General features: G+C 40.0%; 4 protein-coding genes and 2 long non-coding RNA genes across 7 annotated transcripts in view; 5 read left to right on the top strand and 1 right to left on the bottom strand.

Annotated features, from left to right (window-relative positions):
* lhx3 (LIM homeobox 3) overlaps positions 1-32 on the bottom strand; it is a 9,942-nt gene extending 9,910 nt beyond the window's left edge. The window contains exon 1 of the mRNA XM_058617523.1: positions 1-32. This exon is cut by the window's left edge and continues 387 nt beyond it. The gene's annotated coding sequence lies outside the window, so the exon portion shown is untranslated.
* Positions 33-12,786: 12,754 nt separating this feature from the next.
* On the top strand, positions 12,787-15,668 carry LOC131446572 (uncharacterized). Its single transcript, XR_009233942.1, has 3 exons — positions 12,787-13,192; positions 13,779-13,851; positions 14,093-15,668. It is a non-coding gene; the product is annotated as an uncharacterized LOC131446572 (long non-coding RNA).
* Positions 15,669-15,955: 287 nt separating this feature from the next.
* LOC131446437 (uncharacterized) lies at positions 15,956-20,131 on the top strand. The gene is made up of 3 exons (XR_009233919.1): positions 15,956-19,110; positions 19,181-19,352; positions 19,445-20,131. It is a non-coding gene; the product is annotated as an uncharacterized LOC131446437 (long non-coding RNA).
* Positions 20,132-22,615: 2,484 nt separating this feature from the next.
* Positions 22,616-48,230, top strand: gpsm1b (G protein signaling modulator 1b). 2 transcript variants are annotated; one of them, XM_058617092.1, is made up of 15 exons: positions 22,616-22,833; positions 29,694-29,915; positions 31,343-31,478; positions 31,578-31,720; positions 32,189-32,312; positions 33,001-33,116; positions 33,287-33,442; positions 33,540-33,648; positions 33,768-33,882; positions 35,103-35,173; positions 35,286-35,462; positions 39,743-39,902; positions 40,000-40,205; positions 40,321-43,073; positions 48,198-48,230. In XM_058617092.1, exons 1-14 carry the CDS (start codon positions 22,772-22,774, stop codon positions 40,513-40,515), a joined length of 1,992 nt encoding a protein of 663 aa, XP_058473075.1. In that variant the 5' UTR covers positions 22,616-22,771; the 3' UTR covers positions 40,516-43,073; positions 48,198-48,230. The 2 variants fall into 2 exon arrangements, with proteins under 2 accessions (XP_058473075.1, XP_058473076.1); XM_058617093.1 differs by lacking the exon at positions 22,616-22,833 and adding an exon at positions 27,478-27,567.
* On the top strand, positions 42,968-50,299 carry ak1 (adenylate kinase 1). Its single transcript, XM_058617094.1, has 7 exons — positions 42,968-43,073; positions 48,198-48,231; positions 48,904-48,939; positions 49,057-49,220; positions 49,732-49,848; positions 49,930-50,121; positions 50,216-50,299. Exons 2-7 carry the CDS (start codon positions 48,225-48,227, stop codon positions 50,282-50,284), a joined length of 585 nt encoding a protein of 194 aa, XP_058473077.1. The 5' UTR covers positions 42,968-43,073; positions 48,198-48,224; the 3' UTR covers positions 50,285-50,299.
* Positions 50,300-55,836: 5,537 nt separating this feature from the next.
* Positions 55,837-93,795, top strand: eng (endoglin). Its single transcript, XM_058617731.1, has 14 exons — positions 55,837-55,980; positions 57,241-57,414; positions 71,660-71,793; positions 77,939-78,052; positions 81,859-82,036; positions 84,192-84,375; positions 84,470-84,572; positions 84,840-85,032; positions 85,317-85,465; positions 85,672-85,902; positions 86,096-86,162; positions 89,845-89,955; positions 90,047-90,094; positions 90,186-93,795. Exons 2-14 carry the CDS (start codon positions 57,357-57,359, stop codon positions 90,305-90,307), a joined length of 1,692 nt encoding a protein of 563 aa, XP_058473714.1. The 5' UTR covers positions 55,837-55,980; positions 57,241-57,356; the 3' UTR covers positions 90,308-93,795.
* The last annotated feature ends 27,218 nt before the right edge of the window (positions 93,796-121,013 follow it).

Genomic DNA, 121,013 nt, shown 5'->3' on the forward strand with positions numbered 1-121,013 from the left:
TCTTCACATCTACAAGTAACAGGCGGCCAATACTGCCGCTGTCCAGGGTGCTGAAGAGAGGAAGCGAGGGAGGGAGGAGGGAGGGAGGGAGGTAGGGAGGCGTGTATGCTGCTCTAATAGTATCCCCTGTATATCCTTGTATCCTTAAACACAACACAACACACACACACTGAGGTAGTATCAGCGTTTTAAGGACAATGACTTTCATTTATTTGGACAGATTAAAAAAAAAAAAAAAAAAATAGCTATAAGAAGTCATTTCCTTACATTAACCACAATTAAAATCTTAGAACTAAACTTAAATAGTTGCTCGGAAATAAGGTTCTGCGGCTATAGGACCAGGTTTTGGTCTCTACAAGGTCAGCATTTTGTGCAAGAAAATGCCCTGATGAGGTAACAAATAACACTTTTGTCTCACTATAGTGATTGAGTTGAAGATATTCCTAGACATAATGCATTCCCTGTAGCACAATATCAAAAATCCTTAATTGTACCCTTATGCCCTCAAAGAGCCGTTTAAAGGTGCGAGTACCAGCTAACGAGGGGAAATGTCCTCACAACAATGGATTTCAGCTAAAGTTAGCCCAATAAAGACACACACACACACGCACCCCTCCCTCCTCCTCTTATCTGTGTTGTGGTGCACGTGTCTGTCTTTCAAGGCCCACAATGGGACAAATTGCGCATGCATCGCTCGGGACATCATTGTTGTCCCGCTGCGTGTCTTTTGTTTGCATTAAAATAGAACCGCGTCGCATTCATGAAACGAGTGAACGTATATATATATGAGCATGCGCGCCGTTCTGTCAGTGTCAGTGTTAGAGGCCGTGTAAGTAGGCCATGAGGAAATAGAGTGATATTGGGTTTTTAAATGATGTACATGTTCGGTAAAATGTATTACATTTTTCCTAGTTTTCTCAGAATATTGAGAAATATAAGGTTATAACAAGATTGTATAAAAAAAATCTGTTTTGTGCTTTTAAAATACAGAAATACATTTATTTTCTTGCATTTTTTTCTTTAAAAAATGGTTTCACTCATTAACATTTCCTCCAGTAGCCACTTGCAAAGAGCTGGATCGTTATTTTTGGCTGGTTGCCATGTCCCCATCCCTCGATCCCTCTGACACAGCGCCAATTACCAACACACAGACACAAAAAACAAAACTATTCTGACATGTCTGTCCTACAGCTTTGATTCAATTTTACTTGCCCAGCACGCCAGCCCTCAAGTAAGCCAATTATACCTATGCTGTTCATTAGTGAGCTCAGGACAAATTAGCTGCTCCAGAAACATGAACAGTTTCCTTTTCTCATCACACTTCTCCTGCTGATCCCTGTCTTTCAAATCCATCCAGCAATTCTAGCACACATTCAAAATAAAGGAAGCAACCAAAACAAACAAAAACAATAATGGATTGTTCGAATTAATAAGATTAAGGGAGGGCTGTTTGTAAATGTGGAAGCAGCTGTAGACAGAAACTGGGTTCCTAAATCTAGTGTAGCATTACATGAACAGCTGATTTTTTTGTCTACAATCATAAAATGAAATCTTATATCATCTCTGTATGAAATATGTCCCCACCACTTTTCAAAATAACTCCTTTACCCTGGCTTTCATATGCGCAAAACCCTCAAAACACAGCCAACGCTTTTATCCTGTTTGTTTGTTTTTGTGTGCGTCACCTTTGAAATGTCGAGCACCATCACAGCAAATTGCTAAAGTGTTAATACACCTGGGTCCTGTACTTGAAAAGGCAGCCGCAATCAGCCAGCAATGGTCCTCCATGAAGGCTCAGCCTGTTTTCACCTATTACAACTTGATGTTTGACCTTGAGTATGAGCAGGTTCAACAGGCTCACAAGTGCTCGGTGGATAAAGGTTTGGCTTCAGAAGAACAAACGGGCGCCCTTTACTTGAGAAGAGAACAGAGCAGTTTTATGAATGCACATCTTTACTCAGATCTGCTGTGATTCATGTATAACAGGAAATGATATTGCTTTATCTTTGTATTTTGCACTAAAATCATTTCCCTTTGAGCAAATATCCTTTTTACTTAGTTGCTTCTGCTACACAGTTTGACAAAAATGAGACAATAATGTGAAAAATTTACATAACCATAATTGTGTGTTATGGTCAGCATACTGCTTTTCGGCAGTATATGTGCGTTTTAACATGCCCGTACTGGAACATGTGTGATTTTACATGAATAAACATAAACATTATACACTGTTACATTACTGTTTTTGTCCAAATTATTGATTGTAACATGTCTCCTGGATCTGCTGACCTCTTAGATAGATAGATAGATAGATAGATAGATAGATAGATAGATAGATAGATAGATAGATAGATAGATAGATAGATAGATAGATAGATAGATTTACAATGACAACACATTTACAAGTTGTCACATGTTTGAAAAGGAGTAGGCAATAGTATAAACGTATATGTTCCTATACTCCATTTCTATTACACACAACTCAATGTATACTCTCATGTATCCCATCATCAAATATTTACATATTTATAGTATTAATATTCTCAGTATAACAAGAATACGTCTGGCTTTAAACATGACCATCTCCATCACTGTTGATGTGATTAAACGGCCGTTCATCATCCTTATATGTATTTAAAACGTGTATTTTGTATATTCTTTTAAACTGATTTATGTTTTTACTCTGCTTTAATTCATCTGCTGTTCCAGCATGTGTTAAAGTTGTCCTGACACACTGCATTTTTACATTTATTTTCCCTCTTAAATTGTATCCCCCTTTATCTCTGAAAACGTCTTTATTTTATTTATAAGTAAATTATGCTGTAAATGCGCTGTTTTAAACTGAATCAATGTTTTTTTTTTGCCTGGTTAAATAAAGGTTAAATGGAAAAAAAAAAGAAAAAAAAGAAAATGAAAATCCACAAGTGGCTCGTGTTCCTGTATGTGCATGTGCACTGGTTATGTTTTCGTTCAACTGCTGAGGCACAGCTGAGCTGGACCACGTAGTCTTACTGCAGGGGGTCCATGTGCGGCCGTGCCACCCCTCTGACACCAGGCGGCCATTGTGCTCCTGTCATGATCAATCATGTGCTCCAAAGACTGGCCTTGTCCAGGAGGGAGGGGACCAATCACATGCCTCATTACCCAGGCTTGGTTACTCCTAAGCGAAGTAGTCCCAAGACACCTCGGCCTGTTGCTTGTCTGAGGGGAAAAGAGGAAGAGAGTAAATGTGTGTGAAAGAGAGAAAGAGGGTTAAAAAGAAGAAGTAGTTAGTGAGAGGGGGGTTGAAGATGACAGGAGAACTCTGAATGTGAGCGTGCAGGAGAATGAGATGACGAGTTTAGATCCCGTTCAGGTCTGAATCAACACACAACGGTATTTTGTGAAAACTAAAAAAAACAACAATCTGCTGTACTGTGTTCCTGGTCGAAAGAATCTTCTTAGATATTGCCACCACAATCCATTTACTACACATAAAGGTCAACTCCCAGCAACCAGCCTCTAGTTTCAAACCATGGCGAGCAGCACTCATTGTTTTGAAATGGCTCCATCTGGCAAGGTTTCACTGACCAGGCCTGCCGCAGTCCGCTCCCTCAGCAGCTGGCTAAACTGCCCAACCGCTTTTCTGCCTGGCCGTCAGAGTAACCGACACTCTGGTGGTGGCTGTGCCTCTAAAATACACACACACACACACACATGCACGCACACACACACACTGAGGCTAACTGTCTTGAGGTCAGCTGGCTTGAGTAAATGGACGAGCACCATTTAGGCCTTTTGTCATTCTCCAAAATACTATAGACTATAGACAAATGGGTCAAAACTGATGCTGTCAGAAATTTAAAATCTTTCGATATCTAAAAGCAAATGTCAATCTTAAAGCTGCAGTGTTTAATTTAATTAAATAAAGCTTTTATTTTCTTTCTCAAAAACAATGTTATCAAGCAATAATATTAGATTACATTTAAATATATATGAATATATATATAATGTACATAGCAGCAGTGCGCGGGGCGGGGTAAAGACATATTTATCCCATTAAACTGTTAAATAATAGGGTTTTTAGAGCAGTATAATTCACTTCTGAATCTTGTCATGCGGCTTCTTTCAAGTATTAAGTTGCTGTTGCCTCCGTCTGCCTACATAAAGTGAATGACTTCCTGTGTGCAGCACTGGAATGTGATCCACACCGCTGTACTGACAAATCAGCATTGTGTGAAGTAATGTGACGTTGGTTTGAATGTACCAGACATTTGTTTTATTTTTTTTTCTAAGAGTTACGCACTAGAATATTAAGCAATGCCACTTTTTAGTTTTAGATTCATCGCACTTCTTATCACTTATGGCTTTAAGTCAACAGCTGGCCCTTAAGAGCTGAATGCAGGTTTCATTATTTGTGCATGAGGGTCTACTCTCGGCTCAAAAGCCTGCCACCTCTGCCCGGCATCAGGCCTTTTGCATATTGATATGCTAATGACGAACAACACAGGAGACAAAGCCTGAGTGCTACCACTGGAATTGAGCACAATAGCTCCTCAGTCAGGCGTTGACACTTTTACCACCCAACATGTGTCCCCAGTTTCATGCTCACACAATGAAGGCCAACAACTGTCCATCCATTTACTTGTATGGTGGGGGTGCCGCTGTTAGTCAGTTCCAACACACCGTCTGGGGGACCCGCCGGGGTTTAAGTTTGACCTGGTGTCTGTTTTACTTGTCTTTGTCCGGGGTGGGAAATATCAGCTTTTCACAGCGATGATGAGCCACCCGAGCAGTTGACATAATGCCTGGGAGGTCAGAGTTCAAACCTTTCAGGCAGGGCTTGTCATTACAGATGTTGGCCTGCGGAGGGGTCTGTCTGGTTTGTAGGTGGTATGTTCTAAGATGAGGCCTTACTTGTGATTTGAGTTCTGCATCTATCAACATCTTTGAATTAAGTTATACATCAACCATTGCAAGTAGCACGAATGGCATGTTTTGATGAAATAGGGGCGTTTAGGCAGAACAAGATATTGTGAACCATGGCACACCATTGAACAGAATATTCATTCATTCATTCATTTATTGTCTACTCCTTTATCCTTCACCTGAGAGTCGTGGGACACTGGAGCCAATCCCAGCTGACACAGGGCGAGAGGCGGGACACACGCTGGACAGGTTGTCCGTCCATCTCATGGTAAACAACCATTTACCAGAACCCGACATCAAACAAATGACATCAAGGTTATTTCTTGCTTTTCATTTTTTATCCCTGCTGTTGAAACAACATGCAGGTAGTTTACGGTCCACAAAAACACAATAAGTGGGTATTTTATAGACTTAATCCAAAAAGTTTCAATTCACTAGTCACATATTGCACTACAGATTATACCAGTGTTTTACCAGTGTTTCCCAACCCTGGTCCATGTTTTAGATGGTGCCCTGCTCCAACAACACACCTGATACAAATGAGCAGCTCGTTATCAGGCTTCTGCAGAGCTCGTTGACGAGCTGCTCATTTGAATCAGGTGTGTTGGAGCAGGGCACCATCTAAAACACGGACCAGGGTTGGGAAACACTGGATTGTATTCTACTTTAAACAAAAAACAAACAAACAACCTGTTCAGTTTTTGTGGACGTTATATACTGTTGTCCATACAGGATTTGATTCCTGTCCTGGTGTGTTTTTTTGCATGTGGTTCAGAATCATTAGAAACCTTGATGTTTTAAACATTTCACATGTTAATATTAAATTCAAAGAATTAACGCTACCCTTGTAAGTATCAAATGTTTTCATACAACCGATATACTGTCTATAGACATATATTGTATCCATGTATGTTCTGTAAATATGTTTTTTATAAATATCTAAGCTTAAAAGAACTGGTTGAAAAACATGTCATGAAATGAAGGAGACACCGTACAGGACTTACTTTGAAACTGTTCTCATTTTTTATGAGTGACCAAGGGTGCTTATAATCAAACTTTAATTTAAATGTCTGCCCTTCTCTCTCTTTCTTTTTAATTAACCAACCCATGCACAAAGTCAGCCACTCCCCCTCCAAAATAACCTGGACCAAAAACAATTAGAGGAGCAGATGAGTTAACCCTGTGGCACACAACACAAGTATCTCCTTTTAATTTTTCTTCCATTCAAAAAAGAAAAAAGAAACAACAAAAAACACTCCCACACATCTTTCTTACCCCAACATCACATCTACTTTGTAACCACCTTTCCGTGATGTATCCCTTTCTTTTGCAATCACTACATGGAGCGTCGAGAGAGCGACACTGATTAGCGACTGTACATGGCAACAGTGACCTCGGATGATGGATGTCATCATTTTGCTGCAAAATGAATGTATTTATTATTAGTAATTTATTTGCTGATTAATCATACTCCACGTCAGAGCATACCAGACAACCAGCCTGCCATTAGTATCACGGGGGTCAGCTGTTTAAAAGCTTGCATTCATCATTGTGTCGCCATTAGATTTCATTATTGCTGAGCTGAGCCGGCCGAGTTTCTGTAAATTATTCAATGAGGACATTGTACAAATGCCACACTTATAGGTTGATATGTTGGCAATGTCTTTCCATTTTTGTAATGTTTCAATGTTGTAATGACGACTTTTAAAGATGAGCAGTATATGTACTTTTACTCAGTTCCTGATATGTGACATTGACCCTACCTTTATTATTTGGTTCTGAACGGTCTTAACCCTTTAACAATGACACGTTTGCAATACCGCAACGGTTTGTGCTATTGGAAAAAATCCTAGCAGTTTCTGAAAGCTGAGAAGTTGCACGTCAAAGCCAACATGTGATTATTACAGTAATTACACATCAGAGTCTTTGTCACCAGAGAGAGTCGAAAAATGCCTGTAATTTAGTTTCCAATTTATGGCCTGTTGAGACAAATTTACACTTACAATATGTTTTATACTGTTCGAATTTCAAATTGAACACACACAATCTGGTGTTGGTGTACTGCTACAGTGTTTCTTCTCAGTAAAACTTTTTGTTTTTCTTCATTTTAAATTGTTAATACACTATTTTAACATGCAGTTAAAATGGACAAACGCACTCACTCTCAGGACATTTTTGGGCCCATTTATGGTTAAAATAAGCAAGTTGTGCTTGAATCAGTGAAATGGAGCCCTATGAATGGATGGATGGATGCCCATCAGGTGGTGGAGGGTATGTGATGTTTTTGCCTTTCTTTTCCACTGAAGAAAGCAGTGTGGGGGAGTCTAAACATTACCAATAAGAGGCGACCTGGCACACGTCTGCCCGATGGTCGGTAATCCCACAGTCTCAGACTCATGACCCACTTTCTTGGAGGAGCATGATGGTGCAGTGGCCTCCTACCCAGAAGGAGCCTAGACATCACACTCCCCCCCCCACACCTTCACTACCCTTTAACAGAAAGACAAAAGAAAACACCACAAGGAAGACACCAGAAAGACATGTAAGAGGTTTAGTAAAATTCAAATTTTAATTATCATCCTAATATATATTTGACTGGATGGGCCACTTTGTCCTCAGTGTAAGATTAGGGGATTAAATTATGGTCAACTTTACCTTCTGTTTTTGTGCTTTGGATGCTACCACAGTATTTAAACCAAATATGGACATTCAGCAAATGCTATGTTATGCAGATGATGTTCTGCTTAATAACAACATTAAAAACCTGAGGCAGTCAGTGGAACAAATATGTGCACTGTATAAGCTTTGCCTTCAGATGGATTTGGGTGGGTGCTTCAAAGTAATCTAATGCAATGACTTTTGTTTGTTAGATCAGGAATAACAATGAGGGAAGGATTAAAAAAAATGTACCTCATTCAATCACTAAATTGAGAGGAGATCATCTACTATTACAGAGGATAAATGAAAAGAACAGCGTCTTCATTATTACATCTTATCCCCTAAAACATACTGACCGACATCATGGCACGAGCCACAGGCAAATAGGTCAACAAACACGGCAATGGTGTGTCATAATTTGTCTTATTTTTTTGTAACAACCAGCACCTGCCCCTCCTTTCCCCCTTTTTTTTGTTGTCGAAAAAACATGTAGTCACGAACACCATAATACACGCCGCTCTTACTTCTCTCTTTATCTTAATCCCTGGCAGACTTTAAGGGTCTGGCATCAGGACAAAATCCCAAACTGGAGAGGAGCGTGTTTGGAGACCTAATCCCCTTACCCCATGGACTGGAGTTGTCCTAAATTCACCTCTCCCCCAAAGTAGGCCAAGAACAAGGAGCCACAACAGAAAGGCAAGCGGCTCCACAAGGCGCGGCTTTATCACACTAACAGACAGACGGACAGATTCCACAGCTTCTCTCTTACAGTTTGCACACACACACAGGTTTGCACAGCTATTCTTATAAGGACGCTGTATTGACTCACATTCATCTTAGCCCTAAACATCAGAAATGAGATTCTGCCTTATAAGGACCAGGTTTTGGTCTCCATGAGGACTACTGGTCCTGACAAATGTCAGTGTTTATGCCAAAAAAGATCAATACACACACACACACACACACACACACACGCACACACACACACTGCAGTGCTGATTTGTCATACTGTACATAATCTCCTGTTCTTCAGCAGTCAACTTATAACAGTTTGCCTCAGCTTCTGGAAGAGAAAACGGATCAGCTCCGCTTTACTCTGTGGATTTCCTGTTTCTCCCAATTGGATAATAACTTTCTTTAAACATACACTGGCTTAACAGGGGATAATGTTCTCAGTATTAGTTGTGAACACAAATCAATAAAAGCAACTCACCAGCAGTTTGCTTCAATGATCACTTACACACCCATATGCATTTTTTCCCCCTAATACTGTGAAGGGACATGTGGAATGTGCATTTTAAAACACTCTGTGAAGGCAAGGAGCGCATTTATCAAACACCATAATGACAGGTGTAACTACAGGCATGTCAACCTTAAGCAGCATTGCTGAATTATGCTTAATGTAAACATCTGCAAATTTCATGACATAAGCGTGCTAACAAAACATGTCCAGGATTATTTGTTGTGGAAGTCGAATGACAATAGACATGATGGAGATGTGCAACGCATCTGTCTTTCTGTCGTTTACTGCTGTGGCTCTCCACCACGGGTATTTTAAGGTCCCAAAGTACAGACACAGTGTAAACAGACTTCAGCAGTGTAATATATCCATTCACTAATGCAGACTGCAGAAGCCTCATCTACTTCTTCTTCTTTTGGGCTTGTCCCTTTAGGGGTCACCACATCGGATCATCTGCCTCCATCTTACCCTGTCCCTTGTGTCCTGTTTTGTTACAGACCTCTGTTTAGACTGCAGAAGCCTCATAAATCTTCAAATTTAAAACAGTGGTTGCTGACTTTGTCCCTTTAAATTTAGTTTAGCATTTTATATATACTGTATTATTTTACTTTGAAAACAATCCTTTAGGCAAGTTATTTTTCTTTAGTGTTGTCTTACACATCTGCACTCATAAACAACACTGCCACCCCTTGGTTGGCAGGAGAAAATCTAGCCATATATATTGATGTTGCAGTGTAGCAACATTAGAACTGTTTACTGGCTTTATTTAGGTTATAATTGTTGGATGCCAGTTATTAACAAAAGTGCTTCAAGTGAGCCGTAAGTCGCTTGGTTTAAATTGTATTTTGCACATTTAGATTATTTTGCAAAGCTAAATTACACAAGTAACTAATACATTCTGTATTTACTGCTATTCACACATATAAAGCTTGCTCTAAAGGTACACCAGATAGGTAGGACAAGTCTACATTGTGGAACATGAGGAAAATAAAGGGACTGAGGCAGGCCAACGCAATTTCATTTCAAGCTGTTGCAACATTAGGGTTAGGGATAGGGCTAAGACACATCAGCGACCATTGGACTCAGATTTAAAGGCTCATCCATTGCTGCCGCTCCTTCCTCCCTTCCTCCATTCACCTTTACTTGAAGCTCCTATATGGGCTGAATTTTGGAGAAGATTAGGTCTGATTTTTCCATTACGCAAATTGTTTTCTCCTCCTGGCCCCCTGCCATCACTTAGTCTTGTTGAGAGATTGCTTTGTCATACAAAACCATACCAGCTTTCAGAAATTTGAAAGCCTAGATGTTTTTGAAGTAATCAGTCAATGAAGACAAACGGCACAATGATACAAAATAGTAGTGGGTTCATTAAGGGTATAGAATATTGCTATATATCTGCGTGCATTGACCACAAATTTATATTGACCAATTGTACCACTGATGTCACTTGGTAGAATATGTTGACACGACACACTGAGTACCATCTATTGCCAGAAACAAACATGTTGTTTCATGAGCAATTCCAATTCAGTTGTGATAAACACACACACACATATTACAAAGTTTATGGTCTTTAGGAAAATGCTAATCCCACAGATTTAGTCAAGGAGGTCACAGATTGAAGGTAATCTTCAGACTGTGTCACATAAGAGGTCAGGTATAAGTGTAAACAGGCTTAGTCTACACACTGTATACCATATAAAATGCCTTGATTTGCATATTTTACAGTCATTTGTGGGGGACCCACCTCAAAGGACTGCAGCATTGCATTTAAATAGTGGAATAAGTGGAAGTATAGGGGTGAATAATTTAAATTCATCACTCAAGCTTGTAAAATGATGTGAAAAATGATTTCACAACTCTCACATGAACAGTATATCATCTTTCCTGAACATAGAAGTTTTTCTAATGTGGGAATCTGGTAATTTGATATGTACTGCATATTTTATGTTATATGGCAGTAGATGTGTTATTTATTTGGCAAGCAACAACTGAGGCAATCTACAATAATAACTTGATCAATAAATCACAACAACTGTTCGGTTCACATGTGTTTTGTGTTCGGATGAGTGTGGTTTCTTCGTTTGTGTTGTCCCACCAATTAACCTTTACATTTCAGATCATCAGCCTAGAAGTATTGTTTTATTTCAAAATGAAAAAAAGGGTATCTGACCTGTTTTTGGTGCCGCAGTTTTCTTCCGTACATATAGACGTCACTCTAATTCACTGTCAGGGAAAAATATAATCCCTCACATATTTTCTTTTTTTTTGGAACAACGCTCAAAGAGTTCAACCTGTCTAATACGTAAAAGGGCAGATGGTTTTGTTTTTATGAAAAGGGCAGCCTCATGACAAAGAAACAAATTATTTGAGTTGCTCAGTTTAAATCTGAAATCAGCTTACTGCAATCTCATTTTGCTTCTGTTGCTCCTTGTTATCTGTAATCAGCTGTCGCTGTTGTTGCTCCTTATAGAGATGATCAAAGTGAAATACGGTCTGTGGCGAAAACACAACAAAACATAAAGACATGGAGGCCAGAAGAAAATAAAAGGAAAAAGTAGCTGCCTGATGAGTACTATTATTATTATTATTATTATTGTTGTTATTATTATTAATAATAATGAGTGATTCTCAATGCAATTACATAATATCAAATAAAACAAATACAAACATACTCTGAACATTAGTGGCTGGCCTTTTTGCCTCGAGGCATATTTTTCTTATAATCCCCAGTTTTCCAAACCAGGCATCCTGAATAACAGATTATGATACAAGGTTAAATTTAAATTGATTAATTAATTGACTTTTTATTTATATTTAATTTACATGATGTTTTGTAAAAACATACAGTAAACACCGACTTTTTTGACCGTCCCGACCTAATGAACGTGTGTACCAAGTTTCGTTCATGTACGTTAATGTACGTTAAACCCAACAGCAGAAGGCCTAACTAACTTTGTGCTTCAGCAGATTGCTGTTGCTGTTGTTCACCGTAGAAAGTATTTTTGAACCGGGACAGTCTACAAGTTACCGAAATGCTGTTTTTCCCTCTGCTCTCCAGTTGAAAATAATGTGAATACCTCCACGAGGAGAAACTTATCTTCCCCTCTCGCTTGTCAGGTGCCCTGACCTGTCCAGTCCACTTCATGGCGCGTGTTTGATTACGTGTGGGACAAGTGCTTTGTTTTTCAATTCAATTAAACTTTATTGATTGCTTAAATGTTATGAGAACAGTGTGCTGTTGTAAAACCTCACCAAAAGGAACACAGCGTTTGGTAAAGGAAACGGAGTTACTGAATTTTAAAAAACAACGTGTTACATTATTAGTTACTGAATAAAGTAACGGCATTACTACCCAACACTGCTCACAAGCCTACAGCCACATTGGGGTTAAAGGGAACAAAATAGCAGACAAGGTGGCAAAAGCAACAACAGGACATAATAGTATAGATTTAGCAATAAAATTAAGCAAAACAGAAATGAACAGCATCATTAAACAAAAACTACAGGAGAGATGACAAAAACAATGGGAGGAGGAGAGGAAAGGAAGATGGTTTTACAGTATCCAAAGAAAAGTGGGAGCGGCTAGGCACACAAAAAGAAGCAGGAAAGAGGAAAATATAATATCGCGGATCAGATTTGGCCACACATTATTTCTCATCAATAAACACAACACAGACAGAGGTGATCACTGTGGGCATGCATTCATCATGTTAAAACACAATGTCAGAAATACCAAAGGGAGAGCGAAGTAATGATTAAAAAGTTGGGAGACATTGATGAGGAATTGGAGTTGGTAGATGTATTACGGACAAACCGGAGTGAGTGTTCCAAGATATTACTTCAATATCTTAAAACCACAAAGTTGATTGGGAGGACATAAGATGTGTGTGTGTGTCCACTCCATACCAGATGGTGGCGGTAATGCACCAAACCGTTGTTTGCCAACCGCCATAAAACCTCAGAAAAGAAGAAGAAGAAGAAGAAAAAGCATAAAGCGGAGACTGATTGATTGGTGACACACAACACACCTGCTCATCTTCACGCAGGTGTTTTTCAATCAGCTGATGACCGCTGATTGCTTCCTCCAGGCAACAGTTCCGTGATGTTACTTTGAAGAGATGCTGCACGAACCCGTGAAACGAAAAAAAAGACGCGAAAAAAGTGTCGCTGCTTAACTACTGAAACTGTTCCGGGAAGAGGGGGGAACTTGTGGCAGTGATGCACCAACCGCCATAAAACCTCAAAAAGGATGGAACTTTAAAGTAAAAGAGAAAAAAAGGAAAACTACCGCGGCGTGACGTCAGACGCCGAAAAGGTGGCCGCGTGCATTAGCTCCTGTATGGCGTGTTCGACCTGGTCCGGATTGGAGGCCCGTCCAGAATGGTGAGTAACTTTTGTCAAGTCTTAATGGTGACTCTGTTTGCTGAATTGTATGCTCAATATACCTCAATATTCAAGCTGAGCCTCATTGTCAGCCAGTTATCTGAATTGGCAGCCGTTTTGTCTGGTTACAGCAGTCAAATCATTGTTTTAAATGGGGCTGCAACTAATTTCTATTTTCATTAACCTGTGATTTATTTTCATGTTTGGTCCATAAAATGTTAAATCTTGTTCACTGTTTCTAAACTCGGTTATATTCTTAAATTATTTGGATTCAATGATTGCTTAAATAGAGCAAAGAAATTAGGAAATATTCACATTTAACAAAATAAAACAATTCTGAAACTCAAACACTTAAACCAATCCATTATCAAAATAGACAAAACAAGACTAAAAACAAGTTAAAATGGCTGCTGTGCTATGTTAACTCACTGTTCCACTCATGGTCATTACTATTGAGTTTTTCACTGGAAAGACTTATTTGTTTTTTGATGTTAAATGTTTAAAAACAGATTCAGGGGTGATACATGTCTTTTTTTTAATTCTAAACTTTTAATGTAGTCATTAAAGTACAAACTTTTTTTTAAAGGAACAACCTGCTTCCTGCTCACGGAGACCTGGTCAGACTGCCATATACACAAGCCTGAGGCTGTCAAGAAAAGGTGAGTGACACCTTTAGAGATAATTTACTACATCATTGAAAAAGTTTATGGCTAATTTTCATAATGTATTTAACTGATGGCAATATATCATATTAATTTAATCACACATGTATAATATAAGTTTTTTTTGTGTTTTTAAAGAGTGTGGCTACTGACATTTCTATACTTGAACTTTTCAACATTTTCAAGGCTGGAGATTGGACTCAAACCTTTTTTTGTTTGTTTGTTTTTTTCCCCGCAGATTGATCTTCATGAAGATTGTCAAAGAGTAGGTGTCATTATTTAATTCTGGGTGGCTGCCGTGTCCCCGCTCTTTCTTGGCCGCTGTGCTGACATCTCTCTACATTGTCCAACATGGCCACGTTCTTTTTATTCTCCTGCTTTCCATCTGTCAAATAGCTGAGGGTTGTACATGGAGCATTAACCACAGGTTGGTTTTGTATGTTCCTGTCCACTTTATTGGGTGGTCTGTAAATCTGGTCCTTGTTGGTTATATTTTTGTGGAACTGCTGAGCGATTGATTTGAAAGAATGAGGTGACTGATGGAGTGTTTGAAGTTCTCTCTCTGAATGAGTGGGTTGTGTGTGACAGAGATGTCTGGATTGAATAGTTAAGATGCTCTGAGAATATGATTATGTTCAGCAGTTCACGTTAAAGTAGATATGATGTCTTGAAGGCTTAGATGCTTGATAAGTTATAATGCACTAACATTTCCTTTTTAGGTCTGTCTACAAAGGGTGAGTCCATATTTTTTTTTTCTTCTCTTGCAGAGTAGGGGAATAAACAAAAGAAAACTTGTGTGTTGTGTTTTTTTGAAAGTGAAGGTACTTAGGTGTCTGCAACTGACTTGCTAGTCTGGCTGCCCACAGCTAACTACCAAATCACAGTGACAATTTGCATGCGAAGGTAAGAACACGCCTCTCTATGGCGGCGTTTTCTTGCCTTGCCCATAACCACTTTTTCTTTCTTCTTTCCAACTGTTACGCAGGCCGCGGGCCATCGCTCCTCCGGCCGCCGTGTCGATCTGTCCTGGCCCTCCTCGTGCCTTTCCTCACTTCTAAAAGGAAAAAAAAAATATCAACTTGAACTGTTTTCTTTAGCACTAAAATATAGTGATGTTGGAGGACCAGATCTTAAATGAGGTTTAAATGGATGTTGGTGTACAGTTAAAGCTAGATGGTAGGAATAAAATTAATGTTGTGCCTTGTACACTCTGTCACAAGGCTTAGACTTCTTGGCCGCCGTGCCTTTTTTTTTTTTCTCTTTTTTCCATCGTGGCCATTAATTTACCGTTAGCCCTAGAACGTTAAAATAGATCCTAGTGATCTGCAAACACAGTACCTGGCTTTGTATGGCAGCCCTGCCATTGCCTTTGTATGGCCATACGTGCCTTAATGCAAGTAGGCCGTGATCGCTAACTGTGCCCGCGCCTTCATTGCCTACTTGTGTTATTGTACGTCTGGCCTTGCGCGTATAGTCATTTTACATAGGCAAACATGGGTGCCTTCCGCGTCCATGCACAGTAAGTGAACTAACCTGTACTTTTCTTCTAGCATCAGTCAAGAGGAGCACCAACATCCCTGCATGTCCATCCTAATTAGATTGCGTTTTAGTTGTGCGCTAAAATTTTAAATGTTAAGTGCAGTTTTTCTTTGTTGCTTGGCCGCCGTGCCATACTATACCTGCTCTGACCTGAATCTTGATTCTACATGGCTACTGTGTCATGACTGTACTTGGTCTTGGTGTTTATGCCAGTCTATAATTTCAGATCTGTTTTTCCCTACTCTCTCTCTCTGTGTGTGTGTGTGCGTGTGTGCGTGTGTGTACACTGACTGACTGGGAGTGTGTGTGTGTGTGTGTACACTGACTGACTGGGAGTGTGTGTGTGTGTACACTGACTGACTGGGAGTGTGTGTGTGTGTGTACACTGACTGACTGGGAGTGTGTGTGTGTGTGTACACTGACTGACTGGGAGTGTGTGTGTGTGTACACTGACTGACTGGGAGTGTGTGTGTGTGTACACTGACTGACTGGGAGTGTGTGTGTGTGTACACTGACTGACTGGGAGTGTGTGTGTGTGTGTGTACACTGACTGGGAGTGTGTGTGTGTGTGTACACTGACTGACTGGGAGTGACGTTTATCTGACCTTTGGACCAAGACTAACACTCCAATTGACTTTACTGCACCAGAAAGGTGAACACAATTTATGCTGCAAGACTGGCAAGATGCACACCAATTACCCAACAAGCAAATTCAAATTCTTTCAAAAACAGGTAAAATAAAATAAATGTTTACCTTTCAGGTAAGTATTAAAGGCCTTTGCCACATGATCTTTGTGGGTAAATCGTGTCCACTCAATTTATAACTTAATTTGTATCTAAATATTTACAATGCCTGACACCATGGCATTACAATAATTTCTTGTTTTGCGTTATTGAGTGCAAAGGCCTTTATTTACACACTGACGCATGCCAAGACTGCCATCATGGCATGTGTCACTGTCTCTCTCTTGTCTGTCTCTCTCTCGCTGGTCTGTCCTGTGTGTCTTTCTGCCTGTCTTGTGTATCTGGTCTCTGTCTGTATCGTGTCTGATCTCCGCCTGTCTTGTGTCTGGTCTGTCTGGTGTCGCTGTCTTTCTATCTGTCCTGTGTCTCTGTCTTTCTGTCTCTCTCGGTCCGTCTCTTGCTGTCTCTGTGTCTGTCTGTCTCTCTTGCTCTCTGTCTTGTGTGTCTGGTATCCGTCTGTCTGTCCTGTGTCGGATTCAGTCACTTTTTTAGTCTCGACTTAAATAGATGATTTTAAAGTTGATTAGTCTTGAGGCGTCTGATTTCTGCAGGAAATTTTGGTACCTTATTTTGAAATGGCTTTAATTTAATTTTGGTCAGTTATCATAGTTGCAACTTGGATTGTTGACAAACGTGGAAGCTGATGAATCATGTAGTAAATGCATCAAAGTTTACTGTAGCTTGTCTAAAGTTCTTTCAAAGTGCTGTAAAAATGTAGTAATTGATTATGATGAGCTATACCAGGTGTTCATTTATTCTCAACAGGTAATTGCTTTGATAAGATAACTGGTTCCTGATTTGATTATGAAGCAAAACTTTTGATTAATATGCAAGTGTAGTCACATTAGATTGTAGGTGTTATTCAGCCCATTGATAATGTTATGATATAGTTTGTAATATGGCATTTGTTGGCACACTTTTGATATCCATTTAAGTCTTAAACTTAACACACTGCCATCAGCCTTTGTAGTCGCTAACTGAAATCAAATTCAATATTAATGCCGACTTGTCTCACTCTGCCAAGTTTATTTCCCTCTAAAGGAGTTGAACCTTTTTGTGTTCATAGTCTTTTTGCGCGGTATGTTGGGAGGCCTCCCAGCAGGGGATTTTTATCTTCCCCTGCAAAACTATGCGTTATTCGCCTTAGGGATGCAGGGCTATCCTGCATAGTTTCTTTCATAAATGAGATTGTAGGTTGCAGGATTAGAGCGCGTTTCTTTTCTTTAGGAGGACACAAACCTGGCAGAGAGACAACTCGGATTATTTAAGTGAAAGTTGTGCCAAATGTTCAAACTTTTTATCTTTCGATACGACGACATGAAATAAAACCTTTATTCTGTGGGCTGAATTCAGACAGAAGTTGGCTTCATGTTAAAGATTGTTGTGCAAGTACCCTCTTGTAGCAGAGGGTAGAGAGTGAGCAGCTGCAGCTTTTTAATTTATTTTTCGTTATTTAATTTGTTTGTTGGATTTACTTGGTGTCTGGTGCTTTGTAGTTAACAGTGATCATGTAAACGTGTAAACGCAAGTGGTCTGTTGCCTTTTATTTGCGAAGCTGGCAGCTGGTTGAAATGGTAGGACTTTATGGCTTGCCCACAGTGGGATTTTTGATAGAGCATAGGGTTGACACCTCACCATACACTAGCTATTTCAGCGAACAAGTGTCTGTAGTCCGTTATTACCCATGACCTTCTTTCAAATTTCACAATTTAGGCAGCTTGTAGAGTCATTAGGAAGATGCTTAATCCCAATGTCTTGGTTGGTTGCATGAGAAACTGCTATCTCTTAGATGTGTTGGCGAAGTTCCTCCTCTGGTTTTTGTAGACTTGCCCTAAAGTTTCTCTCTGCTTTAACTCTCGTTGAGCTATGCATTAAATGATTCCTCCAACTTGTCTCCATATCAATTTTTTTCTCCCTGCAGCCTTCCACCACCCACTGCTGCTGTTGCATCTGCTAAAGGTAGCCGTATCCTGATTCACTGCATCTTCATGTGTTGGGTAAGAAGTGTCATTAGACTACTAACAATGTAAACACCTTTTAAATGCTTGATCTAATTTACCCAAATGGTTCATCAGTTTAGGACAAAAAATATCATTGAATTTGACATTCTTGGGGTCAGTAACCTGACCTCTAAATGTTTGGGAAACCATGCAAAAGATCGCAAGCTCTCTGCATGACCCAACAGCATCGATGTTTGAGTTATTTAATTGCTCAATTTTTAAATCAGTCAAGATTTTATGAGCTGGGTCTTCTTCACACAACAGAGAACAAGGTAAATTGAGTCGACTCGTAACATGGTAAGGCATTTTGTCCTTCCCCTTCTTCTCTGTGTGTGAGGAAATCTGGCCACAGATCCTGACTGAGTGGCATACCATGGCTGTGCAGTTTCCAAAATCAGATAAGGATCCATCTGATTTTGTGACTCAGCCTGTCATGATATGCATGTATCTTCCTCCGAAATAAAGGATTGAAATGGACAGGTTTGTAGTGTAAATCACATCACATCACTTGTAGCTGGTGAAGCATTTGTTTAAATTGGGGTCAAGCATTTTCAGGTGTCTGCTTTGTCAATACTCTGGTGCCACATCTTGCTAAACACACGAGAAGCTCTGAATTGTGAAACTGCTGCCTCTTGCAGATGTTACAACAGCAATTGCTGTTGAAAGGCTGCAGGGAGAGAAAATGAGATCTGAGGACAGGAAAGTGGAATTGATTTCATGCTTAGCAAAATGAGGGTTTCAGCAGAGGAACTTTTTGTGGCGAGGCTACAGAAGCAGAAGGAACTGTTTGTCTGGGCAACTGGGAGATTTACATTTTTTCATGCAGCCAACCAAGACATTGGGGTTAGCATCATCCCAAATGGCTGGCAAAGATTGTAACTGTCAGTGTAGGACAGGAAAGGCAGGTATAGGTTAGGGAGGGCATCCATCGGTGAGCTCTGACTGGATGTGAGGACCTGTCACACTTGACCAGGTGAGCTACCTGAAGATTTGTCATTTGTTTTTTCTTCTTGTGACTTATCAAATTCTTCCTTGTTTTGAAGAGATGAAGGCTGCAGCACATTCCTGGATCAGAGGACTCCATGTTAGACACCTCGACCTGGAGAAGTCCCATCCTGGATGGCTGTGGTGATGACCTAGCCCAAGATGAACCGACTCTTCTACGACGAGGACTTCACCCAAGATGAACCGACCTTTTCCACGGGATGTCTTCGGGTATGTTCTTTCAGATGGTATTTGATGTTTTATCCATATTTACGTAATACTAAAGTGTGCTGACTCTTATTAATTTTTTTTTTTTTTGTTAGATGTTGGACCTTGCCAAACTGTACACATGCCTCAATGGCTGCTACGTCACTCTGCCCAACAGGACATGGTCACCGAGATTTTTTAAATGGACTTTAACCCCTCCTGTCCCCACTGACTCACAACCACACATGACAAAACACTGTACATGTGATGCATCACCACACTAAAATACAGACACTGCTACTTTCAGCCTGTAATGTTAGACATTGAAAACTTGTATTTATTGCCTTCTTTATATCAAGTAAAACTTTTGTTATTAACTTTATGGTTGACTGGTATTTTTTGAGTGTTATTTTGACAAGTTAGTGCTTTGAACTTAAAGATATGGAATTCTTTTAAAACGAATTGCACTGATCTGTTAGGGTTAGGGTTCTACGCACCTTGTGCTCAAACCCTAATGATATCACAGTAATCCAGAGCGGTGTAATATGAAAAGTGTTGTCTTTTAAAACAAAACAAAACGGAACACCAGCTATTTTATTTTATGACTTTATTGCATCATATTATGCAACTCACAACAGACCTGCATTCACTGACAGTCATTTATCCTTTAAAAGCCTATCAGTCATATTTAATATTTATTCTGTCTTATCCTCTGTTTATTAAGGAACTCTTGATTTCCTATTCCTAACAGCATTTCCCCATATATAAATCTCATTAGACTTTGTTTTTCACATTTCTACCAAGATACCAGTGTGAAAGGAGAGAAAAATAACAACCTGCTCTACCACAAAACAACAAGATTGTGAACTTTGCAGCTCAACGGCTTTGTGTGCTGTTTTTCGCACTCGCAAATAAATCCCTTAGTAAGTAAAGGGTGCGTTAACAGATAAAAAACTTACCAGATTAAAGTAGTTTACTGTGGACAGCTAATATCTTTATCCTATTTATCCATGAGTTTCAGACAAACTCAGCAATAGTCCATGTGATGGAGAGGAGAGATGAAAACAAAGACATACAACAATGTTGGAATTCATAATAATGATTATAATAGGATGCTTTAATATAATAATTTGTAGTCATAATGTCTCAAGGCACATAGAGCCAACAGCTTTCAGTCATTCTTGGGGATGACTAAATGACCTGAGATTAAATTTGCCAGACAATAAGAGCCATTGTTTTTTATTTTAATGCTGATTTCTGTTCAATTTTTAAACAAGCCTTATCACATTATTAAGAACGTTTTGTTGTCATCTATTAAATCAGGAGGACAATAGGACTCTCTTGTTGTTCCTGTCTTGTTCTATAGCGTTGTAACATGGGAAAACAAATGCAATTCATCCGGCTTTAATCACTGGTGCATTGCTGCCATCTTGTGGGTAACCTCAACGACTGCAGAGTTATCAAACCAGACCCCAAACACAATGGCTAAACATTCATACCATTCATGACATGCCGATAATTATGATTTATTGTGAAGTATATATTAACATTCTGTTAACTGTGACTTGGTAACAGTATGTGTAATTAAATATACATGGCAATGTTATTTGGTATATATCTAAAAAATAAATACAAAAATTAAAGGAAATTGCAATTAAAAAATTAAAAGGATTGAACATGAATAATGACTTTTTTTTATTAACTTTTAAATAGTTCAGAATAAGAGTAAAGAGGCACCACCAACAATGCCAATTTTTCCCTTTTGCATGGATGTTGTGTTTTGTTATTGGTCAGCAGTGACACCTACTGGTTGGGACGGGGCACAGCATTGCATGAGCAACATGCTTATTAACAACACAGTTAATAAGCACTTACAGATTGAAGCATGTGCTCTTTTTTCCATTGAAGACAATCACTGCAAACACTGGTCAAACATCCGTTGCAGTGTGATTCATCTTTCCTGGAGGAAAAAGCTGAGGGAGCAGCTGTATGTTTGACACTGATGTTCAAGATGTTTATTCAAATATGATTCACAAGCATTTCCCGGCAGGCCTTTTCCTCAGCAGACGGTCACTGACGTCTTTTAGCAGGAATAGCACAGGTTATGTCAGGTAATGAGTTGGAATAAAGTTGAGTAAAAAAGTTGAAACACAGAGGTGGGTGATAATTTATACTTTATAAACACTCAAACCAGACAAGGTCATTTTTTGACCCAGGTGTGATTATTTGCTGCCATTAAAAACAGTAGTATTAGCAGTATCACATTAACTCCTTATTTGCACCACTGTGTAGGTGCAAATCCAATATTTACTTTAATCCAGTCATTTACAAGATACAATGACTATAATTCATATTTAGGAAGCTGAATCTGGTGGATATGCGAATATTTGCGAATATTTTTTCTCAAAAGTTGAGCAATGAACAGGAAACGGACAGATTCAACAGTGTCAATAAGCCACAGATACAGAAGTTAAGTGCAATTAAATAATATTCACAGTATATAAAAAGTAAGGATACATTCTAAAATAAAATAAATACTAATATAATAAATATTAAAGTGCTAATATATATATATTTAAATTCCATCAGAAAGTAGTATTTACAAGCTCTTTAATGAAATTATACTTTAATGCTAAAACATATTTGTTACTTTTATCCATGAATGTTAGAAATTGACTGTTTTCTAAAGAAAATACCCAAAAATAGTGAAGCACATTATTATTTCTTGATAAGTATGTCAAAGTATAGTTATTTACTTGCATTCCGGAACAAAAACAATGTTTTAGTGGTCAAATGTTATGCTTGTTATGTACCAAATAAATAACAATAACATTTTTGAAAGTTTTTGAAAGTTTTCCAAAACATTTTCTCATTTTTATGACAGGTGGTCAGCACTGTATATTAATCTATATTATTCTGGTAACTGTGACTTGGTAAAATGGTGTGTAATTAAATATAGCAATGTTATTTGGTTCATCTAAAAGAAAAAAATACAAAAACATTACATGGGTTAAACATGAAATAATTCCTTGTTTTAACCAGGAAACGTACATTTGTGTATGTGAAATCATCAAGTTAACAACAAAATACTTTGTATGCACAAAACATATTATCACATCTCTGCCTGTGATTCTAATAAAGATAATATTTTCGAACTGAGCTCAGAAACTGTCTGTTGCCATCACATCTTACATACACAGGCTATGACGTGGCGTCTTGGGGGCGGGGCTACGCGTGCTTTAATTGTGTATTTTGCAGGATACCTCACTTCCTCTGCAACTGCCATTGCTTTGGTGAATGAGGAAGGAGGGGAGAGAAAGAAAGAGGGAGAGGAGGAGAGAGGGAGAAAACAGTAGCTGCCTCTGGAGGAAACAATTGTGAAGGGGCCTCATATCGGGAGGAACGGAACTACGAGACTGGCACACAACACGAGCAGCGGTCCAATGGCTCAGGCGGCTGCTAACGGTGTAGAGCAGGATTTGGCAAGCAAGAGGCTTCACTCAAGGTAGGGGCAAAAACAGACACTCACTGAGGGGTTCATCCTCCTCTGTAGCATGTTTAGTAAGAATAATGGTTAAGAAGAAGAAACAGGGAGCGGCTGAATGGCAGAGAAAGAAGAGTATAAAATAAAAACCGTCGCTGTCAGCTAGGAGCTTTTTGGTCTTCGGTTAAAAGGAGGGTTCGAGTTCTGAGGCTGGGGAAGCTGAGCAGCCAGGTTTCAGTGATTTTAAAAAAGCCCGTAGAGAGCGAACCTCGGCTTCAGCAGCAGGAGCAGGAGCAGCAGGAGCAGTAGCCAGGGTCCAGCTCCAAGCCCCATTCCTGGCTCGGGTCATTGAGCTGCTGCTGCTGAAAAAAATGAAAGCAGACTGAGAGGAGCCTTAAAGTCAAGACGTGGACACAGGAGAGAGAGAGAGAGTCTGAACACGGGTTTAACACATGCACACACATGCACAGGCTCTGTGGCTCATGCGTTTGCATACTTTGATACAAAACAGTTATGAGTTGAACTGTTTGACAGTGACAGTGTCACGTCACGACTGTGCTTCAAACCAAGGGGGCTCAAACTCGAATGACCTGGGGTCCACTGAGTGTCGCGTTTGTTCAATATTTATGATGATATTTCACATCTTTTCAAAATAAAAGTGTTTGTTTTGATGTGGAACGATTAATACTTTACAATATGAACACATTTAAGATGCAAAAATGAATCTATTAATAAAACACACATAAATAACTCAATATAACTTTATATTCAGTGGCGGGCCACATGGAATTGATCTGGGGGGCATTTGGCAAGTTTGGGACCGCTTAAAAAGTAGTGAGAGTTACATTATACTCATTATTAAGGCTGCAACTGTTATCTTCTTTACTTTTCTCATATATTCCAGATACATCAACAACTGTGCTTTTTAAACTGACTAATAATACAGTCACCGGTGATTATGATGAATTCAGATTAGTTGATCATCATAAATGACAAAGCACAGATTGAGTGATTATAGATTGAGTTTTGTTTCTTTGTGAAACATAAATAACCCTTTTGTTTTCATTTTAGTAAATTATATCACAATATGTATTGCTTTTCAATTATTGCTCAGCCCTGTTCCACTGTTCCATCTCTGTTTTGGGGACAGATTCACCTGTTGATTCCCCTTTTGTGTATGTACAGTATATGTATAATATAAAATAAAACATTACTAATCTCTTCTAACCGTGACACACACAACAATGACACACTGATCTGAGCTTTCCAGTCGATTAAATCAGATATGACACTAATTGAATAGGCAAAGTCAAACCACACCGATGTGAACAGAGACTGTAGCTCTAACTGTGTTATATACTTTGAGCTAAGGCATGTCTGAAAATGATCCGTTATTAAACTAAAAATATATTTAACAAAACAGAGTTTGAGACTGAATGGTAACTGCTGAGCTGGGAAGTGACATTCATAAACCATGCAAGGTTGTCATGTCCCACACGCACACTTGCATGCACAAAGATAAATACAGAGTGTGTCACAGTGCTGGTTATGGTCATGTGACCTGGTCTATGCTCTGTTATTGCTCTCCCTCTGTTTTACAAACACATGAAGTCATCACATGACCTTTTTGCAATGAGGGTGATGGATGTATACAGTTTATATTATATTATCTGTCTTTGAAGTTCAAACTGTCTCCACAGTTATGTTGGGATGAAGTAACCCATGTGTTTATGTGAGGCTCTGCACGGTCTGTGGCAACAGATTTAAACTAAATGGACCAATAAAGATTTTTTTTTATCGATCTTACCTTTGGTTCCAGTCAGATGTTCATTCTGTGCACTTGCTACTGTCAAAATGAAAAGTGAGTGAGGTTATAGACAGAAGCAACACTGAAAGAAGTGTTTTATTTGGTATGCTGCTTGCATTGGATCAAGTCTCTACTTCTATGATATTATATAAACCAAATTATATAAAAGTACTTGGTATCCTCTACACTTAGATTACAGTTCGACTCACACAACCCCTCTACTGCTCTAGCAGAACAGTTCACTGTCCTTACTTACAGAACCCAGGCTTGAGTAAATTACAGAATTCACAAGTTGAATTCTGTAATTCACTTTTGATAGCATTGGTTATGAATCTGTTCAGGGAAACAAAATTAAGGGGAATAAAAATACAGTTTTACAAGAGAATCGGGAGACGCAGCGATTTGAACGAGATGCAAGAGCAAGAGGAAAAAAAAAAACATTCCTAGAGAGTTTCTCTTTGGTTTCCCTGACAACTAGCCATGGCACTCTGTAATTATGGCTGGATTACCACTCGCTCAGCGCAGAGTTTCTTAACTGAGCCAAGAAACATGGGAACTGTAGTGTAGAACCATGAATTTGCAAAATGGTTATGTGGTTCCCATATTTGATTATCAAAGCTGAAAGAGTCCCGTTTAATTCAAGCTGTCGCCAAATGAGTTCACTCTCAGTGCTGATTAAGCCTATCAGCTCCGTGCGACTCTGCGTTTTTTTTTTTATTGCACTGTGCAGAGGAAGGGATTTGTTTTACATCATAACTGATAGACGCAAGGTGGAAGCAAACCAGCCTTTATTGCGCTATAGTGAAGCAAGAAGGTCAAAAGTTTCAGAAGTGGATTTTATTGCCAATCAAATGTTTTGGTAATAACTCAGAATTCCACATGGGGGCAACAGGTGTTCTCCACTGGAACTTAAGATGTGATTCAGTTATTTCAGTGCTGTAATATTGATTTTTGGTATGTATGGCTTTATTGATTGTCTTGCTCCTCTAACTGTATCCATCAGTCATACACTATGGCACTTCATTTGTTAACTTGTATTTAAATAGAAGTGCCACTTTAAAAAAACAAGAACAAAAAACAGATGCACAGTTACTCTAATACGTTCCATCTTTGCGAAGCAAAGCAGTTTATTGAAGAACTTGTGTAACTGTGGTGAAATGAAATGCAGTTGCAGTAAGCATTCTGTGGTGGCTCAAGCATCAAGCTGGAAACAAAACAGAGACAAACACTGACTTGAAAAAAGATTATTATTGTGACAAATGCTGATTGTTTGAATTTCTACAGTGAGAATGGTCAAATCTGAAACATGGTGATGTTCAACTTACAACCAGCCCCCCCCCCAACCTGTCTATGTAAACTTCTCTGCCATGGTACCAACACTGGGAGACTGTCTCCCTTAGACCACAGGCAGGCTATTATGGGATGAGTGTCTCCCAAACAGACCAATTAGAGCAGAGAGAGGCACACTACACTGCACAGATCCATTCTTCTGCCAACCACAAAGATGCTAGGACAGAAAGTCACTTTGTGAAAGTCATCTCATTGAGACTAATCTCTGTCTTGCCCATATCCTGAATCCCCTTTGTCTCAGTCTTTCATCCGTCTCCGTCTGTCAGTTTATCCTCAGCCAGGCCTCATGTCGTACTTTTTATTTACTGACTTTGATCAAGACGAGTGATGATACTGTACATATTTACCTCTGACTTTACAACTGCACAGCTTTAGTTTTCATGAGCCATGTCGCCAGGCCTTCTTAAGGCCACACCCATTTTCCACAAGCTGTGAAAAGACAAAGTTTTACTATTAGGTGGTGGTTTGTAGCGTCTCCATTACCATCTGCAGCTGCACATCTTCTCTTCTCTCCTCAGTGTCGTGCTTCCACAAGAACATGCTTCCACCGATATAAGACGTTTGCATTGATTGGATAAATGATGTGTTTCTAGTGTTGTTGACATGTTGAATGATTTTCTCTTTTTGTTTTTACAGATGTAGTTTAGTCTATTGTTTAGTCTGCTGCTTCCATTCATTACTGCTGAGAGATTTCAGAGCTGCATATAATTTTTCTTTTGCCATGGTAGTTGCTGCAGTAAGGTTGTTTGTTTCATGCCAAAGGACATGACCTTGCACATTTTCATTGTCTGTTCTCTACATTGGTAACCAGCTCTATTCACTTTATGACTTTTGTTCTGTTGTTGCCAGACCTTCTAAAAGATTAGCCCCGGGGCTTGTTTCTATCACAACAGCAAGATTCACTTGCTGTTGTGATGGAGGCAGGTCATTGTTTGATTTCACCATTTGGAACGTGAATGTTTCAGATCTTTTTAGTTCAACTCCACTTAAAATTGAGCTGGCGTAGTTGTGTGTTTTTTTAATAAAGAACAGTAAAGATATTTCTATAGAAAAGGTTGTGCATCAGACATTTCGTTGTAAACACCATGATATTAAACCTTTTTGGATTTTTGTGATATACAGTAAAAATCTTAACAGTTTTATGGCACTATTGATTTTAATTTGTATATTTTTTAGAAAATAGGGATAGTACTCATCAATGAAACATTCCAAATGTGCCAGAAATGTACCATTTGCTAATTTCCATTTGTAGTCCCTGGGCAGGTTGAACATCAGAATAACATCCCATACTGGCATTTCATTTGTTCCCCATCTCACTCAATTGTCAAGGGCGATATAAGATAAGGAAAAGCACAAAGGGTCAGTTATTGACCTTGTAACGTCTTTACCTATGGTGGAGGAGCAGTAAACTGTTCACATAAGTCAAGGAAGAAAAGCACTGCTGGTGTAAATCATTAAATGGATAAGGGCTGAATTCCATTTAGCTGCTTTAGTTAATGTGTCCTGGAATTGTTCTTGCTGTCTCACGGTCACACTGTCATGGCTTACTGAGGACACTTGCTGCTATCCCTGCCTGCTGTGTCCAACAGCTAACTCTGGTATGGTATGGAGACACATATTTGTACTCATATGTGCATGTGAAAGGAAGGAGATGGGAATGTTGTCTGTCAACAAAGCTTCCAGGCACAATGTCTAAAGGATAATTCTCCAAAACAAAGAGAATATAAATCACACGTCAGCTAATGACCAAACAGTTTGTCATTTCAGTGTCCTAATTACTCCCAGAACCAAACCCAGAAAGCATGATGTTAAACCTTTTACTGTGATTTGTTTTTACTTGCGAGTGAAAAGTGGCACTTATGTAGCTAATTTAGCTGAGTGTTATTTTATGTCTTAAGGTTTTTATATAAATAACTTGAACATGAACTAAATTAGTGAGAATATTCCAGAAATGTTTTGAACAAATGCGGTGTTTTCATTTATAGCTCTACTTCCCCTTCGCTCACAGTCTTATTAGTCTTGGCTGGTGACCTAATGTTTCTGCTGGAGTCGGCAGATAGGTGGATTAGACTGGGCTGCTCACGCTGCTGTGTGGTCTCATTTTACGAGGTGCATGACACTGGATTAGCAACTCTCTACGTTGTCATCGGCGGTTGTCCTACTGCTTTCTCTCGTGTTCCCTATAGATTATCCCTCTTCTTTTTTTAAAAATGTGGCTCAACGATGATGACTCCTGTCGTAGATTTTTATTTGACATGTTCTTGTGAAGCACAACATATGGAACTGGAATCACGTTTTCATGTAATATTCTACAATTCCCTCATGGACGTCTCAACGTAGCGAGCAAAGAGTCCATCATCAGAGAGTTTCTGGAACATTCTTGAGAACTTGAAAAGCAGATGTGATTCTTGGCTGGTTCCAGACTGCGTGTCGAAACTTTCAGATGGAATATTTCCAATTTTGCAGGAATTTTACTGACTTTGTGGATTCTTTTTGACTTATTCAGTGGACAATATGAGCCTCATATGGACTTTATTTGGTAGCTGGTAATTCCTTTGGTTATATCACTGGCTGATAACACCAAAAGCCTTATGTATTGTGTTATCAGTGTACTGCCTGTGTGAACTGCAATCGCTCTGTGAAGACTTAGTCGCGTTTCTGAGATTTGTTCATGGCATCTGAGCATTGTCCTCTGACTGGGGCTGAGAGAGCCATGTGTAGACTGGTTCACCGTGGACCCCGGCCTCAAGCCATGCTCAGACCTTTACACCTGGAGCTTCAGGTGTACGTTGATAAAACGAGAACCAAGCAAAAGCACAGGTAGTGCGAGAACACTGTTTTTTTTTTGTTATCTGTTTTTGCTCTATGGTTAATTGTAAGCCACAATAATTTTGATACAGAGATGTTAAGAAAACTAGCGTATAAGACAACATTGGTAAAATAAATAATTTACAGTTGCAATAAATCTCTTTGTAATTGCATTGTAATTGCAGTCAAGTTTTTTGCAAACTAGAAGACAGAAGTAAATTGCCCAAAACAATTCAAACTTCACTATGGTATTGAGTTGTTTTGTTTGACTGTTTTAAGAGGGCCTTTAAGAAAATTAATTGAATTCAAGGATAATCCTTGTTTACCTATTACTTCTAGTGCCTTATCTGGAATTTAGACCTGTAGCCACCTAGGCTGCTCTTCAATTTATCCTGGATTATGCAAATAATCTAGGATGTGTACTTTGCCGTATCTATATATCAATATGGAAAAGAAGCATTTCATAATTTGGCACATGATTATTTTGTCCCTTGAATGTCAGCTCACATGATAGATGGTTTCTGATTGATTTGTGAACACACTATTCCGTAGTAGCACATCGGTTTATTTCCTACATAGTATCGTTCACGCGACTCACTGTAATTGTATTATAAGTCAGTTACAGCAAAAAAAAGAGGCACAAACAACAACTTGTGTGGGCAGTAACAAGCGCAATGTGTAACACCTTGTCAAGGTGCTCATCTTAGAGCTCAAACTCAGTTGCTAGGGCAACAATCCACATATCTGCCTACAGATCTTGTTGTCATGGAGACACTGACAAATTGTTCCTTACTGTGAGAAGGAATTGCTTTGCCATACTACTGTACATTTACTTACTTTGATATATCTCATGTCTTAATGCCAATTGTTTCTGTTTTTTTGTATGTATGTGAACATCTCTCTCTGTAACATTCAGGATGGAGGCCTCTTGTTTGGAGTTGGCCTTGGAAGGAGAGCGGCTATGCAAGGCTGGAGACTTTAAAGGGGGAACAGCATTTTTTGAGGCAGCCGTCCAGGTCGGCACCGAAGACCTGAAGACCCTCAGTGCCATTTACAGCCAGCTGGGCAATGCATACTTCTACCTCAAGGAGTATGGCAAAGCTCTAGAGTACCACAAGCATGACCTTACTTTGGCCAGGTAAGCTCTACACCCTTTGCTTGCTGCTTTACATAACAATGGTTTCAAGTTGCTAGTAATGGTTTTGACCAATCAGAAGTTTTGTGAGTTTTCTGTGTTTGACAAAACTTGGAGAAAGAGATGTATTTATTTATTCTAGCAATGCAATTCAGATAAAACCATACAAAATTTGGCATACTGGATCTAAAATAGATCACAATGTAAATCAAATCAGTAGAATCTGTTACCTGAAGTTGGGCTGACGACCTGTCCAGGGTATACACTCAGTGCATTTACATGTATGTCCAAAGTCTGATTTGGTTTTTCTTAATGTCATGTAAACATGTTAGTCTTACTAAAACCGAGCTAGTCTTAGTCTGATTTACATACCTGGATAATACGATTCATAGTCCGACTACTTCTGCGCTCCGACTTGGTGTTCTGGGCAGCACTAAAATTTCCTCCCCAGTCTTTGGAAGTAGAAAGAGACGTTGTATAAACTGCAGTACTGTTGCCGGAAATCATAAGGTGGCTGCGTCTTTCTTCGTCTTTCGACGACCTCTCACCCAGTGTCAACTAGGACTGGCTACAGGGCCCTCCAGAAACCATCAAATGTTTAGCAGTTTAATGATTAGATTTATTAAATATTTCTGTCTGTCTGAAACCATAGATAAATCAACATTTTACCCTTTATAAAGTGGATGTAATCTTCTGGCTGCAAAATGAACCCCTGTTGTGAAGTCTTGAGATTTGCAGTCAGTCCCATATATGTTTTTTTTAAACTGGAAATTCACAGGCGTCAACTGCAACCAGGCACCTATTGGGCAATAATAGCTGTCAATCACACCCTGTCCAATCATATATGCTAAAAAGTCTTCTTTGAATCGGAATATCATTTACAAAATTGACATCATGGCTGCTGAGAAGACCTTAAACATAACTCCACAGGGAAATGTTTACTGGCATTATAAATCAAGGCCCCATAGACGTCCCTTCAAACTGACTTTCATTTACTTGGTGCTGAGCTGTTTATTGGCATGCCAGAATATGCTCATGATTCATCTATGCAATATAAAGGTTGTGTCAGAGTAAAAGGAACAGATCATCATCTCCAACAGATTGTATATTCTTTGTCTGATGCGTAAGGATTGTCAGGGATTTTGAAGTTTCCATTAAAAGGCAGGGAAGATTTTCATATAGTAAAAGTCGACAAGTACCGTCTTATTTAGCTTCAATGTGTAATCTGCTCCCCTGTGGTGACTTCAGCTGTTATTCAGCAGGGAAGTGTTTAAAGACCCAGGAGAAAATTACCTTGTTACATTACACTCTCCCCAGGGCCACTGGGATCTGGTCCTGGGAAGTAAGCATCCAATTAAAAACATGCTATGCAACATCTCTCTTAATGGTTGTGATTTAACTAAATTTACCATCTGTCTTTGCTTTCTTAGAACTATTGGAGACAGGATTGGAGAAGGAAAAGCCAGTGGGAATCTTGGGAACACATTAAAAGTGTTGGGCCGCTTTGACGAGGCTGTTGTGTGCTGTCAAAGACATCTAGATATTTCTCAAGAGCAGGGCGATAAGGTAACATTCAGGTTCTGGAAAAAGTTGATATACATGATATATGTACACAGATCACGCTTTAAACACATTTTGTATCTTCTCTTTATTTCCTGGCTGTAGGTTGGAGAGGCCAGAGCACTGTACAACATAGGGAATGTGTTCCATGCGAAAGGCAAACAGCAGTTATGGGGCTGCACCCAGGAACCAGGGGATCTGCCCGCTGATGTCAGAGACACATTGCAAAGGGCTACCGGCTTTTATGAGTATGTACTGTACAGCGGTCTGTGGGTAAACCACCCGCATGAATAGCGATTTGTTCTGCTTCTTTACCAGAAGATCTGCTCAGAGGGTGTTACGCTCTTACACTTTCACATTTTGAGAAATTCCAAACGCCATGTCTTCTTACAAATTGTTCCCTTTCTTTTCCCAATTGTTCTCTTCTCATTATGCCCTCTTGTGAAGTCCAGGCTTATATTTGTTTCATATTTCAATAGAGTGCAGTGGTAGAAAACAATTGAAAGTGATGGAAATGGTTCACACTTACAGTAAATAAGTAATTATCTCCTGTAAGAAATAAAACAAACGTATATGTATTAATCTCTAATTTCAGCATTGATACATTTGTTAACTGGATCCCTAATTAATTATACATTTTTATATTTGTGCTAAGAATCGGCTTCAATGCTGTTTGCATGCTGCTGCTAAAGTGATGTGTTTGTTCCTTTTTGTAGGATGAACTTGTGTTTGGTGAAAGAACTAGGGGACCGAGCTGCTCAGGGAAGAGCATATGGAAACCTGGGAAACACACACTATCTGCTGGGAAACTTTGTCGAAGCAATCAAGTTTCACCGGCAGGTGAGGAAGTTTAACGTTTACTGCAGAGTCATTTCCTGTGTTATTGTGCCAGAACAGAATAGGGACCTCACGTCAGGGTAGCTGCCACCTTGCTGCTGTTCAGTGTGACTTTGTATGTGGCCTTGATATCGTCTGCACCAAACTGGCCACAAAGCAGATTTGACCTGAATGGAATTACAAGTCAAAGAATAAAAACAGTATTTTCTGTTATTTAAGTGGATGATGATGATCCATCTCGCCATTGTACCAAAACCCTGTGTGCAGCAATTGAATAGAGAAAAAAAAGGGAAGGAAATTGGTTTCTTGGTCAGTCAGTGGTAAGTATGGCTTCAGGCTAACTTTCCCTGCGTTTCCTTTCACTTTTCTGTGTAAACGGCTTGTTCCTTCATGGGAGAACCTGGTCTCTCCTCTTTTATCTACCAGTGTCTGTTACAAAGGGAACTGTGGCCGAATCCGCCACAACAGTGAAGGAGCTGTTGTGGCAGTGGCGGATCAAATCAGCTCCTCCACTCATGACATGATGTGCTCAATTGAGTGTGAACTTGTGTAACAGACTCTGTTCTCTATAAAACTGCTGAAGAAGGGTAAAATACCATGGCAATTTGGGTGAATGTATTTGTTTGAGATTAAGAAGCGCAATGTAGTGCATTATTGGTTTGACTTGACTCTGTGTTTATGTCATTCACAGAGATTATCCATTGCCAAAGAATTTGGGGACAAGGCGGCAGAGCGGCGAGCCTACAGTAACCTAGGAAATGCTCTCATATTCCTGGGCCAGTTCAACACAGCCACGGAGTACTACAGGTGAGGGTAGTCTGACATCTAGTGGAGGCAAGATGTAAAGACACAATATCTGAAAATTGTCTTATGTCAAGTACAAGTTCATTAATTTACCCTGATACAAAAACTGCGATGTAACTCCCTGCATTTTTCCCTTTACCCACTATCTTCATTCCTTTTTCTCTTTTCTTTAGGAATACCCTGCAGCTGTCAAAGCAGCTGAGGGACCAGGTGATGGAGGCTCAGGCCTGTTACAGCCTCGGAAACACCTACACTCTTTTGCAGCAGTACGAGAGGGCCATAGACTACCACCTGAAACACCTGTATATTGCCCACGAGCTTACTGACAGGTAGAGTGTAATTAAACAGTATCTAGGGCAAACATGCGTACGCTACTGAATCATTTTTTATGGTTTTACATTTGTGCTCATGTTCATGCCCTAATAGGGTCGGTGAGGGCCGTGCTTGCTGGAGTCTGGGAAACGCATACGTGTCTTTAGGAAACCACAAACAAGCTCTACACTATGCCCGAAAGCACCTGGACATCTCGAAAGAAGTGTGTTGTGTTTTCATAAACAGTCATTCTAAACAAATACATGCGCAAAATCCCATTTTATAAAGAGTCTTTTTGCATTTTACCTAATTTATTTGCCTATCTCTTATTGTTTTCCTTAGATTGGAGACAGGAATGGGGAACTGACGGCCAGAATGAACGTGGAGCAGCTAATGGAGGTTCTCGGGGTCAATGAGAGCGACCTCTCGCCATCCAGTTCAGAGTTTGAAATGCAAGGTGAGAGATGTGGAATTTTTCTACAAAAAGTGAGTTACAGTTTGAATTATGAGGTTTTTTTAATCGTATTTTTATTTTAATATCGGTGTGTGAGGCTATCTTAAAGAAATTATAAATAAATCAGTAAATTAAATAGAATAGAAGTTAAATAGTAGTATAATACAGTGGCAAATGGGGACCTAAATAAACTTTAACCCAGGTGAGATTTTTTGAATGAATACGTCACATTGTTATTAATCACCTTAAAACTACTGATTAAAGGCATTTTACATTTTTATATAATTTTTAGATTTTCCTCTTATCATTCCTGTAGTTGTTATGTGTGGGCTTGTTTCTGTTTGTGTACATACAGTAAGTAGGTCATGTAAACAAATCCTAAGGTGAGGTAGACATTACAGATAAACAGAAAAAGGATGTGTAACTACAAACAAGACCGAATTTCTTGTTTTAGCCCCAGCCTCAGGAAGAAGACTTGTTTCTAAAACAACATAATAAAGAGGATTCTCACAGATTTCCATCACTCACTCGCTCATCTTCTGCCGCTTTATCCTCCACATGAGGGTCACAGTGGGGAGCTGGTGCCAATCCTAGCTGACAGATTTACATCACATGGTCCACATATATCATTGAGGATATTTGAAGAGTCACATAATGAAGTGTGGAGCACCTGTGCAGTCTTTATCTTTGCAATCAGTCTGGCTTTTGTGTGACGTTTGCTTTTGTGAACTCTTCTCCTGGCAGAAAACTCGCACCCGTGTCCTACATTTCACTCTCTGGTGCAGAGCTGGCAGAGAGACCCTTATTCACGCTGTGAACCTCATAGCCTCAGTGAACTTAATGGGACCACTGCGACAGGCTGCAGCAAAAAAAAACAAAAAAAAACAGCACCAAAGAGCTCCTTGTATGCTTGAAGCAGCTCATGTAGAGTAAAACTGTGGGTGTTACTATATTTGTGGGTGACGGTGGATCAATGAGTGAGTCGTCTTTCAAGTGGAAGGTTGTGGGTTTGATTCCCGGCTCTGCTACTTTACATGCCGATGTGTCCCTCTGACACATAGGTATGAAAGTTGTGTGATGGAAAAGGTGCTGCACATATAGTAGATGCACTGTATGAATGTGTGAATGACTAGACTAGACTAGACAAGACTAGGAAAGTGCTGCATACAGACTATTTATATCTCATGGTTATGTTTGCTTACTCATCTCTTCTTTATCTGTAGGAGCAAGGCCCAAATTCACCAAGATAAACAGCATGGACAGCGTAGAACTGTGGAAGTACTCTTCGGACAAGGTGATCTCTCTTTCCCATACTGGACTCCAGAGAGCATGGCTAACAAATGTGATACAAACGCATCGATCAATTCCCCACTAAGAGTCATGGTTTTGTTTTTTTTTAAATGCAGAATGGTGAGAACCAAGAAACCAACCTGGAAAGTATATCCAAGAGATCCAAGAGTCAGCTGTCACAGCCTGGTAAAAGGAAAGGCTATCCTGACAGTCAGTCATCAGATGAGAGGCCGTGGTTGGACTCTCCAGTGGACACTGATGACATCACTGTGCAGGTCCCGACTCCAGTGCCAGTGAGTGGATTTTTTTTGGTCTTGGCTTCTCTTTTTAGCTTTTGCAATGATCCGCTTTGTCAATATATCATGCCATGTATAAGGCTAGTTTCCCCTGTTTCTCGTCTTTATGCTAAGGTACGCTAACCCAACCAACTCGTCTCGGTAGCTTCATGTTCACCACACAGGAGAGTTGTATCAGTCTCCTCATCTAACTCATTTCCCAAAAGTTCAACCATTGCTTTAAAGATAAGCTATATATAGCCTTGTAACTATCAGGACACACAAGCTGTTGAAAATGATGCACAAACAACAACAAAACAAACGGTATCCTTTTGAATTTTGTATAATAACTAAAATTACTATAAAACTAAACTCAAAAAACAGCAGTAAAATTAAATATCATTGGTATTTTCCTGCTACTGAAGAAAACATTGCTTGCACTCTGAATACAGTTCCAAGACTTGGACTTGTTCACTTCTTCTCTTCCTCATCTTCCTCGTCTTTAGGGCTTCTGCTTTAAGAAATGATGAGCAGAATTAGGCAGGGATTAAATTAGGAGCATTACTTTTTAATTTCCCACGAGCTCATACCAAAAGATGTCAGATGTCGGCTTTGCAGGTATCTTCTCATTAAATGCCAACAGTGAGCCGTTTGCTGTGAACTCGATTCCTGGCGCAGATGTCACTTCACAGCTGCCGTTGTGGCACTTAATCACGCCCCGTTTCTGTGACAATGCTAATTGTTGTAATCAGGATGCTGCTCTTCCAGAAACCAGAGGAGATTACTGGTGTGCATGATGGCCGGTCATCACAGCAGAGTGGAAATAGCAACCAAAATGAAATGCTGCTAATCGGTGACGACTTGTTTTCAAGTCTTTAAATCCCAGTTGTGGCTCTGTGAACTTGAGCTGTTCTCTTCTGTATAGAAGAAAAAAAGATTCAGTACCTAAACCTTGTGGAAGTTTGTTGAACCTTTTTGAAGAATCTATGGTTTGAAGATAATATTTGAAACTTAGTTGAGCCTTAAAAGCTGTGTAGCGTGTACTTTTAAATATGAACAAATGTCTGTTACATGCAATCCATTGTCAAATGAGTTCACGCAGTGTGGGTTAAGTCTATCATCTCCACATGACTCCCTTTGTGTTTCTCAGTGTGGCAATTTTTAGTTTTTATGTCTGTGGTGACATTGCCACACTGTACACAGAGTGACGCTGGGCGAGGCGAAAGAAGCAAATAGCACGAGTAAAGCGACGCGGCTTCATATATCAGCACTATGGCTGAAAACCCCCCAACAACTGCCCACAAAAAGTCTCAGCCGGGGATTCTACTCCTTAAAAAGTAGAACTTTACGATCATATTTTTTACCACAATCACAATTTTAGCTTCTCATGAACATGATCATTTAATACTGAAAAATGCATGCTCCCCTAATCTGCCTGACTACACTGTATGCCTGCATGTGTCTGTCTGCATGTGTCTGCACCACACAGCTCTATGCTTGCTGCAGCCTGGACAAGTAATGCAACAGTAAAAGACAGATACACAACAGAAATGCTGTTGAAAAAACGAAGTTTTTTGCAAAGAAGACAGCTCTGTTTCTCTCTCTCTTTCCGAGTCTGTGTTTTTTGGCGATAGAGTTTCCTCACTGAAGCTTTAAAAGATCTCTGATTTGAAAATCATTAAGTTCAACATCAGTGAACTATTTTAACAGCATTGAAAAAAGCACTGCCAACATACCTTAATTTAATGGTCGTCATCAGCCAAATAAAGTCACAATTTGATTGTTTTTAGGACAGATGTAGGTAGATCTAGGTCACATACACACACACACACATACAAGTTGATTTCCCTACTTTGTGTCCTTCTCTGTCTGTCCCTCCCTCCTCATCACATGTTCCTCTCTCCCTTGTTCTCTACCTTTGGCCTACTATAATTGGACAATACATAGAGGGAAGTGAGGGGAGACCCATGCAGATCAGGGGGGGTCAACAAGGACACGGGGAGGAAACTGCCTGTAAGTCACACCTGATTAGTGTGCACAGAGCAAGTAAATAACATCTGCAGGGAGGACTTTGTAATGTGACGGGCATCATCTCTGCTCACTGCCAGTGCTGGCATGCAATTTGCTCATAGATGTGCCCATCTCTCGCCCCCTCCCCCCCTTTTGCCCCCCCCCCTTCACCCTCCAGCCCCAGTTCTCCCTCTCTCCTGATAATTTGACCTTGATCACAGAACTGCTGTCCTCCTCGCAGGCTCAGCCCCCTCTGCTTTGCTTCCCATAATGAGTTGTTTTCCCACAGTGAATGAACAGGACAAAAATGGCCTGTAGGAGAGAGAGAGAGAGTGAGAGGGGAGAGATGCAGGAGGAGTGCAAATTTTAGGGAGGGTGTTGAGTATAGCAAATGAGCAGAGCGAGAGGGGGAGAAAGAGAGAGAGAGAGAGAGAGAGCAATGTAAAGTAGGGGGAGAAGTAGGTATGAGCGAGATGCGTGGACAGAGCAAAGAGGAAAGAGAGCTCAGACAGCAATGAGAGTGAGATAAGAGAGAGAGGGGGGGAGTCGACCAGATAGAGGACAAAAAAAGAAGTGGTGCTGGTAAGATGATTCAATTGTGTTTTACAGCTCTTATACCACCATGGTACGAAGAAAACCAGACTTTCTTTAGATCACAGACACACGGAAATGTATACTTACAGCCTCTGTGTTAATTCTGTATTACTTTTTTTATGGTGATTTTCTTATACAAGTCTTTCAGTAGAGCATCTTATTATAGTGTTGGTTGAAAACAAGAGTCGGCTGACACAAGGCAAAGTAAGGGTTGGATTTAAATATGTGTCAATTGTCTGTGCAAGTTATAATCGCGACACTGTTGACACTTCAGTGATATTGTTAGAGTGGTGTCAGGACTCTGTCTGTCTGTTTTTGTTCAGGTGAGACAAAGTCTTTTGCAGTTACTTTGCATATTGTTCATTTTTGCTGCAGGACCCACATGATGATCTGTAATATGCTAAATTGGGGTTCCCTCTTGTTTGTTTCAGTGGACTGACGTTTAATGCATCGTATAATATGACATGTAGCACAATAACAGTAATTATTAAAGTACTGTATATTTATAATATTTCATTGTGAAATTTGTGTTTTTTAATAATGATGATTGAATCTCAGAAACAATTATTGATTTTGAAAATGATACATTTGTTTTGAAGTTGTTTAGTCAATAGTACAGAGTCAGTTTGCCATTTTCTGTCAATAGAAACATATATGTTTATTTTATTATATAATAATAAATTATAATTTTAACATTTTAGCAGTTCATTTTAAGCTTTTCAAATGATCTATTTTCATTTAGATTTTACTCGGCACTTGCCCAGATATGTGAGTGAACCGGCTTCGTGGAACAGACCCCAGGAATTTCTAAGGAAAGCCTTTGAGGAGATATAATCCCTCCTTCTGTTGTTATTCTATTCAAGGCGCAGCAGCTTGTTTTTATGTTGTATTGCTTTACTTTTATCTGATCTAAATTCCTTTTGTTGGCAGTTTTTTGTCCATCCCTGCCATATTATTGCGTCCTGACTTGAGTTTTCCAGCAGCGCTGGTCAAACATTATAAATTCCTCCTCCTGCTTTTCCAGCTTGTGTATTTGTAACTAAAACATTTCCCTCCCTACACACGTCAACTGCACTCGCACAGCTTCAACGCAAGAACTGGAGAGTAACATTGGGTGTGAGGTCATTGATCAGCTGATCATTGATTACAGTTACATGTGCATTTTCAGCAGTGCCCAATGATCTGAAACAAGCAGATCATCCTTCTCATTTTAAGCTTTACGTACTATATTTATGTAAAAAAAAATCAATTGCATAATGTTAGTGCCTCAAAACTAATTAAATTCATTTTTTTTAAGGATAACACCGTGTGGACTATTTGAGGTGCTTGGAAATGGGTGGTTGGTCTTTTTTACACATTTGTCTTATACGTCATGATATTGTCCCAGTTTCAGTATCTAGGCCAAGATTGAATCTCCTCGAAGGCCGTCCCTTGTGAGGTAATCACCTCCACAAGCTGGTCATCTTGATACTCCTCATTATGCAACTCATAATGGTAATGAGTTTAATCATTTCACCTGCAGATTGTGTTTCTTTGATCCAAATGCAGTTCAACTGAATTAAATAGTCCAATAAAAACTGGGTGAACTATGTCCTCGTAGCGATTACTCACGTCTGAGCTGCGTATTTATTAGGAGAGTATACAAACACATGAGGGTTTTTACGATTTGATTTTTCTTTTTCTTTTTGTTTCAGAAGCTGGGCAGTGACCCATCCGATGAAGACTGTTTTTTTGACCTCCTCAGCAAGTTCCAGAGCAGCCGCATGGATGACCAGCGCTGCCATTTTGATGACGCGGACGGAGAGCAAGGAGAAGATGCCGCGAACTCTGTGGCTCCTCTGAATGAGATGTTAGGTCAGTGGGTCTTCACGGAAACATCATGACGAGTCTTAACTTTTAGGACGTGTACAACTGAAACCAATTCCATCACATATTCGCTCTCCTGTCTTAGATCCTGCAATCACCACTTCCCCTCAGACTGAGGAGCTTTTCGATTTGATTGCCAGCTCTCAGAGCCGCCGCCTTGATGACCAGAGGGTTAATGTCGGTAACCTTCCAGGCCTGAGGATCACTCACAACAATCTAGGTCACCTGGTGGGTGAGGGAGATCATCAGGAGCCCAGTGATGACTTCTTTAACATGCTCATCAAGTGCCAGGTATGAAGACCATTCTCATACGACAGCCACTGCATTTGCCTTACATAAAGTGGGTTGTCATCAAGAAATGGGGAGTTTTAGCAAATAATACTTTTTCACTCTTTCTAAACGGCAGTCCTCCAGGATTGATGATCAGAGGTGCTCCCCGCCAGAAGCTGGCCCCCACGCCCCCACAGTGCCTGATGAAGACTTCTTCAGTCTAATCCAGCGGGTGCAGGCCAAGCGCATGGACGAGCAGCGTGTCCACCTGCCCACGGAGGACGATGAAGAGTCCTCTGATCCAGAGCCACCTGGTGGATTTTCCAGCTAGGACTTGGTGAATGACACTGCACTTCACGGCAAACAAACAAACAAAAAAAAGGAGAAGAAATGAAAGAGGGAGGAGCCAACATTAAAAAAAACAACAACAAAAAAAAACAGCACAAGGCTGAACCAACACATAACAAGACAAATTCAAATGTGCAATAGTTGGTGCTCTATAAAATGTTGGTCTGTGTATTATTTTAAAATGCGTGTAAATGTAACGGGAATTGAGCAGAATTTGAGCTTTTTTTTGGTTTAAGAAGGAAGGAGAAACGCAGCAAGAGAACTCGGTTCGATGAACTCATTCTAATGCCTTAATCAGCATTTCTCAGACTCAAGATTGTATTCGCTTGTGTCAGATGTGGTTTCTAGAAGCATACGATGGCTAATGATTAACGCAGAGCTTTGTCACTCGAGTCATGGAAATCACAAAGATTTAATGACGGGAATGGAGTTGGTGTAAACAAAGAAAGGAGATCAGAGAGAGAGAGAGAGAAACTATAGATTTGCACTGAAAAAAAATCTAAAGTGGGTCAGTGTAGATAGCCTCGATCGTTCAATGTTTGTGGTTCCCATTGCTCATGGAGAAGTGGTGTTATTTGTGCAGTCACAGTATTGGGCATGGCCTTTCAGTGTTAATCAGGCTGCTTCAGACAGTGTAAACACGACTGAGGACCACGTTTGTTTTTCTGACCAAGTATGATTCCAATCGAAAGACTGACTGTGACAAACTTTTCACACATAACTGTTGTTTGTGTGGATTTATGCATTTTAAAAAAAATAAAAATAAAAAATGCACCAGTAAATGCAGTAACTTGAGGTTTGCAAAAATGATAAAATAGCTGTTTATTTTATAGATGTAAGAGTGTTATAATTCAAACTCCTGAATATTTCTGCTTGTCTTTTTAAAGTGATGCTCTCTGCTGCCCATCTAATAACAGACTACTACTTACTGCCATTATTATTAACTTACTTAAAAAAAATAAACAAAGAAAATGGAGAAAGTGGGTGCTTCAAGCTTTGAGTCTAATACCATGAACAATATTGTGGGTTTTGTGGTGCTGGTACAGTGCCTCCCTGTGGTCAAAACCCTGTATTACCTCTGTGAGATACAGAGTGCCGTCAGGTTGTGGATAAATGTGATTCCCATCCTGAATATTTGTATGACCATGTTGTAATTGTGTTATTCTGCTCCAAACGCTCCTCTTTGGGTTTGCTGCACAAAGCAAAAAAAAAAAAAAGCAAAAAAAATTACCTTTGGGCTATTTTTTTTATTCAGAATTAGTGCTTACCTCATTTTTGTACCTCAGACCTTATAGGAATCTTAGAAAGACTGATTTCTGAAACCGGATGGATCACAGTGTAGATCATACTGGTTCTGTTTTTAAGTCATCTCTCTTCTATTAAAACAAACACATTGGGAGCAACATTAGATATTTTCTTTTTTCTGTATTTTGTGAATTAACATTTATAAAAAAAAAAGAAAGTATGTGGTACGCGTTTTTCCTCTGCCATAATTTGTACATATAAATATTTTGTATTTATGTTCCATTTAAAGACATGAATATGTCCCTTCATGCTTTTAATAAAATGTTTCAGATGTTTTTCTTTCGGCTGTTTTTGGATACAAAAAAAAACCATAGTCTTGTCAGGCTTTTTACACATAAGTTTAACGTAACGCTGACCTCTGTAGTGCAGAATTTCATTTGTGAAATTAGCAAATAAGTTCAGCCTCAATGAATGGATTGGATTTCTCAAGCCCATTCTTTAGAGAGGAACGAAGCACAAAGGCCCCAAAATAAGAAAAACTTGATTTTCAACATCAAGTTGATGTGAAGAATGTGTTACCCTGTGATGACACCTACTCCCATGCCATTACACAATATTTACAAAGGTTATCATTCTCTTTTTGATCAAATCCTCATAAACAAGATCCTATAAATGTCATAAAATTAAAGCAATAAACATTGTCAGATTACCTCACACAATGTTGATAAGGTCTATCCGCTCCACATGACTATTTCTCAGAATAACGGTGTTTGTCTTTTAGTGATTCATTTAATGTCAAGGCGGATGGAGGCAACAGCAGTATTGTGAAAGTAAAACTCGGTTGGAGTGTGACTGAAAATGCAAAGAAGCAGCCAGGAAAAGTGTCGGGAAGTGAAACTCTGGTCATTCAGCAATTTGAATAGATAAATGCTTCCAGTCAGGTTTGACAAAGAGCCAGACACTGAACACTGTAAATCATGAAATTAAAACCACGACTAAAACCTGATCCTGAACACTGTCCCTCTGCCTCTAATTTCAGCCCTGCTCCCCGTCATTCACCTTTCACTCCCTCCCTCCTTCCCTCCCTCCCTCCTTCCTTCCTTCTCCTCAGCTGATCACTCCTCGCTCTCACCCAGAATGCAACGCAGGCTGAACAGGCTCAGCTGTACTATAAAAAGGCGCAGCACGGGGGAGGGAGGGCCGCCGTTCAGCAGCAACTGCGCATACACACACTCACGGGGATCCAGGGACAGCAGCTCCTTGCACTGGGATCTAGAGCCACAGCGCGAAAGAGAGGTCAGTACAGAGGACAAAAGCTCCATGGAGGAGGAGAAGGCAGGGACATGGCAGAGGGAGTGAGGAGCAGAGCTGTCAGAGAGGAGGAGGAGGAGGAGTGTGGGCAGGGCTCTTTGATGGGATGAAGAATAACAGAATAACAGAGGGATGTGACTGTAAACCGGTATCTGCTTTCTCTTAGCCAATCATGGTTTAAAGTGGTTGATACAAGCAGAAGAGTGGGCTTTTCTGTGAAGTGGAAAGACATGTTGCTTGTGTGGGTGTGTGTGTGTGTGTGTGTGTGTGTGTGTGTGTCATGCACAGTAATGACCCTGAATAGATGATCTAATTGCTCTGGTAAAAACCTAGTATTGCCTCCTCTCTCTCCTGACAATTTAACATTCCTCTTCATCTGCACCCTGAAGGGCAGTGTAATTCCACTGCCATGCTTTTTAGCCTCAGTAATTGTCATTAGCAGCTGATTAGCAGCTGAGTGCTATTGATTCTAGTGGGAAGAAGTGAACCGTACCTCACAATTGAAAACAAACACACACACACACACACACTCTGAATTCATCTCTGCTCCATCCCTTCACTAACAACATGGAATATTTTTTTCTTCACTGCACTGACGTCAAAGAGTCCCCTGTTCTCCCTTAAAGGGACAGGACACCCGATTAAAATGCATCTGAGTCTCTATGTAACCAACAGTGAACAGAGGGAATCCACACACACATACAAGATGGTTTGTACTTTGTTTTCACTCCCGGGTACTTTCATGGGCAGCAACTAAGAAGTTCATCACCTTGTCGCTGACACACTATCCCTTAACAGCTGCAGTAGGGCTGAGTTTTTTTTAGCAGGGAGAATGTTACAAAAGCTATAAGACATGAGGAAGGGACAGATGAGATGATGGGAAAGTGGGGTAGAGTCATAAATCTGTGTATTTAATTTCAAGAGTAGTTCACAAAAAAATCCTATTTGATTGCGTCTCCATGAAGTAGTTTGGCATTTTGCACTGAACTCAGTTGTGTGCTAGTTACGTTATCTCCAGTACTGATACAGCCTGAGTTGGGAAATCTATCAGAACAAAGCCACACTTGCATCACCCAACAGTTTTAATCTGTGATATGGATTGAATTTTTCCTAAACCACACAGAATATACAAGAACAAGCATAGTTATAACAATAAAATAATAATAATACTAAGGATAAAATATAAAGGGCACTGCTGTGCCAATAGTACAGCTAATTCAATTACAAAATTAAAATGAAAAGAGCGGACAGCACACTGTTTTTCAATTAGTTGGAGGCTGTATTACATTTTGCAAGGTGATCCACGAATGGCTGCCAAACATCATACGAGTTATGAAGACTGTCAGTCATCTCATATAGAACTTTCTCCATGTGTTATATCAGTCAGCCAGGTCTTAAACTGGGGCCCAGTCTTACAGTGTGGGTCATTAGTGAATTAAAAAAATCAAAATAATTTAATATCTGGGTCAAACACACAGCCGTACATCATACATTAAATGATTTTTGACAAATTCAAAAAAGGTGGGTCCGAACGCCGCCTGCAGATTTTTGGAATAATAAAGTCTGTGCATAAGTTCGAATTGAATGAACTCATGTCTTGCGTTAGTAGAGCATGGTGAAATCTCTCCTTCCCAGGCATTTTTTAAAGTTTATTTGGTGTAATTCACATACATCGGGAAATTTTTTGAATTCAGTTGGACTTCAGCTTATAAAGCACCTCCTCTTCTGGAAGAGACTCAACATTGGGAACGTATTCATGAGCGAAAATTCCTAATCTGCAAATATTTTGAAAGTGAAAATGTATCCTTCAATTGATTAATTAAGTGTAAATAAAACTTACAACTGTTGTTCTCCAACTGTCAGAGGATGCATCTAAAATGGATGGAGGGAATGTGTGATTACAATAGACTGAGACATAAATACATTACATTAGGGAGAGGCATCGGCGCTGGGAGCAAGCTATTTTTGACATCACTCTTTTCGAAGGCATCCCTGTGGATACTATTCTATAACCATACTGCCAATACATAAGGGCCCTTGTATTTGCTGCCCAGTAATAATGCATCATCCAACACAGTTTGGAATGGACTTCCCGCACAGAGTGCCATGTAATGTGGTCTGGACTGTATTAAAACCAGAGCATGTCTGGCGGAGCAGGACACCATAATAGGCCAGCGTGGTATTTCCTAACATGACCTGTGCTGATTGAGATGATGGCCTCCAAATGACATTTACCAGAGTCCAGGGTTAATGGAACGCCGACATAAAACTGGACACTTGAGAAGCGACAGCACCCGTGCAAAATGTCTCCGCTCTTTTTTTTTTCTGCCACCATAGTTGTTTGAATAGCAGGCAAAGTGACACAAAGAGCCACAAGGTCAAATTCAGGTCATGTAACAAAATATTCAGCACACAGTATACTTTTGTTTTTATTATTTTATTATTGCACAGCAAGTCATTTTCTGTGTGCAACCACACCGAAATCAAAGTGCAACCGTGCCAAGTCATAGATTGGATGTCAGCATGTTACCAAAGAAATCAGCTGTTGGCTTCTTGTTGGAAAACCGCTCTCACAAGAAAAGTAATGGTATCGTCTTGTCATATCAGTTGATTTAAACAAACGTGTGTGATGTGAGTTTCCTGGACACTGGAGTTACCAGCGTAACTCAACACAGTAGATTTGTGGAAACATAGAACTTCCCTATAGTTCAAGATAATGCAAAACTATGTGGTTATTTTGGCATGTGACAACTATCTAACTGTCAAATTCACATATAACCATGAGCACAAGACACTGAAAATATACAGTAGTATCTTTTCAAATATAGCCCAATCACTCAGGCCGACACCCTTTCTACTTTCTCTTTTGTCTGTAAACAGGAAACTATGTGGCTGTGGTCATAAGATAGTCATAAAACATTTAGAGCACAATGGGATGTTGAACGCTACTAATGCACTCACTCATGCTACAGTCTCAGTAATGATTGAAGCAAAAATCCTAACGTGTGCTCAAAATACTCATCCTTAAATGGAGAAAGGCAAATTAACAGCAATATTTATAATACTACCAGTACTATCATATACACTGTATATAAAGACTGTGTGTGTATGTATATCAATTATGCTAGCAGGGTATCCTATTAGCAGCAGGGTGTAAGTATTTTTGGCTTGGCTCTTGTTCCATACATTCAGCTGACTCAGGATCTGGGTGTAGATATGTCCTGGTTCCTATTTTCCTGCGGTACCCCAAGGTCATTGTAGCTGTCTTGCACATCTACTATTTTTGCGTTGTGCCCTCAGTTCTTCTCATCTTCCCTCTTTTTGAGATCATTCGGCCACATTTATCAAGTCCGAATGACATTCCAATTATCTTCACTGTAGACCTTTGTGGGGTGGGATCAGTGATTCAATGACCCGCTCACTCTTGGCACACAGCTTGAGATCATCCATGTAGAGGGAATGGCTGATTGTTGCCCCACTTTGGGAATCGGTATCCAAAGCCACTCTTTGTGAACAGCAGCTTCTCCTTGAGTCGTCTTCCACGGTCCCATTGAGTTCTTGATGAAGGTCCTTAGAGTCCTGTTGATATTGTACAGCTCCAATTACTCCAATGTCCAGTTGTGTGGCATTGAGTCGTAGGCTTTTAGTCAATCTATGCAGGGCACAGGTTGGTGTTCCTGGTCTTACAGTACTTTGGGACTGCCTTGTTGACCAGTAGTTGGTGCTTGGCTCCCCCTGGTGTTATTGCCAATTCCTTTCTGGGCTCTGCTCACATATTGAACCATGTGCCTACAGGTTATAGGCCGGTAGTTGGATAGTACTGCTCCCCTGTGGGGTTCTTCACGAGGTCAACCATTCTGGGTGGTTCCCAGACAGTTGCAGCTGGTTCGTCTGTGCTGCCAGGCATTAATGAGGAGAGGGTTAGCTTCTTCAGCCAGTATGTATCATGTGAGGGCCTGGTGCTGCCCAGCTCTTAATTTTGGACACTCTGTCTTGGATGTCTGCCATTGTGATCTTTACTGGGTCTTATTCTGGGATGTTGCTATGGTCTGCTTTCAGGTCTGCCACCCACTGGGCTTTGTTTTTATGTGATGCCTTTTTTTTTCCCCCATTTGCTCTTCCAGTGTTGCTCAGTCTTAGCCCTGGGTTGTCTGACTACCCTGCCACTGAGATTAGACCTTGGGATGGGTTGATGGTGAATATCCTGTAAATTCTCTTGGCCTCTACCTCTCCTGTGTACCTCTTCAGGCGGGCAGCCAGGGCTGTGAGCCTTTGTTTGGCTGTCTCTAGTGCCTCAGGTATGGACAGACAGCTTGTTGTATTTCTTAGGCAGCTCTTTCTTTACCACACCTCGCTTTAGCTTAACAGATGAATAACCGACCTTCTCGTTGTGTCACCTTGATTTTATTGGTCTCAGTGATGTCAGTTGGGATATATGTATATCTACATATACAGTATATTGTCTGGATTCTCTGGATCAATTAAAGCATTAATAATGACAGTGCATGACCTTGATTAAGCTACTCCATATATGTTTATTATTGGGATTGGTCCTTTTTAATTGAAACATTCAAACTGTGGAGCCAAAATCTGGACTTGTATAAAGTTAACAGCAGCTTGCGTCAGGCATGATGTTACATTACTGCCATCTTCTGGAGTTACAAAACTCCTACATGACCCAGTCTGTCATGTTCCTTTTTTCTTCTCATTTTCTTTTCTAAAAATGAAAAGAAAGAGAAGAAGTCGGTTAAATCTAATGCAGAAATGCAACATTATGGATGCCAACTGCCGTTAAAAAAAAACCCACCACCAAAACAACAACTCGCTCTGTCCTTTAATGTGAAATTATCAAAGGTCCTTTTATGTCATATCTTCAGCATGCATAAAGAAGACAGCGAGACAGATATGGGTAAAAACAACACGACAATAGCTATCCAGAGGAAATGGGGAAATAGGTACATTCAGAGTATCACCAATGATCCACTATTGACATTATAAAGTCTTACTTTGCTGTACAATAGTGGACTCCCTTAAAGATGTGACATATATTAGGTATTATTATAATTTTAACTGTTATGATTTTAATTTTCTTCCCTCTCTGTCCATTAGTTGAAGGAAATCATCTGACGCAACACAATGGCAGGTAAATAATAATCATGTGTAAATTGTATATATGCACTATTGTATTTCGATATTGGTCTTAAGGAGGTGAATACATTTGATTTCTTGTACTCTGCTGCACTCTTCTGGTGATTTGCGAGAATACAATAGGCGTCTTTCATTTGACATTTGAAAATACTGTATTTAGTTACGATGACATTCCATTTTTATTGAGACATAAATTTATTTATATTACTATCTGATTCAAACAAATGTTTCACTCATACAATATTCATACAAACTCTGATTAAGTAATAATACATGAGGCATTTTTTTTAAAGCAAGACCAAAGCCAGGTCTTTCTTTTTAGTTCTTTGTAACAATAATGTGATCAGTTTTTACGACTAAGACTTTTTCTTAGAGCCTTCTGTATGTAGTTATACCTTGCTACACAATGTTCTTTGGTGACAACAGTTGCTGTGGCAACACTGTTTGAGTTATAGCACAAACCTACACAAAAGCAAGCAGAGTCAAAAACTGCTTAGTGGGCCGGGCAACTGCCTCGATGCTGCAACTCAGAAAAAAATGGGAAATACTTGCACGACAGATTACATATTTAACCCACCTCATGGTTTGTTTTAAAAACTCTTTTTTTTTTATTAAAAGAAAGTGTCATTTGCTTACACATTGTGACTAATGAACCTGCTCATTTCAGACAAAATTAAAGATGCCAAGATCATCTTTGTTGTGGGTGAGTACACTTTGAATTTTCTAGTCTCTCTTTTAGCAGTAACACATTTAACAAATAGCAGTTATGCTCTTCATGTCAGTGCTTTCTGTCTCACCTTTTCCTCCTTCTTTTTTTCAGGTGGACCTGGGTCTGGAAAGGGCACACAGTGTGAGAAGATCGTAGCAAAGTACGGATACACCCACCTGTCGTCTGGGGATCTACTCCGTGCAGAGGTGGCTTCTGGCTCTGAGAGGGGCAAGCATCTCCAGGCCATCATGCAGAAAGGAGAACTTGTGCCTCTGGTAAGGTGGGGGTGGGGGGGGGGGGGGGGGGACTTAATGAGAATTTAAAGTACCGTCTTTTATCTGAAGTGGTATTTTTTTTTGAATTTTATAACCTAATATCACCTTCATTTAACCAGAGATAGAAAATCTCTTTTATGAGAAGAAAGACCTCCTCGCATGCCAGTTATAGTTCATTTAAATAATAATAATAATCCACATATACAATACAGAACAGTCAAACTTACAGAACCAATTAAATTAAATTAAATTAAATTAAATTAAATTAAATTAAATTAAATTAAATTAAATTAAATTAAATTAAATTAAATTAAATTAAATTAAACAGCTTTAAGTTTCTATCCCACACCTTTTTTTTTTTTAGATATAAAATCTGATATGTTTAAGCTTTAAAGTGTTCTACAAGTTATTCCATTAGTTGGGGGCAAAGTTCAGTGTTAATCTTTGGACGATGGTAAGAGAGACTGTTTCAGATTGTTTGTTTCACTGCAAGAACTTGTCATGCTTACAGGACACAGTCTTGGACATGATTAGGGATGCCATGATTGCCAAGGCTGACGTCTCCAAGGGCTACCTCATCGATGGCTACCCCCGTGAGGTGAAGCAGGGAGAGGAGTTTGAGAAGAAGGTAAGAGAGCGCATGAGACTTCGGCTTAAATTGATCCCTGCTCCGATAGAAACAAGCTTGTATGTTTTTCCATCTCCCCAGATCGGCAAACCCTTCATGCTGCTGTACGTCGACGCCAAAGCAGAGACGATGGTCAAGAGGCTTCTGAAGCGCGGCGAGACCAGCGGTCGCACTGACGACAACGAGGAGACCATCAAGAAGCGTCTGGACTTGTACTACAAAGCAACTGAGCCTGTTATTTCCTTTTACGAGGTCCGAGGTATCGTGCGGAAGGTGAGTGTGGACGCTGAAACGCAAAATGTGTGAAATCCTGGCATACTGTACATTCTATTCTTTTTACACGTGGTCTCGTGTTGATTTTGCACAGGTGGACTCTGAGCTGCCAGTGGATGAAGTCTTCAGCCAAGTGAGCCAGGCCATTGATTCACTAAAGTAAAACAACATGACTAGATGAACTGTGTCTGGTTGTTTTATTTTGTTAATTTTCTCTGTGTCAGTCTCATGAGAGCAAAACACGAACAGCTTGGTCCTCGATGCATTGACTCTACTTAATAAGAATCTACAGTACCATGTTAAGCTCACACAATGAACCCGTATCAGGCAGCATCTGGAAATCCATTTCTTCATACAAGTCTTGCCTCCACGCTGTGCTTAGTGACATCAGGAGGTCAACCACCTTGAAGGCACAATGTTTACTCTGGAGCACACCTCACACTTTGAGCACTTTACATGTTTATTCCCCCCCCCCCCTCCTTTCCTTTGACCCCACCATTAAGAGTTCAGAGATCGTTGAAGAGTTTTTGTGATTATGCCGTTGAACAAAAGCAGCGATCACCCACTGTGGACAATGCTAATCCATTTATAACTTTGTTTAAAGCACAGGAAATGGTTCTTGTTTTTCATCAAGATGTACACGTGAATGTCGAAAAAAAGAGGAACATTAAAGTATGAGAAAAAACAAATTTAGTACGGTGACTGTGTCCGAATATTTACAATGAGCACTTTCCAGTGAGCTGCGGGGGACAGCAATCCACCTCTCAGTGGACAGAAGACAGACACTTTATTGTCCTCATTGGGAAATTCATCGAAACTACACTGTTAATAAGCCTCAATATTTAAAGTTGTAATTTGATTTATAGTTAGAGAGAATGTTAGTAGGCTGTATTTTATCTCACACAATAAAAACCCATCTTATAGAGCTTGATATGAGGGACTTATCTTACTTATCAGTAAAATGACTTCAAAAGCTCATGCACACAATTAAAACCTGTGACCGCTTTTGATGTTGTGCCACAATTTAATATTACACAGACTGAAAAACACATATTTTAAGCCCAACACACACACACACACACACACACAGACAAACAAACCTTCTAAGGTGAAAAAGGAAACGCTTTTCTGTTCAGAAAGCATGTAGACACAACAGGATACAGGACGTGATGCTGCAGCCATAGTTCATCACTGTTCTGAGCCCACGATGACCAACGAGTCTTCCTTTACCTCTCACCTCACGCACACACACACACACACACACACCACACATGCACCTCCAGCTGGCCAAGCAAACACTGCAACAGGTATCCGGACTAACCCCCAAGGGGAGCTCTGATCATGACTCTGCGCTGTAGGGATGAGGAAAAGGAAAGCAGCTTCTGAAGGGGGACAGGATGAGTCTGTCGGAAAGTCAATCAAGAAAAGGCGTCTATGAGCATTTTCATAAAGTCCATGAGGATGCTGCTTGAATGCTTGAATGCTTGGAATGCTGCGCTCGTGGTGCAAAACAAAGGTGAAGAAAGGAGGCAGAGCAGTGCACGGGTGGAAATTTATCACGTACAGCGGAGAGAGAGACAAAGGGAGGCGTGTCTGTGAGGACGCTGTGTGTCACAAACAAAGAAGCAACTTCAAGGACGGTCCCTTTTAAGTGCTCGAGGTAGCTCCACTGGACCAGGTGGATGAGATCATGTGCCTTTCGATGGATGAAAAAAAACTTAAATATAGTGTGGGAGGAGCATGCATTCATCCATATGCAGGTGCTGCATTTATTTCCAACTCACCTGCAGAAGAAATGGTTACATCCTTGAAATAGACCAAACAATTCGCTGGATTCGCTGAATAATTTAGCTGCATTTGCACATTTGACCTCATGTGCGAGGGTTCCATCGAGGCACATGGTGTAAAAAATGTATTTGTGTGCACTTCTCACCGCAGCTGCTGTCACAATTACTGAGGAGTGAGTGTGCACTGAGCTCTGTTGTCACAGACATACTCAATACATAAATACTGCATGTGTGCATGCATGCATTTAGTTTCTACGGTCAGATGAATGTACTAAATGAGTCAGGGAGCCCGTGAATGCATAACATTGCATGTGGAGTCCATTAATCACTTTACCTTAGACATGACAAAGGCATGTACTGGGGATTACCAGGGCTACCACCCTTCTAATAGTGTTTTGTGAACATTAAGAGACTTAGACATGGCTAGTTTGTTGGGGGGAAAAAAAAAAATCCCCCTATAATCCGTCACAGACAATTCCATGTTATATAAAAATTCACCGGGACGATTCATATCTACAAGAATGAGATTTTGCCGGTATGTTTCTTCACCAATGGCCTTCTCAATTAAGCGGCCTTATGGGATCGTACATGTTAATTCATGATTCTGTAGGGCTTGACAGGCTTATGTTTAGCTCATAGCAGGCACGGAATATTACTGCTGCAAGGCCATGTGTCAGATCCCCCCTTGGAGGACGATAAGGAAACAAGTAAGCTGGCGTATAGTCTTTCATTCTCTCTATCTCTCCTCTGCTGTGGACTGAGGCAGGCTGGCTGGCTGGCACCACAGAGACCCAGTGGCACCGTGCGGGAACCAACGTAGACCTGTGATGAAAGACGATGGCCGATTGTTTCCTGTTATTGAAACACTACTCATGGGTGGGGATGGAGAGTTAGTGGGTAGGCACCAGTGATAAAAAAAAAAAGAAAAAAAAAGAAAAAGGAAAGCCATTGAAGCAGAGTGCTACTGGTAGAAGTGTCCTTTGGCCAACCCTCACATGTGATGGAGTTCTTTAAACGAATGCCATCTGCGACGAAAAAAAAAAAAAGCCATTAAGCATAATGTGATGTGAACTAACAGAGGATTGCCGAATCTAATTAACAAAGAGCGTAAGTAGTCCAAATGTGTCTGCGTTAAGCGTTGCCTCCCATGAGCGTCTTCTTTGTACACGCTGCCTGAACAAAGGAGGCCGAGGAAAGTTCACAGTCGACGTGTGGAATAACAACTACTGTCTGCAGCAGATGTCACGGCAGACACTTGGAGCCCAGGTGTTCCTGATCACATTAACTACTACGGCTCAGGTCCCAGTAATTAGAGTCATTATTTGCGACTGTGCTTTTCCTACTGTGACACGTCAACAAGTCTGCTGAACACATGTGTAAGTGTAGGTTTTTATTTTAACACGTTAACTGTGATTTCTTTTTTCATTCAAACACTGTAACTAATCCCGTTTCTTGGAACCGCCCCCTGCCCTGCATGTTCTAGATGCTTCCCTGCTCCAACACACCTGATTCAAATGAAGGGCTCGTTATCTGGCTGACGAGCTGACCATTAGTCAGGTGTGTTGGTGCAGGGAAACATTGTGAAACGTTGTTCTCATGCGCTTGGAACTCAAATTCTGCTCCGTAGGTAAGTAATTCTGACATTTGTAGAAAATGCATAAACATAAACTTCTTGAGGAAGTGTGTGAAAAAAACCTTGTCCTTTCATCGTGAAAGAAAAAGGGTTCTTTGCACCCTTTCGTCAGGTTTTAAGAAATTTGGTCCAGTGTTTTTGCACAACACAGACAGACGCAAGGTAATTCCTTCTTGTAGTCATTTTAGACGTTTTTTAATGAATTTAATGAGTTTCCATTGTGTGGTTATATGTGTACTGTATGTCCCTGAATCATGATTTTTTTTTTTTTTTAATAATAAATAGGAAGGAGACCAAGTTTTGCTTCTAAATTACTGTTATGTTGCTGTGAAGGTCTATGACACAGAGAGAGAGAGAGAGAAGGGCACAGGGACAGACAAACAAACAGATATGGCAGCTGTTTGTGTAATTTTCTTTGCTCCAGCAGTTTTGTAATTATTACGAATGCTTTTGTAGCAGTTTGAAGTCTGCTCCACAATATAGGTCTGTTTTTCTTTGCTGCTGCTCCTCTGCCCTTTTACTCAGAGAGCTGATTTGACGGGACGGTGACTCATCTGGGTCTCTTCTGTATGGAAGGATTTTGTGTCTACTCTTTTATTTACATTTTTATCTTCTCTTTACACAACAATATAACCTTTCATAGAAAAAAATTACTTTTTCCTCATTAGATTTTATCCATTGATACTTAATAATTAGGAAGGAAATACATTTGACCAATATCCAGTATTTTTCATATAAAATATGATTTAAAAACAAGGGCCTTTCTGCATGGAGTTTGCATGCTCTCCCTGTGTGTGCGTGGGTTTTCTCCTCCACTGGGATTGGCACCAGCACCCCATGTGACCCTTTTGTGGAGGATTAAGAGGTAGAAAATCTCCCGGTGGTCCCAGTTTAGACTAGATTATTCAATGACATCAAACGTAAACCTTTATTTCATGCTTGTGTTACTCATACAAACATGTTTTTCCCTCAGATGTCCTCTCGATTGACACACTGCAACGGAAACATGTTGGAATACCCTTAAAGCGTTTATTCATAAATGAGAAAACAAATTATGTTCGAATTCCACAGATGTGTGAAGCCAATCTTAGGTGACATTGGGTGACGGACGTAAAATACAATTTATCACAGGACTGAAAAGGAAACAAGGAAATAAAACTCATACTGGTAAAGCGAAGAATTTAACTTGTGTCGTAAAACCTTGAAACAATAACAGCGTAAACATATTCTATTCAATTTTGTTTGTATGGTGCCAAATCACAACGTACACTATCTCAAGGCACTGTACGGCAGAAACCTTTACAATATTATAGAGAGAAGAGAGACACAATAGTTCACACGATGAGCAAACACTAGGCATCAGTGAAGAGAAAAAAAAACCCTCCTTTTTTAAGAGGAAAAAATCTGTGGTGAATGATACTCAAAAATCTGCCACTACCGATTGAGGTGAAAGGACAAATGGGAGATAGAAAGAGAGGAGACAAGAAGACGTTGTCTCAAGTTATAGGTTTAGACAGGAAAGTTCTGAATCAGCTATGACATGTTTAAAGTAATACAATGTCATTTATACATACATAAACTGTATCTAAAGATATTTTAGAAGTCTTTCAAATAACATTTGGGCTTCTCTGAGATGTCAGAAATTAATCAAGCATAACATTCAACCACTAAAAAACAAATTCTGTTCAGGAATGCAAGTAAATAACTATAATTCAACATCTTAATCCAGAAATAATGTGTTTTTACTATTTTTTTGTAAAAACATTCATGGATAACAATATTAATTATGTTAGCTTCTACATACATTCCTATTAACCATTACAGAAACGTAAACAAATGATTTTGATAATTACCAGTGCTGTGGCATAGCCCTTATAATACATTTGTTCAGCACTGTATTATACAACTAATAACATACACACGTTTCTAATTCAGAACAACACCAACATTTTGAATGTGAGTTTTCCCCTTCAGTGTCGCTCGTTTCATTCTTCACTGTTGAAATTGCTGAAATTGTGTGTAAAGTTATAGATGAAACATGACTTTTAATTGAAACCGCGATCGAACCCATCGACCCTCTTGCTGCGATCCAACAATGCTATACCACTGCACCACCGTGTGTAAAAGATCACCAGTAGACAAAGAGTTCGTTGAGAAGTGACTTGTTTTCACTAAACTAAAGAACTAAAGAAGACAATGCGTGAGAGGGACAGCAGCAGCGTTTGCTCTCCCACTGAGAGAGAGAACACAAGGCCGGTGGTGGGAGGAGGGAGGGAGGGAGGGAGGGGAGAGAAAGTCAAAGCCAGCACCGCCCAGAGCAGCGGCACAAAAACTTTGGAAAGTCCTGACACCGTTACATTGCCGAGTGTCGCTGTCACCTCCTCGCCCGTGGATTATCGAGCCTGCACTCATTTTTAAAGACGCCTCCTCACCCGAAAAGTAAGTTGAGTTAATCATAACTTTTCTTCTTCTTCTTCTTCTTCTTCTTCTCACTCTCCCTCTTACTGCGCCTCCGGAATTTGTGGTCGATTTGTATTTCCTGGAGCCCTCAAGTGAGCTCTTTCCTCGACTGGTAAATGTCCGTTATGAAATTATTAACTTTAGAAAAATAATAGTTGTGAAACAAAAAAAAATCTATAACTGAAATCCATCTTTACTTCTCATGTCACTCGATTTCAGCCACTTTATTGTAATTATTATGTGTTTATGAATGATTATCAGTGGACACAATTCCCTGCTGTAACATATTGATCCCATAACATTTAATTCACTCTTAGGAATTTTATTACAAGTGTATTTTTCTCTGAAATTAAGGATTCCAAGGACATGTGTGTTTTTTATTTTTGTCTTTCCTTGGAAATGTATAAACAGTTTACACAGGCTCTTCCCCCCCACAGCTATATGAATCATATAATTAGAGCAGTCTTTTGCTTATCTGATCTCGGCATTGTGATATTATTTAAAGAAGGCGACGTTGTAGCGTTTCCTGCCAGAAGTTGGTGACCACCAGATAACCCTTGGGTTCAGACCCTCATTGTGCTCGAGGAAGACGCCGAGAAATATTGTGGTTTCGCCTCAGGAGGAAAATCCTGTCACTCCACTGAAGGAATTCAAGGCATTTAAGCGGCAATTCCCCTCACTGTCAGTTTGTGGGAGTTACCTTTGACCCTCATGTCGTTACATTGTACTATTATTTATAGGGACATGAACATCAACATATAAATGTGCCAGATTATAGCCACGGTCTTATTTTACACCTCTCAATCCTTGGCAGGTCGATGGAATAAGATAAATGCACTTACAGGTAACAAATAAGGAGACGTGACATAGACTGTAACCATTAACTAAGGCTGTCGGGACCGTAAGGGTCAAGTTTAAGGGACCAGCATGTAAAGTAACTATAAACAACAATATTCATATTAGTCTTCAGTGGCAGAGTAGTTGGACAACATGAGGGAATATACGTTTGATGACTTTATAATGACCTAGCTCTTGGATAGTTGCTGATACATTTGCATACAATGCTTGTTTTGACGTCGCACACAAATTATAAGAGTGATGTACATGAGATAGGCTAAAGTTCGTCACATCCTTTTATTGACCATCACATCTCATTGGGTCTGTGTGTTTTGCCCCCCCCCCCCCCACTGACCTGTTGAACCCTAAAGACTGAAATTGTCTCCTCTTCCGCTGTCACAGCCATCACTGCTCTGCTGCTTGACAAGGACACTTCAGCCGCTTCCCACTGAGTGCCCTCACACCCCAGAGACCCAGACTCAGCTTCCACCGTCGCCTCAAACATAAACTTCCCAGACATGGAGGGTCACATGGTGCGCCTTGCCCTGCTTCTGTGCATCACTGTTGCAGCCTCTGGTGAGTAAACTAAGTGATACTCGGTGTTCTCTGCATTCAGACTTTAAATCTTCTGTATTTCATGCTAAAACCAATCTGTAAACCTTATATTTATGTCAATCCATAATTCAAAGGCAGAATCAATCTTTTGAGTATCCCCAGGTAAAAAAAAGAGATTTTACAGTAGAGGGAGTTTATGTGTAAGAATAAATGCTGTGTAGTTTCTGGGCTTGAATGATGGTTTATCCAACAACTCCTGTAGTACACAATATATCATTAGAGTAGGAGCTACATAGATATCTGTAGAGATAAAGAAATGGTGAAATCAATGTTCTGTTCTCTTACCAAATGGTATACAGACTGCTGTGTCTCTGAGTCATCCTGTGTAGCTTTTGCTTGTCAGGGAATTTTTTAGGTTCAAATGAGAAAACAATGTTTATAGGGGACAGTCACAGCCACAAGAGACAGGAAAACAAATTGCAACCTCTATTGGCTGCTAGTGAAAGTCCACATAAAATCCAATCCTGTAATCCCTACAAGGTGGCAACAGATTCTTCAGTCCGTAACCTAACCTGTGCTATCATGCCACAGTGCAGCCACATGAATTTCATTTATATAAACAATATATTATATTTTTTATTATGCCATTATTTAATTGAGTGAAAGTGTCTTGAATATAATATGTCTAACATTCTGATTTGATATGAAATTGTCAATGTCAGCATGCTTTATTTAGTTGCTTTTAGTGGGAAATATTTTTGCCACTAAAAAGGCAGTTTTTCCATCCATCAGAGATGGCTTGGTGTTACATTTTTGGAAGATTCGTGCTCATTACAGCATCCAGGCTCCTCATTGACACCAGTCACACAGCTCACATCACTTGTAGCCCTCCACTAGCTCCCAGTGAAATTCAGAACAAACTTTAAGACCTCCATGGTTGGGTCATATTCTATATTTCAGAACTCCTCCAACCATATTCTACCTCCAGACCACTTAAAGTTTGTGCCTTTAGGTCTCCTCATCATTCCCCTCACACACCTCAAACCAATGGAACAGCCTTTCAACTGTCAGAGACACCGAATCATGCATTAAAAAAATGCAAATCCCTCCCCACTTAAAATTCACCAATTTACATCTGTTTTTATAATGTTAATTATGACTGCTGTTCATATATTGTTTATTGGATTGTGTTTACTGTGCAGTAACAGTATTAAAAAGTTGTACATAAATAAAGCTGTACTTACCGGCTAAATACAGGCACACTACACGCTACCATTATGCAATGCAGTTTAAACATAAACCACCTATCCATTGTATTTATTTCATAACCTTTTTTTTTCCACACACTGAAACATGTACATCAGAAAGATAAACAGACTTCACCAACTCGATTGTTAACTAAGGCAAAGTGGCTCTTGCAAGCGTATACATCACTTCTAAGATTATGTGCCAGATAAACAAGGCTGTTTACTGACTCTGGCTGACCTGCTGTATGACAAATAACAATATTGCCATTAGTGCTAAACACCCTCTCAGCAGGGGTGCTGGTGGCACGGATGCAGAAGTATTTTTTGGCCAACTGACAGACCTGCAGAGAGTTGACCTCGTGTAGCTTTCACTGCAGGGGATCAGTCTCGCTGTCTGCTGGCAGGGCCTTAATTGCCTCTGTGACACATAGCCCTGTATGTGCCATCAGTTTTTGCTTTCTTTATAAGGTCCCAAGAAGTTTCCTTTTCCTCTTTTCTTTTTTTTTTTTTCATTCGCATCTGCTGCAGCCGCTTTATACAAAGGCCCAGAGGGAGCTGTGCCAGTGTTCTGAGACGATCGGGGACTCAGACTTTGTGTACTGAATATTGAAGCATTAATCAAAACATTAGTGTGACACATATGTGTTTGTCTATCTCCTTTAGTGTTTATTCGTCATTTTATAGTCCACGATTGGCTCATTAATTTGTCATGTCCTCTGAAGTCGCCCCCCTGGGGTTTTTGCCACTGCCTCGTCGGTGAACAGATGAAGCACAATCATCAGCGGCCAAACAGAATATAGAACAAAATGTACACATTCCCAGACGAAACAAAATACCCTGCACCCTTATTTACACTGTTTTTAATAGCATCCAGGCCAACTGCAAGTCTCTGTGTGAGCCGGTGCCATGTGAAAGTTTCTCAAAAGGAAAAAGTAAACACAGAAAAAGTAAATCAGAAAAAGCCTGCAGTCGGCAACAAATCCCATGATACTCTCTGCAGACATGGTGTATTGCGTTCGAGCTGTATAGAAACTTTTTTGATGTGTGATGCCCTGATAACTTCTTGGTGTCTGGGTTATTTAATCATCTTGTGAGGTCTGAAGAGTTGTTTGAACAAACGCGTCTACGCTACCTACGTTTGTGTCACAGTAAGTCGGTAATATAATAGATATAGACTATTATTTAATTCGCTGGCACATGAATAACAACCCCATGCGTTGTTCTCTAAAGAATATGCTGTTGATTGAAAATTGTTGTAAAATACAGTTGAACGTGTTAGTCTGACTGAAATGGTACTGAATAGAATTTACACCCAGATAATATGATAGTGAGTCAAATTACTATTGCAGCAGTCGCACCAGAGCCGGACTTAAGCTGACCAGGGGGCCCACGGGCATGCGTCACAGTCCCAGAACCCAGAAATGAAAGAAGCTAGTACACAGACGAATAATTCACCAGTGACCAAAACATGGCCAAATCCAGGCCAGTACATTTTTTTTGACTTGACAATGAGACAGATTTTCTGCTCCGTCAGCCCAAAGAATTGAATTATTTTAAAATTTGATTGGATGGTGGGAAGACTTCGAAAGGCGCCCACCATACTTGCCACCAGCTAAATTGGAAACCGTTTAATACTAACAAGCTGAAGGGGGTTGTTTCAGACACACTTAAGTCAATAAATTGATTCCCCACTAGTGCTCGTACACTGGGACAAGGGCCAATTGAACGGCATACAGCAACAGCTAGAGTTGCAGCCTGAACGACTTAACTGTGCATGGAAATGCACTGACTGAGTTTTAAATCGGCCTTCTCTTGAGCTGGAGGGACAAAAACCCAGACACAATTTAATCTCACTTTGACTTCTGATGGATTCAGATCAATTCGAACACAAGGTCATGTTTCCATCACCTCTGGGTTATTTATAAAAATCAACCCCTGCTTGATGCCTTTCATCATCCCTTCTTTCACCCCACAGCTTGAGTATTAAAATCCCCTATAGGTTGGGATCAGTCGGGTCTTTCTTTCTTGTTTGTAGCTCATCTATAATCTGTGAACAGACATCTGTTAGGCTCCAATAAAGCAGACAACATCACACCGGTCTTAGTTTTGCTACGCTGCCTCCCTGTGTGTTTGGTTGTGTTTGAAAGTGTTTGTTTTGAAGGTCTTTCATGGGTTTATCTCGGGGCACCTGTGGTGCCATAGTCCATATGAATCCCTCTCACCACTGAACTGGGGTATTTCTTCATGCCAGGAGGATCATATAGGGAGTGTTGCCCTTGCAATAATGCAATTTGTCTTTTGTTTGATTTCTTCTTTTTGTTTTATTCTATTCCTCTGTTTGCAGCTGTGTGGTTTATTTAATAGGTGTTTCATAAAGATGATGTGGCATCCATCCATATAAGTGATATAATGACTGTCTTATATAGGGCTGTACAGCTTTATACAGTGAATTTGTAGTATTATTTTAAACTTAGGGACCACGTAAGATTCAGATTCTTTTTTTCTTTTTTTTTTTAAAAGCAGCAGAAGTCATTATATACTCAACTGTACTTTTCTGTAAGTGAAGGTCCAAACCACCCCACCACCTACATTTGCCATTACTTGAGTCTCTTCAGAGAAGTCTTTCTGCCCAGTAAATCCCACCCTCAGCTTTTATAAATTAGTTGTTCCCTAACACAATCTGAGAGAACCTGAAAGGCATCACCAGGGTTGTATTTTCTGAGTTGATTAAACTTCTTCAAAGACATGATTTTTGCCTCGTGTCTCTGCAGGGCTTTCAAATAAAAGAATTTCAGCATACATATATTTTCCGAACAGGATTACTGATTGGCCCTCTCTGTCTCTCCGACTGCCACTTTCAGTTGATGTTAATGGCACCTGCTTTGGAGAAGATTTTCAAATTCTTGCTTTTAGACCTCCTTATAATAGCCGACCACTTTTCGTTGACTGTTTCAGTCTGACACAAACAATTATCTTTGCATCTGAGCGTTTGAAGTCTTTCTATTTAGTGCTTTTATCCATTGTGTGTGCAACATTTCCTGGTGGGGAAGTGGTGCTGAATATGTCCCCCACTGTAACAATTTTCCCAGTAGGAATCAGGCATCATGATGTTAACCGCCAGACCTCCTGCTGCACTTCTGCCTACCCCAGAGTCTCCCTCCACGGGCTGAAGGAAAAGTACAATAGTGATTAGCGAGCTGCCGGAGGAGGAGGAGGAGGAGGAGGGGGGAGCGCTGTCTGAAAATGGATGTCAGCCAGGGAAAGAAAGCGAGACAGACAGACAGACAAAGATAACAGAATTCATAAAGACTGATTCATGGAGACAGTGAGGGAGTGGGAGGTCAAATTTTTGTGACTGTCAAAAAACAGATAAGTGGTTCAGGAGGGAGATGTTGGGAAGCAGAAGTAAATAAAGGATAAAGAAACAAAGAGAACCAGGAAAATAAGTTAAATGGAAAAAAAAAATTGAAAGACTGCAAGATATCAGACAAAAACAAAGTAATAAATAACAGTAAAATACAAGGGGTGGGAAAAGGGAGGGATTTGTTGGTCAAAAGAAATTGCGTGTCAGAGGGGGAAAAAAAAGAGAAGTGGAAAGAGATGACTAGGATTTCTCAGAAGGCATGCTGTAATAGAATAAGCCTAAAGCCAAAACAAAAGAGAAAGAAAGGTAGTAGAAAAAACATCATGTTAAAAATGGCGTTGAGAGTCAAAACACTCCACTTCCCTTGTTTTACTGTAGTGAGCCAGCTCTGCCTGCAGTCAGACTGGGTGGCAGGGAGACGCGACCACTTGTCGCTGCCTCAGACCGATTTCAATCTCCTTCAGTGTTATGCCCCTCCCAAATAACAATCATTTCTGACTGCCTCTCTTTTCCTCTGTTTGAATACAGAAAGCAGCGAGAGGGAACCAAGCTAATGCTATGTTCCTCTCTTCTGCTCGTTCCCACTTAATGCTCACTTGCTCACATTTGGTCTGGTTATCTAGATGCAAGTGTGCAGAAGAACGGCATGCAATCCAAGTATGCTTTCAGTGGAGAGTGACCTTTTTTAAGAGTAAATTCCCAGAATTGATCAGTGTTTGTTTTGCACACCAAAACGAGTGAAAACTAGTAAAAGCACATTAATCATACATTGTATCCGAGCTGTTTCTGTGTAATTACTCAGATGACTTAGTTCTTATGTCATCTCCCCATCCTTTATAAACATAATATGGTCTATTGTATAGAAGACAAACATGAATGTATTTTTGGTAGAAAAAGTGAAAAGGCTGGAAACAATTACAGTTACATAATATGGTGTGTGGTCTCTACCTTGATGTTAGATAACTGGCTCCCCCTCATCGTATTCCCCTGAATGGAATTGCTTTAATTGCCTTTTGCAATACGAACAAACTGTTTCTCTACCATTTATGTACAAGAAAGCATTTCATCGTCGCTTTTGATCATATAGATTTCAGATCCTGGCTGTGTTGCTGAGTCTAAATCGCTCATAAACATCATAGCTATGCATCTATAAGGTCTCACAACCTACAGCCTTCCCCCCCCATTTTCAGGTTTTCGCTATGCATTTGTATGAGCGCTGAATGGCTCATTAGTAGCGGGCGAGATAAATGCCTCGTCAGCATGGCGGCCACTTGTGCCCATGTCAACATGCCTGCAGTCTGCACAGATAAGGCATGGCATTATGTGCTCTTATCCTTAGATCTGCCTGACCATGCTTAACCATGGGATCTGCACAAACATAAAACAAAAAATGTACCAGTGCATTAGCACAGAAATTGGAGGGAAAACTGAGCTGATTCAAGTGGTGAGGTAAAACAGGCTCACGTACACTCTGTAAATCTGGCAACTCAATGAAGTTTTCCACATCCTATATCCTTATTTCACTAAAACGTAAGCTTCACCAGTGGTTTTAATTAATAACAGACCTATCACGCAGGACAGAATCAGTCCCTTAATCTTCCTCGGTTCAATACCCATGAACACAATGTTCCCTGCAGCTAATATATGGTAAAATGCCTCCTGACAAATGAAGAGATTTTGCTTTAAATTGTTCTCTTGGCTTAAAGGACATTCGAACAAACATCATTAGTGAAATTAATATTTGCCCAAAATAGCATTTCAGAGAATGTCAATGCAATTTTTTTTTTAATACTAGGTACTTGGCATTTTCCCTTAAGAGAAGACACTATCTGTCAGCACAGGCTGCCCAGACTTCTAAAATGGTCAGTGCTGGTCAATGTGCAGCAGAGTGTTGTAAAAACAGGAGAGCCTCTTGATTCAAGCACTGGGTGGGTAGTTTTACTATTGTTTCAGATGCCACACAGTCAATCTGTACTCGGAGAACTGAAATCCTCTGATACCTGACTAGGATTGTATGTAGTTCTCTGTGTGCATTTGATGGGATGAGAGAATCCTCCCTGGATTTGGACCCTCGATTTTGTATTTGCTCCTATATTATACAACCAGCATATGTGGCCCAAGGAATAACCCTGACAGTTTATTTTAATAGGCTTATGTACCATTACTACAAAGCATCCAGTAGTCAAACTGGAGATATTTAATATTTTCACAGTTGCTTGGGGGAAAAGTTGCACTTTTCAACCAGCTGTACCTTCTCCAGACACTCAGTTAAAATGTTAAAATGTAAAATGAAGTCATAAACACATAGCTTTCGCATAGTTCTGACAGGATTCTTTGAGGCTTAGTAGATTTAACATAAAAATAGCACATAAAATTCATTGCATCCTTTGTGATGTTCAGGAGCTGTTTCATTTAGAAAATATTGATCCCATATACACTTGAATTGCATCAGAATATAATGGTTAAATGTTTAATGGGATGCCTCATCACTCTTGTATTTGCTGACATCGTGGTTTTGACTTGAGTGAAAATAATAAATACATAAATATATATCACAGCCTCGATCAATATGAGAACACATTAATATTTACTGGCACGAATCAGTCAAGAAGAGCACGTTAATCTCTATTGGTTCTACATGAAGCATATGTTGTGTGAAGCTACATCAATCTTGAATGATTGGGAGCAACCACTGTGCAATGAGTCTCTAACGCTTCAGTCTGCCTTGGTTACACGCAGTTAGAATAAAACTTGCTAAATGAGTCTGTCTATCCTCCAATTAATACTTGGATGATTAATTGTGTTTTGCTGGTGCTTTATCAGCATTGGTTGGGAAACTCTAACGACATACAGTAAGTGAGTGGAAAGGATGCACTATACCCAGTAATTGATGGGATCTGAACTATAATGGATCACCCGAGAGTTTAGGCATTAATGTAAAAATAATGATATAGTATTCAAGCTTCAAATCTGCAACTTTTATTTATTTTTTTCCAAAGAATCACAATCCATTGATCAAGTTAATCTGCATAAAATAATATGAAATGTCTAATAGGTAGCAGCAGATGGGGCATAATGTGAGTAGGAATTGAGCCTTAGACCCTCGATGTTGTACGCCACTGCTAGACTTGTTCTTCCGCCGTCTTCAGACAGCGATGAAACGATGGGCAAATGGCTCCCAGAGGTGTAAACAGAGCTAGTGTGAAGACAGGCTGTCTCCAGACCTGCTATCGCATCCTCTGTTCCTCTCCAGCAAACACTGGAGGCGGGACTTGGCAAACCTACAGGCAAAAGTCTGGAGCCATTAAACTGACAAGACTAATCAGCAATATTTCGTGATAGAATTTCAGGACATTGGAGCGGGAGGTGAGATGGTCAGGAAGCTCATGTGTTGCTTGGAGTACGTAATGTGGAGTATGCAGGGGTTAGAGGCCAGGGGACAGTGCAGGCCCCTGCAGAGCACTGATAAGAGCTTGTTTACCTTCCTGTGGATGGTCAGGCCTCAATCTGCAGTTGCGGAAACTCCAGGACAATAGGTGTGTGTGTGTGTATGCAAGTGTGTGTACTGTATGGGGAGTCGAGAGAGAAACTTGAGCCAGCCTACAAGCTCCCCATTCCCTCCCCGACTAACTCCGATAGGGATGCTGACCCCTCCCTCCCCCCTTCCCCATCATGACTCCGTCACTCGACCCTGGACACAAACAGTTTACTCTATCTTGGGAGACCAAGGGAGACAGTTGGTCTTGACGTTGTCTGCTGTCAGTTTCCCTTCCTGTTTTTTTTCCTTTTCTCTCTCTCTCTCTCTCTCTCTCTCTCTCTCTCTCTCTCTCTCTCTCTCTCTCCCTCTCCCTCTCCCTCCCTCCCTCTGAAATGCAGCCATGCTCTCCAGCTGCAAGTTCTGAAAAGCTTCACTTTGTGACTAAACCCTGGGCATATAGCTGTCTTTTCCACGGTGGCTGACAGTGAGGGAAGACAGGGAATGAAATCAAGCTTGCTTGTTCACCTGAGGTGGGTGAAAAGGCAGCTCGTGTTTAAGATGCAGGTACCCAGTCTCCTGAATCTAAATCAACATTTTGTTAACTTCTCACAGACATGTACAATTCAAGGGCTCACCACTGCCTGTCAATATTCTACACTGCACAGATACTCTTTGTTAAGGGAACAGTGCTATAGGTTGACTGATGGGTTAGCAAAAATACACCACGGTCTGTTCACAGACAGAGCAGCAAGTACGCTATCGCCTCGATGTCCTATGTCACAGCGACCCCACCCACGTTGGGGGAATACTATGAAGTAATGGAAAGTGAAGTGCCTGATACCCAAACCGAGTAGAGTCGAGTCGAGTCGAGTAGAGCCAAGTAGTCCTAGCCCTGTATCATGGAAATGTGCCAATAGTAATGCTAGACAGAGCCTGTTTTCAGATGAAGGATGCAGATAATGTTACATTGTTTCTATTCATGGAGACTAAGCAGTGGCAGAATAATAACTTTTGGTGATTTTTGTTATGCACCGCACCTTTTATCAAATTTAAATTCAGCATTACTATTTCTGCTGACCAGTGAAATGCTGATATTTTTGGTCTAAAACAAGAAGTGAAACTGTCGGAGATATCTCTCTATCTACATTATGCTTTTTATGCAGTTATACAAGAGTAAGACAAGAAGGAGCCACAGCATCACCGCACCACTGACGATTTCAAAGTCATATGATAGCAGCAAAGCCTTTGTACTGAAAGTAAAGTGGTGACACTTCCGTCTAAACATGCAGACCACACAGTGGCCTTCGGGTTCCATAACAATGCAAAAGGTCCACTTGAGAGCCAGTGTTGTATACGCATTCCAGGCTGTTGTAGGAACAAGAGAGTGTACTTCACGGACGACAACAGTGTCTCCAATCATGCCAGTACACTGAAATGCTACGCTTAAAATATTTAATGCTGGACTGAAGTAAAATGATTGGGTGAAACATATAATTTGGAAAACTACAAAGTTAATTTTGTTTTGCTACTATGTAGATGAAGTGGATCAACAAAGTTTTCATTTAAAAGTCATGGCTTCACTCCCAGCGTTCTTGTTTTCCATTTGCAGCCCTGCTCTCAGAGAACGCACATTCCACTTACTGCCATTATTTTAACATACTATGTGATGAATAGAAGCCTGGATTGTGGGTTCTTTGCATAATGTAATGCTTGTGGGATGGCGCTCATGATCGCACTGCTCACGTAAGCCACTCAGCCTTTTTGTAATCTGTCAACACTGTCCACCGGAAATAATTTACAACACCGTAATATAATTCATTCCACCCAACTTTGAAATGTACTAAGTCTGCATTTACAAACACTGCTTTGACTCCCTTGCATGTCAGATCTCGCGTTGGACACTCAGTGAGTCCATGTTTCACAGTTGTTAAAGTTTTATGTGCTTCTGCTCTCACTAACAGTAGCTGACAGGTACTTGTGATGTTTAGCTCAAACTATTTTGAGGAAAAGCAGAAGATGAAGCAAAACAAATAGGGGATGTCAGCAGTCGAGTAGAGCTTCTTTTATCCCTAATAATGATAAATCACCTCAAGTATCCTGTAATGCCCACGCCAAACCACTGCCTCAGTTCAGCTTTGGTACACTCTGAATAATTATATGGGTCCCTCCTGGGCAGTGAAACTTCATCTAGGAGGTTCAGGTTGGCATTTTCAATTAATTGCATTTTACTGAGTGTTTTAATTTAAATCTTGAAACAGTGGACGTACCGCTTGAATGCACACAAAGACGGTCCGTTGCTGGGATGTTGGAGGTCAGGTTAGCCGTAGTCAGTCGACATATTGTAACTAACAGAGCAATAATACCATGTTATATATGATAGTAAAAGATGCACCTCCACATTCATCATACTCAGCTTTACTTCAGATTCTACTATGTATGCTAACGTGTTTGCATAACGTTTGCATAATGTAGTTCAAGTATAACCTGAACTGACCTAAAGGCCGATGCCTACAGACAAGGTTTCCTTTCAGATGTGCCTCTCGTTTTGAAATCTGTCAAAGGAAATGCAAATGTTCCATCCACTGCTGTGATAGAAGTTGGTTCAATGAGGTAAACAGAAGGTGGTGCTTGTTTTCCAGTCAGGTGTTGTTAGATCACTGCAGAGGACGAGGGTTCAGTGGGAGTGCATAATCAAGAAGCCAATTAAGGCTCACACAAAGAAAATGTAGTGATGGAGAGAACACAGCAGTAATTATTTTTGTAATTATTTGAATGCCGTGCTCCCTGCTTACATCATGGTCGCATCACAGTTTACTTTGTTGAAAGAGACGGTCTCATATTCAGGACTCAAAACCCTGTCCTCCCTCTCAAATACCTCTGGTAGAGTGGGCAAGGTTTGGAGACAAAGCATTATAAAACCTCCAATAAAGAAATACTGTCTTTATTATAAAAGGCCATGCTCATGAATAAATACAGGCTGCAAACTCCAAAGAAAACTAAGTCAAAGAATTTCTGTTACTTTTATTCACTGAAACTATTTCATTTCTGCATGGAGGGCCTTCACCCTCCTGTCTCTACGTGCCATCTTCTCCCACTGTGTGCGTGGTTTTCCACCCACAGTCCAAAAACATGCAGAGGTTTATTAAACACTCTAAGTTGCCCGTAGGTGTGAATGTAATAGTAAAGTGTTATTCGTCTCTGTGTGTTGGCCCCGCAATGGACTGGCGACCTGTCCAGGGTGTATCCCGCCTTTCTGCCTGTGTCAGCTGGGATTGGCTCCAGTGACTCATGACCCTCGCGTGGAGGATGAAGCGGTAGACAATGGATGGACGGAGCTTTTCCGCTGCCCTCAAGTGTAAAAACATTTTTGCCAGTATTTAACCTTTTTCCGCTGAGGTCTTTTGAAAACGCTCACGCAAACAACAGAATGGAACCAAATAAACATCTGCAGCATGTTGAGCTAAACTTAGCAAAGCAGGCAGATAGTGTCAAGCTGATCCTGAGATGATCTTAAATGGTCACAGTCGTGCTGCTGGCTTAATGATGCTGTGCATAATTGAACACATGCGGGAAAAGGATGTCTTTGATTTTGTCAACCAGTCTCCTGTCATCAGCAGGAATGCCCTGAAGGTTATGAGAGCAGGAGCAGATAGACCTTGGACTTTTAAAAGGACCAGAAGTTCCTCTTGTTAATTGTGGCTCCAGGGGGGCTGCAGACGACCAGCCGGGAGCAATGTCCTAGACTGTGGTGCAGTCTGCACAACTGTGCTCTCTCTGTAGGTTCAGTAACAGCAAATTGGGTTTGGTTGTGCATTTGTTGCTCTTAATTTTATAAGCATTGATCAATTTGCTGTAATATGTTTAATGTGTTTCCACTTAAATAAGTGTTTTAATTTGACCATATGGCATTGTTAATGTAGTAGTTAGAAAGAGTCTTTGCAGGCATTCAGATCCATTGACACTCATGACATTTGTAATTAATGACATTGATTCTGCATTTAGAATTAAAGCAAAGGTTAAATCTGATTATATGCTCTTTTGTAATAAATATAGCCAATTTTCCGTCCCCCATAATTCCCTAATGGTTTCTATTCACATTCCCCTCCTCATACCTAACATCTAAAGGGAAATCACTAACATTCATAAACATGTCTTCTCATGGAATGGGAAATGGAGGCAACTGATATAAGTAGATAAAGAGGACAGGGAATGAAATGGTTCTTCTATACCTCATTTACTAGCAAACCGCTTAGTGAAGCCATTGGCATTTCCGGGGTCAAGGGGGCAAAATGAATGTTCTTCATATCCTATGGTGACTAGTGGCACATGCACACACTCACAAACACACACAGAGTCTTACGCAGTCAGTGTGATTTATACCAAGACCTCTGGGGCAGCAGTTATGGGTCGTTAACTCTGTCACAGCAAAACAGAAGAGAAATAACTTCATGGATGTGGATATTGAGCAACAGACATTACCACGAGGGGCCAAAATAACAGGAAACAAGCCTTGACCTATGGGGTAAAGGGGAGGGAAAGAGGGATGGCAAAGGAGTATGGATGGCCGTTCGTCTTGATTTACAAGAAAAACTGTGGTCCAATCCTGGGAAGAATAAGAAACTGTGGAGAATGTTGCTCAAAAATGAAAACCATCCCCCTTTCATAATCCTTTCTCGAATTGGTGGGTCAAATAAGACAAAAGTACAGTGTTAAAATTAAAAGTGTCTCTATAGATAAGCAGTATCAAGAGTGCACACTACCGACCATGGTGTGTTGTGCGGACAACAATAAAAGAGATGAGCGTCTCATCCTATCGTGTTCTGGCTCCCTGTTTTTACCGCTGCTCATTGCATTCATCACTTTCTGTCCCATTTGATCTGAATCTCTGTCCATCCCCCTCCACAGCAAGTGATGACATTGCCTCCACCAAGGTCTTTGATTAGTGCCGCTTCTAAATAAGGCACATCCTGTTGACCTTCCAAACTCCGCTTTTAACCCGTTCCTCTCTTGTAATGTGTCTTTCTCATCCCACATGCTTTACAACAGACCAAATACAAAGTCGGTGAAGCATTACACACTGTGCAGCATTTCCTTACTAAATTAGACGTTTCTATTATGATATCACACTTGGCTGCTAATATGCTGCACCATCAACTGATATGGGTGTCTGAAGGGATGTTCAGCTGTATATTACTCTTATTCATCTTACTGGAGATATGCTTATCTAATGATTAAATACAGGATGTCGTTTCGACTGATCCTGCAAGAGCTTACACTACCGTGAAGATAGGTGGTATTAAGACTTCGTATTGAGAAGCGAATCCAGATTTGAAGCGATGGGAGCCAAGTTTGGTACAACAAAGGCGGCTTTTTCACATGGACGTCTATAATACGTCAGTCAGATTCTTATCTTTAATCCACAAAATGTGGGAGATGAGCCAGAAAAAGAAAAGGTCCCTGATTAAGTTGGAAAAGACATTTGACCTTCTCTATTCTGACTGTTCCTTTTTGAGGAAGAAGGAAGTTTGCTGGAGGATATTTTGTCCCTGCCAATAACCTAAGGCAAACACACACACACACACACACACACATACACATACAGGCAGACCAGGTCAAACACCAGGAATTTGTCAACGGCCCCATCCACACAGCCTGGTCTCGATCAATCCAGCCTCCTGAGACATGGACTCCCAGGTTAAACAGCAGGCTCATAGCAGAGAGCGGAGTGAGCAGCTGTGATGGATGACTGCAACACTCTACCCTGACACATCTGATAAACGTGAACCAGCAGATGCAGGTTTTTTTTAAACAATATATTCCTACCCATACATTTAACATCCTTACTCGGAGACTGGGGAAAATCTTTCATAATGACTAATAACAAGTTTACCCCCTTTGAGACAGGGAATCTGTACTGTGGCTGGGTTCATCTATCTGTTAAATAATGGCTTATTGGTTTTCACACGTGAAAGTCCTCATTCATGCGCCGCTCGTGTCCAAATATGACAGGATTGTTATGAATAGAGCCATAATCTCGCACTACTTGGCGTTTGACACATTGGACTTAATAATGGGAGAACTTCAGTTTCAGTGCGAGAGGGATGAAATGATTTACTCTAACCTGATTATGTGCCGCAGACACTGCGTAACCATTTTGCACCATTTGATTTCTTTCAGCCTCAAGTCCAACATGTGATCCGACAAAAAATGTCAACCCATGGTTTCATGTGAGAGAGATGCAAACTGGCTGCTGGACCAGCTTCGTCATGGAGGACAAGGCGGAGGTCCACATCCTTCACTTTACTCCCACGGTAAACACATCAACATAACTGAAATGCAGAATAACCAGTGCTGGTTATGCAAATGTGAACAAGTGAAACATCACATTAAATCTCAGTAGTATACGTATCAAGTTCGGTCACAAACAGAAGGTAGTCGTGTGCAGGTCTTTCGGCTGATGAAATTTGTCCATCACTGTTACAAACATGGGAAATGGGTTTGGAGAATAAGGCTGAATTGAACTGTTCTACTGTTACAGTCACATTTGTAAGCCAGTGGCAAAACTTTAAAGATGTTGCAAGCTGTACTATGGAGACTGACCCATGCAAAGCTCTGTGTGGTTATTTCCACACATAACAAAAAGATGCAGTCCATAATTTCTGAAAGAATGAGTGGGAGAATTGCCTAAAACCCCTCCTGGGGTTTGAGAATGATACCGCATAAGCCTTGTTGTGCAATCTCATCAACACTGCTGCTTAGCAGGCACATAGACATTAGTGTGCACATCTCATATTAGGCAGAAAAAGCACATTAGATGGAAAAACTAGATGCAGAAGAAGGGAATGTGATTGTTGGTTGGTATACATTTAACTTTGCTTATATATTGTTATATAATGATGTACGAAAACCTGTCTTGCACAAAAAATGCCAACAAACACATTACGTGGCTAACTTTTATTGGCCAAATAACCAGCTAACCATTACCAGTCATTAGACAGAACAGAAATGGGAACATTAGGTTTCTGCAAATGTCACTAAACTAAACATCATCAACAATCATAAAAACTAGGGATGCACCGATTCCACTTTTTGCCTGACTGAGTACAACTGTAATTACTTTTTATGGCAAATTTGTAGAGTACTGAAGTACCATTACAGCAAAAAAAAATCTTTTGAAAACAAATTCTGTTTGCTTCACTTTGATTGTGAACAAAGGACAAAGTTAGATACTATTGCTGCTGTTTAAACATTTACAGCCTCCTCTGAAAGTATTGGAAGCTTGAGGCCAATTCCTTTACTTTTGTTGTAGACTTAAAACATTAGAGTTTTTGACATGACAAGATATCACTATTTCAGCTTTTTCATCCTTGTTTGTAATGGAGCACCAATTTGTTTCGGTGAGCAAAAGTATAGGAACAGACTTGAATTAGATTTAAATGAGTAGTACTTAATATTTATTTGGCAAATCCTTTGCTGTGCGTCGTGTTGGTTCTTTAGATGTTTTACCAAATGACTTGTGTTCTCTCGGCAGTCTAGTACAGCACAGGTTGCCGTCTGCTTTACTTTTGACATCATTGCTTATCTTTAAGTATTTCCAAACTGCTGACATTGCGACACATGCACTTATTGGCGCATACCCGATACTGGTATCGGTGCATCCCTAATAACAACCAATCTCTGCATGAAAAGCTATTTGCAAAATACCTTCTTTTTTTTTAAGCAACTCCAACACACACCATAATTGCAGATAGTGTATTAGGTCATTTAAATGTTCTCACTTTTAGGTAGTGACAGACACAAAAATGCATCCCCATGAAACTTTTAATCTATAAGTTATTACTGCTGTGCCAGACACAATTTTTCACTGTCTCGTGTTGTCGGTCAGCTCACATTAGTCATTTCTTTATCTGTGCGCTCTGTTTGTTTGCTTCCTCCCTTTGCAGTTCTTTTGTGTGCAAAGTTCACAAAACACGTAAAGCAACCGTTGTTTATTTATTGTCTCTTTTTGAATTTTTCACCCTGTTGGGTGTTCTTCCTCAATCTGGTGGTGATTATGAGGAGCAAAACACTTCTGAGACCTAGTCACAGGAGGGGGCAATACAAAGCTTGCTTGAATCTGTTACCTCCATAAAATTAATAATCCACAAGATGGTTTGAAGAGCTTTAAGAATCCTATTAGAACTTTAAAAGATGGAATAAACACTGCTGCCAGTGGCTTTGTTGAGCAAAAGTAATCTTTTAGCCTAATGTAAATCAAGTCATCTGAGAGAGAACTAGCCTTTTGGACCTCCTCTACACTTTGATCAATCTCAGAGAAGTCCAGTGTCTTTGATGGAATAGTTGCTAACCTAAAAAAAAGGAATGATTCAAAGCGATTTGAACAATAAATACATGCGAACATGTCAATATTGGCAGAGCATTTAGATACGGAGAGGTTGCCTCAGGTCATCTGTTGTGTATGAAATGCATGTATATCGGTCCTGCTTACTTGGTGAAAGGGGCTCAGAACGAAAAGTATAGTAAACACTGAGAAAGGCATTAAGCCCCTCTGCTCCACATCACTGTCTCTGTGTTTCTCAGTATAGCAGTGTTTAGATCTCGTGTCAACAGGTGACATTCCTGCGCCGCTCACAGGAAGTGATTTGCTCTATGTTAGGACAGAGGAACAGCAACATCAACATTGTGCTTAAGCAAAGTAAAGGCTGCAAACTCCTTGGAGAATGATTGAAAACACAAAGTAGAGCCCACAAAATGCTACTGCTTAAAAAACCGTGTTGCTTAGCAGTTTGACAGGATAAAAGCTTCTTTCCCTGACCTGCCCCTGTGCTGCCACTGTATACACACACACAAATGCTCCTTCAGTCAGTTCTCGTGGTAACGCTTGAAAAAGCCAGTGTTCAGATGAAGGACACAGCATACAATTAATGTTACATAATTTCCAAACCGAAGCAGAATAATAAAAACAACAACAGTCAGAGTTACGCACTGCAGCTTAGAGACACTGTGATATAACTGAATCTCAAATGTTCAGGTCGGTGAGTTGTGTGATTCATTGCTCACTTTCATTTTAAGTAAGAGCGCCGCCATTGTGCAAGGTGATGATGATTATTGCTGCAGCCTCAAAAGACTGGGTTCCAGGCATGTTGCGAGGTCTTTTACAAAGTCTCATTTAATGGCATAAAGTTTTACAGCATATTTAATGGAGTGGAAATAAGAGGGAAAAGCTTTTTGATGACAAAATAGATTTAAAACATATTAAGCGGGGAATTGCCCCTCTCAGTCATCTTATTGGGCCTGAAGAGAAAAACCAGATACATTTCACTGTGTGGGAGAGTCAGAAAAGATACATATACGTGCCAGAAGAGATAGATATAGTTTATAGAAAGAATGGAGTTGGTCGTCTGATTGAGCGTTATAAAGTGCTATGGGGTTTGGAGAGAGTTCACAAATGGAATTTGACTTGGGTTCTGTGTCATGCATTGAACATTGTACAGACTTACATCCTGTCTTCTCGTAGGACAATTAGTAGATGGTTTCTCAAGTGAAAGATGATAGTGGACACGAGATCTCTCAACACAGTCTCCTTATCTGCTCTCGAGTGTTTAGAACAGATTTTTCCTGTAAACACAGAGGAAGAGGGGGACATCTTCATCCCATGCCAGACTGCTCAGTCAAGTGTCCCCATTTGTCCTTCAAATTTTCACCTCCTACCCCATTTCTTTGTTTTCAAACCTGCCAGTGGAGAATTTTAGAGGAGCATCAAGGGGCGACACAGGCGGAGGAGGAGAATTCATGGGAGGAGCCGCTTGTACACAGGTCACTGATGTCACACACTGCTTGGGTAGTCAGGGTCTTGGCATGGGGCCGAGACTAGACCAACGGAGCCGAGACTAGACCAACAGAGCGAAATTCAAGTAAAGGGAGAGAAAAGAATTACTGGAAACGGCATCAGCAAAGGCCCTTCAAAAAGTGCGGCAAAGAAAAAAAATAAGAAGCCCAAAAGGAAAACAATTGTATCTTGAAAGCACAGGAACAAAAGTAGAAAAGGTGAGTGATCAGGGTCAGGAGTCTACGGTCGTGATTCAGAGTTCAAAAATTAAAGAATGGAAGTCAGAAAAAGACGTAGGAAGGGAAACTACAGAGACAGACAGTCAAGTTCATTGGAGGATTACATAAGGGGAGTAACCACCGAGTTGTCTCTGTATGAAACACGATGAAGTCAGGAGGAAATGCCATTCATTCATTTACTGTATGTGACATGATTCAGGTGAAAACAAAGCGGTATTTCAGGGACGAAGTCTGTGACAGTGACACAGTCTCTTACATTCATTCAAGTGCATTCTTTATTTGAAACAAGTGGAGTTAAGAGAGCAACTATCGAATACTGTGATTACATTGGATTCCTGTCGCCACCTAAACAAACTGTGCAGCATTATCTCACATTTACATTCTTCTCCCAGTGTCAGTCCATTTGTCTACACCTTCCCCCCCCACAAGAAATGTCTCTTTTCATGTCTATTTATGGTGTTATTTACAACCCGTCTCTCTTTACAAGTCATACTGTGATGTTGTTTCTGAAAGTTTTCACAGCGCAGGCCCGAGCTCATTACAATTAAGCATCTAGTGCAAAGCCCCTGCAAACACCAGGTAGCCAGTAAATGAATTCAGTACTGGAGATTCACACCTTGCTCATTGTCTCCACAACATGAGGTCTTGTGCTCTGAAAAAGCTCTATCTTTAAATAAAATAGAGAAGGAATAGAGTATTTTATTTGTACAAAGAAATAAGCATGACTGATGTACACTGAAATTGGTATATATGAATATTCTGAGCATTTTCTTATATTAATGCTCTTCACTTCTAATGTGTCCAACTGTAAAAATCGATTATCTAAGGACTATTACAGCAAGTAAAATTAAGTAGAAATTCCTTCTCTGAAAAAAGATCTACTCGCCCCCACTGATATTCCCAAAGCTAAAGCAGCTCTAACCATTATGCACATGTAGAACATGGTAATGAAGGCTGGATAAGAGAGTGGCTGCGGTGGCAATTAGGCAATCTGTTGACCTCAGCTGAAATATTGTTAATGAGGTATTACATTATGTGTTAAATGATGTTAATTATGTATTATGTACAGTGTGGTGAGTACAATGGGAATACATGATTTGCAAGTTATGAAAAAATCATAAAATGGCAAATAATCTGAAATCTCTCCATTAGGGACACAAGGCTTCTCCTCATTCCTATTGTTAGTGTGCTGTTAATGTTATAGGTGATTGTACTGTTGTCACTCTCTGTTGTCATCTCTTTAGAGTATTTTAAGACTGTGCTACAATATACAGCTTAAATTAGACGATGCAGCTCGTTGCACATCAGCCATATAATTAATTGTGATAGATTTTGATTTACTTTTTAATGTTGTTTTGTGCGACACAGAGACATTATAATAATAGCACCGTGTTGCATTATTTCATTATTGTCCCTGTCAAACTGGAGACAGGTAGCAAAACAGCTTCCAGTCTGCCTATTGACGAGCCCGCCTCAAATGACTGGCATTGCTTTTTCTGGAAAGATGCATGTGTTGACATCTCGTAGTCGCAAAAACAAGGATAATTGTCACATCCCCGACTGATTTTTGAAACCAGGTAGAAAAGGAATCGGGCTTGTACAGAATTAAACCGCAATTGGAACTATTTTTAAACTTGGTGCTGCAAGCAAAATGTGTCTCTACCGCATCAACTTGAGGTCTCTTCATTTAGTGGCACTCAGTGACAGACCGGCAAACTGGGAAATAACCACGTCCCCTGTCGAAGCAACGATGATGGTGGATAATGGCACAAAAAAGGACATAATAATAACTGTCATTTTATTTCACTGCGTAATTGTTTGCGATATGTCATAGAGTTAAAAAAAAACCCACACATTCATACGCTTAAATCTGTTAAAGTCATGAGGTTTAATTTTCTAATCATAGCAGCAAAAATATTGCACTTTGATGGAGCCTGTCACGAGGGTTCTTCTTCACATCACTCCATTACCAGATATTTCACTGTCTACATTTGTAAGAATTCTTGATAGCAGTTGACAAGGCCGCACGGATAAAGAAATGTGCCGGATGATGGTAGAGTTATCACTTATAGAAGCAAAAAGGTTCAAAGTCAAAAACTTTATTGACTTGATGCTTCTTGCTTCTATCAATAATAGTGTTGTCATCATGAATAACTCTCCAATGTGGGTGGAGTCATAGTGTGAGAAAAAGAGAACGCAAGTGGCACAACTTACACCTGGAGTTTTACATCATTGCCAAACTTTTTATAACAAAGACTATGATATACACGCTTGTGGTTATTTTTTTTTAATAATAATGAAAACATTATGCTATATTAATATCATCTTTGTGCACATGTGAGGAAATATTTCAAGTAACAAATGTCTCTCTTTTTTTTTTTCTTTCAGGATCAGAAGATAATCCCTCTTCATATGCCAAACGCTAAGCCAATGAACCTCATTCTTACATCGCCAGACGTAGTTTCTGTTTTCTTCAACATCAACGCAGATGTAAAAATTTATGTAAGTGACACCTCGTTGTTTCTCTGTATTATCTTTAAGGTTCTGGGGTGTTGGATGGGTATTCACTGAGAAAGTCATTTTAAATGTAACCATTAAATACACCTCATATTTCAATATTCAATGTTACTTGATCACTCCCATAGCTTGTATACAAAATATGGAGTCTTCTGGTTTCCTCTGTGAAGTCAATTAGGAAGTAAGAATATACTGAACAGCTGCTTTATATTTAAATATTTATTTCTTAACAATTATTCTACTTCTCAATTACAGTTTAAGGATATTTCGGGTAATTATTTTCCTGAGGAGTTAATGTTCTCAATCACTAGTTTTGGGTCTTCTTCAATAAAACAAGATGTCAGTATGCACATCACATCACATATGAGTTGACACCTGTTTGATTGACAGCTGCTATGGTCCAATAGGGGCGTGGCTGCAGGTGACGTCTGGCAACTACATCAAATTGCAAATCTTCAAGCTTCAAAACGGGAATTCAGATTCTTATGATCACAATGGTATACAAGGCCCTTGAACAGGCACTAAGTAATCATGAACAATGAACAGGTTAACGGGGTGAAGTTTTAAGTGGTTATTATTTTCAGTGAAGTTTAATTTTTAGATTTCTCCAGATGTAGTTGCTCAGGACAAATTTCTCCTGAGGGGGCCAATAAAGGCAGATTTTTCCCCCACTTATAGCTGTAGCTGCTGTGTTGTGCCAGCTGTTTGCATACAGTCAAATAGCCACAGCTGTGCAGCTCTCCAAGCCTGTTTCGAGACACAATGAACCATACTGCTTTCCCATAGATATGGGATGCTGTGTAGCGGCGGTTTTTGTGTGTGTTTTTTTTATTATCCATACTATAAAATCAGTAATAGAAGTTTCAGCCAGCAACGAGACGGGCGGATGGCATCGCCTGTTAAAATTAATGTCCCTGTGAGATTGGAGATTCTCACTTTTACACACTGTTTTCAGAGTATATCTGAATTTCAATCTGTGGGGCTTCGAACGTAACCTTTCCTCAGATGCCTGAGTGTCTAATTAAATAAAGAAATAATACACAATGCACCAAGTGTTGCAGTTGCAGTTGCAGTTTAATTGTTGCGGTGTCTCAAACTTTTAAGTGTGATAGCATTGACAATGGACCAATTTTCAAGATTCAAACTTGAACACAAACCTTTTGTTACAGAGACAAACCACTGACTCAGATTTGACTCAGATTCTCATTTGAACATGTCAGGATCTTCTACAATCAAACTAAACTGCCTGTCTCAAAAAGGAAACTATTCTAAATGTGATTATGTGACCTAATAAATCAAACAGACTGCAGCTGTCTAATACAAAGAGTTTCAATCTGATTTGTTTCATTTTGATCACCAATTCTTATAACGTTTATATAACTTTATTTATGAAAACCATTAAGGTGTTAATGGACTTCCACATAATACCCATGAAGTGTGCAGTTTGAGCCATTCCAGATGTTTCCAGTGTCCAGCTTTGATTTTGATTGTCTGTGTGTTTTTCTTACCTTGTGCTTACACTGGTCACTGGTGCCATCTCATATAAATACATGAGTGAAACCATCAAAGTCAGCACTATCTCCTTTTATTTCTTTCCACAAACTTACTTTATCTCTGGAACTTTTAACACTTGACAGTTGTTTGCCAGAAAAGGTCACGTTTAATACATTGCATCTCTCACAATGTTCTAGATTTTTGTTCTTGTTCATCATCATCATCATCATCACGAGCTTTCCTCTCCAACATCATTGCGCTATTGAAACCCTTAAGATCCTTCCTTTTTTACTACTAAAAAACAATTAAAATTGCTCTGTAGTGTGGTAGCAGTAGTTTAAGACTAAGTATACAAGCAAGTTTATATACAAATACATAAATAAAATAAAGTAACAGCTGAAGAATCACAGCGCTGAAATGTTTACAGCCATCAATTAAAGATATGCTGACAGGAGTGCGACACTCCATCCTGTATCATGTCCTGTTGAGAGCCCGGGCGACGTTGCCTGTAACCACAGGATGTTTTCATGGGATGAGCAGTATCGCTGGGGGATAATACTGTTTTACTACAGATTGCGGGCGGGGGGGGGGGGGGGCGGCAAGCATCTGTTCTGCATCTCAGAAAGTTCGTCACCAGCTCTGACAGCTCAGCTCTCTGTTACTTCCGTTAGGCTCCCACAGCTGACCGCGATACCCGTGAAACATGGGGACAGAAATGTTGTCTTCTTGCTCTCTTCAGTTTATCATATAAACAGTTTGTTAGCCAGAACAGCAGCAGCGACGTACGCTTCTAGTTATTCTGAAAACAGATCTAATGTTGTTGTACGGGTGAGAAGACGGAGCCACTGATATTCACGCTGTCCATCCCAGGACAGTCTGATGGGGAAGATGCACCATCAGAGGCATTTTCCACAAGGAATTCACCTATGCTCTAATCATCCAAATGATTACCACGGTTATTCCCCTATTATCTTCTGCCTAGCCTGCTTTTTTTTTTTTTTTTGATCCAGTGTCAATCAAATATTCACGTGTAAAGACCAATGACTCGCTTAGGCTTACTTGTATTGTACCTTTTTTTTCACTTTATTAAGCAAGGGCAAAACACATTTAAACACACAAGACGGGTCAGCAGAGTAATTTTCATCATTTAAATGCACACTGATGAAACACTACCAGGATGAATAATTGTTCTTTCTGAAATTGCTCATCCGCACCACTTCCCACTTTAGTTCTACCGACAAAGAAGGCTGAGTTTGTTTAGTTTTAGTTCAGTTTGTTGAGTCAGAATCCAGTAATTATGTGTTACATTGTCTGCATGTAGCCCAAAATGGAGCACACAAAGAAAAAGAAACACATCGGTACTTTATATGCAGCTCAGGTCTTCTTTTTTTTCTTCAAATTTCCACTTGAAAAAAGAGATTCATGAAAAATATGTTTTTGGTTGCTAATTAATTTCACCTTTTATTTAACCAGAAATAAAACTAAAACTCTTCTTTTCATTGTTTTATTTTAAAAGCCTAGCCCTCACCAAAAGTAAGCCTTTTTCAAGTGTCTGTTTATAGAATGAAGAGATCACACTTGAACAAGTCTTTATTTTACTCTTTAGTCTGCAAAAGAAGAGAAGAACAAATCAGAGTAGACTGAAGTCCATTGACCAAGAAATATAAATGTTTTTGCTATTAACTTTGTACTTAAAAATACCCCAATGTGACTAATGGGTGTTGAAATCTACCATAAACAGCCATCACTCCTCTATTTCTATAATGCCTTCCTTTGCCTTCTTATCCACGCTGAGCTTTATGTAAACTCCATTATTTCCCATTGGTCCAGACGAGGAAACGGCAGTGTCTAGTCGATGGAATAGATGTATATATTTATACCATGTATGGAGCCAGATTTCAGCCGACAGTGGTGACGCACAAAGCTAAAAAAGGTCCCATTTCCTGGCCCCACTCAGGAAGCAAAGGAAAGACCTTGGCTCCAACAGGGTTGTGCAACTGGGCTCGTGGACACTTAACCATAATAAACATTTCTTTTTAACAGGACCCTGCGAAGAGAATGGAGGGAGAGTTGGGTGGAGGTTTAGAAAAAGTAAAAAGAGGAAAATAAGAGGGATAGATAAACAATGTGACAAAATCAGCAGATATGAGGCAAATATAAAAGTGACTCTTTGATGATTGTACCAATGGGGAACAGACTCCTACATTTTATAATGTTTTTCTTTTTCATCAATTTGCCTTTCGTTAAAATCAAGTGGAATGACGTGGGCTCTGCTTCTTTTCTTTTTTTTTGAACAGCTGGACAGTAACTCCACCATTACTCCATTTAGTAATGAACATCAAAACAACGTTTACAAGCAAGATATCCCCACTCAAAACGAGGACCTGGTCGAGTGGGCGACACAGAAGTTTGGCGGCGTGACCTCGTTCACAACACTCCAAAATCTAAAAGAAATGTCCACAACCGGAACAGCAGGTGAGAATTATTTGTGCAACCTGGCAAATATTTAATTCAGGAAAATGTCGGACGAATAGAGTTCCTCCATCTTAACTACCTGTGGGCAGTTTTATCAGTTTGGAGGGAGTCATTTGCACAATCTGCAAAATGCAATAGACAACAGTATATAAACCAGTCAGATCTTATCAACACTGTAAAGGGTTTTGTGTCCAATTTAATGTTTGAGATATGCCAACATTGTCACACATTACCAAGAACATGCTGTGTGTGACGTTGTTTGGTGTCAAACTATAGTTTATGTCATACATACCTCAACAGCAAGCCTGCAGTACAGTAAACAAGGATGGATGTGGTGTTGTTTCCAAAGCTCTTGATAAAATCAATCACCAAACTTCTCTTTTCTTATGTGTTTATGGACCCACTCTCTGACAAATTTCCCTGAGGAAACCTAAATGCCTAAATGAGACCAACATTGCTTCAAAAATAACCTTTTAAGTCCCTGAATGTTAAGCCATGCGTTTGTCCTCAGCACAGTGATCTCCAAAAGGGCACTTGCAATGAATTGCTTCTTCACGTGCATTTCAACAACAGGAGATGCACACAAAGGAAAGATAAATCGAAATAAAAAGCCAGAAAACCCATGAAGCTGCATCGCAGACACCTGGCTTAATTTTAAAGTCTATCTTCATCTTGTCCTAAGGGAACACAAACTACTGCAGCATACAAACATTTCTTTTCTTGCGTGACTATTCCAGAAATGCCCAGGGAAACTTTATAAATCCTTTATCATGTACAGCAGTGACCCAAACAACAGCACAGGCAGTGACAGTGACAAAGCGAGACTCCCGAACTAAACTTGCATGTTTGAAATCCATGGACAAGTTTGCAACAGGTAAAATCTCATGTGATCAGTGCTAATCGTCATCTTTGTGAAAGCTCAAAAGTCACAGTGCGGACACAACATTGCAAAACACTTGGAGAAAGAAGTCAGCGACAAATGGTTAACAATGCTGAAGACGGAGGCACAGAAACAACAAATATTGAGAGTGAGTGTTCACTGTCGAGCGAAGCCTGGATATAAGGATATTACTGGCTGCGTTTACCAGCAGCAGTAGAAGCAGGATGCTGAATGCAGGCGCAATTATTTCTAAGCAAAGCCTCCGGAAGTGGTTTGAGCCAACACTGAGCTCTGACATGGATAGAGATAGATGTAAACAGTGATGATATGCTGGAATAGTGATTGCTGTATTAAGTTATAAACAGTTTTTTTGATTTCCTGTCCATCTCCAGGTCTGTTATAGGTACTTATCATTGATATCTGGCCACTCAAAGTTGTTAAAATTACATGGAAAGCAGTGTTGCTGTACACTGCATCTCTCCCAGTGTCAGCGGGGATGGCCGGAGCCCCCCGTGTCCCCCTCAGGGGGTTAAGCAGTATAGATAATGGATGGGTGGAATAATTGTTTGTTGTCCAGCAACTCCTAGTTTTAGCGAGTGCTGTTTCTATTGCACACAAATTTACTGAGAGAGAGTTTACATTGTTACATCATTGCATCTCCTGGCCTGTATGGGGTGAACTCATGTAGGCTTTGTTGTGGGCGTTTGAAAAGCGAGTGCAGTGATTACACAACAGTGTGTTGCCAATTGTAAGATTTGCAAAGTAGAAAATATGAAGCCTACATGTCCCTTATGGCTTCTTGAAATGTCTGTGTGATTTAAAATTCCTGAAATGTCTATTGTAGCATGTTAATCAGAGTTAAACGTACCACTTTTATGTGCAGTTGAAGCAGTTTCTTCATATTAAGGGTTTAGAACAGCGATTTTGAGCAGTGTTAATACTGAGACTGAGAACTGTATTGGCTCATTGCTCGACTCCTGCAACCAGGAAACATTGGCTATCCAATCCAGTGTCCAATCCAGGTTTTCACAAATTTAGTTCAAATATTCAGTTGGATATATCTCCCGTCTCCATGTCCTAAACTACTGGTGTGATAAGGCTATATAAGGAGTTTGAGCATTGCACCATGTCCACTATACACCACTGCCACATACTAAAAGAGAAGTGCTGCTAATTGATTTTATTGAGAGATGTTGTTCTGTAATAATGCATATGAACATGTTTTCCACTGGAATGCCTTTTTGAGTTACAGCGTGAATGTTTGTGGTTTTGTAGGAACCACCCCTGGCTCTCGCAATTGCACGCTTAGAAATGAAGACGCATTCGAGAAACACTTCATGGAGATTAAAAATGAACCCTCTGCTACTTCGTCCGCGTCTTGCTCCCCTCAGCAGCAGGAGAACTCCAGTGATGAAGTGGAGCTTCACATCATAAACATCCCGGAGAACGCCCGCATTTGGTAAACCTTGAGATTCGCAACACGAAGCATCGGGCCTATTGTTTTTCCATCCTTGTTGTAAAACCTTCCTGAAATCCATCTCTCCATTGTGCAGCAATGTGTCGCTTCGCATGGATACAAAGATGATCAGGGTTTACTTGAGGGGCCCTCAGGGGACAGCATGGACCATTCTCAATGCACAGTACACCAGGTTTGCTGTAAGTGACACACACACACACACTCTCACACACACACACCCCGGCCTTTACAGATAAGAGATGTCAGAATAATGTCCCACTAGCACATTAGAGACAGGATTTATCAAGACAAACTACACTTTTCTCTGTGATCACATTGTTATCAATGGTGTGATATGGCTCATTTATAAACAGTTGTCGTATTGAGCGATGACTTATTTTCCTAAACTTTAAGCACATCTCTCTCTCTCTCTCTCTCTCCCTCCCTCTCTTTCTCTCTCTCTACAGTCTAACAATGACGTCCTGCTGCCCAGCTTCACTCGTGGAACACCATTACATACACTGAACAGTGACAATGCAACTGAGGTCCAGAACAAGGCTATGGAGATCTTTAATGTCACTACTTTCACGAGCTATACTGAACTCAGACCAGTCGACTCTTCAATCTTACTGGTGCTTGTACAAAAGGACAACCCTACAGGTGAGATGATAAAAAAAATATATACATTTTAATACATAAATACAGCAGATGGTGTTTGGCAAGAAGACACAGTCCACATATAGCACAGTACGTTACATAAAACCAGCAGAAATGAGGATGGAGACTGTTTTAAGAAGAGTGAAAGTAATATGCGCAATTAATACATGCTGTATATTTTTATACACTGCTATGCTGCAATTGGAAGTACTCACAATTTTTCCCCTGTGAAGGTTTTAAAACAAAAATAGTACATAGTTTATTTTCTGTTGTCTTTTCCCTCCCAGTAACGACAACACCACTGGCACAGTTCATTCCCACAACGACTGCTTCAAATCAGATGCCACTGTTGATGCAGTTGTACACGTCCCCAGATTTCCGCTCTCCCCTAGACCCCAACACCAAGGTGCAGAGCGACAAGAGAATTTATGCCGAGGTAAGAAATCAACTACTGTGCATTTCATTCCAAATATGTCTATAATGACAATGTATATAATAATTGCTGCAATCAATGTTTACTGATGATATATCTATGGCTCAGAGGGTTTTTAATGCTCACATTGCTCCACCTCCCTCGGATCATTTGTTGAAAGATAATTTTTGTGCCTTTTCAACTTCTGATGTCTCCTCTGTCTCTCGCAGATTTCTCGTCACACTTGGGGGGTGATCGAGTTGACCATCAAAGTGACCAGCTGCTTTGTTTACTCCAAGCGCTCGTCCTCTGTGGTAAAAGAGCTGCCCTTCATTCCAGAGACCTGTCCCCCCAACTCTTGTCCCAACAGCACCCGACTGAGCTTTTCACTAGATCAGCTGCCAGAGGTGACCTCCACCTCATGGGACCTGGAATGCTCAGTCAAACTTTGCTACAGTGAGGTAGGAATTCACTCTGGACACTTTTTGGACATCACATGAATAAAATCATGCACTGAACTGGGTAAAGCGATGTAGAAGTAGCGTACTAGGGTGTTCTTTTGTGCGTGTAGATTATTTAAATTGCAGAGTTTTGTCAATAATTTGTTGATAGGTTGTTTTCATCTTGTCGTTGTTGTTCTTACCACCTCACCAGCATTGTGCAGATGCAGTAAGAGTGAATGGAAATCTGGAGGTCACCCAGCCGTGTCTGCAACCACCGAGTGAGTTCAGTTTAAACTCCAAAATATTGTTCACTTCATTTTTCTTCAAGTAGCTGATGTTTTAATCCACACCTGGCCACTTTTATTTACTTGAATCTAACTAACAGAGCAGTAGAGTTTATAAAATGCTTATTACAACATAATTGTTTCAGCCCTCGTTTTTTTTAACAATTATTTTTATATATTTTTTGCATTGTTCTTCCATCCAGATGTTTTTGTTTTAACAAAAAACAGCCTCCAAATCTCTAAAATGCTCCACATAAAGTCTTGATGGTGTCCTTAAGCTTTTTTTTGGCAATTCCTTAATAGGAAGATAAATGTTTTGTATTTTATTCTCTAACAACAAGGTCTCTGAATTTTAAAAAGAGAAAATGAACCTTTTATGTTACTCTTTTTCGCCTTGAGGATTTACTTCCTTGTCTGACGCTCAGCCAGTGCGTTGCTGCCGCTTGCTGTATTCTTCGTGTGTATTGTTTCAATGCACAGCAAACGCGGCGCGGGCGGTTGTCATAGCAGTGAACTCAGGATATGCAGTGAAGTCAGTAAGGGGTTGCGGGGCAGGGCCTCGTCCTTTAGGAAGGTCTGCAGGCTGACCTTGTGACCACAATCAGACGTAATGGCCCTCAGGGGAGGGAGGCGAAGTCCTCTTTGTTTCCAGGGGGTCTGACAGTGTTGCTCTCCAAACTCAGCCACTGTGCCTGGTGCTATTGTTGGACTGCTCAACACACTTCACTCAAACAAGGAAAGATGCATTTCTACAAAGAAAGAAATCTCCAGAGTGACGATCAGTGAAAATGTTCAGTTTATAAGCAAAAGGATACTTGAAAGTAGAGGCTGTTAGAATGCAAGAACAACTAGAGTTTGTTCTTTGCAAAACAAATTAGTCCTGCTTGTTTTTAAGAGTCCTTTTATTCCGCATTCCATTCTAAAAGAGGAATGCAATGGCTGATGCAGCAGCGCTGCAGTGTTTTGTGGTGAGGACACCGACTAAGTACTCATCCATACTTTCCTTTGTCCTGTTTCTCTTGAACGTGTGTCATTAGAAATGTTTTTCTGGCAACGGATGAAATGGAGGAATTCAATGAGCCGTGAAGGAACGTGCCGGTTTAGTTGGTCTTTTTACATGACTCCATTCTTCAGCTGTGTCAGAGATACAAGGGTTATATCAGCAGACTGCATTCTGTCTTCCCTGGGCAGGACTGAGTGGTCCATTCAGCAATCCTTCCTGTTTGGTAGCTTTCATAAAGAGGGCTCCAGGGAGCCACAGCACAGGCCTTCTGCCTGTCTCCTCTGTACACCTGCACTGGAGCTTCTGCTTCCTGCTCCTGTTTATTCAGCTTTGCTGTCAAAGCCTCACTTATATAAACTAACACAGCAACTGACTGCAGTCAAAAAAAAAAAGAAAAAAGGTCCCAAGAGAAAACCTGCTCACGCTGCTGTGATGTTTCTGGCTCATTCAGGGTCGAGGAATGTTCCTCACAAACAGATCAAAAAGCCTAGGTTGATGCAGTCAGTTCAGACACCCACAAGATGTCACTATTTCAGTGCTCTAGGTTGTGTTTAATTCACTTGGTATTTGTCTTTGTTTGATCAAAAAAAAAAAAAGGCATGATCATATTAAGTGTTATTTACTATGAATAACCAAAATCATCTTATTTCAAAGAATTACATGAACCCAGTGAGGTTATATTGTACATTATTTGTACTTTTATTTATACACTCCACTGCAAATGTGTGTTTTATCAAGGCTCACAGCAGAGACAGCCGCACCACACAAGCCAGGCATTCAAATTGCACACGATGCACAGAGTGGTGGCAAGTTCCCTACAAAACAAACCCTCTGTCTTCTGTCCTTCATGTCCTGTCTTAAATGTACTTCAGGAAAGGGGAGCTGTGTTGTATGATGCCCAATATAGTTCTTAGCCTAGCACTTTCCACCAGGAGGCGGGAGGAAGCTGAGGCAGGTGAGAGAAACTCATGCAAAGGTGATGATTAGATTCTTTCAAATGTTGTGGGTACTTCTGGGATGATCGCTACAGGCACTAGGAGGAGGGGAAGAGGGAAAACTTCTGCACACGAAATCTGACGTGTTTTTTTTGTGTATGTGAAGACCTCAAGGTAAAAATATTGGTACATCGTGACAGTATGGAAACAATTTAACAGCCAATTTAGAGAAAACACTGATGCGGCAAAGCTTGGATTAGACATTTAAGTCGCTTATCCCCCACACAAAACAATTGTAGAATATGAATATGAAATCATTTTTCACAACATGAAAATTGGAAGCAGGGATCAATACGTGCACAGTGAGTGGTTTGTTTGTACAATCAGATGTCAGAGCAGTTTAAGGTGATGTCTCAGTGAAGGGAAAAACTGTCAAAGATCTATTGTACAGCCTTCTTGAAATATTGTCTGTCTCAAGGTGAGCTGTTCACGGCCTTGGTCGACCACAGTGAGTGGAGCAAAATTGTGGGGTGGCCTTGCCTGGCTAATACAGTATGTCTGTGCCACAGTATTGTATGTCAAAGGCTTGATCAAGTTTTAGTGTGCGTCTGTTCTTTCTCTTTTAGAGCTGCTTTGGGGGAAAGTGATTTTTTTTATTGCTGCTGGCTCCGAGTTTTATGTTTTCTATTAAGTGTGTTAGCAGAGAGGCATATTCTGCAGGGCAAGCCAACACACAGCTCGCCCAGAGAACATCACCAATGCATAACTTGATTGTAAATTGAAATTTGTATCATTAAATTAGGAAAACGGGAAATGATAGAGTGCAAATTTACTTTTTTATTTCTGCGAGGGTGAGGTCACCCTGCGAAAGTAATGACCGTTATATTTTCCGACATGGGCTCCACTCGGACTGTCATGGTAACAAGTAGATGGGAGGGTGGCAGTGTTAAAGGGCCATGTTGTAGCTTGTACAAGTCACATTTTTACATTAGAGTTAACATCTTAAACCATAAATCTTTTAACCGTAAATGCAACTGTTGATTTCAGGATGTGCAGTAAGTAATGGGTCAGCAAGCGTTTCAATGCTGGGTGGAAACTGTCCTTCACATCATTATTATTAATTTTGTTAAAACAATTTTGAAAGCAAGGAAAATATTTTGAGTATTTGAGTTTAACATAAATGTTTGAATATACAGTGCTTAATTGATCAAACCACCTGTCGTAAAAACGAGAAAATATAAATATTTTAGAAGTCTTTCAAAAACTTAAATAAAAACAAAAAATATTGTTATTTATTTGGCAAAATAACAAACTGAATTCACCTTTTCATACCCAAATTGGGCATCTCTGAGAAGTCAGCAATTAATCAAGCACAACACTCAATCACAAAAACATTTTTTTCTGTTCAGGAGTAAATAACTATAATTTGATATCTTTATCAAGAAATAATAATGTGCTTTTCTATTTTTCCTGTTTTTCCTTTTACATACTGGAGTAAAAAAAACTTATTTTGATAATTACAAATGCTGTTCATTTAGGGCAGCTGTGGCTTTGGGTGGTGGTCCAATAAATTTGTGAAGCACTGTGTATTTATAATGCAATCTCAGCTGTCTTACAAAGCAATACATAAAACACAAAGATGAATCAGAATGTTCACTGTGATTGACATTGTGTTGTATTGCTGTTGTTTCAGTGAAGCTTGCATATACATTGTTCTTTTCCTATGTGTGTGTTCCAGCCCCACCGTGCTTTGATTTTGGCCTACCTGGTGTTCTTGGCATTGCATTTGGAGGATTCCTGATTGGAGTATTACTTATTGGAGCACTGTGGTTTATCAAAATAAAAACAGGTAACAGAATAACAATAACCTTCTTGTGTCTGTGATTGAATTCAACATTTTTGTCCGGATCTTTAAAATTGCCTCATCCTGCTTAAATCAGGATACCCAACTGGATTAGACATGAGCTCAACAGCAGCAAGTCTTCCCGGTGAGGATTTTTACCACTTTTAATGTCTCATCATCAGTGCAATCCTTTTTCATTTAGTTCTCATAACGTCTTCTTTCTCCTCTTTATGCAGGATGCCCCTGCTCTGGAGCCAAACGACAACCAGTTTCTAACAACGCGTCCCCCTCTGAGAACAGCAGCGCTAATGCAAGCATTGGAAGCACCCAGAGCACACCGACCAGCAGCATGGCATGAGACTATGCTAATCGTCACCACCAACAGAGCCACCATCTCCCTCCAAAGTCATCTATACGGGTTTTGTGCTTTCGTTTTCCCTGATAATGCTTAAAAAGCATCTCCCCTCTGTGCCCTCCTTAAATTCCCATTAGAAAAAGCACAACCCACCGGGCTGGGGGACAAATAACAGGAGTCTATTCTGTGGCTTCTGACGCTCACCTCTGCAGCTTCTCTGTCAAGCTCGTAGACAGGAAGTTAAATAGGGCAAGAGGGAAAAAAAATTCTCCCAGCAACAGGAAAAACAAACCATATCCCCCAAGAGCTAACAGGAAATTCACTGCATTCCTTTAGATGAATTGTACTTGTGTGATGGCAGCACAATAATAGTTAGACAGGAGACAAACCAGTCAAAAGACTGACTTTGAAAAACAGATGAAAAGCTGTTTTGCATTCACATCTAAGCCACCGGAGTACAAAGGCCCTTTGGTTAGGTCAGTCCAAAAAAGTTATCCGCAACACCTCGGGAACTGGAAAGCTCCAGATGTGAGGATTTCTCATACAATTAAAATGGTCACTTTGAGGGTTATTTGTCCTAATTGGAGTTCGAGGTCAAGGGTTAACAGCTACCTCCTATTGCGAAGAAGTCTGGTGCTAAGTTTAAAATTAAGACCAGATTTCTCTGTTGAATTGATTTTACTTTCTGACTCTTTCATGTTTTTTTTTGGTTTTTTTCTTTGCTTTAGGATCTTACAGCCGACCCACTGGGTCATTTGTAGCTAACAAAACAAAGTTATGGTGCCACTCTCATGCGATGCAAAAAAACAGAATCAGAGCCTTCACATTTATGTTCTATTCCCATCCCACACTTTTTTTTTTCTTTTATTAAAGTAAGAGCAACAATAAGAAACTATGTTCACGGCCCAAACATAGCAATCAACCATTAAGTAATGAGGAAGGAAGTAATCACTTGTGTTATGTACAGCACCGCAGAGATGCGTGGCTGCATTCAGAGCCGAGTAATGTTTCCATAAGTAGGAGTTGGCATCACAGTCGTGCACATCAGTTTTCAAATGACTCAATCATTTACTCAGTCATACTCGGTGATGCCTCCAGGGTGGAGTTCCCCTAAAATAGTCTATCTGGAGGCTGAATTCCAGTACTTTTCCTCTGAACAGAGTGCATTCACATCCGAATTAGCAACAAGTCCATTACCACCGCGTAAGAGTTTGTTGCGACAGCTTGAAATCAATTTTTCTAATAATACACACACACATACAATCATGCACAGTAGTTAAGTGCTTTCCGGCCAGTTTAAATACCAGCCTGCTGTTAATAATAAACCATCATTCCTTCCCCCCATAATATAAAGACTTTATGCCTTTGACATAAAGCACAGTATAAACTCCTCAACCTGCTCACTCATGTTTAATGCCACTAATGTTGCCCTCCATCTTGTGATAGGAAATGAGCAAACATTAGGGGAAAAATCATTCTTAGAACTCTAATGGACATTATGGAACACAGGCACATGCAGATTCTTTCACTTTGACAAACATATGTATATATGCCAACTTAAAAATAGCATGGAACAATACAGGTTCAAATATTGTGCTGTAATATTTGATATTTTGAAATTAAAAGTGTGGTATTTCAGGTAATTTGGCAAAAAAAAAGTTAAAACTTCCTCCACAAGTGCCTACATAGCGTTCGTCACCAGCTCTGGATCTCGGTCATTTGAACTCAGTCGTATAATCAACAGTAACACAAATATGAAACCACATCTTTCATGTCACCGAAGTGCTTTAACCCTGTGAAAACGACTTTCAAACTTCGGTTTTCCAGCTCTCACAGCATTTTGTTACGATGTGGAAACTGTCACTTGAGAGAGAGATGAGTTTGATGATATAAAATGATTAACTTACATCAGCTGCTGCAGTGCTAGCGCTAGACAGGGGCTGCATAGGCGCCGCATGGCGAGGACGTGCACGAGGGGCGAGAGTGGCGGTTGATCCGTGAAACCACCGTTTGTTTTTACTGTTCAAATGTAAAATGTGTTTTTATATATATATATATATATATATATATATATATATATATATATATATATATATATATATATATATATATGGTTATATATATTATATGTTGGTTTTTTTTGTTGCCGCAAACATTCACGTCACACGTTGAGCCTCAGTCAGTGTGTATCTAAAGTACATTACTTTGACACAAATGCCTTTATATACATAACATATACTACTCTAATTGATGCATATATATATATATAATATATATATTCACATGACATACAGTTATTAACCTTCATAGTTGGATTATAAGGTAATTTATTCACCTTCAAACCTAATCTCTTCCAGACCGATGACATTTGTGAAATGTCTCCTCATTGTATGTATTTGAACTGTGTAAGCTAAGTCCCCTCCCTCTTTCACTCGGTGTGTGTGTGTGTGTGTGTGTGTGTGTGCGCGCGTGCGTGCGTGCGTGTACATTTTTATGAACATGCCCAATTTTTCTTATTGTTTTTGTTCTGTCGAGAAAGAAACAAAGAGGGCCAGTACAAAATGCCACTTGAGTATTTGTGCAATATGATGAGGTTAACGTGTATGTAATGTCGATATGTAGTTTTGACTTGTTGTTTTGTAAGTCGCTGTATGATATCCTTACTTTGAGCCCTCTATTCTTAACATGCCTTAGTCTTTTATGTATTTAAAGAACTGGGACAAATTCCAATCGAAGCACTAATTAAATGCATTGAATTTGTTTTGTATATTAATCATATTTTTTTATATCTGCATATTGGTATGTGTTTCAGTTACACTGTAGTCACGTCACATGTTACAGTCTGTTGGTTTTTACCACTATTTGACTTCTGCCCTAACTGTAAAAAAGCAAAAACCCTTGCAGTCTTGAAAACAGATCAGCAAGATAATTCTGAGCGCAACTTCTCACCACAAAGTATGTATTGTAGTTAAATGTGCTGCAATCTGCCATATTCTAGAGGTCAAATGACTCATGTTTTTTGTTTGTTAGGTAAACATAATATACAGGCTGACAGTTAATCCATTTGTTAACCTTACAAATGTATTCATTATCTCTGACCACAGCATCCTCCTACTCAGATACTCAGACAGTTAATGGACTATATGTGCGTCTGTGTATGCACGTATATGCGCCATATTCCCTGTGTTTGAAAGTCTGTGTGTAGGTGTGCAACAGACGATACAGTATGTGTAATGGGTTATCTGATAGCCTCCATTCTCTGAAAAGTGTCTGTAATTCACACCACAAAGATATGTCACAATGTCAGCTTTGATCGTATAAAACGCTGTTATCTCCGTGCCTTAACCCTTCTACCATTGAAAATGGGTCCAAACGTGTTCTGCGCTGAAAGAATTCCAACTGATGTTTTGTATTTTGTATGTTGTCCCTGAGGAAATACAGTATCAGTGTTGTCTGGATTTATCTTAATAAAGTGAATATGACAAAGTCTATTCTTTGTGCTTCCCCTGTGTCTTTGTTACAGCCTCGTCCTATATGGCGGAAATTCTCCGGAGCATATTGATAAAGGCAGTGACAGAGTGAAGGAAGAATGAGGATTAGACTGTGTTTAATCTGTACCTGAGCTTGAGGGTTTGACAGAAATATTGTTGAGCACTCTGCAGTGACTGCAGGTAATGAAAATGCCCAATCGTTTGTCTTGTCTGCAACATGTGATTGATGACGGGCTCCTTCTCTCAGCTGAAGTTGTGAATTTGACACTTCTGCATTATCACTGCTGTTGTTAAGAGAATGTCTCATAATATTAGCAGTGGGGAGCACCGCCCCCCCGCCACAGAGTTACTGTAGTGCACACGTGTGATTTATCATGTTTTTATGTTGCTGCTGATTCCAGATATATATGCGTTACATACAATTATACTTCTGGAGACCTTAACCTAAAGCTATGCAGCGTACATAATAAAATTATATTGGGTTTATATATAACACCAACAGATATTTTTCCCCGAAGGTTTAACTACTAAGTCCTTTACAAACAAAACAGTGCTTTTTTTTCTTTTTGCATATTTAATAACAAACTTGTGTTACATGTTTTTTGTATGGACTCGCAATTTTTTTTATTTCTATTTTTTTCCCCAGAAATGAAACGGAACAATCCGTCTTTGTGTCTCATTGTGACTTCCGTCTGATTCACCACAGCCTGACAACCTGAAACAATAAAGAAAAGAAAACATCATTCTCCATTTATGTTCAGAGTCATCAACCTTTATTGTTAGGTGAAATGATGGAAATAATGGTGTTTTTCTCTGTGCATGCTTTTCAAGTCCTCTTCTTATACACATATGTAAGTCTATCATGTTATTTCAGGACTGGAACCAATGGCACACAATCCATACTTGGAACCATGTGGCCTTGAAGGATACACAACGTGACATGTTTGTGAGAGTGTGTGCCTTTTTTTTTTTTTTTTACATCTCTGGATGAATTCTAACCATTTCCATGGTGTTGTTCAGTGGTATATCATAAAAACCATGTCACTTTTTTCCTCAGAGCCTTTTCATCACCATCCACAGTTTTTCCACTTGTGTGAGATTTTGCATTTCCTACTTTTGTCACCTTTTCTATGCAAAAATATTTGTCAAACCCTTTCAAAGCTATGAATAAGGGAAGAAAACATTCACAACGGTAAACAACTTCATTTGCTTTTATTACATACTGTTGTTCAGTATGTAAGAAACCTGATGTTCTGCCATCTTTTAAATGATACTAATACCATTCAAATGTTCCCACGTTACAGTTTTCAGCTTTAATGCTGCCAATGGTTACAGATTCACAGAAAAAAAGAAAGAAAAGAAAGTCACACAAGCCAAGCTGGCGTGAAGAAGTAAATGGACATTGAGTCATGCTTTTCTTCCACAATTTACAGCTCAGAGATGAAGATGAAAATTGATGAACAATGTCTCCAAAGATGTTTCTTAATTGTTGCATAACATCTGAGGAATACAGACATATGAAGTGCAGTCTCTCGTGTTTGGATTTCTATCAATCCTGGGGGTTCATTTCCAATGTACCGTAAAGGGCTTTACTTAAAATTAATTAAGCAAATTCCAGTATTAAATATTTAATCGGTTGGCACTCACAAATGCAATTAATTTCTATATTTAACTGCTCACTCCAAAGTGATATGGGAACGGAGGAAAACGGTAGCCAACATTTTCAAAGTTTAACAGTACCCTCTGGTTATATTACGGTTATGTTTAATAATCATTTGTCCTGCAGCTCTGCATAGTACTCAGCAAACTCTCGACTGTGTAGAGTTGACCATTAACCAAGATGAAATTGGAAAGATAAACTATCCTAGTACAGTTTTCATTATAGTGTTGGATTTGCTGGCAACAGTGCATAATGAATGGATGCTGCAGGGGAACAACCCGTTACATTTAATTACTCTGATGATTGTGTTACTGCTCATCGCCACCAGATGGTGCTACACTTTGTTTTTCTTCACTCTGAATGCACTGATTTTTATTGCCTATTAACAGAGCGAGGGCACTGATTCCCATTATAATGCAAAGTATCAGGCACATTTGCTGGGGGAGCAATTGAACGAAAAACAGTAAAAGGGGTAATGAAGCGACGCTGTGCAGGAGCGATGGAAACTTGGAATGAAACATCTTGCTGTGAACTATCATGCTTGATACAGTATCTGTCTGTCTGCCTGACACACACACACACACATGCATGCTGCCAGTCAGACAGTCAGCTCTGAGTTGCACAATGTTTTCATATTCTAATAGCATGCATCCATAGTCTACCTTTCTTAGTATCAGGTTAACACATCTGTGACTGATCCTGACATAAAGCCTATAAAGCCTTGAGGGCATGTTGAATTCGGGAAGCCATATGCGAGCATAACTGAAGCTTCTCAGAGTGTAAGCTTACTCTCTCGCAGAATTTCACACCCCGAGGCGTTGTGCTGCGCACAAGGTTGTTTACGTGGCTCTGAGATGGTGTACAAGCCGAGCAGCTCTCCCCGTCTCTCACCCACACAGACGTTCACTCCTGCCAGCACCTCACCGAGTGGACGGAGGTAATCCTCAAACTTATAGGCAGCGTTGTGGGCTGGAAGCAAATCCCATTCCTTTCGAAATGCAGACAACATGTGGCCCAAACTACCTCAGAGCTGATACTGCATAGATGTGCTTTCTTCACGTGGCCCACTTATGCATTCCTGATGTAAGTAAAGCACCCAGGCCTCAGTCGGCATAATAGCCTTGTGTGAGTGCTGCCACATCATGTAGATGTGCTTGTTTTCCATTTTGTCATGCATGAAAATGTTCAGTTTTTAGATATGAAAAAAAGAAGAAGAAGCAACATAACAGATCTGGGTAAGCAAATTTCATAAGCAGCAGGTGGATGCTTTTTTTTTTGTTGCTCATTTCCTATTTGCGTTTTTTTTTTTTTTTTTTTTAGGCTCGACATCCCTTGCATCAAAATGAACAGGGTGGAAAAACAGATGCAAAGTGGAATCACACTCGGCGGAGCACGTACATTCAATAAGGCCAAACAATCCTGCATCACAACAAATAATCCTGCCAAGCTCGTTTTTTTTTTTTTTTTTGTGCACAAAAATCAAAATAAAAGAGGAAGTTAATTCAAATACTGCACCAAACTGCAAGTCATGGATGTCAACACTATAAATAGTTTCATTCTTGCTGCAATTTTAACAGGATCTGCACCGAAAATTTAGACCCAATGGTTGTTCCCTGGCTCATGCCCAAATCCTCCACCAACCTCAGTGCAAATCAGCACTTCTTTGCATAATCCTACTGACAAATACCAAAACAAACAGATTTGTATTTTGGAAATACATCTGCCTCACAATCCTCACAGACCATTGTAACTTGTTCCATGCTTCAGTCAAGTTTCAAATGTTTTTCTGGACAGTACACTGATATATATATACATCTACACTGTGTGCACGCTGTTGCCAGGATAAACAAAAACAAGGCAAATCCTGCTGTTCCACACAACTCCACCTTTGTTTTCGGTTGTTTGATAAGATGAATGTCTTTGCTTTAACAATCGACTGCTGGAGTAACGAAGGGATCTAAACATTTTCTCCTTCAAAATGTCTTGCCGGGCGATTTAACTGGTGCATAATTGGCCACAGTTAGAAGCTTTGAAGGTGTTCTCTCTTTTTTTTGTTTTTTTGTTTTTGTTTTTAACTGGACTGACTTTCCGTGAACTGCCACAACAGATTTTAATTTTCTAATCATGTTGTTCTCTCCTTTAACTGCTAATGCTGGTCGCTCTGAGAAAACCTTTCATGAGCTGAGCAGGGTACCAGACTTAATATGTGCACTGATGAGTCGCTGCTTCTGCTCTTTATGTATAACAAGACAAGCTAAAGCGACTATTGAACTCATTCTTGACTCGACGTTGTGGCGGGTGGCAAAATCATGGACCCAATCCTAATCCTTGGGGACTCCTGCCCTGCATGTTTTAGTTGTTGCCCTTCTCCTTGAGGACCAGCAAACACTGATCTCCAAAATAATGAAATAAGACAAAGGAAATAAGGGGTTGAAATAAACACATACAACAGCTTCTGTCATGGTCGGCACATAAAACAAATCGCTGGGTTATTTAAGCGGGATAAGTACTTTGTTTATCCAAGTGAACTGTTGCTGTTTACCTCACCATAAAGTGCACTTCACCCACTCATTACACCACTCAGTTGAGCACTCTGGTATCATAACCCTTTGCAAAGTCTTTACTTAATCAAAACACACGGCACTGAGCGCATTGTGCTGTGCTACTGAATGATGGCTCTGATCAGCCGTCAAAGAAATTTCGAGGATTTTTAAAGGTTTTATTTGAAACTGACTGGGGTTTTTTTTTTTCCTCCCCATCTCTCTTATTTTTCACCAAATTATTCTTGACCCTGTCTGACATGACTGTGGATGATGATGATGATGATGATGATGATGCTATCACATTGATCTCTTGGAACTGAGCGCATGCATGTTTTCTTTGTGGTGTTCAAAGTCCCTGTTATATATCATAGTTCGAATATAACTGACTAACTCATTGCTTCTGTGAAGCTGGCCTGGCCCCACAGTGGCAGATATGGAAATAAGCAGAAAGGCAAAATCACAAATGTAAATTAGTGTAAGCATAAAGTGTAGCTCTAGATAAAAAAACAACAAACAAAAAAAAAAAAAACCTCTGACTGGCTGTAAAGACAAGTGCCTTCGTGCACAGAATGTAGAGCACAACTCGCCCCCCTGTAAACAAAGCTACTGCTATTTAGTTGCAGTTGGCTTAATTAGAATGAATGAGCAGGCCTTGTGCAAATAGGACAGTTTTTTTTGGTGGGTGGAGGGAGAGAGAGAGGAATCAGTTGTGGTGGATGGAAAGCTGGAGTGAGAGATAAAGTTACTAGCGGGTGGCATGGACCAGTTGGACAATGACAAACAAAGCCTGCAGCCAAAGGCGCAGCAGTAATGAATTTAGAGGAACAACATACATGTTAATGTGTGCCCAAATGAAATTATTAGGATGATATTCCATGTGTTATCGACACACCACAGCTAATGGTTGTGTGTGTGTGTGTGAGGCTGTGGTTTGTTTTTGCAGACAGATATTAGACATTTTAGAGCATTTAGGTCCTGGTGAGACACTTAACCATATGTACTGTACTTTTATAAAGGGAACAGATTGTTGTTCATAGTGAGTTCTAACATCAGTGCGGAGCAGATTGAATAATAAAAATTTACTATTTCAGTGATGTTTCCCAGCAGTGAACTAAAGTCTATTAAAATCTGGGACATTCCTCTCTATAAGCTTATTAAAACATCATTTTCAAGCATTTTTTGCAGCAACACCGACGTTTTTTTTTATGTTTCCTTCCAGTCCTGAGGACTGGAAATTCTGCTGTGTGTACTAGAGCAGCGTTTCCCAATCCTAGTCCTTGGAGACTTCTGCCCTGCATGTTTTAGATGTTGCCCTGCTCCAACACACCTGATTCAAACGGTCAGCTCGTCGTCAAGCTCTGCACAAGCCTGATAACGACCCATTCATTTGAATCCGGTGTGTTGGAGCGAGGAAACATGCAGGGCAGAGGGCTCCAAGGACCAGGGTTGGGTGACGCTGCTCTGGAGGAAGTTACAACATATGAACCGTGAACTCTTTGAGGTTGAGTCCATTGATTCTAAAAAACAAAAAAAAACAAAAACTTTTTATATCATTTAATGAAATCCTCTTCACATCTGGTTCGAGTTGCCTGAGAAAAAAGAAAACCATCTGGTGAAACACTCTGCAACAGGTACAGCACATGCCACCCACTGTCTGCTCTCTCTCATCAAAACCTCTCACCAAAAACACTAAAATATGAAAATTGCCCTGAAGATGTCTTGAAGCCGAGTGGAGGGGGGGGGGGGATGCTTTATTCGTGAAGACTATGTCATGTCTTAACCACCTGCAGAAAACACCTAACATTATCATAAAGAACCTCACAGCTATAGGCAAACTAAATGAACTAAAATGTTTATTACAGTATACACACACACACACACACACACTGTTTTTTTATTCTTTTTCATAAAACAGTGTTTTAGAAACTAATTACCGACTATAGCTTCCACTGTATACATTTCTTAACTTGACTGCATTGTCATTTTATGCATGATTGTGCAACATAACACTTCCAGGCAGCAAACACTAAACTTAATTGCGGTGTACTGAGCCGGGTCAAAGCAGGCTAGGTTCTATTATTATTATTATTATTTTGTTTATTTGGTTACTTTTTGTAATGTGTGTAGCACAGTATCACTCCATCAGGTGCCATTAAGGTGCACATAAACCAAATGGGATTTACTCATAAGTAATGCAGAAATAAAAACAATGTTTTTAATGTTTCTTCATCTGATGCCGTTGGCATATTTGATTTCCTATAAAAGAGCTTCATTCATAAAGAGGGAAACTACCAAAATGTACATTTTAAATGCAGTTTATGTGACACAAAGGACAAAAGACCTGTCCTCTTTGTTTCCTAATGTCAAAATGTAAGGAAAATGACTATTCTACAAACTTAAATGTGTATATTGTCGATCACATGATGACCAAAGGTCCCCAACCGTAAGTGCTTTTTTTTCAGTTCATAATTTCACATTTTTCTTTAGCTTGCATCAGTTTCTGTGGCTAAAAGAAACCAGATTGTTACTGTTAGATGACATTTACAGTGATTATAGATTGATGTAAGAATACGTGCCTTCCTTTATGGATATATATATACATTTCTTTGTATACAACTGCCCTGCTCTCAAAGTGTTTGATGTTCGTGGGCTGTCAAAACCTCACTAAAAGGGGGTAAAGGCACCATAAAGTGTCAAAACGCTTGATTAAGCAATTCATCTCCCCCGTGTCCAACCACAGACATGACTTATTGATGGTGAGAGGTCATGTCCACATAGAGAAGGTGATAATGACCACTGTTTGGGACAAAGATGAAGACTGGAGCCCAATCAGGTGCCTGTCACTGTGGGTCTCGTCATCACAGGACACTGGATGAGTGGTTGAGTTTGCAGCGTTCAAACAAAAAAAATTTGTCAAATTGAAAGTCAAGTTTTTAAAATAAAGTCAGAGAACACACAAATTTACATGTTCCATGATTGACATTAAGAAATACAGTTAATTTGCATTTTGTTGGAAAATCCATCAGGCACTGAACAATAGTAATTAATCACCATCTCCCACATAAGCTTGCATTTGCCTTCCACATGTCTGGGAAACAAAGAACAATAATACAAAGGTTGTACGGTGTGATGTGTTCAGACACAACATGAGACGCCCATATTGACTTTGTGTCACCCCAACACTTGTTTTTTTTTGTTTTGGTGGGGATGGCCTGTCACTGCGATGGCAGCCGGAGGAGCCAAGTTTTCTCTGAGGAAAGATGGCAAGGGAAAGGTCGCGCTGAATAAAAGGCTTTTAATCTCGGTACCCGGTGTCATGTGTCCAGGGAATATCAAAGACGTCCCATTTCTAGTGAGGTCAGAGGAGGTCAACCTCCCTGTTTGCCTACTGCTCTTCTCTGTGTTTGTGATGCCTAAATACCCAGGGTTGTGGGGCTTTAAGAAAAGGTTAGAAGCAGCGTGGCATTTAGTCCTAACTGTCTCTCTGCTGAAGTCTGGTTTGCTGTCTGTGTCCATGTGTGCTTGTGCAATGCTCGGTGCAGAAATGTAAGATTTGAAATGTGGCTTTGTTTATTATAATGCCAAATTAAATTTGATTCCTTGAAGCAATATATTTGCTATAATTGCTATAAACCTTTTGATTTAGCCAAATTATTATTATTATTATTATTATTTTGTATTATTCTGTGTGGCCCACAAAACACCAGCTATTTTCAGCCCTGGTTTAAAGCTTTATGTCAAACAGATAAAAGCTGTTGCTGTATATTTGTTTTTTTCATTTTCTTTGACTTAAACTTGTTTTTATGACGTTAAAAGGGTGAGATTGGTTGCAGGTTTGCATGCCTGATTGAATGGCATGTGTGCGAGTGCATCCTGGGAGCTGATTGGTCCTGCACAGGTGATTCTAGTATAAAAGGCCTGATCATATCGGCTGCAGTAGACGTCCCTTGTACTGCCTACAGCCTGACTCCCAGCCATCAGACATTTTGTGCTTGTTTTTGAATATGCCTTTAAAATGGTTTGTTTCATGTGTTACTGGTGGTTTCTTGGGGGTCTCCTCACTCTTGTTGTGATCAGGTGTCCCCCTCTCCAAGACAATGAATAGAACAGCATTCAGTCCTTAGTGATATCTTGCTACTGCTGCTTTTTTGTGAGTCACTAACCCAGAGGGGAACCATGATGGATTCACAAGTATGCTCCCATTTGAAACTTGAGGGTAGGCAGGCTTGACGCCCGGTGATGCAATGTCAGTGGTGTTAAACATCGTTATGTGCATTTTGTCAAAATGATGTAAAAATACAGGCATGAGGAGAGAAAACCCACAATGTGTGAATTGACTTTTAGGGGGACACAAATGTTCATCCCTTTTAATGACTGTAACAAGATCCTGACGTTCTGTAAGATGCATATTAGCAATTCAGATTTTTGATATAGGAAATTCTGAGGGCACTTAAATGGATGATAAGCTCCATTCTGATGTTAGCTTTCCCAAATGTCTTGGCCTTTATGTAAGCACTCCAGCACTCTTGGGCATAGGTTGCCAGTCCATTAGGTGTGAAAAGGAATCACTTTCCTTTTCACAACACTCCATCATTCATCATCACACATTCAGCACTGTTCAACACCACCACAGTGCTCTCCAAACGCTTTTTAAGTCACACTCTTGTGATCCAAACATAAACAAAGGTTTAGATCCACGAAGAGTCAAGACCCAACAAGGGAGAAGGCTGTCACTTTAAAAACTGACTTGATACCAGAGCAAACTGTTCAGCTCAGGACTGAGGTCAGGACATTAAAGGGATAAGAAAAAATAGCTTTGGGGACCAAAGGTGCAAACTTTTGACAAATAATATGTGAAATTTGAGAAACACTCACTGAACAGTAGACGGGAAGTGCAACACCAGCCTCCTGCTATTTTCTGAACAGCTGTAACATCATGTTCTTGCTGGGCAACACACACAGTAATGAGACCAGAGAGAATATTAAAACACAATATTTAAAGGTGTCATTGCATGATTTTACAATCAACAATGAATTTGACAGCAAATGACACGTGCTATAAAAAAATACACTGTAGTGCAAATACAGCAACTAGGTCAAATACTAGACCAAAACACGGCAGAATAGATTAAATGAATAGAATAAAAATAAAAAAGCGCTGGCATTTCTTGTTCCTGTGGTGACTGGATCTCAGAGCTTCCAGCTTGGGTTTGTATGACGACGTGTTCCAGTTCTACCTACAAAGAATCTGAGGTCATGATCAGGAAGATGTTCACTTGGCCACACATCGTGCATACTAATCACGTTATCTCAAACAATTAATAAAATAAATTCAACCAAGACTAATGGTGGCCATGTGATCTCAAACAAAAGGACTGGCTGGCCAAGACACACTCAGGACTAATGAGTAATGAGTAACCACCCCCACCAAACTCCTCCCTGGAGATCCCACAGATAAACCCACTCATCTTCTTCTTCGCTTGGGTTTAACGGTGATTGGAAAACCAGCTTACATATGTATTCCCGGCCACTTACTGGACTGGAGTGTGGCAGTAAAACAAAACATTCATCCATTTCTAGCACTGTGCTCCGAATGTTTTCCCCTCTGTGTCCAGATTACGCTTAATTTGAATTGAATGCTCAACAAAACTTACACCATTACTGAGGATATAACAATTATTTATCCCCACATTCATCTGGGTACATTGCAGGTCACTGAAAGAAAGCAGTTAAGTATTAGGATGAGCTCCAATTTGAATATTTTTTAAAAATATTTCTCTTGAGAACATGACACATGTGTCCGGGGGTGGAGCAAAATCAATGAGAGCTGAGTGATCCTGTACCATGGATTGATCTACGTGCGTTTATGTTGACCACAGCAGTCTGTAAGAAAACGGATTCAAGCGGCTTTGCATTTGTCTGAGCTGGACTCAATAAGAGAAGTCACACAGGTCAGAAGTGGTCGATGTCTGAGTGACTGGGCCATGACTATTCATCTTGACAACGTACTCCTCCCATCATAGTTGACTGCAGTTTCCACTGCAGACAGCAGCATGCCACACTGCCTTTGTAGGACAGAACGAAAACAAACAAAACACAAAAAAAAAAACATGTTGAGACACTGCACAATTCACACAAAGCACGAAAATGAAGTGAGAGTCCTGGCACCTCGACATGAGTGTTTCATGTCCCCATTGGTTCGCCACCACAGCCGTACCAATTTTCTGAAATCTTGTGGACAGGCGACACCTGTTGCAACAGATTCCCTGTCACCAGCTCCTCACATCAGGGTTCCTGACTATCTCTGACTCCAGCTCTCTTTCAGACCTGGAGGATGGAGATATTGTAGTTGTCTTTTTAACAAAAAAAAAAATTTAAAAAAAAATTTGACATTGAATTAGCTGCAAATATCACCCTTTTTCTATGTAGAATATCTCAGGGTATTACCAGTACTCAGTGAAACACTCTTGGAGTGCAAGGAGTTTCAGCACAATCACGAGGGCTGGATTGTAAAGGAGAAGAATGAGGCGTGTTTAATGAGATGGGGATGAGATGCCACTGTTATGGCGGTCAGCAAGATGTATTGACAAGAGCTACAGCAGCAGAGAAACTCATGGTGGAATGGTCAATTTGCATCCAAGCATTCGTGACTGATTAAAGAGCCCAAGAGGTGAAAGAAATAGGATTTGGACAAATAGTGAATGTCAAAAAAAGATTTCTTTTTTTTTAAATGCACAAGTTAACCAATGAGTGTTGATGGCTGCACGTGTTGGATAAGATATGACGTAGTGATGCTTTTCCAGGAATGTGAATCTTGGACAGCTTGACCTTTCTTGAGTTCTTACTGTATATAGCAGTGACATTCACAGGAATTCATTTATTATTTTGTGTCATTCCATTAGAGAAAAATGTGTTAATCTTCTGTGACTCCATAGCTGCATGGGGGTATTCTTGTACACGGCTAAGATTAATAGTCTCCCCATTTAAACAAGAATGACATGCTTTCCATATGTTTTTCTCTGCCGTAGTGCAGCGTTCAACTGCAATAAAAGAAATATTGGGAAAAGTGTTTGTGTAAGCCATATTAACAGACTAACACAACAATTACTTTGCATTTCTACACAGTACTTCCTAAGGTAAAATGTAGAGTGGAGGGAGGTTTGTGTCTCTGAGGGATAGAAGATGAATCTGAGCCTGAGCCCAGGCTTAAAAGGATGTGTCTGCCATGTCGTGTTTGATTAATGGCACCGCAGGCCTGCTCATCAAGAGGTAATAAAATATGAGGGCATAAGTCAGGCCGCATCCTCGGGCTCTGGCAGCTGTTCAGGTCTTCATGCACAAGCTTCTCCAAGGAAGCCAAATCAAAAGATCTACACCCATTCTCCATTTCCAGTTTGCTGACACCGTGACTGTAATTGATCTTCTACAAACACAACTGTCATCCCAAAAAAAGGATTATGAAACAGTACCTATTAATCCCGAAAAATAATCAATACCAAGATTTTCTTTTTTGAAAACTTAAGCTCTGTTGATCCAAAACCAAACACTAAAAGTTTCAGCAGCCGAAAATCACATGGAACTGAGGCTGCAAGCCTCCCGTGTTTTTATTGAGAATCCTCAAACAGCATGGTGTATCTCCAGATAGATACAGTCCAGCCAGGAAACATGCTGTCACATGACACAACGTCGTGTTAGAAGATTGCAAATCCTTAAAGACAGGATAAAAAAGTGTTTGATAAGAGAGAGTGTGAGTGTACTGTATGTCACTGGAAAAAGAAAGGTGTTCGTTTTTCAGGCTGCTATAGTGTGCGTAGCATTCACAAGGAGACGGGTCAATGTATTCATTTAATAACACTTTAAATTAGGGAACACACATTCACCATTAATTAGATGCTTATTAGCATGCACATTAGTAACATATTGGCTCTTAATTAGTCATTATTAATTACTTATTAATGCCTTATTCTGCATGGCCTTATTATACAACCAGTAAGCCATTAACTATAAGAGTTTTCCCTCAATAACCTCAGAATTATTGCTTATTAGAAGTAAGTAAGGAAGTTGTTGTATATGAATTATGATCTCAATATGCTTTGTGTAGTATTGCCTTTATAAGGTGGTAGTATCACAAGAATAGTTCTCCCTTAATAACCCCTAATGAATATGGTCTGTTCTTACATAACACACAAAACTACAAGTGTTAATAGTGTCCAAATAACCCTAGAATAGGTTCTCCATACTAAAGTGGCATCTTGATCACTACTAACTCACTAGTAGTTGAACACTTATTAACCAATACATGTTCCGACATGTTCCGATTTTATTTACCTCTATTTAAAGTCCTAAAATCAAAGAAGATGTTTCACCACTGATGTGTGTGTGTGTGTGTGTGTGTGTGTGCGTGGGTGTTTGTGCCGTACAAACGTGTTTGTCATCCGCTCCAAACGAATCTTAAGGCAGACCAGATGCTGCAAAGCAAATTGCTGTCAATACCATGTGTGACAGCGCAAACTATCAATGTCATCATCACTCACACGCCTAGTGTTACAAAGCCACCCAAGTAGCATCGAAAACAACCTCTGAAATACACACTGTACTCTCGGAGAGTAAATGAAAACCCCAAACACAGATAATTTGCTCGAGCTTATTTTCTCTCATCAAACCCACGCCTGAAACTGCAAACACTGCAACAGTTTACCTAATCGGTATTTATTCCCATTACAGGCCACTATTGTTGTTTATTAAAAAAGAGAATATCACCATCTTTTATATACATATATATATGTGTGTGTATAAATACCTCGCCATTTTTCACTCCTTTATACATAATGCCCAAATGTTCCAGGAATTAATATACATCTGCATTTGTTCTGCAAGTCATAAATTATTGCTGGGGCTACCACTGTGAAGCATGTTTTAAAATTCCTGCTCACAGAGGGCTTGTGAGAGTAAGAGATTATACTGTGCTGCTGTGAGATCATCCTATAAGATATCAGGGAAATTGACTTTTTGGCTAATCTCTTCTTTATACCTCAGCTGCCAGCCGCTAACACGAGAACATTTTGTATTTTTTTTTTTCTTCGCGTCATCGTCAAAAGAAAGAAACATTAAATCACATTTTGTTCACGCTGACACTCAAAATATGTCTAGAACTATGCCATCGAAGTATGATGTGTCGGTCAATCCCAAAAATCTTCCCGAATGCCAAGAGAAGGATATTTCTCCAACCGTTGATAATAATAAAAATAATAATAATAAATAATAATAAATAATTGTTCTATTTTGAAAAAGCAGCCTAATTCAGAGCCTCAGTCGAGACACTTTCACAAAGTTTTTGTTGTTGCCGTTACATTCATTTCCAGTGGGCGTGTCTACTTTAAAAACCCTGTGCATTATAAACTCATTTAAGGGTGGGACATTAATATACTCTCTTTCATACTGCAATGGGATCCTGTCAGCTATCAGTTCATCTCCTGGTCAATAAAAATGAAGCATTTGTGCTTTTAGAGGACGCTGTTTGTACACCGAGCAAGACTTGAATTCTAATAAATGATAAAAAAAAACAACAACTTTCCACAGGTGACTCCATTTGTCTTAAGAGGTCATTAGTTACAAGTTGGACTACTTTCCCCAACATGAAGGATTTGGCGAGTTGTTTACCAGTGGAAGTTGCAACAGTGATAATTAGTGCACTTGTCAGATTTATTCCTCGGTTCTTCAGACACCACTTTTATTTTCTTTCTTTGAAACAGCGTCATGCGGACTTTTTATGTGCCTTTGCAAAAGTTTTTTTTAATAACTGTTTCACTATTTACTTCGGGTTCTCATTATTATTTTTTGCTCAAGTTAAATTCTTTGGAAGGCTATGGTGTAAGATCACAGTGAGACGCTGAAGTATTAACGACTTAGAACCAAGCAAAACAACAAATCTGCTTAGCGTTCTTGGATTTCACAGAAAACAAAAGCAAAGATCTGACCGTTTTCGCAACAAGTCCCCCCTTTTATTAAAACCTCACCCACGGCAGCTTTAATTAAAATTCTTATCGAACATTAGTTATCATGATTGGGTAAGTGCTGTCGGAAGAGACGGCACTTACCCAATCATGATCATTTTGTTAAAGTGCTGTTGTCTTTGCTTTTATAAGACATCCAACACAGCTGCATGAGGGACAGATGTCTGTATGTAGACAGTTGTAGGTCAGCTTGTCTGAGGCATGTCAGGTAACAGTGATGCCTCACTTCAAAATTGACACATGGTTCTTAGTTTATCGGTTCTCAGCATGGCCAATGTTTCAGTCTGTTGCTAAAGATGCATCTTACAAAAATACTATCCTCATAACTCATCGGACTTGATGCTTTCAGAAGCTTCAGAACCTTAAAAAAAAGCTAGATCTTTCCACTGTGTGTATTATGCTTGTTGGAGTTTGTAAGGATTTATAATGTGTAGTTAACAATTTGTATTGTTAACATTCATTTTTAAATGGTTACATAAAAAAAATGATAGCGTTTCTCCCTGAAGCACACAGAGTATATAAATAATGGGCGCATCGTTGGGGGTGGGAAACTACTCCAGTGCAGAGATGACTCGTCTGTGTGTAAGTCTGCGAGAACATGACACTAATTCTCATTTGATGAATAACATCAGCAAACATTAACGTGGGGGAGTTAATGATCTCAATCACACTGTGTCTCCAACACGGCACAATGTCCATTTCTGCAAATGACGCCTGCATTTAGAGACGAAAAGAACAAGCGGGGTATGATTTAGGGGCGTGGCTGTGGCGCGATTGACAGAAGATATCAGGCACCGCGGTGAATACGATCAATAACACACACAGCTTTCCCAGTTAACAAAAACAAGACAGAAAAAGAAGAAAAGATGGTGCTGGCCACAGGACTTTAAAATGGCAGTTTGCAAACTGATTGGTGGAGTCAGTCCTTTGAGCTTTAAGGCGTTTGAAACAATTTAGTTAAAGTCGGGGGGAAGCTCGAGATCATGATTCATTATTCAATAATATAAAAGCCAGTGTCGAGCATGAGATCAATTGCAAAGGTTTGTTGCCGTCCACCATCTAAGCCGCTACCCCAACCCTTCCTGCAATTTATTTCCCACCGTTCAAACAACACTTTGATTTCTGTGTCTGCGTTCCGGACCCACTTCTAACTAACACTTCTGTATACTGTGGAATGAAGTGCCTCATGCTGCCGGGACAAGCGTACCACATTGCTAATGGGTTAACAGCTCTTACAATATGAGGTCCAAATCTATTTTAGGGCTGCAGGGTATCATGTCGTGAGTTGTACCTACGGTATGTGTCCACCCCCTCGTATATTATGTTAAGCACATGATGCTCCGACTTTAGACCTATCTGTCAGTATCTGCCAGCTGCCGAGCAAACATGAGACAGTAGGGGATTTACTTAAGAGCTGCAGCAGAATGTGCTAACTGCTGGGAAAATGAATGCAAACAATCCCCCCAAGCTGTAATGCATCTCAGTGCCTGCTCCCAGAAAGACCTCCTAAATGATGGAGCCTTTTAGCGAAATCAGATTTAGCCCTAATTGGATGACAGGCTCAGTGTGGACTGCCCCAGGAAAGTGATGCACACATACATGGCGGTGGAGGGGAAAAAAAATAAATAAAAAATAACACAATGAAATAGCAGTATAATGCGATGCCATGCAGCAGGGCAACAACAACAACCACCACAAACTGGTGAGAAACTTTAAAATGTTCAACTCTTCCTCTTAATGCTCTGTCACGGAGACGTCGAGCCCGGACCGGTGAATTTACGAGGCCATAGTTTGTGGCGCTGTGAAGTAAATACCGTAAGTGTCCTTCAAACAGTGTTGGTGTAGCTCTAATTGTCAGCGCTGTTAATCTTGTCCGGCGCAGTATCCCTGTGTTTGACACATGAAATATTACACCATTTTGTCTTGGGTGAGGTCAATGTTTCAATACATGAGGGATAAAACATTCTATCCTTGGCTCGTAACCCATCTTTATAATGTCGCTTAATATAGTCAGACCTGTTGTGACTTGACACAGAATCCAACATTGTATGCGTGACTATTTATAGCGCCGAGTGCAAGAAATGCCCTCCATCTGCATGCCATCTGCAATCGGTTTAATTAAAATGGTTGCGCGACTTTTGAAACATCAAAGGTTGAAATATCAAAAACTGGACCTTTTTCAAAGCAGCAGTTTTGACTCTGATAGCTAATGATATTAACACTGCATTTAATCCACAGTATATCTAACCGTTAATGACACCAGTCCAGCGAGTGTTGATGTCAGAAGTGAGTTCGAGGAACTACAAAGAAACCACATTACTTTACTTCACGTCATTCGTTTGAGGACATAATAGAGTATTTAGGGTATTTCTAAGACATTGCATGAGCCGAAAATCATCCAGTTTCCAGTTCCAAGTGGGAAAGCCTTAATTACCATCAGCTCAGATGAACACTGAGTGAAATGAAATCATAAATAGGAGCCTCTGCTCTCCCTCGTGGCTTTAACCACGGCAACCCTTTAAAGGGTGTCTATCTGAGGAATGTCCTGCTGCTTTCCCAGAGGGAAGATTCAGGCTATGTAGCCTGTCAGGAGCTTCAAACAGGAGCAGAGACAGAAGTGGTCGAGGGCTAGTGGCACCCCATGATATCTGCTCTGAACACACAGCTCAAGAAAATGGCTAATGCAAAGCCCTTCAGAAGGGAGCTGGGGATGTTAGATAACACCTCACTTTTCATACAGGTACAAAACAGATGAGGTTTCTTTAAGACCTGTCACTAATTTGTTTTGTTCCCCCCTGCACACAATAAAGGTGATGTGGGGATAGCTAACCTATTTGACTTTGTGAATAAAACGAAGGGTGAATTTCGTCAGTCTCCCTTAAGCACTGCTTGGCAATTCTAGGCAATATTTGATAATGGCGAAGCCCGACTGCATGTCAAGATATGAAATCAATTCCGGAGTTTTTATCCAAGGGATATGGTGACCCATATTTGCACATAATTGTATGACATAAAGCGCAGAATGCAGCATTTTGAAAAATCATCTCTGCGGGGAAAGATAAGTGGAAACAAGGAAGACACAAAAGAGATTTAGAGAGAAACCAAAGCACTCTTAGAATTACATTCTCAGCAGCCTGTTTTTTTTTCCCACCCCCCCAGAAAATGTTACGCTGCACTTCAAATAGACAAACAACCAACTTTTAAAACCCCATTGTGAACTGACGAGAGGCTTTGGAAGTGACATTTATTTCCTTACGCCGTTGCTTGAGCCTGTTTGGTTTTCTAATGTGGCTGACAGGGGCATAAGAAGGAGGAGAAAGGGCATCTGACTGGGCGCTGCTGCAGTCCATCGACTGTTTTCTTCAGAGGGAAAGGTCAGAGGATACAGTACGATGGGACACCTGCTGAACGTAATCATTAATAAGCCCGCTGTCCTGTCGGCAGCCCCTGGCTTTACCAGATGTGTTCCCGTGCGTGGAAGAGAATGTGGCAGGAGTGTCCACACGTCATAATAATGCAGATGCCAGACTGTCCTGGCAGTGATGCTGAGGTGTGATTTAGCATATGAGACAAAAAAACTATTTTGTATGCTGTAAGTTACATGTGTAACCTGTTATGCTCAGAAACTGGATGCCACAGAGTTTCTTTTCCACCCAGGAATGTTTCTAATTTAAAGGTTGCCAAGACAACCCCGTGTCTCACGGAGGACCGCCGCTACCAAGGACAACCATTAATGTTGGGTCCACTGCAGTATAAAATAAGTCCGCCGTGTAGCTGTACATGCTAAACTCTCATGACTGACTCTCGTGTATCTCAGCAACATTATGCAGGTATAGAATAGAAATATACTTTATATTTTATGGACGAGGTCCCACATGGCAGCAACCACGACTCGGTTATTGACTTGTGGCCCCGTCTGACCCCGCTCCCCTGTTCTCCTGTCCTGCTATAACCATTCGTCACTTGCAACTTCATGAAAATAAGTCGGCTGTCCTGCAGAGGAGAAAAGGTGGGAAACCAAATTGGATCGAATGTAATTCAGTTCACCAAGCAGGGAATGAATCGATAATGCTGAAAAGTGGCTTTCGAAGGACAGTGTAGCCACCTTAGGCAAGTCTGTTTATCGGGGCCTTCGTGCTTATGTATTTTTTTTTTTTACAACAACCTAATCGAGAGTCACGGTGCACAACTGCTTTAATCTGGATAGCTCTTCAGGAAATGTTTTGTCTGTTGGTTTTTCAAGGGTGATAGGCAGCATGGATGTTGTTTTTTTTCTACTAAATCCTGATTTTCATTCTCATCAATGTGTCATTTATTCGGTGAATTTATCTAAACAAAGAAATTGGTTTCATTTGCCCTCACTCCCGGGCACATTAAGCCACTTACAAGCATCAATGCGTACATATGGACACACCGATGCCTGTAAAGGTGTCATGGATACGGTATATGGTGTATGTTATTTTACATGGAAGTGCACACTTAGCATTCAAATAATTGACTTATACCGTGACCTTTTATATTTTTCTATACATATGAACAAGGACAAATGACTGAGCAGTTTACATGTTTCATTGCATATTGTAATTATGGACAACATTAAGTGGTTGTTTTAATTATGTCTTGCAGGAATTACTACTAAAATGGAAAAATGAAACTTGTGCATTTCTTGATCCAAACGTCAGCTGGTGAGGTTAATAGGCTTTTTTGGAATTGCAATTCCACCGGCTCCAGACATTTCTACGCTTTATTATACAACATCAGTAATACTCATGATTCTTTTTTAATTTCGCTCTTTTATACACATGGGTATATGAGACAACTAAGTCATTACTAAGGGACATTGAACGTCATCAAATAAATAAATAAATGAAAAGAAATGTGTTCTTGAGGCTAAGAGAGGTTTGTTTGTTTACGCTGACAGTCACACATTTTCCTTTTTCAAGGAAGTACTGAGCGATAGGCCGTGCTTGAGCAGACAAAGCACCTGCTGGCAAGACTAAGTGTTTGTTGAGGTCCCTCATTATTAGCCCAAGGAAAAAAAGCTTAATGCTCCTCAAGCTCAATGACAAAATAATGTTTACTTGGACACTGAGTTTGAAAATGGATAGCTCGATGCATGGAACACCATATACCTTATCACTGACATTTCCTGGCTCTGGGTTTTGGGGGCATTTTTCCCAGGAGAAATCTGAACACCTGAAAGTATACCTCAAGCATAAGATTTTTCAAACTCGAGCAGAAAACATTATTCTGTGTACAATTTCTGTCTGAAACTTTTTTTTTTGCAGGACAGGTCATCCAACTATTTCATGTGGAACAAATGAAAACAATAATTATCTTACTTATGTTGCAGTGGTTAAGACCCAGGTTCCCTGATCACAACAAGGGTCTTTGTGCATGGAGTTCGCTCCAGTTTCAGACCAAAAACATGCAGACTTGAGGATTTGACGAATTGAACACTCTAAATTGATCGCATGAGAGTGAATGGTTGTTTGTCTTTATGTGGCCCTGTGATGGAATGACGACCTGTCCAGGGTGTAGCCCTCCTTTCACCCCATGTCACCTGCGTTTGGCACCAGTCTCCCGTGACCCTCGTGTGGAGGATAAAGCGTCAGACGATGAATGAATGAACGTTTCAGGGTGACCTTGAAAAGAGAGTTTGCTCTCAATGGCTTTCCCTGATTGATTTAAACAAGGAATAGGAATATTGCTAATATATGCACCTACATGTTTTCCACGATTCTGATTTTTTTTTGTAGTCAAAACTTTTAATTTGTTCACTGATATGACAAAAAAAATAGATCACCTACTCTTCCTTTAAGGAATGGGAGAGCTGAACAGTGCAGTGTGAAAGATGTCAGATATTGGACTCAAGAAATATAGAGGGAGTGGGCAGAGCAGGGCTAAGTGATCAACAATCTCACACACATTACAAATAACTGGTGTGTGAGAGGTGTAATTAAAGTTCCATTAGGAGGTATTAACATTAAACAAATTGTCTCTGTAATTAACATTTCTGTGTACAACAAAATGGTTCCTCGTAGGCAAATGCAGAACTTACAGGAGAACCAACCCAAAGTTATTCGTAGCTGATTGTTTCGTTTTTACCGTGTGTTCAGGATGTATGATCGTTCACATAGCAGCCATTATCGACCGTCCATACAGGCACCCATTTCCACCTCAGGCATGCTGAGTGTACACTACTTGCTCACTGCAAATGAAAAAAAAGATTTCTTTTTTTTTTTAAATCATGGGTCAATAGTCATGTTGAAGCTTCTGCTGATTGTGTAACATGGTCTGCAACAGTATTGGGAGCTATATAACCTTGAGAGGCCTTAATAAGTAATCATGTAATTGATTGTGGTATTGTGGAAAATAGAAAACATATTTTTATATAGAAGAAGAAGAAAGTGGTCCATGATGACTAGCCCTTTAACACCTCAGCCTCAAAATGTCAACCATATGTTAACCATAAAAGGGCCAGAAAATGATCATGTGAGGAAGTTATTTACAATTTACTTCATGTTAAAAGGGTTTATTAACAATTAACCATGAAGGAAAAACAAATGTATTCAGAAAAAAACACTGTAGATGTACACAAATTACACATATTCAAAATAACATTTGTTTGTGTCTTTGTCTCAATGTCCAAAACCAGGCGTTTTTCCAACTCTCTCCTCTCTGGTGACAAACACGCTGATTCGCCGTCTTCCTCAAACAACGCGAGTGAAGTTACCGTAATAACCACACGACAGCTTTGACGTGCAACTCCTCATCTTTCAGAGACCGCTGGAATTTTTCCAATGGCACAAACCGCCAAAGTAATTGGAGTAATGCAAAGTGTTAAAGGGCTAGGTCATAGTTTCTATGAAGAAGCATCATAAGATAGTGCTTATCTCCGATTACCGCAGCACAATGAGACTACCCCAATATGAGTCCATTGCAGTCATTTTCTATAGTTTTTCTTTAAATGATTGTAATTCACAGATAAATTAAACTGGCCTCTCCATTTCTAATAAGGAATGTAATGCAGGTGAAGAGGTAAACCCTTTTAATCTGCCAGCATGGCCATGGTCATTTCTAATGGCACTTGAAAGCACTTACTGTATGAGATACACACAGACCGATGCACTAGTGACTCCAGTCACCATAACTAAGGAGTGCTGTGTTGCCCAGAGCAACACTATGTGCTATCTCCCCCTTTACCCATTGAAGGACGCCCATGACAAACAAGCATGTCCTCCAGTTAGGCCACAACTGACTCGCTGTACGCGAACTCAAAGCTGGGGCAAATAAAAAGGCATGGGGGGGGGGAGTTAGAGCGAGGAGGATAGAAACGAACAAAGGAGGGACGAAGGGTTGCACACGAGCACCACTCACATTCACTGGGGCTACAGCATTCACAAAACAATTGATTGGAATTTAATGGGTTGGTCATACACATTTAATCTGATGCAGCACTGGCAGTGGTCACTAGAGTCTGAGCACAATTAGAACTGGTTTTGGGGTGCTGATTTTCTGATAGATGGCTACTTAGAGGCCTTATACCTCCTGAATAAGAAACCAGAAGGTAGTGTCTGGGGATGGTGCATCAATGCTACTCACGTAACATGCAGAGAATAGAAGGGCTGATGGGCAGCCGGGGGGGGGGGGGGGGGTGTTCATGTGCTATTTGGAGTAAATCCACTGATGTACAATGCATTGAGTACACACTAAGTAGCAGTGGCGAAAAAAGGAAGGCTTACAAAGACTGCAGGCACAATACACGGACACGCAGTTCGGGAAATGAAATATGTGTTGATATAAAAGCATGACCTCCTTGAAGTTTGCACTAATGGTGTGATTTGTTGATTTTTCTAGATTTTCCAAGTGGAAGAAAAATAAAAAAATATTCAGCTTTTGCAATGAGCAGTTACTGAAGACTGCAAATATAGTACTCAGAGACACCTGCTCTAAACCACAACCTTGCAGTTTCTTTTTGCTACCTATTCATTGTTGCCTCAGGATTTTTGTCCTCTACCTTCCCCTGCAGAACGCCGAGTATATATTCATAGGATTTCTTTTTTTTTTTTGTTCATAGCACATTTGAAATATATCCACAGATATTCAGTAATATTAAAGTCGGGAGACTGAAAGCCAATACAGGAACTTAATCTCCTTTTTTTCTGTGAGTAGACTTGCCCATGGTTTATTTGGAAGGATCAATATTCAACCTTTTCTTCATTTATCTCGTCCGACTGTGGAACATAGCAGTTCCTGGATGCGTTGATACAGGTCTAGTCCATTGTGCTCACAGACAAACAACAGTATTGTTAAAGAGGAGCTGAATATGTTCGGAGCGAGTGCACACTAATTATCCGCTACAATATTCCTATAGTGACTTTTGAGGTGTCTTATCAAGTGAAAATCGAGAAGACAAAAAAGTGCCCTCGCTCCTCATATGTCAGATAAAGCACTCATGGTTAGAAGTTCTCAATCCTATTATGGAACCCACAGGAGCATTTCCTTAATTAGTGCCTGCATTGTGGCAAGAAATATACCTCAGGTAAGCTGCTGAAAAATAAAAACAACTCCATTTTAATAGGCTTTCCGAGGTTGTTCTACAGAGTTGAAGTAAAAACAGTCAAAATATTACCAGGAATAGGGATAAAAAGTCTTTAAATAAAAAAACAAAGCTGAAAAAAAAGATTAAGCTGCTCGCACACAAGACTTATGGAGTTGTGTTTTTTTTTTTATGGGTAAGACAGACTCAGATTGTTAGGCTGTTGTGATGCTTTGGTTCACAGAGCAGCAGTTGTGTGTCACAGTGGTTTATGTTTTTTATGTGTAAATTGGTGACAGCCTGTAATTCGAGTCACTAATCACAAACACACGACATGTACTTCAACAGTGGCTCCCTCGCAGGTTGTAAATACCTTTACTCAGAATATTACATCATGGCACCATTTCTATATGAGTGAAACTGCCAGAGCAGGGATGTAAGTTCGATTCTGGCCTGTCTATGCTGCTGACAAAAGGCAGGAATTTCCGTGGGCTTTCCATCCCAGTTTTCCTCCGTGTGGTCAGGGATGATTTAATAAATTTTCACCATGTGGAAGAATTTATCGGTGTACTCCACATTTGCACCGCTGTAAACGTCACTCGCGGCGCAGCTTGTGTTGTCAGTTTTCCGACGAAAAGTTGCGCGTCGCAGCTATTTTATTCCTTCTCTCAAACAATTTGCTGTCACTTAATTCTTAAAATATTGTGCACTTTTACATTTCTATTCTGTGCATGTCAGTCTACCAGTCGAGAACAATGTAGGAAGCAATACTTATCGTGCTTCTGGCTGCCACACTGTGTGCACTACAATTTAGGAATATTGGAAGACATGCTGGAATTTTGAAACCTAATGATGCGCCATTCTCATTTCTCAGCTGCATGAGGTGGAGTTGTTGGAGTGGGGCACCCTTAGTGAACTTTAATAACATACTGTATCTGACTTTGAAATGTTTATGTCCTGCATATGGAGAGTGGGCTCTTTTCCCGGCTCATACTAGAGCACCTGCCAGACTTATTCAGGAGGGCCCTGACAACCTGACACTTCAATGGGCTGTGATTGGCAGGCACATTTTTATTTCTACATCGACCAACTGTTGGTCTACTGATCAGATGTTTAAGGTGTCACTATTTTGCCAAAAAGACAAAAAACAAAAACCAACCTGATTTTTTTGATGCTAATAACGTGAAACAGGTCGAGTTATTTTAAACCTATAGATCAAAAAGCTTTAACGCATGCATAATTAGAATCATCACTTTTATCACTCGCTTCACAGGATTTAGGCAGCGGCTCTGTTTATAGCTTGTTGCTTGGCAGTCGTCTGCCACCAGTTAACTTCATGAAATTCTCACTGCATAATCAAAATAGCTCTTACGTCTTCTATATATATATATATATATATATATATATATATTTATATATGTACATATGTATATGTATATATATATATATATATATATATACATACATATATGTATATATATATATACATATATGTATGTACATATACATATGTATAAATATGTGTGTGTCTGTGTGTGTGTATAAACTTATCTTAGAAGAGTCAAATATTAATATTAGTTTTTATTGAAAAAAAACAACCATGGCCTGTAAATGGAACTCCTAGAAACGTGGATTCGCTCCACATGAGAAAGAGTCCTTGGAACCGAATGCGCCACAAAGGCTTCATCACAAACTGTAAAGCTCTGACTCATCCCTGTGAACTTTATTCTCGGGTTGGACGGCCTGCTCTGAAAACCCGTCGACGGTGTCATTGGTACAAACTTGTATAACAGAGTCTCATTGGTCTTGGAGGACTTGGAAACTAAATCATTGGTCTGTCCCTGCTTTTCGGTTTCTGTTGTGTGGTTCTCTAATGTCTGTTATTGTATTGAAGGAGTTTGTCGATGTCCTCGGAAAATAAATTTGCAGTCTAAGTCGGATCATCCTTGTAAAATAAAGGTTAAATAAAATAAACTTGTGAGGTTTTCTTGTGAAACGATGCTCGGTCAGTTTTGTTAAATGAGTTATAGTTACAATACATTTCTCTTCACGAGTATCTCGGTTAACTGTAGCCTGTCATTGGTATAACATTTTGTGTAGGAGACATGTGTTGTTCTCTGTGCTCCAAGACTTGTTGGCAATGTTGTTTCTCAGCATAAACTGGCTCTTGGTTGCATGGTTACAGTGAATAGGAAACAGTGCCCAGACCCTGCTTAAATGCTATATCAACAATAATAATAATGTATTTAATGTATGATTGTGTTACTTTGAAACATATTTCAGCGAACAGATTGTACTCAATAAATGTAGGTCTTATCATCTGCCAGTAAAACAAATGTGTGTTGTGGTTCATTAATTAAGGAGTTAACATTAATCCTCAGACGTTAACTTTTTCGGATTTGCCTTAACACACATCGTGACTAACAGTCACACAATGCAACAGTTATTGCAGTGTCTGTGGGCTGTTATGTCACAGAAGGACATCTAGCAAATTAGTAATTCAAATAACTGTGTCTAAAACTGTCAGTCTGTCAAAGAATGGCCAGATGGTGAATATCCGAGCTGATGGTCGGGCGGCGTGTTCTCCTACACCAGGAACAAGGACACAGCGTGAACAGCGATGAACAAAACAAAACTGAATCCTTTTTTCAGTTGAGACAACACACATTGCCGCCCCTTAAAATAAATGTGAACATAGCAAAGCTGCAAAGAAAAACCCTCAAATTACATAATTGGAATGACAACAGAACTGCACAGGATAAAGAAGAGAACCACAGCTTTGACCACTGTGGTTCACCACTAATACATGTTTCCAATCACAAAAAGGTCATTCTATTGTGTCCTGGCAAGGCAGTGGCTCTTTGAAGGGAGCAATTACAGTACTCACTGCTGCCAGGACCTGCCTGACTTATTTCTCTTCAGAGACTGTGGTGTGTGCACATAGTCCATTTTCCTTTTGTCCTATTTACCATCATTCTGTCTTCATGTGCTGTTCTGAGCTCCTGTTATGACTGCTGCTGTGACTTCCAGTACAAAGACCTAATTACAGTAATGGCAGGGGATAAACAGATAAACAAGCAAGCAGATGAACTGCAGGCCACAAAGGCAGTTTGATAATATGTAAACCTCCCACGCTGCTTGTATAAAATCCATCCAAACCACGCAGTTAGCTAGTCAGGAGGATGGCTCCACCAAAGCAGATCACAAATAAGTATTAATACGACACGACTCTGAGCAGTTCTGCAGTCTCGTAAAATATGTAATTAAAATCAAATCAAACCTAGTTGTATTTCTGTAGCATTTTTAGCACGTTTGAACATCTGCATGTATCTCTGCAAGGTGTGTTATGGATTCAAACCACGTGCAATCCAGGCAACATAATGGAATGAGGAATGAGTGACTAATGATGACTTGTTTTACTACGGTTGCCTCCGCTCTCTGGGTGTAATGCTTCATTGTGGCCCTGCATCATGCCTGTCACTTAACCACAAGACCCTGTCTTCACAATAAATAAAAAAAAAAGGCTTGATGTGGGCATTGGAGAAGGATAGTGGAGATCTAGGAATCTGTTGTTGTCCTTGGTACTGCATAGTCCAGGATTATTGATCTCGGGAAAACCACTTGATCATGACTGTGTGCCTTGTGCAGAGCCAGCAAAAATCCTTCACCTGAAAATGCAGTGCCTCAGTAGCGGTCAACCACATCTCTGCTTTTTTCCAAACAAGAAAACCAAACGTTACAAAAGAAAAGAAAAATAAGTCATGTGTGTATACGTAAGCAATGCCTGTGTGAATTAAGAATACATACTGAAAATGATTTTGTCAGTGTATGTGTACCTACATCAATATACTGTATATTTTATTTTGCCTTAATTGGTGACATATAGTGCAATTGTATGCTGAAAATGAATGCAAACGTACAACATTATAATCACAACTGGCTTATGGATGTAGTATATTTTAGTATCATATGAAGATAAGGGTTTAAGGGTTTTTATTTAAATCCAGAGTTGAAATTGCACAGGAGGAAATGCAATATGTGGGTCAATTACTATCCCTGACAGGTAATTGTGTGTTTGCAACCAAGTTAAGAATATCTGAGTCAAAGTTCTCATTCTCAATAGGTGAAGACACAGACTAAAGTAAAAGGAGAGGGTGACAAGGCAATGAAGTGGAAACACTGTACTGCAGAAAAGTAGAAAGAGGAAATTCAAAGTGCGTATTTGTACAACTTCAATGATCAACACCGAGTTTGTGTCGTATAAAGACTGGCTTAGCAAATTAAACTGAAGGATTGTGGAATAAGAAAGAAGGTAGAGGAGAGAGTGAGCCAGTCTGGTTTAAGTTTGTCAGGTAATAACATGAGAAGGCAACTCCTCACAATGATGAATGTCAAATAAATGTGCATTATAGAAGAGGTCTTGCACTTCACAGGCTCTCACCGTTATTGATTGTAAGTTT

This window comes from Solea solea, chromosome 19 (genome assembly GCF_958295425.1).
Source record: "Solea solea chromosome 19, fSolSol10.1, whole genome shotgun sequence".
Lineage (NCBI taxonomy): Eukaryota > Metazoa > Chordata > Actinopteri > Pleuronectiformes > Soleidae > Solea > Solea solea.

What these genes read in the sequence shown, in the direction of transcription:
- gpsm1b (XM_058617092.1), top strand. Translation starts at nt 22,772, where the DNA reads ATGGCTCAGGCGGCTGCTAACGGTGTAGAGCAGGATTTGGCAAGCAAG. An exon ending in TTCAGAGTTTGAAATGCAAG is followed by an intron (nt 33,883 to 35,102) that starts GTGAGAGATGTG and finishes CTTTATCTGTAG; the next exon opens with GAGCAAGGCCCAAATTCACC. An exon ending in ACATGCTCATCAAGTGCCAG is followed by an intron (nt 40,206 to 40,320) that starts GTATGAAGACCA and finishes TCTAAACGGCAG; the next exon opens with TCCTCCAGGATTGATGATCA.
- ak1 (XM_058617094.1), top strand. An exon ending in CAAGATCATCTTTGTTGTGG is followed by an intron (nt 48,940 to 49,056) that starts GTGAGTACACTT and finishes TCTTTTTTTCAG; the next exon opens with GTGGACCTGGGTCTGGAAAG. An exon ending in AAGGAGAACTTGTGCCTCTG is followed by an intron (nt 49,221 to 49,731) that starts GTAAGGTGGGGG and finishes TCATGCTTACAG; the next exon opens with GACACAGTCTTGGACATGAT.
- eng (XM_058617731.1), top strand. Translation starts at nt 57,357, where the DNA reads ATGGAGGGTCACATGGTGCGCCTTGCCCTGCTTCTGTGCATCACTGTT. An exon ending in CACAGTACACCAGGTTTGCT is followed by an intron (nt 84,573 to 84,839) that starts GTAAGTGACACA and finishes CTCTCTCTACAG; the next exon opens with TCTAACAATGACGTCCTGCT. An exon ending in AACAGCAGCAAGTCTTCCCG is followed by an intron (nt 90,095 to 90,185) that starts GTGAGGATTTTT and finishes CTCTTTATGCAG; the next exon opens with GATGCCCCTGCTCTGGAGCC.